General features: G+C 44.6%; 2 protein-coding genes across 3 annotated transcripts; one reads left to right on the plus strand and one right to left on the minus strand.

Annotated features, from left to right (window-relative positions):
• The first annotated feature begins 28609 nt into the window (after positions 1–28609).
• Positions 28610–65963, plus strand: zgc:114120 (uncharacterized protein LOC619267 homolog). The gene is given in 19 exon segments (XM_041067254.1): positions 28610–28813; positions 37917–37943; positions 48606–48807; positions 50726–50855; positions 51321–51492; positions 54824–55763; positions 56605–56611; positions 57060–57149; positions 57567–57607; positions 59403–59563; positions 59812–59987; positions 60152–60282; positions 60540–60687; positions 62035–62332; positions 62437–62779; positions 62878–63023; positions 64492–64641; positions 64762–64863; positions 65811–65963. Coding segments are annotated over 19 exon segments (3492 nt in total). The 5' UTR covers positions 28610–28738.
• An 11955-nt stretch (positions 65964–77918) lies between these two features.
• Positions 77919–97982, minus strand: LOC121201517 (formin-like protein 1). 2 transcript variants are annotated; one of them, XM_041067391.1, is made up of 26 exons: positions 97133–97982; positions 90966–91049; positions 90066–90146; positions 89631–89704; positions 89464–89547; positions 89150–89293; positions 88528–88615; positions 88000–88076; positions 87803–87896; positions 85389–85463; positions 85177–85287; positions 84931–85080; positions 84537–84638; positions 84213–84456; positions 83208–83468; positions 82988–83112; positions 82513–82715; positions 82171–82405; positions 81763–81831; positions 81474–81554; positions 81128–81257; positions 80467–80630; positions 80165–80266; positions 79944–80039; positions 79604–79718; positions 77919–78714 (listed from the first exon to the last, which is right to left on the minus strand). In XM_041067391.1, the coding sequence occupies exons 1-26, from the start codon at positions 97289–97291 to the stop codon at positions 78614–78616; spliced, it is 3249 nt and encodes a 1082-aa protein (XP_040923325.1). In that variant the 5' UTR covers positions 97292–97982; the 3' UTR covers positions 77919–78613. The 2 variants fall into 2 exon arrangements, with proteins under 2 accessions (XP_040923325.1, XP_040923324.1); XM_041067390.1 differs by having other exon boundaries at positions 88528–88636.
• Between the last annotated feature and the right edge of the window lie 10835 nt (positions 97983–108817).

The following is a 108817-nucleotide window of genomic DNA, read 5'->3' on the forward strand; positions in this document are numbered from 1 at the left end:
AAAACCTTTATCAGCCCAAAACTAGACTAACGGAAAAAAAGGGAAAAATCTGGACAGAGTCCCGTCAAACCCTCTGGTGGAGCAACATGAAAGGCTGCCTCAGGGTTATTGTGGAGTCCTGGCAGTGAGCGCAGATCACAGATCCTCTGCTGGATGGCTGCGAGCTCTGCGCTGTGGCTTCAGAAGCTAAAGAGCTCATTTCTCCACTGACCTACTCTCTCTGTCAGTGTGTGTGTGTGTGTGTGTGTGTGGTTAAATACCCGCGTGCTCGGGTAACCCGTCTTCTCCACTGCAGCCCACTGTGGAGGGGTTGCTATGGCAACAAATTTTTTCGTGCTGGCCTAGATGGGCAGGTGAATTAAAGGGGTGAAAAAGACAGAGGAGAGGAGGGTCAGAGAGGCTTTGACGGGAACGAGCGATCACTGATTTAATTTCTCGGACAGCAGCAGCAGAGAGGATGAGCTCTCATGAACACGACCCTCCTCTGCACAAAGTCACTTCAGTTCAACAGTCCTCTAAACGAGCTCTGGTCTTTAAGCCTCTGTGAAAGAGTCAAATATTTAGAAATAAAGCAGCATCAGTGTCATTCATCAGTATTCCTCATACACCCAGCACAAGGCCACAGGGTGAGGACGTGATCAGTCTCACCCGGACCCAGGTCCTTCTGCCACTGAGGAAACCAAGGTCATCTCCCCTGTTTCTATTATACCTGATCTACTGTTTGATTTTTAAAATGATTTAGTCTCCACATCCACTCAGCCCACCCCCAAAGACTGAATGAAACAAAATACAGAAAAGAACAAGACTAAAGAAAAATCACAGGTGTGATATTTAATATGTTTAAAACATATTTGTAATAACATGAATGGAACTTTACATCATACAGTTACACACACACACACACACACACACACACACAGGTTATTAAACTAACACAACACTGTGTTACAGTGACAGGTGTTCTTATTATTTTGTCCACCCGACCTCAGATCAGTGAGTAACAGACGCGTCTCTTCCTCTAAAGCTGTGCAGTTCATCAGCAGCTCAAACTAAAGCCTCAGAAATAACGAAAAAACAAACAAACAAAAACAAAACGGGACAAACAAAAACTTTATTCATCGCCAACTTTGATCACCGCCCGGCGAAATGGCAAAGTGACACAAATGAAACGCACCTGAGCAGGTAAAACCGAGGGACAAATGGCCGCGTGTTCGACGGAAACGCGGCGGGTTTTAACAGTAAAGTGGAAGAAAAGAAGAAGAAAGGCTGAAAACTGGAGCCTAAAGAGACCAAACCGCAGAAATGGGATTTATTTTGTTGTTTCCTCGCTTGTTTTTGTTTACTTTTGTTGTTTCCTGTCGACCGGAGTTAGGAGCTGAGCGGAGCAGCGATGGATCGGCGGGAAACGGTAAGTTTACTGCTTTTCTCTGGGTTTATTGATTTTACGCGTTGTTGTCTTATCGATGCTCATTTCTGCTGTTGGTCGAATTTAACTTCTGCTGGTGGAGCCTCCTGTGGTGTCTGTGGTTTTGATTGTGATGAATGGATTAAGAGTCGGTCAGTTGATTGATTTGATATCAGAGGTTTGTAGTTTTCTCCTGAATTGAATCTAGTGAGGCTACTGAGGAAGATGATTGGTAGGATGATGAAGGTGATGATTCTTCATATCATCTAGATGATGTGATGATAAATGGTCCCGTTGCCTTTAAGAAACCATGATGAGCATTTTTCACTCATTTCTGACCTTTTATAATCGACTAATCGACTAATTGGTAACAAAAATAATTATCCCTTATCTTTGGACAGAGAGCAGAGTATTGACGTTTGATTGATCAACCTTGCTGGTGTTTGCTTCATTTACAGAAAAGCTGCTCTGTAATCCGTCTTTAACTTTCTTTCTTTTCACTGGATGAATAAACTTCTTCTCCAGGTGTGAATCAGAACTTTGCTCCTTTCTCGTAGATTCTGTCTTTTTTTCTTGGTTGTGGTTTATTTAATTGAGGCTCTTTAGTTTCCTTGGACAGTAAACACACCTGTGGCTCAGGTGGAGTGGAGACTCAGAACTGTCCATAGATGAGAATATAATCCTCCTTTTCAGTCCTGTGTGAGTGGGTCTGATCGATGAATGGACTCCACCTCCCTTCCTGACACATCTGACATTAACTCTAAGCTGCATTTGAGGCCCACTCACTGCATTTGAATAAACAGATAATCAAAGAAAATATTTAATATGAAGAAATCAGGTGAAATACGTCAGAGAATAAAGAGGCTGTGAGATGAGGTTTAAAACACCAGGGACAGAAAACGCTGGGTCAGTGCTGAACTTTGAGCGGGGCAGAGCCTCCATTCATGCATGAAACATGGAAAACACTCGTCGTTCCCACTTGGCAGAGTTCACACATTATTTTAAGGTACATTTGCGTGGTGCTAATGTTGTAGTCACACCATATAAAGGGCCTGAATTAGCCTCTGTTGCTGTGTGGAGGCAGGTTAGACTTCGACAGACGAGGTGAACTGAAGCGGATGGTGCTAAAGGGATAATAGGCAACAATAGTTAGCTTCCTTTAGTTTGGACTCTGTTTCCTGATCCAGCTTGTTTTCTTAGTTTATTTTAAATAAATACTAACAGCTGTTTATGTCCAGTATAAACCTCCACAGGTTCATTCAGGTTGAGTTCACCTGGTTCAGCTGTAGCTCTGTGCACAGGCTGTTTGTCATTAATAACCTGAGGATGATGAGAAACTCTCTCTGCAGCTGGAGCCTGTAAATCCTCAGCACACCTTCAGTACCTGGGAACCCAGGCAGCTGAATACTAACACGTGTCAGTGTTGGTGTTTAGTGTGTGTATTGATGGTTGATTCCCTCATGTTTAGCAGTGACTGCAGGCCGTTGTTTCTGGTTTGTGTCCATGTTTATGCGACCAAACTGGAGCTCAGTCTGTTATTCTGCCTCTAACGACTCAGTTCGGCTGCTTGTGAAGTTTTCTTTGGACCAAAAATGGCACGTTGGCAGCGGCAGGTTGTTACTGTTGGTGTGTTGTTGCCAAACTCGAATAGCAGCGTCTCCATCATGAGGAGGAAACAGTCACCAGTAAGTTACTGGCTCGCAAACGTTTCAGCAGCCCGTCGCAAACCTGAGGAGGAAAACTTCAGACAATCCCATCAAACATTTCTGGAAAGATGCTGCACAAACATCAAAGCAGAAATAAAACTTTGTACAGGGATATTACTGTGGGTGAATGCATAGGACAAAAATACAATAAAGAGTGATAACTGCTGCGCTGCGTGTATTGTATATTTGCGTAGGAATATCAAAGTCTTTTTTCATCCTAAAGATTATTTTCCAGGCACAAATGCTGGAAAATGAGGACGCTGGATTTTAGCAGAGAAGCAGCTGAAGGACAATATGAGAAATATTTGCATTTCACAAGCTTAGTCAGAATAGGACTGTGAAGGTGTCCTCTGTGTCTCTCCCTGTGATTCTGTATAAAACCTGAACAAACAAACATCCACACACACAGAGGTTTACTTTTGCTGGATAATAATGATTAAATAATATAAAAGATAATGGGTCACATGATGAATCTGTCTGTTTATGAATATTTTCATTTTGTCTGAAAGTGTTTAAAAATAATCAGTGAGTATTTGTACTGTAGATTTCAGCTGAACCGCTCATTATTTCTGTAGGAGCTCGTTCCTTTTTGGTGCTGACACCTCTTACTGATTGTGGAGTGAGTGTATGAGCTGCAGCAGCCACTGTTTGAATCATGTCTGAGATAATGTCCAGCAGAGTCATTCAGAAACCTCAGGTCTCAGTCAGGAAGCTGATGAGATGTTTACCTGACCCACTTCTGCCGTGATAATTCGCATTCAGCCGGAGATCAAAGTGTGTGTCTGTCTGATTGTTGTGAAATCTAAAAATAGAGCCGCTCCATTAAAACCAAACCGATGACAAACAGAAGGTGTTCTGAGCCTTGACAGCAGCATCCAGGAAAGCAGCAGCTCATTCAGAGACGGTCTGAGCCCCGGTCGCTTTGCTTCCTGAGTGAAAGTCTCAGGTGCCCCTCTTATTTGATTTTTTTATTCCCTGTTTTTGCCCCCTGAACCCTCAGAGAGTCCACACACGTCTCTGCCGCCACCTGACACGAGCTGCTGTCTCTCGTTCTGACATCTGGTCATTTCCATGAGCACCACATCGGCCCTTTTTGAAGTTGCCTCCACCTGTCTGTCCCTCTCTGTCTGTGGGTAATTGCTGCTGCTCTGCGTGATGTGTGCAACATGTGCTGCATCCCGCTTGTTTATTCAGCTCCCCCGGCCAGACGTAGCATGAGAGCAGCTGCTCTCGCTGTCACCGGTCAACCAGGAGCCCGTGAATCTGTAATTATCCTGTCACCCCGTCTGTTTCCCTGCCGTCTTTCTTCTTCCCCGTTTCTCTGCTCTTGCTCTGCGTTTATTCCGTCTGTCTTCGTCTGTGTTTCTACTGTCAGATTCTCTGCTCAGTCTGTCATTCACTCGGCCTGTCAGCCCGTCCACCTGTCACCTCTCAGTCTGCCGTCCTCCCCTGCTTATCTCTTGGACAAGGTTTTATTAACAGTCATCCTCTCCCTGTGTCCTCCTCGGTGTCCTCCTCGGTGTCCTCCTCGGTGTCCTCCTCTGTGTCCTGTGTTTATGGAGTTAAAACATATGGAAAAACTAAATTTTCACTCGTACATTCATCTTTTTGCCTTCACCTTGGTTCCACCACCTACAGCACATCTCCTCATTTCCTCTCTTCAGGGTGTGATTTGTCTCTTGCTGAGCTGTAACTTCACGTGTTAATTACCTCTCCACCTACAGAAAGGTGCCGAGGATGTTTCCTCCTGAACGGTTCTCTGTGAGGTTCCAGGAGAGAGAAACCAGGGACGAGCGCACATCACGCTGATGTAGTTTTCTATGATCCACCTGTGGCGTTGGACGTGTGTGTGTGCAGCAAAGTGAGGGTAAAGAGACGACACTCTGAGCGCCATGACGATCTTGAGGCACAGCAACGCCATCTTTAATTTATCACTATGTTTTATTTACCAGTATGTCAATTCAGGCCACCAGGCATCAGACGAGGCTGCGTCCTGTTCACTTTACTCATGTGTCAGTGTGCAGAGCTGTGCCCACGTCCTCTTATTTCACTTTTTATTTTAGTTCTTGTAGCAGGATATTATGTTGAGACCATTTTGTTGATTTTTTTATTTCCAGTTAAATCGAGGTGAAAAGTCTTGAATTGATTTTTTTGTTAAATTCTTTTTTGTCGGGTCATAAAATGTCTTTAAAAGTCGTTTTTAAATATGAAAGGTCTTAAATTGTGAAATGATGCTGAGAGTCATGAGATTTAAAGTTACATATTTAAACAACATCAGTTGTTGATGGTTTTTTTGTTTGAGTTTCTACTTTTGGCTTCAGGACGCTGCTCTCGTGAAGGAGGGAAGTGTTGGAAAAGCGTCCATATTATTGTCAGGACAGCTTTTTTTTTTTGTTTGTCTTTTTTTTTGAGATCAGGTTTTTTTTTTTGAGAAACTTTTTCGAGCGTTTTTCTTTCTTGCCTCTTCTCTTCGATCCTGTTTTGCTGTGGCCAAACATTTCCTTACTCCCCTCCCTGGAGATCCTGTTATCAGGTGTCAGTGTGCATGATGTACAGGCCCCGTGACACTGAACACACACACACACACACACACACACACAATCACACGCACTCGGTCTCATTAATTCATGGCCTTCAACTCGGGATTGAATTACAGTCGATGTGAGTGCAGGATTTACCTGGACAGTATCCTTTGTTGTGGGCACACCCATGCACACACACACGCACACACACACCCATGCACACCCATGCACACACACTCACACGCACACACACACACACACTCACACACACACACTCGGAGGTGAGCTGCAGCTGCACACACAGCTCTGATAACGACAGGCCATCAGCGTTTGCTGTGACACACTTTGCTTGCTCGTATTCATAATTCATCACTGCCCTCAGTTCATCGGCTGAAAGTGTCAGAGAAACATCTAGATTCACTTTTCTTTTTTTCATCCCTCGATCGACGGCTTCCTCTTCTCAGCTGCAGAGGTGTGAAGCCCCGCACAGTGACACTGAATGACTGATACACACCTCCGTACGTTCCCACACACACTCTGAGCACGATTCAGATCTAATGTGTATAACGACGGCACTGAGATCAAAGGCAGCAGGAAATGGGTGCAGGCCCTTTAAGAGAGGCGGGGGGGCGGGTGCAGGGGGGGGGGGGGGCTCTGCATCCATAAAACATGAGTTTATTCAGTGGCCATGCTAAGACATGGTGAGGAGCGCCTCTGCACTCCAGCGTGCTCTTACACCCGTCACTGACGGAGCGTCCCCGTCCGACCAAACGCTTCGCACACATGCTGACACAGCTCCGCCAGTAGCCCAGACATGGACCCGCAGAGAAGGAAGGGATGAAGCTGGAGCGAGAGAAGACGGGAAGCAAGAAGAGACAGCAGTAGAAGAAGAGAGTGAATGGGGAAGAAAGAAGAGGTTAAAGGGATAAAGAAGAAGAAGAAAAGAGGGAAAGTGACTGCGCGGTAGAGGACAGTAAACGGGTGCATCGAGGCGGAGAATGGGCAATTCCTCCTTCCCAGGCATGTCCCCTCTCTCTCCGTCCATTCTGTAGTTGCAGGTATTTCTAACTTGAGTGCCTTTCTGTGACGCGCTGGGGGTGCTGGGAAACTACCGCTGTTTACCTCCGCTCTCCCTCTCTTCTTCAGTGTGATGCTGTCTGTGTTGTGCCGCACATCTGTCTCTGCCTGCGTCTTCTGATCAATATCACTTTACAGAGTCAAAGTACGTCTGTGCTCCTCAGTACTTTGTGTGCTTTTATTTATTTAATTAAAAAAAAATCTGCATCCGTTCTGCAGGTTGTGACTGTGCCATAAAATCTGGGTCACTGAGTTGAAGTTTATTTTCTTTATTTGCTTTGGTTTGAGACAAATCTCCCGACTGAGTAACTGTATCCTGTTGGAATAATCAGTTTGAAGTACTGCAGCCCATTTGAAGTACATTAGAAGTGTGTTTTGAAATGCATGTTAGTGCAGATATTGACAGGACTGAGTGTCTGAGAGGATGGGGGAGGGGGGGGTGTGAGTGTCTGGTGGTGTCGGTTGCGTCTGGCGGCAGCTCTTGTTTACTGCCTGTGTGGATGGGAGACTGTGGATGCTCTGGCTCTCTGTGGTTGGCATCTGGGGCGGCCTGAAAGGGGCTATTGATGGATTTACAGAGGCCACTGCCGGTCAGAGAGGAAGAGATGGAAACTGTGATAAAGAGAATGCTGCTACTTCGAAGGATGTTTGCTGGATGTTAATGCAGTGGTTTAAAAAACGCTGAGCTTCAGTTGGTGAGGACACACACCGGCTGTAACGACAGAAACAATTTGCATCATAAACGTATTTACCTCAGAATGGACTCTGATTTTATTCCTCACATACTGAAGTGGTTGAACCATGTGGTGATGAGGCTAAAAAAAAAAAACAAAAACAAAAAACCTTTCCCCTCGTAGATGTGATCAGAGTCACCACAGTCCTGTAAACTCCAGCAGGTGATTATATGAAAGTCTCTGGTTCTGCTCTTTACAGATATATGGATATATGGATATATGGAGGGCATCTGTTAAGAAAAATATAATTAAGATGATTATCTGCCTGATTGTCAAATCAAATTGTCAATTGTCAAATTAACTATTCATTTTCTGCTGATCGACCAATTGATTAATCATTGCAGCTGCAAAATAAAGATTTTAAACTAATTTTAAACCTGTTAAAAAACCAGCTAAAATCAGTTTCATGCATCTGTCTGTTTTCACTGTCTGTTATTTTATATTTTCATTCATAATAATGTTTATGTTATCACGTTTTCATCAGTGATGTCCTGTAGTACCTGGGTTTGCCAGTTAGTTGTTTACTGAGATGAAGTTGCAGGAGTGTTTGGTGACCGCCCGTCAGGGCCGCACAGATTCTAAAACAGAGCGCACCTCTGTCGCCTTGTTGATGAACGCTGCAGCATAAAGCTGTGAAATTTCCTCCCAGCTGTTACTGACAGAGTTGGTTGTGCATCCTCGGGGCATCTGTCCCACCTGAGCAGGTGTTTCCAGCAGCTGTGCTAACGTTAGCTACAGTGAGCAACGCACAAGTCTAATCTTAAATAAAACCAGTAAAACCAGAGTCCACTGTGGGGAGATGTTACTGGTTATTTTGTGTTGAAGGGCTGGAAACTTTGAGTCAGTTGTGCTGTTGTTTGTTGTTGTTTGCTGTTTAATGCTCTGGGTTTTGTGTGTTCAGTCACTGAATGGTGACAGATGGTAGTAGAAGGAATTATTTAATGTTTCTAACTTGGTGTTTACTTAATGTGATTGATAAATTTCTAATTTCCTCTGATTTTGTGGCGAGGATACATCAGGTACATCGCAGATTGAATATTTTTTTACCCAGATTCCAGGTTGATTCTGGAAATACCTTCACATGGTAGCAAACGCTGCTGAATGATCTTCTAGGTTTTTCGGAGATCACCAGGTATTAATCTTTCCAAAGAACAGCTTCTTATCTCTGTGATTCAGATTTAACGATAAGACACGAGAGGCACATCCGGTGCTTCTGCAGCCTGAGCGGCCTGTAGGCTGGCACAGTGCAGAATGGAGGTCTTCACTATCTTTGATCAGTATTGATTTACATGATACTTTCCTCTCTTCACCCTCCAACACACTCGCTCTGCATAAATCTGTGTCAGAGCGAGAAAAGACTCCGGCGTCGTGAACGTGATGGGAGATAGCTGGTGTTCTTCCTGTCTTAAAATCCAACATGGCTGGAAGTGAGGCCTGTCACGTTCCTCGTGCTGTCTCACTCTGAAATCGCTGAGAGGATTAAATCTGAACACAGCGTTTTGAAACGCAGACTACAGAGACGCCCATGAACATCTCAAACTCATCTCTTTGTGCTGCGTGACTGTGCGAGTCAAGCCACCTCAATGACATGCCGGAGCCCTCCCCGGCTCCCCAGGAGGGTTAGAGAGGGGCGGGTGGATGGGGCTGCTGTTGGGTAGCAGATCAAGCCTGTTGGAATCGCGAGCGACTGGGGAGCAAAAGCGAAGGCGAAGAAACTGCGGAGGATCTGTCAGAGAGCCGAGGAGCGACAGCCAAGCAGCAGTTTTCCCATGTCAGCCTGATCAAACTTGTTGACATCTGGAAGGAGATGGAGGAGAGACGGAGGAGAAGTGAAAGAGATGAAGGGCAGAGGGAGGAAGCTGCAGAGCACAGGGTGCCGACATCAGAGGGCTGATTGATGCGGTTGCCACGGAGCCTCCAGGTGAGGGTGAGCCGAGTATAATATTGACTCAGGGATCTCTGTTCCCCCAAGAGCTGCTTGGCACTCTGACATTTAGAGAGACTGTTGCGTTTTCATCCTTGATGTTGTTTCCTTTGACTTCTTTTATGAGTCAAAACAACATTTTCGAGAAATTTGGTTTCACGCTCGGAGACTGCAGATCCCCGAATGCAGCTTTTGACACCAGAGGCTTCGTGAATTTTGCAGAATGTCTTTTTATTAAAAAACATTTGACAGCTCCAGCTTCTTAAACATCATCATGTGATGCTTTTCTTTGTCATACATGATAAAGAAATAAAAAATTAAAAGGGTATTTTACACTTTTTTGTCAGATTTTACACAGTTAGTATACGACCCAGTGTGTTCGCTTCGTACCGTAATATTCATCGTATAGTGATTCTGCAGTAGATTCACAACATCAACATTCTTTACCACTTTATACTAATAAGAATGAATGAGTGAATGAATGAATGAATGCATGCCCTGAATTTGTGCGTGTCTCACGGCGCCTCTTTGAGGCGTGGCCTCTCCCGGAGTTTGAGGCGTTGTCGTGGCTCCGGTGACGGTTGCCTCTGGATTGGACTGCAGGCTGAGAGCAGCACCTGTGGAGCTGGCAGGGATTCACTTTCTGTTCAAGGACACTTTGAGCTGAGCAGCAGTTACAGCTCAAACGTGGCGACGTTCCTCATGGAGGAACTTTTTACCTGCTGGAGTTTCACCGGTGTTTAATTAAAGAGCTCTGGTCTTTGCTTTCAGGTGAAGCCATGAAACATTGACGACTCATCACAGCTGAGAGTTATTAACAATAAATCTCAGTTAATCTGACGCTGCCAGCTCTGTAAAGCTGACCCTGGATCATCTTTGTAGTCTGTCTGCACATGTCACCTGATTTATTCATCCAATCACGTGGAAGTGAGCAAGCCTATCAGAGACCTGTCGTGACCGGGAAGTCACTCACACTGGCGCTACACTGCATTCATAATAACATCTCCCCACTTCCTTGTTTCTAGGACACTCAGAACATCTTCCCATCCACTTTAAAATCTTCCTGACCTGCTTTGGCCTCTGGGCGGATCTGACTTTTATCTCTTACGAGCCGTCCTCAGACTGCTGACATGTATGAGGACATATGTGGCTTAAAAGTCTTTCAAACCGTGATGCTACGGTTTCTGTTCTGCTCCTTTTCCTTCGACGTGTCGCCATCTTTTACCCTACACCTGTATTTCCTCTGACAGATTCAGACATGAGAGAGATGCTGACAGCGCAGAGACGCGTGAGAGGACTTTGGAAAGAGAAAAGGGATAATTTTCATCAGAGAATTTGTCTGTTGTTGTTGGCGAACTGACGCTGATGACTGTCACATAGCTTCGTTTAAGAGATCTGTCTTTCTGAAAAAATGAGCAGGTGTCTTTACAGGCGAGTCCCTCCGGTATGAAGACAAATGATGTGGGACGGGCCTGGATAGGATCAAGATGAAGAAGGCATTTTGTTAAAAAACGAATCTGACAATGAAAAGTAGGAAAGGCGGAAAGAAAGCGAAGCAGCCTTTTATGTTTTTGTCTGAGTCTGTGTCATCAGTGTTTTTTCACTTGTACACAAAGCTGAAGAAAAATGGACGGAACAAAAACGCAGAGGAGACGGCGGCTGCCTTCCTCTAATAAATCAGCTTAATTGCAAACTGCCGCGTCACACTTTCCTCGCGAAGCAGCTCGTCCCCCGTTTTCTTCTCCAGCTGACAGTTGCTGGACGTAAAGTGCTGATAATGACCTCAGGTCTGCTAATGTGGGCGCTGATGTGTTCTCGCTGAAACTCCCCGGCACCACGGAGAGACTCGACACTCGACGACAAACCTTTCACCGTTTTCACACCAATTATACAGCATTATACAAGAATCACACACACACACAGACACACACACACACAGACACAGACACACAGACACACAGACACACACACACACACACACACACACACACACAGACACACACACACACAGACACACACACACACAGACACAGACACAGACACAGACACAGACACAGACACAGACACAGTTGTTATCATAGGCTACAGAGTGGATCCTTGCAGTGCTGAATGTCTCAGTAGACATGCAGCTGTTTGATCGTTGTCCACATCTGGGTGTGTATCTGTGAAGCTGTGCTGGTTTCGTATTTTTCGCCGTGTCACAGGAGACGTGTGTCCTCTAATGTCTTTAACATGATTTGCTTTTATTACGAGACAGAGGGAAATTGTGACATTGAGTCCAGTGCAGCAGACACCGGCTGCTTCGTGTAGTGTTGTGTTTATTCTTGGCCATAACACACCAGGTGATTTATTTTTATGCTTCATTCGTACACGTATCCTTATCCTTCACTTCCCATAATGCAATTCAGGGCTTCAAAACCACTCTCTCTTCATTACAGCCCCCCCCCCCCCCCCCCCCCCGCTGATAAATGCCCACATCTCTCACACTTTTCACCCTGTTGATGTCACTTTTTATTTTCTCTTTACAAAGCTCCTCCAGAGCCACAGGAGACTTTACCATTAACCCTGTCACGGAAAACTGGTGAAATGTCCCTTAATGTCCCCCCAGAGACATGTCGCAGCGGAGACTTTGACCTGTCTAATGCAGGTGCAGCAAATAATATTAGTAATGGCTCCATTCTGTTTAGCTGTGTCAGGTCGGGGTTCAGGTGTTATTGACTCACTTAATGTAATGGAGCCATTGTTAATGTGATTAGCTTCACCTGTGCTGTGATCAGGTCAGAGTGTCTGCCGTGAATAAAGGTCTGTTAACGTCTCGCAGACACTCCCGTCTCCGTTTAGTGGATTAGGATGAAGATGTCCACGGTTTTCCTCTTACTTGTTTTGCACCAAAGCTCATAAAAAATTTCTGTCTTGTCTTCAGCAAACAGTGAATTTGTCAAATTGTTGTTTGTGTCGACAGAGAGAAAGAATCGGCTCTCACACTTTAAAGGTTCCTCTGAAGCAGCTCTGTGGCTCCCAGTTGTCTTCTGTTTGCTGAAGTTTGATTCCCAGTTTTGTGGGATTCACCAGCCAATCAGCTCCTCCGGCTGCAGCCTCCACGTTTCCCTCGCACTCAGCAGAGGGTAGGTTGGAGAGCAGACAGTGTGTGTTTTGCACACGTGCTCTTGCCGGTGTCGCTCTGTAACAGGAGCCTCTGGGTGACTTTTAGTGTTGTGCTACATGAAAGCACCACAGAGAACATGCCTCACATTTAGAATCGTCATGGGGATGTGGATTTTGCGGTGTGTTCTCTGCTTTAGAGCGTGTGTGTGTGTGTGTGTGTGTGTGTGAGTGAGTGTGTGTGTGAGGAGGAGGTTACTTCAAGGTCTTCCTGTTGCCATCACATGTTCTGGGATTTCTGGTGCAGTGAGATTCACGTTCCGAGTCTAATTTGACAACTTTTCCTGAAAGACTGAGGCACAGATTTTTTTTTCTCTAACAGCTGTAACGTGTCTCGTCCTTGATGAGGGGATTTCTGTTTCAGCGGCGTCTCTGATAGAGAACAGCCTCTCGTGTAGCATCACTGTCACACATCAGGGCACAAAGAGCAGAGAGGAATCAGCCCCCAGTGCACACACAGGTACAGAGAGTGTGTCTGTGACGGAGGACAGAGGACGGAGGACGGAGGCTGTGTGTTGAGATCTGCGTGTTTCATTAGTGCTGCGTGTTTTTCATTCATCATGTCTGCAGATTGATCAGGCTCATGGTGCTGCACACGGTTTCACATCATATCTGTTTGCTGTGAACTGCACGTGCTGGATGCAGCTCAGACACCAGCTGGGATATCAAGTCTTATTTGCTTACATTACAGAGTAATGTGATGACTGTGTAATGTGAGACTCCAGTGTGTAACTGGAATCACACACAAACTGACTTTGCACATGACAGTTCAGATTTTTGCCCCAGGAGCAATAAGTTTTTATGAGACTCCCCCCGGGAGCTGAGTGAGATGTGATGTTTCCTCAGACGTGGCAGGTGTCAGCGCGAAGAATAAAGACCGACGGAACCTCAAAGAGGAACGGAACAGCAGCAGAGCTCCTTCGTGTTTCGCCTCCTCTGGTGGTCAGGAGGCTGCTTCGGTTCTCCTCTCACCGCGCCCAGCAGAGACGTGTCGGTGGCCCTGGAGTCAGAGGATGAGTCTGATTTTTCCTTTAGCGCCAATGTCAGGTCAAACAGATGCAACTGATGTGTTACACCAGTGATTTTAGGTAAAAACAGCTGCTCACTGACCAGAATAACAACAAACTTTTAAGCTTAGTTCCTGTTGTTACAGAAACTTGACAGTAATTCAAGAGCACAAGGTTTTTTTTTTTTTTTTTTTTTACACCTGTCAGACTGTGTAAACATAAGGCTAGTGACTGAGCGACCTGTGAGAATCTCTAACATGCTTCTCTCTAACATGCGTCTCACACATGATGTGTGTTTTTATGTTGGATGTGTGTGAGCTTTCTTATTTGTGTGTGTGCCGTGTGACAGCTCTGATCTCCTCCTGCTCTTTGTTATCTCCTAAGCTGGCGTGACAGCTCCGACACGTGTCCTCTGGAAGCAAACACAACAAACGCCGCTCGACCGCGCTGATGAGTAAATTACAGTGAGCGGCGTTTAACAAGCTACTCATTTGCTGATTATACAGAATGGTCCTTCTGAAACCCCGATCAGACACTCAAATGAAAAGCCTCTGTTCGGTGGAATAATGGGGTATCTGAGAGGGGGAGAGAGGGGGAGAGAGGGGGAGAGAGATGAGCAGGAGAGGAGGAAATTATTTCGTTATTGTAGGAGGTTCTGCCTGATGCAGAAGAAAAGTTTCATTTCAAAAATTTCTCTCTTAGCGTTTTAGATTTAATTTTAAAGAATGTGACGGTGAATTAAATTTCGTATCTTTGAGTTTGGGACTGTCGCTCGGTAAAAACAAAGAAATTCTGAAACAAAACAACTGATCACCTGAGAAAGACAATAATGAAAATAACCATTGCTTGCAGCTCCGGCTACGTCGAGTCACCTTTGGACTCGGTGTCAGAAAAATCCTGACAAATATTTTAAATTCTGAACATGCGACGCAGATTGACGACTGAATCATCAGCCACAGATTTCGTCGGCTGATTGTTTTGAATCACGGGGATGAAAACGTTTGTGAATCTCGTGTTTGTGGCCTCGAGAAAAGAGGAAGCAGATTTCAAGAAGAAGCCAAATCTGCAAACACTGCACGTGAGAGAGGAGAGATGGCAATGAGCAAACGCCATGAAATCAGCAAACAGTTCTGTGGCCGTGCTTCTCTGTCTCCTTCATGCTCGTCTCTCTCACAGACACAGATGCAGAACCACACACACACACACACACACACACACACACACACACACACACACACACACACACTTATTCACAGACTGTAGGATCTCATCTCTGTGCAGCTCTCGCTTTCCTCAGCAGCCTTGGAGAATGATTTCATTGGGATGACAAGTGTGCCTCTCCCTCCATATTTCTGCCACCCAGGCCCCCAGCCTGGATCCAAAGGCAGTCTGCAGTAATACAGGGCCCTTTTTTTTTATTTGCCTCTCCCCTCGTTCTGTCTCGGTTCCACCCAATCTGATTTTAGCGGTGCTGAAAGTAGCATTTCCTTCCTATCACAACATCGCTAATGCTTACTTTCCTTCCCCTCTCTTCCCTCTCTTCCCTCTCTTCCCTCTCCATCCCTCTTCATTCCTCTCTGTCCACTAAGCAGAAAATGGGTGCGGGCGCCATTGCCGGCTATTATCTGTTTGAGCTATCTATCTTGATAATTGACTAGTGGGAGTAAATGTGACGGTGATCGGTGTGACGCTAATACATTCTGCCAATTTGACACGCTCATAATCCGCTGGGCTCGCGTTTCCGCCCCGCAGCCATCACGGGGAGGCGAGAGGTTTGATGTGCCGGAGCACTGTAGCATCATGGATACACACAGTAGGCCGAGCGTGTGGGTGGGGAGAAACACTCGGTCTAAATTAGGAATCGGGAGCGTTTGAGTGGGTATGGAGGAAGAGGAAATTGGTCTAAACATGCACAGACGCGCGTTACAGAGACAGACACATACAGATGGATAAAGCTGTCACAGTCTGCATGTGTGAGCCCAGCTGGAGGAAATAAACACGTCTTAACATCACAACCAGTTTGTTCTGTATGCTGCTGATTGCTCGTGCAGCAGTGAATGACGTGAATAGGCGCCGTGCTGTATCTGACATCCTGATTCTGGCAGCGGTGAAGTCCTGGGATGTTTAGAGGAAAACCTGTGGATGTTCAAAGCTCGGTTTGAGATTTCTGGTTCTGAAGCTTCGCCTGCTGCCGCAGTACAGTGCAGGTCAGAGGACATGTTTGTGCTGGTTTTATTTTTTTTAAACTCTTTCATCATTGTAAGTTGAATATCTTCAGATTTATTCACACAAAACAAGCATTTTGAAGACGTCACCTGAGGCTCCGCGAAGCATTTTTCACAGTTTTCTGACATTTTACAGAACAAATGATTTGATGGAGAAACTAGCTGGCAGATAGAATCTGATTATGAAAGTAATGGTCCTTTGCAGCCCTGGTGACAATAATGTCTCTCTCCAGGAAAAAAAAATGTTCAGGTTGAACTGAATCATCTTCACTGTCGACAGATTAATCAGAATCTTTCTGCAGTGTAAAGTCGTTCCAGTGAAATCTTACTTCAGAACAGGCTGCTGAATTTTTCACGTAATTTTTCTGTTGCTTTGAGCGGCACACGTCTGCTGTAAGGGACGGAGAAAGGTTAGAGACAGATACGCGTCCAAAACTATGTGGACACTTAACATCCATATGTAATTGTTGAATATCCTTCTCCATGACTCTGCTGGTCCTGTGGACAGAGGCTTGTCATGTTGAAAGAGACAAAGACAAACTGTGGACACGGAGCTGGAAGCACTGTATGGTCTGAAATATCACAGTGTTAACACTGACGGGTTAATCGACTCGTTTTGAGCAGCAGCTCCAGTAACTGCTCCGCAGAACTGAGTGAACTGAGTCTTTAACTTCAGGAAACTGCAGTGTGAAAGCGTGATGAGGCGACAGACACATTACAGAAGCTTTAAGGTCAGAAATAATGTTTGTTTTTTTTTTTTACATGATGCAGAGGGTTGAGTTCTTCCTCAGAGACTCACTGTCTCGTCAAACATGCAGCACACAGCCTGTTTTAATATATCGCGAGGCGTTTCCAGATGGGATAACGGATAGTCTGAGTCACTAACATTTGCATAGTGCATCTTAACGTGTTGCCAGGAACGAGTGCACAAAACTTCAAATAGAGCTGAAGCTGCTGCACAAATAAGCCCGACTCAAAACACTGTCAGCGCTGAGATGTATTGTCACGTCCTAAGTGCTTGTATAAACAATGAACACGCGCGTCTCAATAGCACAGTCGGAGTGACGGTCTAATCACTCAGAGGAGTCACCGAGACGCAAACGAGCTCGGACGGACGCGGTGCTGTTGCAAAGACCTCGGCGGAGGGAAGAAGAGGAGGAAAGGCGTGATAGAGTTGTAGCAGTCATTAAGGGCAAAACTGCTCTCTGCAATTCTGGCTTATCTACTGCAAGGTGGAGGCACGGGGAGGGTGATTCTGCTCGGGGCTCATGTGCAAAGCCGAGATACAGAACAAGAGGGAAGTGGAGAGGGAGAGAGGGAGAGATAGAGCTGGTTCATTTGCAGCTCGTCCCCGTAGACTGTGGAAAGGATTATACTCACAGAGAGAGGGAGAGGGAGAGAGGGAGAGGGAGAGGGAGAGAGAGAGGGAGGGAGATGCACAGGCTCTGTCTTAGCTCACTCTGAGTACCCTGCCTCCAATCTTCTACACTGCACTGTTCACTCTCCCCATCTCAACAGCACTCTCTCTTTCCTCCTCCTTCGCACGCACACCCACACCCAAACACACACACACACACACACTCACACTCACAAATGCACATGTGCAGACACAAACACACCGCTGCCATGTAGAGTCTCGGCCAGAGGGGGACACCAACCTGCACGGGACCACAAGCCAGGTACGCTTCATCATTCCTTCATTTCTGCTCACACTGCCACGTTATGCACCAGAGGATTTTTGGCTTGTCGCTGTTCAGATCCAGCCACTCTCTCTCTCTCTCTGCAGAAGACTCTTGCAGTCTGCATGCACCAAGATTATCCGGCTTCTTTGCATAGCCCCAAGAGAACCAAGATAGCAGAGAGGGAGAGGAGCCAGAGAGGGGAGCAGAGCAGGGGGGGAGGGAGGGGGGAGCAGAGGGAGAGGACAGAGAGGAGAGAAGCCAAACTGAGCAGTGTTTATCGTGCAGGGCAGGGCACCAGGCGGCCAGCTACCCCGGGCTGACCTTCACCTGGAAAGGTGTGCACCTCCTTGGATCACTTTTCAACAGTCTGTGGGACACTGTCCACAAAGACTTCCCTTATCAAAACCTGTTATTAAAAGGCACATTTAGCACCCCCGCTTCCCCCACCCACCCCCAACTCTTTCTGTCCTCTCTCTCTCTCTCTCTCTCTCTCTCTCTCTCTCTCTCGAGGGCCGTATTAATAATCATACGTTCTGAACATGCTCAGGGGACGAGCTGCAGTTGGTTGAAATGCAAATGGTTATGCAAACTGATTATCCATTCTTGTGAAATTAATTTGTCTTTGCCACAGACTCAGCGTGTAGGGGGGAGAGCAGTGTGGCCAGAGCCGCCTCTGTCTGTTCTCTGTGGTACCTCAGGCTTTCAGTGCTCTCTCAGGCTTCATCTGAGAGAACGGTGGCTTGTTGTTGTTTTTTTTTGAGGTGTGTCGAGTTTGTACACCAAACCTCGTGAGAGTCCACACCGCTGACTCGCAATCAATTTCGGGCTTTTTGAAGTGGATGTTCCACTCTGCTTTTTCTTTCTTTCTTTCTGGAGCATCTAGTGACTCAGAATCTGGGGCTTCAGAATTCACTTTGATGCTGGTTTGATATCAGTTTGTTCATCTCGAGACTGCAGGGGCCTTTTTCTTTCTGGAATATGCTGGAATGAAGTTGTGCTGGCCTGGAGAGAGAGAAAGCAAAGCGGCTCCAAATGAAGTTTTTAATCTGAGTCATTGCTGACATTTTCCTTCTCGTTTCTTTGATCTCGCACAAAGAGTCGGGGCTGTCTGACAAATAGCTTTAAGATCAGAAACCAATCCTAGTTTTCTGACGGAGCCTTTTCAACAGCTGCGTTATTATTTTGTATTTAGTGTTTATTACATAACTTTGTATTATAATTAAATCACCACCCTAGTTACCACGTCTTAATTATTAAGGTACCTGTGTATGTTTAGATTGACGCTGTCAATCACTGAGACTTTGTCTTACTGACAAACCATGAAACTGCAGTACACCGCTTCAGTTGCTAAGTAACCATCCATAAATCCGTGCATTGTTTTGTGCACGTTCTGCATGACCTGACCCCGACTCTATATGAATCCACACAAATCTAACAAACCACTTGATGATTTTAGGTTAAAGAGTTTTAGTCAAAGCAGAGAAATGAACCACAAACTGTACGCACATGCACAGAAGCTGGATTGGTGCATTGGAGCCTATTTAAACAACAAAGTAATGCAATTGACCATAAAGCAAATTCGATCAAGACGCTATTACACAGCTACAATTATGGGCTGACTCGCCACAGCGTCGACTGACTGGCGTTGCTCGTGTCTGTCTCATCTGCAACAGTCTCGGTTTGAAAGAACGGAGACTTTAACAGCTGCAGCGTTTGAACTGTGCTTCTCTTTAACCTGAAGTTTAACCACTGAACCTGCAGCCTACAGGCGGAGACTCAATCCTCAACAGTTACCTGATCGTACTATCGAGTGATGTAAAACCTGGCGGCCATCTTTAAAGTTTTACGTCTTCAGTATCAAACAGGGAGGTCATTAAGTGTTGAAAACACACTTTGCTGGTTTCAGTTTTTCATGGGTTTTGCTGACAATAAGAAAAACACAACATCAGCAGCCTTATAGTTGAAATATGGGAACGGATGCAGGTTTAGTTCACAGTTTAAACTCACATTACCGTCACCCCGCAGTATGATTTCCCCGTGGGCGCTCTCAATTACCCACGCTCCCAGGCTCCCACGTAAATTGGCGCCTATGCATAGAGCGTGACAGTCTCTGCGAAAGATACTGAAGCCTTTCACCTAATACGCCGCACACACCAGGCTGTCGGTGCAGCTACTGTATGTGCGTTTAGCAGCACTGTAGCAGCTGAGGGTGCAGACGGATGTAGGAACCAGCAGTGCATCTGTTGAGGTTGTTTTATTAGCTGTGCACCACGGTGAGAAGATGTGCGGGAGAGATGCAGAGGAAGACATGTGACACCCTCAGTGCTGCAGGAACATGACCCGCAGAGACACCGGGGCACGGCCTCCTGTTAACCGTATTGTGATAGTGTGTTTGCCCCCGCCGCCACCCCACCCCCCCACCCCAGAGGGAGGCTGACCTACAGCAGACAGTAGTATCAGCTCTGGCTCGGAGCCCACTGAGCTGTCAGCCTCACAGGCCGAGGGCTAAGAGGAGACGGGGGACGTGAACAGTGTGGAGGAGATCAGGGATAACAAGCAGTCTGCCTCCATTAGTGATGCTGGAAGAGGCTGAAAAGGCACCGAACTGAATCGTTCTGTGGGTCTGAGATGGTGAAGTGAGAGGAGTTCAGACTTTAAGTGTCTCAGCTATCAGAGAGTCGTCGTGCTTGGTACGAGGCGGCGTTACGCGTCTGCTCGGCCAAAGTGCCCAGTTTTAAATTGACTCGATGTTGCGTTGTGTGTAGGTGACAGATGAAAGACTTTTTGAAGCGCCAGGTAAAAAGAACATTTCCGCTAAGTGTCGGAATGAGTTTTTGGATATCAGGGCTCTGGGTTATTTCTGGATTTGTGTATTATTTGTATAAGCGGCTGGCACTTACGGTGGTGGGATTTTATTATCAGCAACTGTAAGCTTTGAAATTCTGAAATATGCATATATATACAGACAGGCAGGCAGAGGCAGGCATCAGTGTAGAAACACACACAGACAGACACACACTGCTTTGAAACTGCCTCCTCAGCTGAGTGGATTTCCCTCCTGCTTCACTTTTCCTCAGAGCACATCAGTCTCGTTAATTGCCCGGCTCACTCCATCTTCCCCGTACCAGTTGACTTATGACCACTGATGTAACATGCAACCAGTTAGGAAGGGGCTTATGTGCAAATCATGCGAGCACACCATCTGTAGGCAAAACATATTTTTAGACACTATGCTGGGAGAGGACCTGTTTCATTGAATTATCTCCATTTACACCATCTGCTCACAAACTACTTTTTCTCCCCAGAGTAAAACGTACTCGTAAACTCAGGGCGGAGGTTTTTTCTTTTCGAGGTACGGAGACCCCGAGCAGAGTCACACCCCGGACGATGCACCAGTGGACGTGTTGCTGATTTTACACTGAAAGAATAAAAATGAAAATAAGACACAAAATGACGGGTTGTATGACGAAGAACGCAGCTGTGCAGAGATGGTGTTTGGTCTGATGTTATTCGTTTGTGTGACTTTTCAGTGAAGCTATATTATCATCCGCTTCGACTCATCAGCACCTTCCTGCAGAAAGACAGCTGGCCTGTTGTGTTGTGTCTGAAGGGTTTTATTCCTCCTCTCTGCCCAAATATGTAAAAGAATTGTTAAATTTCATTTCGTCTTTGTTGCAGCAGCGATTTGGCTTTGTTATTGATATTTATACACAGAGATGCTGAAGTTCTGTTCCACTATTTATTTTATAAATGAATCATGCACGTCAGATTTCAAAGACTCAGGGTTGCCCTAGTTGCAGCTCAAGTGTTTTCTGTTGCATATATTAATACTGAAGAGTTTCCTTTTAAAACGAGATTCCCACAGTTTGAGCTGAGTGACAGTCAAAGTGATTGTGTGCATGAAAATACAAGTCATTATGGAGAAGTTTAACCCTTCCTACGCCTCGTTGTTGCAGGGATTTTTATTGCCTGTAAAAAACAAAACACTCTACAGACAAATAGTTCCAGGACAGAACAGTCGGTGCTGCTGCACGTCTTTCTGTTTTCACTGCTCTGTGACACAGCACAAAGCAGAGCCAGTAGTCATCCAGCTGGCTGCCTCCCAGAGCCCAGTGTGAGACACTGATTAGTGGCCACTAATAGATCTCGATCCCTGACTCATCCTGTCCCACTGTTCACTCAATGATTCCAATTACTCACCTTCAGGACGCGTCCTGCTCTCAGACAGGCCAAAAATATCACTTTCTAATCACCAGGACTTCCTCTCTGAGCTGGAATTGATGTCTGGCCTCGGACCAGGTTTTGCCTCCTGTCATTGGCTGAGCCTGTGGAGAGGGCAGAGCCTGAGTGTTGCTGTAGGTGCAGCAATTTCGCGCCGCGACCGGGAAACGAGGTGTGTGTGTATTAGCTGTGTGGTGTTCAGGGACTGAATTCAATCATACATCTGTGATGGAAGGTGGCTGCTTGATAACCTCAGTCACATACCTGCACTCACCCCCCCCCCCTCTTTGATCTGACATCCTAATCATGCAGCCTCTCATCCCAGTTTAATGACACTGGGGATGGACCACGTCCTGAGTGTTGGTAAATTGATGCACTGAGAGTCCCAGAGCTTGGTACTTGGACCAGAATGAGCTGATGTGAGTGTTAAGTTTTTGAAAGAAGTAGCAGGCGCGGCTCAGATTCACTGAGCATGCAGTATAGATCCAGTACAAGACAGTGGATCAGTGAGGAGGGCAGAGTGAGTCTCAGCTGTCCCTGCGTCTCATCATGAAGGCCTGTATTTTTTTTTTCCCCCCTCACACTGTCCTGAATTATTATTCTCTTTGAAGATGGATCGTCAGATTAAAGATCTACGCTCTGTGATGTCCGGAAATCTGCAGGCCGAGCGGTTTGTTCTCGGCGGAACGAGTGACCCGGTGGCACAGGTTTTCAGAGACGACACCCGAAAGAAAGAGCCGTCGTGTGCGGCAGGCGGACGTCGATGCGGTGATAAATGTCAGTGTTTACTGACCGTGTAACAGCGTCAGCGGTGGAGAAATGTCACATGGATGCATCACATTGGATTATTTGTGCTATAAATGTACCTGGCTTTATTAAAGCCCTCACTCCTCATTTCATCAGTCCTCAGCGTTTAAGCAGACACACACAGGAAAACTTTTACAAGTAGCTCCCTGTTTTCTGCTCTCTCTTTCATTGTGTTAGCATAGGAGAAGCAGGGAGGTGTTTGGCAGCTGATAAAAGCTTGTTAATGAGCACCTGCCGAGTTAAAAAGGACAACAAAGACGGCAAAGAGACTGTTACAGGTTGAAGCTGAACCTTCAAAAGAGAGTTAGCATGTGGGCGGCGGCAAATCCTCCACATTCAGACATGTCGTCTGTCCACGTCCTGCAGGATGACAGGACGACTTCACCTGTCTGCGCCTACAAATCACTGCAGAAAAATAAACCTGTGTCATGATGAGACCGCGCTGTAGTTATGGGTTGGTTAGTTCTTCATCAAGGTCAGAAGATCTTCATCATCGTTGTTCTAACCTAAATTAACTGTTTTTTTTATTGCTCTGGGTTTGCGTATGTGACGGCGGGCGATGGAAATGGTATCAAACCTCAGTATTTAGATGAAGGTTATTTTTCTTGCGTGAGTCACACAGTCCCATCGGAGCAGGGACGTCTTGCTAAAACACTGAAGCCTGTTTTCACACCACTGTCTCATTCACTCCCTCATGATTCACGCTGATGCTGCTTGTGTGTCGGCTCCAGACTTAGGTTTTTTAACGTGGGCAAGGTGAATGTTTTATGCCATAACCGTCGCTCTGTTGAAATTCACATGCTGTGATATACCGTAGTAAGACACAGTGGTTGTTATGCACATTGTGTTTTGTGGGTAGAGAGGGGAGGGGGGAAATGGAGGCGTGGGCGAAGAGAGGCAGAGAGGCGCTGATGTCGACGAGAGGGCAGAGAGATGAACCGGGCGTGTTTTCCCAGCACAGGAGAAGACGTTCCGTTTCCATGGTGCAGTGGTTTTTATCTCGAGGGTAACCAACTGCACAAACACGCACAGACTCGGGGTCAGGGTTTCTTTTTAAGAATTTAAATCCAGTCTGTCTGAATCCTGAGTCCGCCTGGATTCAGCTTTCATACGTCAGCCATCACGACACCTGTGATCACCTGTGACGGCAGAGAAAACGGAAACACTGCAGCCTTTAGCGGCTGCGTTTAGAGCTGCAGCAGTTAATCAGTCAACAGAAAATGAATTGATTAAAATGAATTGTTTTTTAACAGATGTGATGATTTCATCGTTGGACATAAATGTCTGTGTTGTTTGGACAAAACAAGACATTTGAAGTATTTAGAAGCAGCTGTTTGAGCCCAGCCCTCGTCTACATGCAGACAAACTTTTTCCATGTGTTTTAATACGTCCTCCCTCTGCAGTCAGAGCCTGTGCTGCCCGAGACTTTGCAGAGACGACGTGTCGAGGGTCGAGTGTCCCTCAGGCCTGTTTACTCTGCCGCTCTGGGCTGAAGGTTGATGACGGGCTGGACGATGCAGGCTTCTATTGTGCAACACGCTCCATATTTTGTTACCCACTGCAGGAATACTACTGCTGTTACTACTAATAATTACTGTAATTATAAATCTGTGCTCAGGGACTGTTAACTCTGAGAATAGTGTTAAGTGCGGGAGAAGCTAATGCACATGTTACCTAAAGGGAAGGCGCACTCTGTTCTTAATACGGGTGATTGTGGGGTTAGATGTGTGAGGCTGGTTCGCCGTGATCCTGAATCCATTCCCTCCCTGCCGGCAACAGTTTGGAGAAATTCTGTATTCAGCAGCGGCAGACCTTGTTCCAAATATAGCCCGCTCGGCGTTCCGCGTTCTGATCTTGTTTGGGTTTTATTTTAATTTTCAAGTGCCCTGGAGAGCTGGATATTATAATTTGTGGATGAAGGAGCACCATTTTTTTTCCCCACTCATTCCTTCTTTCGTAATTAATGGTCTCTGATGAAGAGAGAATTTATGACTGAGAGGGAGAGAGAGAGGCGGAGTTAGAAGTCAGCAGGGCTCCAGCCGGTGCTTTCCGTCCACCAGATGAAACTTGGAACATGATTGAAATTATGAAAAAGTGAATACATGAATAAATGAATGAATCAGTGGCAAGGGCAAGGAAGGCAGAGGGACGAGGAAGGTAGAGGGACAAGGAAGGCATGGTCAAAGGAGGACGGAGGGGAGGAAGTTTAAAAAAAAAACTTTTCAGAAATATTAACAGTATAAAGAAGTTGTCGGATGGAAGACCCACTGGTTGTGAAGAGGAGGTGTCCCATTGTTGATGCATATGGACTAAATGCTGTAGATACACGTACACTTTATATTCTGCTGCAGACTCACTGTGACAAACCAGAGATCAAACGCTCAGGGAGAAAATCATGTGAAGTAAATTTGAGTGAAGCACAGACGAGTACAAACGAGCAGACCTCGGCCCGATGAAACCATAAAAGTGACGAACGGCCTCTGTCAGACGGTGGCCAAGGTTGCACTACCAAAACACACACTCGCACACTCACAGCCTTGTAATGAGAAATGTTTGGACGTGGCCTTGAGCAGCCTTTTGGAATACGTCCCGGCCAAATGAAATATGGTATCAGTGGCACAATCACAGTCACTCACATGGTTTTTAGTCTCCCCTCAGTCCTGATGAACACGGAATAATGAATCATATGGCTAGGCTTTGTGTGTGTGTGTTTGTGTGTACCTGTGAGAGTAATTCGTATCACCCAACTCCCGTGATTCACACTGAGGATTTAATGTATTAGATTACAGTTAAAATGAAGGATTGTCGGATAAGATCGAGTTTTATTCTTTCTGAGTTTACACGCGTCGTCATTTCAGTGCCGACATGCATGTGAGTGAAGCTGAAACATATGAAATCTTCCCAACGGCGACAACATCAGCATTAAAGATTCAACAATGTGAGTAAAGAAAGAAAATTAAAGGGCGATTCATCAGCCGGGCTGGTAGCGCTGTTAGCAGCGGCAGCAGAGCCGTAATAACGGAGGTGGTGCCAGGAGCAAGCTGGGAGGAGGTGGCAGCCCATTAACTACCACCAGGAGCAATAATGACATGGTAGAGTTAAGGAGAAATAGAGCACGGGGCTGTAGCTGGTTTTACACATGGATGAGTGATGTTGTGATTTTAGTAACGCGTGTTTGTCGGGGCTGGATGTGTTTAGCACAGGATGCCTCAAACTGAATATATAAAAAAAATGAATTGGTAAGATAACGAAGAATTTGTATTCTGCACGTCTAACATCGTATCACATGTATGATCCTTTGGAAATCAACAGGTGTTTCCTGACTCCACAGCACTTACACTTAAACTCAGGTAATTACAGGATACATAAGGATAATATTTCAGAGTTTACTATTAAAATCAAACGCAAACAAAAACCTGTGATCAATGACAGAATATCTGTGCTAGAAAAACATGTTTCACCATCAGCTACCAGCTAATCACTGGTTGTACTGGGCAGTTCCCAGTTATGACTGTATGTGTTGCTGTGAATATAAAACACACATTTTAAACAGATGAATAAACAAAGTAAATGTATTGAACAGTAACACGGTTGTTTTTAAGCAGACATGTACAGTAAATCGCAGCAGGTAACTCGCTGTGTTTCTTCTTCTTCTTATGGTAAAATATAGCCTCCCTTTGTCCCACATATATACTCGCCCCCCTCACAGTGCAGGGGTTTGCTCAAGGCTTCACATAAATTATAGTGACAAGCTCTTGTCTGGATGTTCTCCCCGTCTCTCCCAGTCCCCCTCTGTTTTATAACACACTCTTTTTTTTTTTCTTTCCTACCATGGATACACACCGGCATGTCACTGCGCTCCTTTCTTCTATCACCAGGAGAGACTTTACAGCTACAAATATTTCTGTTACCGGGCTGAATCCCCGGAGAAACAACATTTGAGTTTCACAGGAATGAATGAAAGGGATTCATGATTTCAGGGCTGCGATTAATGATTATTTTCATTATCAATCAGTCTGCGGATTATTTTCTCGAGGCCGTGAAACAGTAGAATATTAAATGGATGATATTCAGTTTACACTAATACAAAACAGCTGAGCTTCACATTTGAGAAACTGAAACATTTTGCTTTAAAAATATGCAAATTAATTGATCAGTTATCAAAAGAGTTACTGATTTCCTGTCAGTCGATTGTCGATGCTTCGTATTTGACTCAGATAAAAGCGGAACCGGCCTTTTTGTCTCTGCTGTGTCTGATCTGCTTCTCCTGACGCGATCGTGCCACTCAACTTGTTCTGCACACTTTTTACATTTTCCATATTCTGCGCCAGAATAACACGGAACAGCTGTCGGATCAGATCAGAACAGTTGGAGAGATCATGTTGATTTATGTCTTCCAGTTATTTTAGTTCATTTGGCATCATGAGCAGAAATTATAATTAGAAAGATAAACCTGCGTTTCACGTTTCCCTTCAACAGTGGCTACTTGTGGGGTTCTTATATAAATGTTATGTTTGCACGTCACAGATGTTGAACAGAGGCGTTAACACCTGAGTCCTGCAGGTAAAACGTGAGGCTGTTTGTTGGGTGTAGGCAGCTCTGCAGGTGAGCTGGACTGTTCTGGACCGGAGGAGTGAATAATGTATTTCTCAGAATCACAGAGAAGCAGGACTGAAGAAAACAACATCAGTAGAAATGCTGGAGTTTATCGAAGTTAAAATGATCTAAAGATAAGAAAAAGAAGGAACCACAACTTTACTCTTCATTTTTATTTCTGTGTCGTTTGCTTAATTTTCAGCTTATGCAGAGACATCAAACCACACTCGTTCTCTCTCGTGTAAACAACACGCTTAAACTGTCCGTTCACCTTCACCGGGTCGGCAGTGCTTTACGTGTCCGTGGTCACAAGAGGGCACTAAACCATTCCCCAAACAGAAGGACATCATTTCCATACATGTCACTTTCCCTTGACTGAATCTGACGCACATGTGAGATGGTTCCGCCGTCAGATAACAACAGGCAGTGTTGCTGCACAGCACTTTTATTTCTTGCCTCGGGTTTCCCAGGACAGTTGCAGTTGTAGGAATAGACAGATGTTGCAGCTGTTTTCACAAGGGGTATATTGCCAGAGGTGTGTTTGTGCATAAAACAATAGGATTGTGTGTGAGTGTGTGAGGAGCAAGACAAGAGCTGCGTTTCTTCTAGACGTTAATGTACTGTGCCGGTTGCTCCAGGACAGAATCAGTGCATGGATGCTGCTGCAGGAGCGTTGTTAGTCGTCACATTAACACTGTCACCGCTGCTCACTCGACGTGCCTCAAGGTCTAACCTATTAGCTGCTGTGTGTTTACACAATACAGTGTGTGCTGTGAGGTGTGCTGTGATATTAGCGCTAAGCATCTCACTTACTTACACTGGAATGAGCAATTTAAAGCACCACAGCACATCTGGATACTGAGACTCTGCCTCTTTAGTATAAACCTCATGTTCTTTACATTGTTTTTGACCATTTTCAGGTGAGTTTCTCACCTTTCAGGCAGATTTGGGTTCTTTGTTTCAGTGAGCTGTGAAAATGAACCAGCAGACTCGTATAATCCATCACAATGAACCATTTTTTACCAGAACTTTTTATTATAGTTATGTCAAATTGTTGTGAGGAGGTGAAGTTGTTGCATGCAGGAACTATTTTCACTGCTGCAGCATCTGAGGATTTATAATAAGACGAACAGTGAGTCGAGATCTCTGTCAGATAAAGTGAATAATGTGAACGTGGCCGTGTTTTGCATTAAAACTTTACAGTTCAGGAATCGATTTTTTTTTTTTTAACTGTCTGCTGTGCATGTACACTGTGACTGATACAGTAAGAAGCTCTGGCAGCCTGGACTGTAGGAAATCAGTTTACATACGTTCTTCTTTGGAAACTGGTACAATTGAACTTAATGACTCCTTCACTTTCCATCCCCTCTCTTCTCTTTAACCCACCCCCCCGTTCCTACTCCCCCGCTCTGACACCCCCCACCGCCCCGGCTGCAGGTCGAGAGAAGAGAAAGGGTCCCATGATCTCTGCCGGCGATGCCGAGTTCCCACGGGATTACCACACCCTGGCTGCCGGTGGCAGCCGCGGGGCCCGGCGGTTCCCCGACAACACCAACGGGGGGTTCACGTCGTCCTCGCTGGACCGCCGCCACAACTCTGTGGCCGCCAAGAGCCTGGAGGCCCTGAACAGCATACACAAGGCGGACATCGAGCGGCAGCGAGACGCCCTCATGGATCTCCAGAAGAACAAGTTCTCCAACAGCCCCGGCAGCCTGTCGCAGGGCTCTGCAGCTGCTGGACGACAGGTATGTTCACCGAACACGTAACACACCTGATCAGCTGACATCAACAGACAAAATAACACAGCACTGCAGTGTTTTAATGAAGTAACATGAGTATTATCATAACTACATCAGCGGTGGTCACTGAAATGCTTGTTAATTAATAATATAACAGAAAACACATCACACAAACACACACACAATAGATTTCCATAAAAATAGACCAAGGTTGGATTATTCTGCTTTCTCCTAGAACCCTCCGGAGAGCCAGTAGATATAAAGGACTCTCCTGCACCGTACGATTCCTTCATCATGCCAAATATTACTGTTCACCTTGGTGGGCGTGAGACAGTTATTTATAATCAAACATCAGATGCAGTTTATCCACTGTCCTCTGAAAATACCAGGAGAAAATACCACGCATACCGAGAAATATCAAAACTGTACACGGTGCATGTGTCTGTGTGCAGCAGCAGGAAGCAGGATAATACATTCTAACAGCAGCTATCATCAGAGGTGCAGGTCCTAACAGAGACAGACTACATACTGAATATATGAGACAAAAACCCGAACAGTTTCTGTCCAAACTGTCCTTTTCTTGCTGTGTTTTCTGACTGACCTCTGTAAGTTTCCAGTGTTTCTCTTTGGGAGTTTCATGATTAAGAAATGAGCTTTGGCACCTAAACAGCAGAGGCTCCAGCAGGCTGATGCTTCTGATGCTGATTGATCCGTTTCCATCCAGATGTCTGTTTAACGCACACAGTTTTGCTCCTGTCCACATCTTTTTATGCATTTTTTTAAGAATATAGTTTATTAAAATAAACAGGAGTGGAATTATTTATTTAAATGTTTTTTTTTTTTCAAACAAATGGCTGCTGCTTCAGATGAAACATTCATGTCCAATACACGCTTCCATTACATGAGAGAGCCCAGAGAGTGAACGAATGGATGCAGCAGCGACGCCGCTCCTGACAGCTGCTGTGGTACACGTCAGCCGACCTTTCCGTCACCACAGAGTTAGAGTTGGACGATACAACAACAGAAAACCCATTAGGGACGGGAGGCTGCTGTGATTAAAGCCAGTGTTTGATTGTCATGGGATTTTGGTCTGAAAAGGTTTTTGTGAATATTTGTCTGTTGTGTGCTTCAGCGCTGCACCTCTTGAATTCAGAAATCCTGCGAGCATAAATTCCAGGGTTGTGTGTCACTGTGTGTATTTGAACACAGATCCAGGTCCTCATTTCTGTACAATAACCAGTCTGGAGGAGAGTGCAGCCCTGAGCGATATATGAGCTCTCTGAGAGCTTTCTATTTCCACATGTGAACATTTTCTTCCTGGGAGATAATAAGAGCACGTTGGTGGGCCTGGAAACCCACACGAGCGCATTATGTGGCGAGATGCCTCCGGGGCTCCAGACACACGCAGTGAAGGCATTTTTAGGACCGGCCTGCTGGGTCAGTAATGGCCACTTTTTTAGTGCTTATTATCTGAGAAAGTGAGCAATAGAATATGGAGAAAAACATTTAAGTGAGGCAGTGAGAACGTGTCAGAATGTGAAATACGTAATATTAAACTCTCCGCTCCATCACATCTCTTTCCCCTCTGTCTCTCGCGGCTTCATATTCTCCCTTTATTCTGCCATCAGTCACCACCTGCTCTGACTTGATACCTGTGACAGAGCGTCCAAACAGCACAGCCTGCTGCAGCTCTTCTCTGTGTGTGTGCTTTAAAGGAATCGGTCAACATTCGGAGGAAATGCCATGCGATTATTTGCTTTGCCTTGCAGTGTGAGAGGATCTCATGTCTGTGCATTAAGTACAAAGCTGGAGTCAGGATGTTTTTAGCCTGGCTTAGCATAAAGACAGACGGCAGGGGATAACTGCTAGATTGAGGCAGAGTCTGGTTTGTTTACCTGCACGAGCTCAGATATGTACATGTTTATTTATCTGCTCAGGACTTCGGAGCAGCATCTCGGGCTCGACTCCATAACGTAAATGTGTCTGATTACAGGTTAAACAAATGAGACACAGCATGTTAGTTAGCGAGCTTTAGAGGTGTTTGATTTAAGACGCAGTTACAGTTTGGACGAACTGTCTCCTCCTGTCTCTGGTCTCTAACCGCAGCCTGATTCCAGCTCTGAGCTCCACACGCAGATGAATGATGTTTATCTTCTCATGTAAGAACCGAAAGAAAGCAAATAAACCTGTTTCCCAAAATGCTGAACTATATCTTTAAGTCTGCTCTCTCTGTTCTTTCCCATCCCTCCCTCCAAACCTTTATCGGCTTCTGTCCATCACGTCTCGGTCTGCTCTCGTCTCACCCGTCCAACTCCTCCCTCCTCTCCACCCACTCTTTGCTCTCCATGTGCTGTGTCTATTTACCCAAACCACATCATCTATCTCCTGATGAAAAAGGTGGACTGAGACGGAGAGAGAGGGAGGGAGAGCTGGAGAAACAGGTGGAGTCTGCTGTCGTCATGGCAACCCCGCCGTTTCCCATATAAGGCAACTGAGTGATATCATATGGTTGGCAATGCCTTGGCTTTGAAAGGAGGCACACATTGTACTGAGTGAGAGGCAACAGCAGCGGGAGAGAGAACAAGCGACAGGGAGACGGTGAAGGAAGGAGGGAAGGGTTTTTTTTTATCGTTTATGTCAGGAACGAGGGGCGAGAGAGAGTGACAGAACAAGAGAGAGAGAGAGAGGACAGGAGGAGGAGGAGGGGCAGGAAGGGATGCTAACTGCCTCTTAGGCGCTACTACGGGTACCAGCGAGGGGGGACTCTGGCGGATCCTTGGGGCGCGGGAAAGACACAGAGCCGCAGTGAAAAAAAAAAACATGGAGAGGGGGGAGGAGGAAGAGGGAGGCGTGCGGAGCGGGAGGATGCACCAGGCGGCCGACGTGCTCATTAAGTAGCAACGGTAACTCTCTCTAACCCCGTCCTTCCATCCTCAGCTGAGACATTTGGACATTCCTCTGTGGTGCTGCCATGACTGTGTGTGACGCTTGTGCTGCTGCATGAATGATGGTGGAGTGATGTAAAGTACAGGAGTGTGTGTGTGTGTGTGCGTGTGTCTGTGCGTCTGCATCTTCTTAGTGTGTGTGTGTGTAGTGATGTAAAGGTAGTTAGACCTGATGAGCACACAGCTCATCGTCTCCTCCCTTTCTGTTTAGTGTGTGTGTGTGTGTGTGTGTGTGTGTGTGTGTGTGTGTGTGTGTGTGTGTGTGTGTGTGTGTGTTAGGGGAGGGTCCAGTTGTCCCCAAACAGTCAGGTGTTGGTCAGGTGTGTGTCTGTGCTGCCGCAGTGAGGGCGAGTGGCAATATAATATGCGAGGATAAACACAAGTGTGTGTTAGTGTGTGAGTGAATGCACATGTGCCGGTGTGTGTGTGTGTTTGGGCTGTGGACTGTGAGTGGGGGGCGGGAGGGGGGAGGGTGGGTACAAAGATGGCTACTTGGCATGCAGGTCAGGCTTGCACGTCTCCGTGCTCATCCCTCTCTTGCCGTTTCTCTTTTCCTTTCCTCTCTCTCTCCTCCACGTCTTCCTCGCCTCATCCCTCTAAGCTCTGTCTGTCTCGTTGCATATGTGCGCCTCGGGATTTCAGCTCAAGTGATGGAGAAATATTGCAGGCAGTAATCACTAAGTCGCCGTACATAGGGGACCTGTTTGTGTTAGATGAGACTGGTTTTATGTTCCAAAAAACGTCCGCTTGTTGGTGCATTAAATTATCTGTGGAGTGACTTGGCAGTAATTTTTGCCATTCCAATTTAAGCTGAATAAACCATGAGAGCAGGTGATTACACAGCGCACCGCTCTGTGTGGATGGTAAGATGTATTAGTTATTATAACACAGTGGGAGCTTTACTTCGCCATCATCAGCCGTTTGTTTCTGTCACAGTGATTCTGACTGTGAGGTGATGCCCTGTTTCCCAGTTGTCAGTGTGTAGTTATGAATCCATCGTGTTGGAAGCATGACGTCAGCTGGAGTTTCACACACGTTGCAAGAAAAAAGCAAATAAAAATGAAACGGGTGACGAATGAATGCAAGTATTGTTTGTTATTGACGGTTCACGTTTGATTACAAGAAGGTAAATGATCAGTCTGATCACTGATTGAATCAAAACTGTCAATAAAAAAACATTTGCAGTAGATCAGACAGATGATACGGGCCTTTTCAACACGCGGCGCCCACAGGGCAGCAGCTGTGTGTCGTCACACGTGGCTCAGAGTTGATTGACAGTGAGAAGGAGGTGACCATGCAAATGTGAAGGAGATAAATAATGACACTAAAAAAAAAAAATAAAAGCAAAAATCCGAGAGGTCAAAGGTCGCTGGTTTGACAAAATCAGTAGAAGCAGGTGCAAAGGAAAACAAAGGAAAAGATTTAATGATCAGAGCCTCAGAGGATTCACCTCAAGATTCAAACCACTGATGATCCTCAGAAACACAAAGATCAGGCTGCAGGTCACAGAAACACATAAATAAACCTGTAGAGCCGTGAAACACACTTCTATGGACTGATGGAAAAAAACAAATCAACCTCTGTCAAAATGATGGAAAGAGGAAAGTGTGGAGGAAAAAAAAGGAACGGTTCATGACCCAAAGCCTCCGCCTCATCTGTTATGGCTTGGTCATGTATGGCTGCTAATGGAAGCAGAACACTGGCAGCTATCGATGATTTCACTGCTGATGGGGAAAAACCGGACGAACGCAGAGGTCTGCTGAAGCTTTCCGTGCTCAGATTCAGACATACAGACAAAACAACCTCAGGGCTTTTCAGGGTGAAGAGGTGGAATATCCTCGGCTGGCCGAGTCAGTCAGCTGATCTCAGTCCACCTGCTGAGGACCAGACTAAAGGTAGAGACTCCACAGCATGAGCTGAAGGAGGCTGCAGTGAAGCCTGGAGATCATCACCGGGGGAGACGTATGTGTCCGCTGATGTCTGTGGATCAAACACTTGTTGACGTAAACCCGTTCAAATTAAAGCTCTCAGACTGAATGTGAACTGTCCAAATACTTATGGCCTGGACTGAATCTATTCTTTCTTAAAAAGTAGTAATGTTTAAAGGGACGGAGACACCGAGGCAGTGAAAGTCATCATTTTATCTACAAACTGAAAATTTTCACTCGGTTCATCATTCATGCCCGACTTTAAATTCTGTTAGTGAAATGATGTTTATAAGGTTTTTCATCTAAGACCTGCCTGAATTTAAACAAGCAAACGTAAGAAAAGCCTCAGTGGAATAAAAGGAGAGTAGACTTCTTATTAGGAGCCTGATGGTGTGATGGAGACTACACATGTTCAGAACTGTGAGAGAAACAAGAGGAAGTTGATTTTTCAAAGTAAAGTTGTTCTGTGTTCTGTTGGTTAATATTTATTTTGGCTGCACTGTAGAAGAGTTTGTTTGTCTGATAATGATGCCGAATGAAACGTGCTTTTTTCAGGCTCCACATTTTCACTTTACTTTAAATTATTCAGACTGAGAAGAGAAATGTAAATAATCTTTCCAGCCTTCATTTGTCGTCTGCAGCCTTGTTAAAGTTTATTCAAGCGAGGACGTTTTAAGTCGAGTGAAACTATAGAAAAACACATACGTGGTACGTTGTAGACTCAAGTGATCATAGACAATTTTCGAGACTTAAGTCGCTGATAAAACAGCGCGTTTGCCGATGAGCTGTCGACACCGCTGTTCTTAAAAACATGAAAAACGGGAAATTTAAGGACAGAAATGCTAAAATAAATCTGTAAATATGTTGTGGATGCAGAATCTGACTGTATAGACTTCATGTGTTTGATTAGATGTGAGAGGAGACGCCTGCTTTGGTTTGGTCGCAGTGCAGCTGAAGCTGACTGAGGCTGGGTGGCATCAGCTCAGGTGTGATGGTGCTGTTTTGGTCACCGGGCTTGGACACGGGCCTGGAAGCCACACTGAGCTCTGAAATCTGGGTCGCAGCAGCCCACAGGCCTGCGGAGGTCTGTCCTGCCTCCTCCTCCTCCTCCTCCTCCTCCATATTCAACACAAAGTGAGGTGAATTTCAGAAGTTTCAGCAGAGATTTCAGGAGCGAGCAGAGAAAATATCGGGGATCCAGGCAGCTCCCAGAGCAGCTGTTCAAACAGGATTTAAGTTCCACCTACACCTTCGTTTAATTATAAAGAGAATTGGTTTTTTCAGGAGCTCTCAGAGCGTATGTGCTGCAATTTAGACTCAGACAACATCAACTCACCTGAGCTCTGAATTCAGTCATATCAAAATTACCCAAAAGTGGAAGTGTTTGAATTAATGCGGTGTCAAATATGCACTGACTCGCTTTTGCTAAAATGGCTGCAAATTGTTTGTTGTGACAGTAGATTTGCAGACTTCAGTGTTGGAGGCCGGGGAGGTGCTGAGAGCGAACAGGCAGCCTACAAATCCTCCGTGAATGTGTTTGGAGGGGCTGAAAGGTGGCGAAGCCTGGAACAGCCTGGATGAGTGTGTTCTTCATCTGCTAAATACTCTCTGTGGTGTTTCTATAGAAAGAGTCAAAGCTGAATGAGTCCCTGTAAGTGTGATGAGTCAGAGTCGGAGGTGTCTTTGTAACGACACCGTCTGTAGTTGCACGTCTGTGATCGTTTTCCAGAATCAAAGCAGCTGGGGAACTCAGACCGTCTCTGTCCGTCGGTCAGAACCTCAGGCTTCCTGCAGGCTGGAGAGAGTCTTACAGGTCGTACCTCGGATGCTTCTGGAAAGTGTTTTGCATCTTTTTATTGGGGTTTTTAGGTGTTTTTGTCTCTTTGTAGTCGTATTGTGTCGTCTTGTGGTTGTTCTCTATTCCTTTGTGGTTATTCTGTGTGTCTTTGTGGTCAGTGTGAGTTTTTTAAAATTTGTTTTGTGGTTATTCTGCATCTCTTGCTTGCGTGTGTTAGAGAGCCTTAAATTGAAATTGATGAACGCTGCAGAAACCATGACACATGAGGGAATTATGCTCTTTAACGTTTTCTAAATCAGACCGATGGGCCCATTAAGGTATTTCACAATGTGTTTTTCTGTCCTTCACTTTTCATTATGGTGTCAAATGTGATGTTTGATTCAGCTAAGAGTCAGATTGGCTGTGATGAGCTTTGAACCTCGTTTGATTACTGTTGAGTCAACCTGTAACAGAGGTCTGTGTTCACTCAGACTCTGTTTGCTGTCGCGGGGGTCGAACCGAAGCTAATTCTGTACCGTCATGTGTGATGAGTCGACGGGTTTGAAGACGATTGGTTAGTGCCACGGTTTCAGGTTTTAGCTTTGCACCTCTTTATGAGACATGGCTGTAACATCACAATCCATCGATGTGACTGCACAGGCAGAGATGGTTCCTGGTGCAGAGTTATTGTAGATAACGGATCTTTAACTGCAGTCATTACGTTAATGGAAGTGACAGTTGTCATGACGGTTTATCATCTCCTCATATCGACGGTCTCATCCAGCTGCTTTTAAAAGAGCCACGGTGCAGAGTCTGACTTTTATTGTGTTATAACTGATGATGAATCTGAACTGCGTCTGTACTTAATCTTAATTTTTGGCAAATAAATGAAATTGTTGAACAACTGCAGATCACGTATCTCTGCCAGAGCTTCACAGTCCTCTAAATTAGTCATTTTGATAATACCAAATGTTTGTGTTTTTTACAGCTCCATCAAAGTGCGCACAGTACAAACCAGACAAACGGTGATGCCTGCCTCTGCAGGTGCTCCAGAATTTTGCATTAAAATTCACATTTTTTTCCTCTGAGTCATAACTCAGCAAAATCTGAACACAGACATGATGCACACATTTTCAGATTCAGTGTGACTTTACCCTTTTACAGTATCACAGATGTCCATTGTGAATAAACGTTCATAAAAACAACGTAATCAAAGACAAAAGATGCTTCTTATAACTCCAGGACTTCCCCGAGAATCTAACTACCTAAACTAAACTAAACTAAACTAAACTAAACTATAAATGTGATAACATTATAGTGCAGGAGAAAACAGCTTTAAATGAGCCACACAAGGTCACATTCATCCATTAAGTGTCTTTCATGTCTTTTTTCCTTCTCCTTGGTGTCAGGACTTAAAAAAAGACTCTGAACTGAAGGATGAATGCAGAGACCTTGTGTTTGAATCTTTTTTCTGATTCAACACCTTCTGCACTCACCAGTTTGAGTTGATGAGTGGAAATAACGTTGCTTGGTTGGATTTTTACAAAAGACACCTCTCATACCTCTTACTGCAGAAGAAACTGAAAGAATCCTGAGGACTTTGAGGACAAAACCATGAGCAGTACCTTCTCCTTAGAGGTCAAATTCAGAACATCAGAATCTGTGGGCAGAGAGCTGATAACTGATGGAGAAAATAACAAAACGTGGCAAAAGATTTGGGCAAAATCAGCCTCAGCTACTGTATCTTAAAGAATCGGAAGCGTGTTGACCTGAAAGATGGCTTCTTCCAAGCTGAAGTGAATATGGCAGCTTCCTAATCCAGTGTCTGCGCGTTGCTTTAATCCTGCTCTTGGTTCCACGCCAGCCAACTCTGCATCGAGGGAGAGTGTGGGGCTGAATTTAGGAGCTGCCTGGGCCTCCTCATTAATGTGTGCGAAGTCACTGTAAACATTTGATTAATTGCTGAGAAGCAATTACAAGCAATTAAAGTCTTATTAAGATGGCAGTGAAGGACAACGTGAGTTAATCTGGCTATCATCACAATAATTAGCTCATCATTTTCTCACCAAGAAAAAAAAACCAGGCTGTTTATCGGTTTGTTTGCTTAAGCTCTACTTTAATTTGTGGTCATTTTAAACAAAGTGGTGAAGACATGTTGGGGCGTTTCGCACCCGCTGCATAAAAATAATGCACCGTTAAACCTCATTAGTCGCACTCTGTGGTATCACTCACATATCTTCACATGGGAACTGAGTGACACAGCATTTTCTCTCTGTCTTTCTGGTTTTATCTTGCTGTTTGCTGTTTTTGCTTGATCTTTTGTATTGTGGTGCTTTGTGGCTTAACACATGAGAAAATGTCTCACACTCGATCACTTTCTCCCTCTTTTACCCCCCCCCCTTCTCCTCCCCCCGTCCCTTTTCTGTCTCCTTTGCTCTTTGTTTGTCTTACCCCTCTAGCAACAACCAAACTACTGGAGCTTCAAGGTCAGTGCCAATATTGTGTTTGTGTTCCAGTGTAAATCTGTGCCTCAGTGTGGATTTGTCTCTAATAGGATAACTTTCCATTGTGTCTTTGCATGCCCACTTGCCTCTTCGCCATCGCATGTAGTGTTGGTCTCATGCTGGCACACACTTTTGTGTTCACACTCTTTGAGTCTCATAAATGATGTGTTTGAATTGGGTCATGCGTCTGAGTTTTCAGTTTCAGCTTAGAATTTCTTCTCCTGCTTCCTCTTGTCTATAAAGGCACCGTTCAGAGCCTGTTTCTTGACCTCTGAAGCTTTTATTGACTCCAGGTCTGCAGTTGTGCTCATTGACAGCTGTTTGCCTGGTTGTAAAGAAGAGGATATGTCATCCTCTGCTGAGTAACGAAGGGAAATATCTCAGTTTATCTGAAGGATTTCAATTAAAGTATTGTACAGACATTCATGTTCCCCAGGGGGTGAATCCTATTGACTCTTGTGACGCTCTGACTTCTCCTCCAGTGCTACCAGCCGGCTAAAGTTGTCACTTATCTTGGGGAAAAATGACTAATGACTTTGGACTTTTCCCCTGATGTTTCCTTTAGCGCCACCATGAGGTTGACGTTTGTGGTTCTGAGTGAAATGTCTCCACAGCTGTTGGAGGGATTGCCATGAAGCTTGCCGCACACAGTCATGTTCCTCATGGAGTAAACTGTGATAACTTAAGTGATCCCCCTACTTGTCATGTACAATCAGCATCCACTCATGCCCCCCTGAAAGCCACATATGCTTGCTGTGCAGCATTATTCCAGTTCAAGCTCGTCATAGGCGTAAAGTTTCACTTGATGTGCCTCACTTGCAAGTTTGACTGCTTTCAGCCCTTGGGGCAGTTACACCTGGGTTATTATTTGATTAGCTGAACGAGAGTTTCTGAGCAGTCCAGAGTGCAGTAATGGAGACAGCTGTGAAAGTGCTGTGTGTGTGTGTGTGTGTGTGTGTGTGCTGAAAGATTATTCATGCCCTCTTATTTCTTAAGGTAATATTAATGTAATCTGTACTGTATTACAGACTTCACCGAGTGACGGGAAATATGGGAGATGGGATTAGCTGACATGAAGCAAAAATCATGAGCCAATTTTAGGCCCACGCTGTTACAAACACATGGTTTGCCTCCAGGATTTTTGCACCACTCCGGTGCCTCTGATAATGTTCCCACGCTGAATCCTACCATCAAAATGAAACCTCGTTTTCAGCTAGAGTCGGAAATTTGGCAAGGAAGTGATGTAAATAGTGTGAAATGTGAAATGCACAAGTTAATCTGAATTAGTGATGATCCATTAGTGATGAAGTGGTCAGTCGCTGCCATCTTTATATTAACGCTCTTATTAGCATGTAGCTCTCCGAGCTGCTCCAAACACACGTTTGAAGCAGATTAATCAAAGTCTGGAGTGTTTCCTCCTCGAGTTGAGTTACTGGGGCATGTGAGAACAATGCCATTTAATTTGAGAATGAAGTAATTAATCTCACCAAAACAGCAGGCTCCGTCATTCAGGGGAAGCTGCGGTGTGGTTTGTTGGAAGTGAGATTACAGAGAAGAGCCTACGTTTGTTTTGTGTTGATTAAGTACAATGAGCAGCTAAGTTCATGTGTTGGTGTTTAAAGTGTCAGACTTTAAAAAATAAAATTTCTTTCTTACTGCTGATGGTATAAAATCATGCAGAAGGACTTGGACGAATATTCCCGGGTTCTTTCGAGACCCTGACCTCCGAACAGAAACGGCTGATGTTATGTTTCTGTGGACTGTTCAGAGGAATTGGGACGTTTTGTGGAAAGACAGAAATCTCAAACCCTGGACCAATAAAATCAAACTGATTTGCAAGTGAGAAAATCATTTGATAGTTTTTGTGATTTGTGTGAAAGAACCGTTTAAAATCCCAAGGTGATAAATTAAAAAATGCAACAAACGTTTTAATTGGCTCGGCCTGGGAAACAAAACGTACGTCTGATTTCGACGTAAAATTCACGTCGTGGTTTCCCTGAACTGATGCAGCACTGAGGAGCAATGAAAGGCTGTAATGCAAAATGAGTTCCGCCTCAGACCTGAATACATTATGCTCATTGAACAGACCCTTTTGACCCTCACTGCGATGTAGCTCGTGGGGGCTTTGTGCTGTTGTGCATATGCTAACCTAAGCACTTACTGCAGCTTACAGCATCTTAACCATAAAATTACTTGATATTCTGAGAGGCTGCTCACAGGCCTTCTGCTGATGCAGCAAATATAAACTGCTCAAGGATTTTCTGAAATGGAACAATAGAAAATCTGCAGCTTTCAACTGTAAAGTATTTGCTTTATTTTACAGTACAATACTGTGAAAATGGTAAAAGACTGATGCCCCATGTTTTTCAACACAAAGCTATAAAACTATCCACTAACAGGTGTTGTCTGTGTGTTTCCAAGGCCTGATATTATTTATACTTTGGTTGGTATGAAACAGGTCGAATGACGTAAAAGTCAGACAAGTGTGAATAATACATCAAATACTACACCAAGAAAAAAAATCCATGCAGTTTGGCAAATTTCCAACCTTTTCACTAAAGTTTTTTATTTGCAAATTGAAAATGTGCATGTAAACCCACCGAATGAGAAAAATACAAATAACTTTATCCAACTTTATCCTTTAATTCTGAAACAAGATAACGTAACTAATGGTTATAGTTCTGATTTCAGTAGCACTTAAAAGTATTAATGGTATTTTTATGAAATTATAATGTGCATAATGTTGTGACCAATAAAGGAGCCTCCTTTATTTTTTTCACAAACATGATCTTTTCTCTCAGTTTAGTTTTTTTGTCGTGTTCCAGTAGCAGCTCACTCATTTCTCTCGTCTGTTTAGCAGGTGACAAACACACATGCGTTTTTTCAGTCTCCCCCTGTCTGTCCCCGGTCTGCAGCTCGTTCAGGATTGGTTATCACTCTCCTTTCCTCTCAGGGAGTCTCACCTCCTCTTCTGATGCAACAGAAACCCCTGCAGCAGTGCACTGCTGTGCTCATGTGTGTGAGGGCGGTGTGTGTTTAATAGTCCCCCACTGGCCCCTTTGATATATCATTGGTTTGCCAGTGTGGAAGATACTCCCACTCCAAAAACACATCATAGATTAACAATAATTTATAACATAGCATGATTCTGTTAGGTTAGATGCAAACACACACACACACTCATTGCACACATGAACTTGCAGTGGTCATGGAAACTGTAAATACAGATGAAGTGTGCATACATTATACCCACATTTCACGACTCCCTCTCAAATGTGTCTCCACGTCCTCAAACAAAGCAGGCAGAGGAGACTGTCAGCTCGTCCATAGGGGTGAACATGGATTCAAACACCAGCCCGCGACGGCTGCTGCCACTGACACTGTCAGAAACACAATGGAGCAGAGTGCTGCATAATTCTCTCCTTTTCATCGCTCCCAGCTTCACTTATACAAATATTAACGCTCCATTTTACGTCTCCTGTGCTCTTGTCTTTCTGTCTGGAGTGGCCAGAGTAATCACAGCCTATTGTCTTCTCCCTTCGCCTCAGTGTTGAATTTAGAGGAACGTACCACACTGTGGGCTTAGACAGGGAAAGGGAATACTGGAGACAGCTTCAACTGGAACCCAATTATTCAGCAGCCATCTTCATTTTGAAGGGAATTATAATGGAGCCTACTGCTTCTGGGATTTTTCTTCTGCTTGTTAAAGTAACCATAGTGACAAAGGAGAGGAAATAGTTGATTAAAAAGAAATATTCCAGCCTAAGAACGCTCTACTGTATAAATTGCTGCACTTTACCAGACCAAAGCCAGGAGACGACCTGAGATATTTTATAAAGCTAAAAAAATTAACCGGGGTCAGTAGTGGACGAATGTTCAAGTACAAATTGTCCCTCAGGAGCTGGTGGAGACCAAACACAGAGTGAATATTGGAGTACTAGCTACAGTTGTACAGCCATCACAGGTTTACAGTCTCCCTGCTTTTTGTGTAAGGAAATATAAATAAGAATGGTTTTATAGCTAGTTTACATATTTTTATATACCTTTAAAATGCTTTTGGACATGTTTTTACTCTGTCTGAGCCTTAAGCCTCTTGAGAAAGCGTTTCCCATGACAACGGTTGAGTGAAAGCTGAGAGCTGGCGTTGCTAGGAGACCCGCTGTCATCTTTCATGGTGCGCTACTGACGGGGGAAAATCGAATGTCAAATGTTGATTTTCCCTTTCTACTGGTCCACGTAGATTTCTGCCTCTGCGCCTGAAGCTGTCTGTACCTTTACAACACGTGGACCCATCATACTGTTATTTCACACAGGAGAAGAGAAAGGTAGTTAGCCTAGCTTGCTAACCTTATAAACCTTCATGTTTTTTCAACATGTCCTCAGTCATCATTGGCTCCAGCACAGTCAGTAGCTACACTCAGTTTATTAGATCCACCCAGCTAAAACTAATACATTCTAATAAAAGAGCCCTGTGATAAATCCTCCTTCATGAGGGCCGCAGTGTTTTTATTGAAGCCGTTTCAGAGAAGTGTTGAGTCACCTGTGTGGAAAGTCTGGAGGATGTAGTGTGTGTTGCTGTTGTACTGGATTATACTTCGCATCTCATTATACAGAGAGGTGTTTCTGTTTTTAGCCTGCTCTCACTGATGTAAAGGGAGTGTCCGCGACTGATAATAGACAAATAAACAAGTGCTGCTGTCTGAGTAAAGGGCATCTTTTTATTTTTATTTTTATTATATATTTCTTGATCTCTATGGTTAAACATAAACGTGTTCAGTAGGAACTGATTGGTTTGGGGAAGGTTGGGCAGCCCCAAACCAGTGACTGGGAAGTCAGTGACTACATACTGGTTTAGGTGTTTTTACAGGATGTTTTTTTTGTTTTTTTGACAGTAATGAAAATATTGAATATCTCCAACCTTATTTAGTCCAGATGTCATCAGTCATTACCAGTCATTTGATTTGAGAAGTTTGCGAACTAAACCAAACTGGTGCGATAATAAACAGTCATCTAAAAACCTTTTCCTTCGGAGGGATGTTTGTTTTAAAGGATTTATGTCACTTCAGGGAGCTTTGCAAGGCGCTCGTCTGTGTTTCACGTGTTGTATAGAGAACGTGACCAGGGCATTTTCTATATAGAGGGGCTTCCCTAGACTACCACTGCCATATTTGTCCCAGTGAGCTAGCTCAACGCTAACCCATTCAGACAACTGCTTTTCTTGCCCTCATGCTGTTTGGCTGTTGATATGATGCTCGGTGGAAAATCGCTATTCCCCAATCTGACTCGGAGAATAGCGGGAGTGTTTTCCACCGCTAAAAGGCTTAGGAGGCCGACTGCTGCAGTGTTCCCCCGACTGGCACTGTGCTGCGGCACGTGGCCAGAATCACTTATTGACACTTCTGTGCCATCTGCCAAGACTGCAAGGTTTGCTTTGCAGGCTGCACATTAATAAGGCTGAACTTGGTTGAAAGCAATAACCGGATGAAAAGTTCCCACTAGATTTTATGTGAAAGACAATTATCTTTCACTGTAGGCTATATATCTGAAGTGATATAGAGTCGAATCTGAAATGAATGCCGTATTTACAGTGTAGACTTGGCTGACTCTGTGCGGCACAAGGGTTTTTATTGTGTGTTTTATAAATACAGTAAAAATCTGGAGGTCAGACGGATCATACACATCCGGTCTGCTAATGTCACGGTCAAACCCCGACTCCAATCATCGCACCAAGTGACTAAACCTCTGATCAAAATACTTCAACCCTGACTCACTCGTTCAGCAGGGAATATCTGGGCAGGGAAGTGAACAAGACTCACTTAAAAACTGGTGCCCTTGAGCAAGGCAATTAACCCCCAGCTGCTCCTGTGGAGCTGCTCAGTGGGAAATGGAAGAAGACTGTGGCTAAATCAGGCAGCTCACCAGCGAACGTGTCATGTGTGCTCCTCGCCTCCTTCACCTGCCTCTCCTCCCTCAGGCTGTCGTTGTAAAGATGTGTGCTTTGTCGAGTCGCCTCTCTCTCTAATGGCTGCACTGTAAACGCCAACTCAGATGATGTGACGCAGGATTTTATAGCCAAGAATATGTTGGAAGTCTCACTGGAAAGGAATGCCACGGTATGAGGTGATAACACCCATGAAATCTGAGTTCGGAGGTGTGGCAGCTGTGTGTAGGGGGGTGGGGGGGGGGGGCACGGCACAGCTGTGCACAGCTGCCTTATCAATCAAGACCCTGTGTATGAGCTGGTGGGAAATCTGGGTCTGAGTAACCGTTCGGTTTAAACGCTCAGCAAAGGACAAGTCTGCTGTTACAGAGCTGAAAGCAGGAGCTGTGGATTAGTACACATATGTATAATGTATGTACTCGGCTTTAATGATGTCTTATAACACAGTGTCTAGAAGAGGAGCTAATGAAGCTGAACTGTCGATGATGGAGTTCTTTTCTTGCTTTTAAACGAGATGCTGGAAGCAGAGGTAAGAGTCAGCTGAACATAATGGGAGATTGTATTTAATGTAAATCTACAGAACCTCTTCAGAAGCCTCTGCTGCTGCTGCTGCTGCTGCCTGATGGGCTCAGTGGGAGCTTCATAAACAGATGAATATTCTGTGTAAGTGTTTATATCTTGTAGTTTGACTTCTGGCAGCAGCGTGAGGCTCTGCACGTGGTCACGACTGCAGCTAACGACTGTTTTCATTATCACTTTCCTGACCGGACCTTGTGTCTCTGTGAAATCAGCTTCACTTCCTGGTTGGTTTCTGCAGTTTTCAGGACCCGAAACAGAATATTAGCATCCATCAGTTAATGGTTTAGTCAACAGTCCAAAACCCAAAGATATTTAGTTTATAGTAACTACTCCTGTGGATAAACAGAAGCTGATACTAAATGGAAATATACTTAAACAGAATTGTACTGATATAATATAAAAACATGTCTTAATAGAAGTTAGAATTTCTGACATAACTACATTATAGTGAATTATAATGAAAAGAATTTGTTGTCAGTATGTTTTTTAAATCCACAGTTAAGTTCTCTGTAATTATGTTTATAATCTCATCTTATTACCAGACTCACCAGCCGTCCACAGACTGTGTCCATACTCCAGCAGTCACCACTCAGTCATGAATCTCAGCCACATGTTAGAAGCTGTACAATATTTTCTCTAATAATAACGAAGCTTATCTGACATAGTGAAGTCTGAGCCCGGCTGCAGCTCCACCACCCTGGGTCCCACAGTGTTCAGAGCTCAGGCTGGTGTGCAGCAGCTGTTTGTTAACTGGTTTGGAAAAAAAGATAAATGACTCTGTGATCTTAGGATAACTGGTGTTCATTTCAATTATTGTAATATATTATACACACAAAGAAAAACCTGTTGTCTCTGATTGTGTTTAATGCTTTATTTAATGCTTATTAATGGATATTTTAGAGCCTGTGATGTTACTTTTGAAATAATGATATAATGGAGTTACAGCACTGTCTGGGTTTGGTGTCACAGTGTTGTAGTGCTGTAGTGAGATGGGAGGTTGATGGGAAGCTGCTTCTGGACTCAAATGTATTTAAAAAAAAAAAAAAAAGAAATCACAGCGTAGGTGCCTCGAACAAAGCAGCTGTAAAATAAAGAAAAAAGACAAAGACTCTGGTTTCACAATGTAACAGTGACAAATGGACTCGAGAACATTTTCTTCATAAAAACTCCTTAATGGAAACTTGACAGTTTTATTCTTGAGCCGCTCACAGCTTTTCAGTGTTTTACTTCAGTGATTACAATTCAATTTAAAGCTGGAGAAAACCAAGGGATGTGGCCTGTTTTTAAACTCTTGCATGACTGTTCTTCCCTCATGAAATTCATGGAATCTCTCATGCAAGGAAATCTAAATAGACATTTTCCTGACTGTATATACTCAGTGCTTCTGATTTCAGAGGAGACCGATGTTTTATGCACATTTTGTAGCAGCTGATTCAACCTCAGAGACCTTTGTTCTGTCCATTATAAGGTTTGATGACTGAATGAGTTTGCTTTTCGCTGTTCAGACACCACAGAGAGATTAAAGTCAAACACTGACCCGATGCACTGCATCCAGCAGAACAGCACTGTGTTACTTTGGACACAGACGCCTTTGGGCTTCTAGACAATTTGCTTAGTTTACAGCAGTGTTACATGTTGTTAAATTCATCTGAGTAAATATAGAGCTGAAGCGATTAGTCGACTGATTGATGAGATGAGACATGAGTTGAGGCAAAGAAGACTGAGGCTAAAACCTGCAGGAAAAAAATCGTCTTCATCAGTTGGTGATCGCTGTCGAGGAAGAAAGATGTAAGAGCAGATGAATTATAAATTCTTTTGCATGGTCACTATAGAAAAACATACTAGGACTAGAAACACAGAGGTTAGGTGAATGCAGGGATTTATATATATATATAATTTCCCTCAGTCTGAGTTGTGAAATATTCAGTTCACAGTCATGTATGACAAAGCAAAGTAACAAATCCATCATCTGAGAGGCTGAAACCAGCAGATCTCTGGTCTTATTTCTTAAGAAATTAGTAAAATGGTAAAATGTGAAAATATTTGCCAATGAATTAATTCTGTTGATCAATTAATCCTCTGATCTTATGGCTCTGTAGCAGTGAAAACAGAGCTTATCAGAACTCCAACACTGCAAACAGCCCGTTTCTTTACAACAGTAGTTTTAAATTTCCATATTTAACTTCGCATTATCAAACCTCTCACCAGCACATTGTCTCATTTTTCCAGCTCTGAGCCTCAGAGTCTGAGTCATTGCACAAATCAATTTCACTTACGCTTCAGTCACAGAAGTACAGTGTGTTCCCTGAAACTCACAAACTAAATCGCTGTACAGGAGTGAGATTCTTATCATCCACTTCCTGTCATGACTTCTCGCTGAAGTCACTTAAATGTGCCAGCTGCATCACCCGCGAGTGTAAGTGATTCGTAGGAGCGCGTGAGAGGGAGGGGGTCCACGGAGAGATGCCGTGTGATTGTTTATTGACCATCACTGTGGGGAAAACTCAGCAGTGTTAAATGTGCAGCCAAGCTCGCCTTCTCTCTTTAACCCGGAGAAAAGCTCCTCTGCTGCGGGAACAAGTTAGAGAATATATTTCTTCATCCACGAGTTTCTGTCCTCCTCCCTCTTCTCTGTTGTGTTTGTTATTCTCTCTTTTCTCCATATGTCATTCCTCCTGTGTGTGTACGTTCTTACAGGCTCTTTTTCTAACCTCTATCTGCTCTTTTTCATCTTCTCTTCACAGTTCACTAAACACAAACTTTATAATTCCTGGGTGCTGTGTTCTTTTCTCCTCAGTAGGTTGATTGTTGTGCAGTTGAAGGCAGAAGGTGTGCGATGTTCTGGCTGACAAGCGCACTCCGAGACCATAAATCTCCAAACATATGAGAGGCAGCACGCATAATCTGTCAGGCTGTTCTGAGTGCTGAGAGACGTGTGGGTGCGTGTGTGCGGCTTCAGCGTTTTTAAAGATTCTCAGAACTCTGTTAATGTAGAAGGAGCAAAGCCCCACGAGATCATTTTGTGCATCAGATTGTACGTGTGCGTGCGTTTTGTCCTTAATGTTTGTTGGTCTTTTGACACTATTGTTAGTGTTTCCTACATGTTTGTGTACATATGCATGGCTGAGTGCCATGCCTGCATGCTCCCAGCTTGTTGTAGCCTCAAGAATTCAAACAGCACCCATATAGCGCCTGCGAGGACTCAGCCAAGACCACAGATGCATAAAGCAATTGGAGCTGGCTTCACACAGCACTGTGGGAGCTCATTACTGTATTCTTTGGGCTGGAAAATGTTTGTCAGTAAAGATTCATTAAAAGCCAACCTGCTGCAGCAGCTCCTGATAGTGCTGTAATGAGAGGTCCATCACAGTTTGGGCTCCCCGGTGGTTTGGATTGCACAGGTGAAATATCACCGGTAATCTGCATTACGGATCTGACATGGAGTTTGACTTTGCTGCGGTCGTTAGCGTCACTTTGCTCGGTTCTTTATGGAACAGCTGCAGCCAGCTCGCTGTTTTCTGCTCGGGGGCCGGTGGACTTTCTGGTAGCTGCAGAAAAACATCCATTTATTTTATCTTTGTTCAGAAACCTGTCACTCGGCAGTTGCTGCCGCCTGCCCGGTTTTTTTCCATCATATTTTCCACGCACTCTCCGCTCCTCTTCTGAAAAGTAAATTGAAGCTTTGTTCTGTAGTTTTTGTGGTTATTGTCCGTCGTTGCTAATGCAAGCGGACGATTCTAAGGCCATTTTGACTCTGATGTTGGAGTCGGTTTGTTTCACCTGGCTGGCTGAGCTGCTCTAATTTTATCTTCAGGATTCAGCTTCCTTTTGTTGAGCCTGTGTTTGTAGAGGGAGATGTAAAGGCTGCTTTGTCCGAGCTAAACTATTTATTTTGTCTGCGTGCTAAAAGCTTTCTTTCTTTACTTCTTCCTTTCCATTGATTTTTCAGGACATTATGTTTGTCTTTGTTTGCCTGTTCTACATTTTTTTTGTTTGTCAACTCATTGATTACTGTATTGCATCACAGCAGAAGAACGTCTCAGCTTCCTCTGTAGTTTTTCTTTCTTTGTCTGTGCGTTTTTTTTTTTTTTTTCTCTCCTAACTTCTCATCCTGTGTCTCACAGACTCGCACACCACGTGTGACACGACTCAGCCCGACACAGCCGGCTCTTGCTGACCAGGCCAGCAGGGTATCCTTTGCGTCAGCTGAAAATCTGGAAACCATGTCAGAGCCTGATATCCCCATCGGCTTTAACCGGATGAACCGGCTTCGCCAGAGCCTGCCGCTGGCCCGCTCGTCCAGCCAGGCCAAGCTGCGGGCACCAGGTCAGACCACTGTCTATAGGAAATAATCTGCACCCTGGGATCGGACTCTTTGTATTCTGTACAGCAGATAAGCACATACGAGGGTTGGATAGCATAGTTTGAGTGTATGTGCACATTTGCAGCGACAAATACAATTTTCTCTACAAAAAACAGGAATGTGTCATGAATAGCTGAAGCCCATTGATTCTCTGACTTCTTGTGTTTTTCTACATCACCTCGTTCCACCTTAAGGTTGACGTGTGGGGTTTAAAGTCCACCGTCAGGATGGATAACTGTGCTGATCATCTGTTGTTTCATCTAGCACCATCATCGGGTCAAACATTTTGATTAGTCCACTACTATCGACATTCCCATCAGCCTCTGCTGTCACTGCGAGCGTGTTAGCGTGCTGATGTTAGTAATTAGCTCACAGGACGGTTGCGTCGGCAGTGCAGCCTCACAGAGCTGCAAACGCGGCTGCAGATTGTTGGTTTTGTTCAGCAGTACAACGTACCTACAATTATGGGAGATGCGACATTACTCGTGACCCACGCTGACACTCATCTGCAGAGCCGCCGCCCCCTCACGAAGCTTCTACAGGCCTACGTGTCATGTTTACCCAAAAGACTCGCAGTTTAGTGCCTTTACTGTCGTCTAACATGACAGCAGCACTGCCAGCGTTTGACACCGCTTCCTGATTCGTGCTGATCTACCTTCCTTTTTCCATCGCTCTTCTCTTCACAGTGAAGTTTTTTAGTGAGATCGTTTGAGACGAGGCCCAGTTTGTAGAAATGATCCAGCTCCTGTGATACTGTGGGAAACAAAAGGCCAGTGATTCCACTGACACCGTTCAGTGGTTCGAACGTGGAGCTGGACCACGTTAACGTAACCTCGTCCTCACTGTCTTGTGTCGAGCTTGTTGTCCGATGCATTGACAGCATCTCTTTGATTGACAAGTCGAGAGCCAATCAGACGCTGGACTTGTCCAAGCATATGAACTATTAATCTTGTCTGATGTTTTTGACAGACAGCAGCAAACAAGACACATCACTTGTGACTATATAACGGTGTCCTCTTTCAGGGAATCACTTATTTGAGTTGACTGAAGGCATCAAGTGTCAATCTAGTGAACCTGGCACAGCCCTCTGAGTGTCAGGTCAAAGTCAGACTTCAGTCGACTGCCTATAGGAGCTCTGACTATAAACAGAGCTGTCTCCTGCTTCCAAATGATCCTGCCGAGCTACCTGTCAGCTTTGATTAATGACTTTGGCAGCGAGCAAAATCATCTGCTTCTTAAAATGATCTTTCCACCATATGGAGGAGGGCGACGCATTCGCAGCACTTAGAAAAGGCGGGACCAGGTGCGACCAGTGATTTTCTGTCTTTCCTGACAAAGCACACGCGTGTCGGTTCATTGCGGTGTACAGCTAAATGCATCATGTAACCACACAGAAGCTAAAAACAGCCACTTTTGTTAATGGGAAACATTTTCAAGCTCCGTGTACGACATTTTTCTTGGTGTTTAAACTGTTCTACAACAAACAGCCTTCATAACACATCTATCACAGCTAATGTTCTACACTTTATATTACTTAACACACTGGTGCAGTTTCCAGCTCAAGTGAGGATCCTAATTGTGTAATTTAAAGGGACTTTATGTGAAGAAATACCATGATGATCACCATGATCATTGTACAACCAACTCACAACCTTCACCATTTAATCCAGGACTGTTGTATTAGATTGTTGCTTGCTGTACCTAATAAACTGGCAGCTGAGTGTATCAATACAGAAATCAGCTGTCGGTGAGTATGTGTGTAACTGTGCTAAGCACCAGACGTATTTAGCAGCCTCACTGTCCCTCCACTCTCTTCAAACCTCATTACCCCCCTTCAACCGTCGTGGACCCCCCTCCCCCTCCCCCCATCCATAAATGCAGGGATCTTGTTCCTCCAGCTCGGGGAGGAGACTCGCAGGGTCCATCTGACCCACGAGCTGACCAGCCTGGACACTCTGAGGGCCCTCATTGTGCACATGTTCCCGCAGAGGCTCACCATGGCCATGCTCAGGTACGCCTGGATGATGTGCAAATGACACGCTGCTGTTTCAGCCTCAGACACAGAAATAAAAATGATTATTATAAACAGACAGACGAGCAAAGCAGGAAAGAATTAAACAGATAACAGTCCATAAAGCCAGAGGACGTGTGAAATATCCACCTTCAGACCACAAGTGGACAAATATCAATAAAATCTCATCTTTAGAGTCACAGCAAACTTATCAAACTGAAATTTGAACAGTCACAGTCTGATACTGAACTCATCAGAGGAGAACTCTGATGAGTTCAGTATCAGACTGTGTCCCACTGACTCTCATTACTTTGTCTCATGCAGTTAAAGATCCTCCAATTTTCCTCCTAGTCTGTAAATTAATGTACCTCACTGGTTATTCACAGATAATAGGTGCTGAAATTACCTTTGCATGGAGTATTTACCAGTGTTTTACTCTTTCTTTTGATGACTATTGATGCTCAGGTCTCCCAGCACCGCTCTGCTGATCAAAGATGAGACCCGTAACGTCTTCTATGAGCTGGAGGACCCACGGGACGTTCAGGACCGCTGCGTAATTAAGATTTACTGCAAAGAGCCCATTTATGGCACCTACCCCGGACACCACAGCCCACACCTGGCGAACGGAGACCTGCGGGTAGGTGTGTGTGTGTGTGTGTGTGTGTGTTTTTCTGCACCAGTGAGTTTCCCCAGTTTTTAAGGATTTAAAGAATTTTCAGTGATGTAGAAAATTCCAGTCCCAGGGGAGAATGAGAGAGACGTTACTCAGTATTCCTCCCTTTTCATCTGCATTAGCTTTGTATTATTTTGGTGCCAAAATGTAAACTGATGCCAAGAAAATGATCCTGCTTCAGTCACAGTCACCTTTTCCTCCATTACCAATCCATTCTGTGTGCAGCTGGCTCATGACTCATAGATTAGGGAGCGAGACAAACGCTTGTCTCTTTCTGGCAGTGGCAGATAGCAGCCAACCAAATCATCCCACAAATAATACGTTTTGTAATTCCCCTGGAAAATTGTTATTTATTCACCCCCACACCGGCATCCATCTCCCACGTAACGCTGATATTATTTCTGTGTGTTTACAAACACTAGTTTTCATTACATAACATGTCCAAGCATAAGTTTAGTCTCATCCGCTCTGTGAGTGTGAGTCATGTGACCTTACTCCAGCACTGCGTTTGCTGGGCCAGTGCCAGTCTGCCACATCACCGGTGCTGACTGGGCTGGATGCCAGCAGGCTGTAAAACTACATAAACACGGCTGTGAGATGATAGACCGTGGTCCAGTTCATCTGAGGACCGAGTCAGGGATTCAGACTTCGGTTGTGGTAGTAAAAGTATTTACTCTGCTGAACAAAACAAAACTCACCTTCAGCCACGTGCACAAACTCAGCAACAACGCTGACGTGCAGTTTGGAGTCCAGTGTCCCGCTCGTGGACACTTCAACATGGCTCTGGTGCTGGTTGTTCTAATGCTGCCGGTGTCAGTGGCAGAACAGCTGCAACTAATGATCATTTTCATCAATGATCATTTGATAAGCAATGAATCCTTTATTCCATAAATGTCTCAAAATGGTGGAAAATCATTGTCAGAGTGTGAGATGTTCCTTGGAGAAGGCAGGAGCCAAAAAACTTTGGACCCCAACCTCTAACGATTATCAAAACTGTTGACAATTATTTTTCTACTGATCGTTTTAGCTGAGATAAGCAGCACTGGTTGTTCTGAAATGTCAGAGCTGTTAAAGCAGTTTTTTTTTTCCTCCTCTTCCCTCTCTCTCTTCGTCTTACTCCCAGTACCTGCAGCATCCCTCCTGTTCAGAGGCTCTGCTCTTATTGACGAGCCACAATAGGATTTATCTTAATTCATCAGTCTGCTGCTGGCAAAAATAAATGTGCCATCGTTCTGATTAGCATGATTGCTAACGCTTTATGGGTTCGCTTACAGCTGGAGCAAAATAAGCCGCAGCCAACAGATCGAGTGCCCGATGTCATTCAGGTTTGCAGTGCTCAGTGTTTTCTGCACCAGACCTCGGATTCTGCTGCTGATTACACTGTGATTATGAAAACGAGGAAGCAGTAATTTAAATTGATTTAAAAATTTAAAATGAATTGTAAACTAGACGTATCAGGTTACAGAGGAGCAGGCACGTGCAGCGCACACTGTAAAATTGAATCTGTTTGTTTAAACAGTGGAAATGAAGTGAGTGTTGTCCACAGCGGGGCCTTTTTGACGCGTTTGCTGTTACTGTTGCCGTCAGTGAAACACCCAGAGGCCTTCTGTGTACGTGCCTGTGTGTGCGATTGCTTTTCTGCCCGCCGGTGTGTTTGCCTCGCAGCTGCCCGCTAATGTTTTGGAGGTCAGCTGCTCTGTCTGTGATCGGTCACCGTCGTCTTGAGCTTGTGCACAGCTCTGAAATCTTCCTAGCGTTTTACAGCCTTATCGAACCAGCAGGCTCGCCCTGAGTTTTATGTGTGTAAGGTACATTGGCTGCTTCTGCCACTGCCAAGGTGAGTGACTAGGACGTGTGTGTGTGTGTCTTTGTGTGTTTGTGAGCTTATTGAACCCAAGCCAGCACAGCCAAGATTATTCACTGATTGCAGACCAGTATTGCTGAAGTCCGCCCTGGGCCTGTGACTGGAGGACAGAATGTGGTTAAGGCTGAGATTGATTGGCAGATTTTCTGCAGCGGCAGAACGGCCGGTTTTGAAAGGTACCGTGGGACGAATCTTTCGGGAGTGTACCTGTGATAGATGTTTGGTGTCTTCAGGGGGTCTTGGAGGTAGAATGAAATGTCTGTATGTCTTCAGCATGGTTAAAGGCTGGTGTCGATACGAGGCTGTTGCTAAGATACAAGATGGAAGATGATGGCACTAGAGTCATTAGTCTGCTGTGAGGCTGTCCACAGGGTGTTGTTGTAAGAGGCCTAAGGGTTATTATGTGGAAATATTGGTTTTTCAATTTGCATCGTCTCCAGGAGAAAGCGTTGTGCGTCATAAGCAATTACTGTGTTGTCTTCTTTTGTGTTTCCTTGCTGTATCTGTTACTCTTGGCTGGTACACTCCAACGCAGAGCCTTCACTTGTGCCTCACTCTGCTGCTGCTCTTCGTTCTGCTGCGCTTTGTTTGGCCTTTCTCTCTGACATTTGGAATTGATGCCAAAAGATAATCCCTTCATGCGCAGTCTGTCAGTAAGCTATCAGTGCAACTTAAAATGCACTTAAGGAGCAATTTGAAGTGTTTCCTGTCAGTCTGGAGACGGCATCTCTGAAATGCTACAGTAAACTGCGTCGGCTCTTTGTGACATTTTCCAAGACATTACTCACTTTTTCTTATTTTTGAAAAATTACCAATTGGACAAAATCAAAGGGGCAAAGTGTGAGAATGGGCCAGCTGTCGAATTCATACTCCAAACAAACGGGGCAGCATATCATCAGAAAGCTGGGACGTCTCTGATGGAGGGCGACCGAACGCTGGTTTAGAGCCGACCCAGAGCTACAGTGACTTCATATTTCCTCTTGAAGTACAAAGCACAGGCCTGGGCTAGCTGGTTAGCATGCTAACTTCAGTAGATGTCTGTGCAACACAGTACATGGACGTCTTTGACGTAACGTCCGAACTGTTCTTTCTTCACATTCTGTTGATAATCTTAGTTAATTTTTGAGTGTTTTAAGATAAATTGCTCACATATTGCGCCTTTTAAAGTGAACCTACGTGCACAGTGTCATCAGCGCCTGTGTTTACCAACTGGTTTAGATTCACTTTTTTCAATTTTACCACGTATTTTAATAAACTCATTTCCCTGCCTGAATACAATCTGAATACAAACTCTCCTACAGAGAGATAAGAGAAACTAATTTAATGCTTTTACTCCGAGGCCTGAAAGAAACTCCCAGAATGCATTTCTTAATGTAATTTTGCCGTTTTTGCTTGATTCAGTTGTGTATCTGTTGCTTTGTTTATTCACAGAGGGAGATGGTGTATGCACCTCAGGACTCTCCACCCAACCGCCGCCTCAGCAACCCGCCCATGTCCTCCCAGCATTCATCCTCCTCTGCCTCACCTCCTCAAGGCTCACCGTCACGCGCCCGCCTCCTGTACAGCGGAGGCAGGCCTTCTTCTTACGCTGGGCCGCCCCACCACACCCACTCCCTGCCACACCCGCACACCCAGTCCCACCACTCCTCTCCCCACCAGCAACCACAGCTCCACCAGCCCCACCACACCCAGCCGGCCTTCTGTGCCTCCTCCAGTGCCATCCTGGAGCGCAGGGATGTGAAGCCCGATGATGAAGTGGGGGGGTCCAGGAGCATGGTGCTGCTGCGGGGAGACGATCGTGGTGGAGGGGGGATTTACGCGGACCCCTACTCTCTGGGCCCAGACACAACTCGGCTGAGTCTTGCAGGAGGTCCTCACTCTCCTCTACCAGCCAGAGCCGACCCCTACGGCTCCTTATACCGGCGTGGAGGGGGAGGGGGAGGAGGTGGCGGAGCTGGATCAGTGCGTTCACTCACCTCCTACTCAGCAGCTGCTTTACAAGGAGAGCTGATGGAAAGTGGCGCTCTCTACAGGCCAGGAGGGCCACTTTACAACGACGCCTACGCTGCCTCTGTGTTGGCCATGGGGCTGCGGGTGCCACCACCCTCCTCCCCACAGAAAATACCCGACATGAGGGATGCCTATGCGGGCACCATGCCAGGTCGTGGCTCCCCTGGGAGGCAGACTTTGCGACGGGACTCTGTGACCTCTTCTGTGTTCGGGGACAGCCCCAAATCCCGGGGCCAGGCCCCTGGGTTAGGTCTCACTGCAGAGCAGCTCTGCTTGATGGCCGGTCCTGGAGGGGAGGGAGGGAGCGGCGGAGGCTTCGGCTCACCTCTGCTGGGGAATGAGACGGAGACCAGGTAGGACGGTGCCTCGGGGTACATCTGCATGCATGTGGTTGCTTGTGAGTCTGACTGTGACAGGAATACTTAGCTCACATCACTGTGGTTAACTTGGACAGGACATGTTTAGTGATTTATTTTTGATGACTGCAGCAAAAAGTGAAACTACATCCAGCTGTGGGAAGAAATATCTCAGTAACTCGTGAACTCACCTGCTCAGTTCAGTACATGTCACTCAGGGGTTTTGCTGCCACAGTCTCAGTCTCAGTTTTAGTTGCAGCTTATGGTAGCTAATGTTAGACTGGAGACAGGTGATTTGCACGCCTGTAAACAGACAGGTAGGTACTGAATTCATTCAGTGGTTATGTAAGCCTGCACATAAACAGTGAGAAGTAAAAAAACCAAGTCATTAATGATTTTTACATTTCCCACAAAAGGTTTTTTTAAGACCCATAAAAGTGAACTGTTACTACTACAAGTAACGTAGAATCAGGAGTGAATGTTCTGAATTTTCCTCTCCCGGTCAATATTTAGAAAAAATAAATTCTCTTAAAGTAATAGTCAGGTGCCCACATGAACACAGAAGCAGGTTTTGCTGTAATTATTCCTCCTTTTCACACTGGCCCTGAAGAGATTTGTTCCCAGATCAATTTAAATATAAGTGACAGCCAGACCCACAGTCCAGCTCCCACAATACCTTCCAAAGTTTATCTGAAGCTAATGTGAGGCTCCAGCAGCCTGTGTTTGACAAATCAATTTAATACCAAAGTTACGAGTTAATTAAAAGTTTCCTCTTTGTGTTACTGTCCCTCCACCACAGCTCAGCCGGCTGTCTGCATGAACACAAAACCGGAAATCTGTTCTAAGAAAGACTGTGACTACTTGCTTTGTCTAACTCCGACTGCTGAAGCCCCGTTTTAACTTCAGATAAACTGTGGACTGTGTTTTTGTGCAGCAGGAGGAAAATCACTGAACCTTTTCAGTCCCAGGCCAAAAATAAGCTCTTTAGCCTTCGTCCAGTCGTGTGCCTCAGAGTCCTCGTTAGTCTCAGATATAGATGAATTACACGTTTTCTTTTTCAGAATAATCAGGCCTGACGACAGCTGACAACAGCTATGAGCTGAAAACAGCTTCATTAAAATAAAACACCTAACCTCACCTAACCTTTAATGTAATGTGATGAAAATAACAATAATCAGTGTCACCGAGCATCAGTCCTGACAGTTACACACTTACTTTAAACAAAAAAAAGTGGGAACGTGTGTAAATACACGTGAAACATCTGTTAGTTATAGTGTTTTATCTTTGGTGTGTGAATCCAGGGAGCGAATGGAGGCCATGGAGAAGCAGATAGCCAGCCTGACTGGACTGCTGCAGAGAGTCCTGAGCAGAGCGCCTGAGGCAGAAAGCCCGTAAGACACACACACACACACATACAACACACACACAAACACACACACACACACACACACACACACAAAGGCTCAGAACGAGCTGAATATGGAAAATCACATCACTGTCCGAACGAGTTAGCTCTCTGTGTTTAAGATCTGTCAGCAGTGATAGAAAATGTCGATATTCATGTCTGAAACCTTGGATTCCTTCTCTGTGCTGTTGGTTATGGAGCGAATAACGAACGAGCGAGTGATTTCAGACACATCTGCACACACACACACACGCACACACACACACACACACACACACACACACACACACACCCAGCACATACTGTATATTTCAAACGTTTTCCACCAAATATCAAGAGCCTCTCAGTTGCTAAGTTGGTAGTGTTTTCTGGCTCTAAGTACTTTGACACTTGCCTCTTCCAGGGAGAAGATTGAGTCAGCCAGTGACTGCTCAGGAACTGACAGTAAGTCAGAGACAAACTATTTCCTATCACTGCCTGTCACTGTTCCCCACTGCTGCCTGTTTGATAGCCACATAAATTGGCTCTTCTTCCTCTCGCAGAGCTGCTGCTACTTCATTTTCTCTGCATAATTCTTAAAGTGCTTCATATGTGATTGTAATGGCTGACACTGCAAGCTTCTTCGTACTGTATGTGCTGGCTTCTGCTGCTGCTGTGTAACTGGTGCCCATGCTTCTTGTTTTAGCTGGACGAACTAAAAAAAAGAAAGGTAGCTACTGTGTGTGTCCCTGACGGTCCCTGTTCCCTCGTCTGCCCCTCTGTGTTCTTTATTCTTTGTTTAGATCCCTATTAGCTTTTGAAAAGTGTGTATGTGTGTGAGTGTGTGTCTTGAAGGATTTACCTCCCTGTTGGCTGGTGTCCTTCACTTTCCCCTTGTTTTGTGTCTTTTTGGGTAAGAAAGCATTTGAGTTGCATTAAATCAGAGACAAAAACACGTTGTTTTGTCAGTGTTTTCCTCCTTATTTTTTGTTCTGGGTGAATTATTGATGGGAACCAGACATGTTCAAAAAGTCCAGTGAGTATTTGAAAGTTTGTTGGCACAAATACTGATGAAAGTGCGTGTTTAGAGCTGAATAAGGGCAAAATGAATTGATTTTGATAAAGTATCCAAGAGGAAGGGCTTGTGCGATTTAAATTAATGTTGTCTTGTTATCTGATTGTGCATAAACATCAGAAAATTTAATTTCATGTCAAATCATAGATAAGCCTGGATATTCCTTTGCAACTTTTTTTTTTTGGAGTATTTCAGTTTGTTGGAAGTTCGTTTCTACTTAAATTTCAATAAATCTTCCCAGATTTTCCCTGGTTGAATACCTGCAGCTTCAGCCTTTCACGTCTGCCACAGTGATGAAAGCAGATATTTTCAGTCAGTAACAGATCGACTCAGACTTTTATCTGTGGACTGTCTTTGTGCTTGCAGTTAAAATCGGGACAGACACTCTGTAAGTTTCAGAGGCGCTGCCCACTGTGTTTATCAGACTCACGTCTAAATCTGTCCTGAATCATGGTCCAATATGGTCAGCAGCCCCACAGAGCCCTCAGCTCCCCCAGTCAGAGTTCAAGGACATGTGCTGCAGCTCGCTGGAAGTTGCCACCTTGTCTGTAGAGGTGTTGCACTGAAGTGTTTGAGATACGACTTTCAGCGAATGTGTTTGTCTGGTGGCGACAGAGGAGTCGAGCTTTTCGTAGTTTTAGCTGATGAAGGCAGCCTTGAAATGCAACTCTTAAAAAAAACTCCACTCTGTTATTGATTGTCTTCTAGTTACCTTCCCTGTGTGTTGTTCTGCATGATGCGTGTGACTCAACACCCTAATTACTGTCACTGCATAGTATTCATCGTCATTTCAAAGGATTATCTGAGTTGGAAACATTCATACATTTGGGGAATTTTTTATAATGAGAAACTGAGGATTTAGTGGAAATACTGTTTTTCATTACAAACCCTCTTTGTCCCCGAAGCCTTCTCATGCTGTTTATCATTGTTAAGTCTACATAAGACCGTGATCTCCACCCTGGACCTTCAGCACAGATAGAACTTGTCCTGAAGCCAAAATTCTGCATCCAGTCAGTCAAGTTGTTTTTCTACTGGATGAAAATTCAAGGTCATGAGAGTCAAACCTTTCAAATGTGATACAAGCGTTTTGGGACAACTTCTATCAGTTCCACTGTTCTCTGAAGGAACCCAAAACTGAGCTCAGAAAAAGTTCCCTGAATTACAACAGTACTTATCGATGTGCAGCTCTGACACCTTCCGCTCCCTTGGCCCTGATGCCACCTCCACCCTCGGGCGCCAACCAGCCTGTGACCGTGTCCAGGCTCCAGATGCAGCTCCACCTGCAAGGTCTGCAGCAGAACACCAACGCGCTGCGCAAACAGCTGTCACAGCTGCGCAACATCCAGGTGTGTGTATGTAAATTAACCTACCTGTGCATGTGTAGTTTACAGGTATGGAGTCTCGGTTAGCGGTTTATTAGGAACACAAATTATAAGGTGGTCTGAATAAAGTGCTACATAAATATAGCCATTTGTCATTAGGTATAGGCAGGCGTTCCTAATGAACTGCTAGGTTGTTGTATATTTGGCCATGTCTGCTCATACAGTAACATACAGAGTGTAAATGACAGGTAACATGTGACTCTGTGTCCTAGTTGGAGAACCAGGACTCGGTCCTATCCCTGCTGCGGCAGACGGAGTCGGAGCTGAGCCTCATGATGCTGGACGCCATGCGCACTCAGGAGGACCCACTCCAGAGACAGCGCCTCCTGGTGGAGGAGGAGAGACTCAAGTACCTCAACCAGGAGGAGCTGCTCATCCAGCAGCTGCAGTGAGTTCAGAGCAACTGAAATGTGTCTGTTTCCTTTTAGATTTCATCTTGTTTAACTTTCCAACATTCAGTTCACAGATAGAGTTTATCAGCAAACAGAAATGTGCAGATTTAATTATTTAACACATTTAGTGATTATGACTCTGTGACCCGGTCGTCTGCAGCGACTTGGAGAAATCTGTGGAGGAGCTGCAGAGGAACTCGTCCGTCAACCACGGCCTGGTGACGGAGCAGGACGTGGAGCAGAAGAGCAAAGAGCTGAGGATGCTGGGAGAGACGCTCACTGAGCTCAAAAGTCAGTGTTGTTTTGACTTCCTGTGTGTGTGTGTGTGTGTGTGTGTGTGTGTAGCTGCGACAGAAACAGCGTCCCATCTTCTCGTTATGTCCTCTTTCCTGTAATCCCATCACCCCTCCTCCCTCTCTGCTTCCTTACCTCCCTCAGCCTCTCTGCCTCCATTCTTCCGCACATCAACATCTCAACACACCCCCTCTGACTCGCCACCTTCTCTGTTCATCCATCCATCATCCCTTTCTTCTCTCTCGCCCATGCAGACCAGTTCCCCAGCCTGCAGAGTAAGATGCGGGTGGTGCTGAGGGTGGAGGTGGAGGCTGTTAAGTTCCTGAAAGAGGAGCCTCACCGCCTGGACGCCTTGCTGAAGCGCTGCAACACCATGACTGATGCGCTCAGTACGCTGCGCAGGTACGCATATCAAACGCTACTCAGTTAGCTCAGATAAGGCCTCACTGCAGTTTTGTTGTGATTCTCTGCTGTAAGATTAAAATCATACACCACAACTTTATTAGTTTGTCCTACAGTCGATGTCATACCAGTGATAATTTACTTTTTTATGATTCATTAATTTTATTTGTTTCTTTTACTGTAAAGAACAATGTACACAAAGACATCCTCGTGTATACAAACACTTTCACCTTCACATACACAGATGCACGTTCATTTAAAGCAACGGAAGCTTGTGTAGGTGAGGTAGGAAGCTAACAGCTTATAAAAAGGCTTCTTTTAAAACTCAAGGTAAGATAAACAGTGTTAGTGAAACTAGAATTAAAAGCTGTTTTGTCATTTGTGTTTCACACATTTTAAAAACTGTCTGAAAAGGCTCCTTAGTGCTTATTTTGCTTCCTAATCATCCTTCAAAACAGATTCTACAAAGGATTCAGAGATAAGTTTTAGATTTAAGAGATTAAAAACAGATTTAACTCGTCTCTGCTCCATTCATCTTGTGTTTCATTTGACTGATGAAAACTGATTTCTGACGTCCGAGTGAAGCATCAGACACTAAATAATTACCTCAGTAAGTCTTGAAGGAAAAGGTACTGTCTGAATACTGAGAGAAACATCAGAGGGATGGAGCAGCGTTTTCCGTTAGTGTTGCTGATGCAGTTAATAGTGAGATGTTCTGGTCAGAGCGAGTTCATCAGACGGCGTCCCAGAGAGATGATTATTTCATCAAAGCCTGTTGAAAATCCATGTCTGTATCTGCGTCTGTATCGTTTGAAATTTGGATCTATAACTGATCTATAATTGATATTTCTGATTGAACAACGGATGAAGGTGAGGTAGCTGCAGATGTTTTGTTGTTCTGGAGACGAGTTTTATTACGTGTTTTCGTTCTGATGAGCTCCAGGTACTTGTCAGTATTTAATATTCTGTGCTATGTTATTGAAATATTTTAGTGTTTGACTGTTTGGACTTCAGCTTAGTCAATAATAAAAATAGTGGTTTGTAGGGTGTCTTGGTGGATGAGGGCTAAAAGGCACTGACCGTGAATTACAACGTGTCCAGTCTGAGTCCAGACCTGCTGCGTTTTGCTCCCGTCTTTCTCTCTGCTGACTAATTTCCTCTCATTTCTCTGTTTTTTTAGCTCCAGCTCTAATAAATAAAGTTCATTTGACAAACTTGAACTGTTTTGGCAGATTGACTGTATTTGATCTGTTTCTTGTAGTTTCCAGTTACTTTTCTAACACAGTGTAGGACCTTCATGGTGTCCTGTGTGTATTGTAGTGTTTTGTATCCCTCCTATATGTTCAGACAAGTCACTGAGGGAGTGTGGAAGGGCCCCGAGGACCTGTCCAGCCAAGCACAGAAGAGAGCGGAGGACATGAGTCGCAGCTCTGACCTGGACATCCTGAACAGTCCTCCTCTCAGTCTCACTGACCTGAGCACCACCGCTGGCCTGGCCAACTGGATGCCCACGTCCGCCGGGGACACAGACGCCTCGGGCCCCGAGCAGGACATCCAGCCGTCAATGACCTTCAGGAATCGTATCCTCGATGAGCTGCCCAGTCGGCGTCCTGCTGACAAGTCTGTGTCGGCAGAAGTCAGACTGGTAATCGTGTACAATCTAACACTCAATGCACATTATTCAGTTCTGTGATTGTGACAATTTGCATGTTCCATCTTATCACTTGTCTGTATGTGTATGTGTGTCAGGCGGCAGAGCGGGACTGGGAGGAGAAACGTGCCAGCTTGACCCAGTTCAGCGCCCAGGACATCAATCGCCTGCTGGAGGAGACCCAGGCCGAGCTGATGAAGGCCATCCCGGACCTCGACTTCGCTGCCAGGCACATCAACAAGCCGGCAGTGCCCCCCAAGCCGCAGATCACCATCCCAATAACTTCCACTACGGCTACTTCTCCCGCAGCTGGGACCACTGGGACCACAGCCACCACAACCACAACCCCCACACCCAGCGGGGACCAGCAGCCTGGCAAAGTGCAGCTGGCTGCCCAGAAGCTGAACAGCATGGAGGGGGCCGGTTCACATCGAGGGTCAGGTGAGTCTGTGTTGTAAATTCTGTCCATTAAACAGGTTGTGGTAAGAACAAGGTTTCTGTCTCAGGGTTTTACACACTGAAGTTCTGTCTTCTATCAGCAGTGGACCTCAGCGTGGCCAGGTACCGGACAGAAAAACCCTCTAAGTCTCCGCCCCCGCCTCCGCCACGACGAAGCTTCCCGTCGGCACACGGCCTCACCACCAACCGCACCGGAGAAGTCATCGTCACCACCAAGAACCTGAAGGTGAGAAGCTTTCAGGACTGTTTCTGTCACACTGACACACTGTCTGTTACAGGAATGTCACTGTTAAATAAACCAGCTGGACACTTGTTTCCTTGGCCTTTGTGTTTGTCCTTGTTGTCCTGCTGCCTGTGTGTTTTTTTTATAAGCAAAATAATCAGATAATGAAAATAATCATTAGTTACAGCCGTGATCTGATCCTGAAATTTAAAGTTAAGATGTTCAAAGCCAATGTACAGACTCCAGATCAAACCAGACTCTTTTTTTATTAATGTAGCCGAGGTTTTAGAAATAAATCCATGTTTGCTTCTCATTATCTCTGCATTAAAACACTGACCGGGTTAGTGAGATGGTGAACGAGTGAACTGTGGAGCCTCCAAACACACACAGAGTTCAGTCATTATGACAGTGAGCAGCTGAGTGACGCGAGCAGAGCTGATGTGAGTTTCAGAAATAGCAAGTTTGCGTCTGGTTCAGCGACACGTTGCAGGTGAATCACGCCTCTAAAGCGCTGCCGTCGCTTGACAGCTTCAAAATATTACAAGAATCCATTAATAAAAAATCTGTGATGCATGTTCAGTTTTTAAGCACTTGATGCTTTCAGTCAGCGGAGCCTCTGGCTGCAGAGGAAACGCAGCTACACCTTGAAATACACTCTGAGTGATTTAATATGCAGGGATTCAGAAACATGCTTGATGAGACAAGTTGGATTTCGACCCACATATTAAGAAACCAGGCTCCTGACCGGGCTCCTGTTGACGGGGGGGCGGTTTTGGGTTTGGTTTCACAGGTAAGAACAAGCTGCTGCTGCTCTGGAGCCTCCCTGAGTTTCTCTCTCTGTGGAGAAACTCACTGGGTAAAATTCTCTTTTGTCTCCAGAACAGCCTGAATTCTTCAAGCGTTGCTTTGACAAGGTGCTGAAATCCTTCCTCGGGGACCTTGGCCCATTTAGATTGAACAGTGTCGAGTAGATCCTCTTAGATTTTTTGGCAGTTCATTCACAGAGGTTCAGTTTGAGGTCTGGGAAATGTGTTAAATAACCTTCATCTTGCTCAAACTATTCTGTCAAAAGGATGTTCTGAAAAGTCTCCTCAGCTCCGAGTACACCTTTAGCTTTTTACCCCTTTCTGCTCTTTTCAGATCTTTATTTTCATTTACGGAGAGATTTGCCATTTTTAGCTCCAGCCTTTAATGCTGAAGTTCTCAGATGTGTCCCAGCACATCACTGTCACTCTTCATGTTTACCTCCGACTCGTCTGTCAACAACAAGTCAGTCCATTGTCCTGTGACCTAAACTGTCGATTCACCTTCAGGTGGACTGATGGATTTTTTGTTGTTGTTGTGAATCATCCTTGATAAACTGGACACTGACACAGACGAAAACTCGTCTCTGCTGTTTCTGAGATCCATGAACAGAGATGGTTGCTGGTTGCTCTGAAAACCTTTTTAATGTTTTTGTTCTGCCTCTCAGATGGAGGATGACGGTGACCTGCCAAAAACTCTCGTGAAGCTGAGGCGCACCCCCTCTGACACCCCGCGACCCGCCTCGACCCCGCCCGTGATCGCAGCATCGGCCATTCAAGACGAGGATGATGAGGAGAAGATCATTGCTGAGCTGGAGGTGAGAGGGTTTAGGAGACAGAGGTGAACGTGAACGCTGCTGATTTCTGTTTTCATGTTCCATGTCAGTGTGATAACATGTCTCTGCCACACTCTTTCATACAACAACCACGGATCCAAGGTATTTCAGAGAACTCCTGTAAAAGCTTGTAATAAACGGTACAGGATCCTACCAAAGGCCACCCCCACCCCTCCCTGCACCTTTGGGTCCTTGGGCAGAAAGGTAAATTGAAAACTTGCAGCGCCCTGAGCCACACCTGTGGACTGTGCTTCTCCTCCCTGCCATCCTTTTCCTTTTTCATTTACTACTTTCCTCAAACCTTCATCACCACTAAACACACAACGTGTCAACATCTCAAACTGAGCATAGAGAAGTCATAACAAGGTGACACACAGAACACGATTTGGTGGTGATTGTAGGTGCTGTTCTGAACTTCTCCTTCCTTCCTCTTTAACACTTTGTCTCTGTTTCCTTCCAGTTTTCCACTTTTCTGCTTCCTCTCTCGGAGCTCTGAACATGTGCATAATGATCTTTGTTTGCGGAGCCTGTAATGAGTTTTGTTTCGTCCTCTCAGTTAACCACTGCTGTAGCTGTGTAAACATCCAACCTTGTAACTGATGGTGTGATGTGCAGTGAGTCAGCCTGGGTTGAAGCAGACGATGCGTTTAGCTTTGCCTTGCAGACTCTTGACAGCGCCGGCGACACGTTTAGCTGAGTAAAGAGCTCTTGTTTTTGTTGGAATTATCTCACAACGGCACAAAGCAGGAAGCTGTCAAAATAAAGGAGGGTGAGGGTGAGGGTGGGGATTTCAGACGGAAATGAAAGAATCTGTTTTCCACTTTCAGGTGTTTTGAATTCAGATCCCGTTTTTATTCACTTAAGGAATTTGGGGCACTTTTATCTTTAAAGCTCTTGCCGGCAGTGAGTCATGTTAGAATGAAACAGTCACAGTCTCTCTTTCTAATATTGGTCATTAAAACATTTCCCAGAGCATTTTCAGGTCGATTCATGAATGGTTATCTAATGCTGGTGTGGACATACCGTTTCTTTTTTCACTTTTCTGATATGTGTGATGATGTGAAGCAGTTTTTGGCTTTTACTGTGAAATAACTCAAATTGAAACGACGCTTCCGCTAACGCCCGCTCTCTCTCTCTCCCGGCTCCCACAGAATAGCAGTAACTCTCCGGGGCCAATGAAGGGTCCCACCGTCGCAGCCAGGCTCAAACACCTTCAACAGGGCAGCCTGGAGAGGCCCAAAACCCGCAAGCAGAAAGAGGATTTCCCCAAAGTCCAGGGCCAGCAGCAGGTATTCCACTTCTAAAACCTCCGCCTCTGATGCTTCGTCTGCCTCTTCTCTCTGCTGTCACTTCAAAGGAAGTTTTCCCCCTGCGACTTCTGCGAGATGAGAAAAACTGTATAGGCCCCACCAGCAGACAATAAGAGATTACACAGAAACCAGAGGGGGATCTATCTACACAAACCTTGATTTTTACCAGTTCTTGATGTGTGTTTTGACATTTGAGTTACTGGATCTAACCTAGCTTGCTTAGAGATCAAGTTTTTTGTCGTACGAGTTTGTCGATGTTTTGATTTCCTGAGGAAGGTTATTGGTGCTTGTGACTGATTAAACTAGCTTTACTATAATTGTCAGATCTATTCAGAGACATCCTTTGCCTCCATCGTGCGACATAATCTCCAATAATGCCACGGAATGATTTCACATCTCAAGGTCAAAGTGATGGTATTTCACCATGATCCAGCCATGTGTTCTCTCTCTACCCCTCATCTCTCACTCCATACATCCCATAATTACCACATGCTGCTCTTTTTCTATAACCTTTCCTTTAAATCTCAAGGTTAGCAGGCAGTGCTGCGGCAGAATTAGCTGGCCGCAGTGTTTCAGTGCGTTGCCGTGCTTGGTATCGAACAGCCTGAAACGGCTTTAATGCTCCGACTTATTATGCAAGATGACGCGAGTGAAGCACCAGGTGTGAAGTTTTTGTAGACGAGCCTTTCAGTTTAATTTGTGCAATAAAGGAATTTAAAGGAGGAAACAGAGAGTGGAGCATTACAAAGGAAGACAGAGTGAGGAGACGAAGAAAAGCAGCAACGATCTGAACGTTACGTGAACCTGATTATGAAATTTAACACCGCTTCGTTTTTAGCACTGAAATGTTTTATTTTGAAAAATGAGAATTTATGGTTCTTTAAAATTTCAGGAGGAAAGGAAATTTCAAAATGTTTTTTTTCTGTCTGACTTTTTGAACCAGGAATTTGCAGATAAGATGATTACTATTGATTAATCTGCTGAATATTTTATTGATCAATCCATTGATCAGTTGAATCAACAAAAATGCCTGGAACAGTTTCTTAATTCCCAAGATGGCGTCATCTTATTTTTTTCCGAACAACAGCTCAAAATTCAAAGATGCTAAATTTACAATAATTTAAAACCGAGAACCAAAACCTCCGTGTGGAGGCTCTGAAATGTTTGATCTGTTATTAAAATAGTTGTCAGTTTAATTGTTTCAGCTCTAATTCCAATATTAAGTTTTCTGTGATGCTTAAATTTCTAAATTGGGTCAAAACGTTAAATGATTACGACCTTTCTTCGTTTGTAACTAACGCTCCTCTGACCCGTCGTCTACGCACACAGACTCAAACACTGGAGGCGATTTGAAGCTTGAAATGATGGTCTCATTTTAGTTTGGTTTATTCCATGAATTTTTCTGGGACCGTGTATTTAAAAAAAAACATTCAACAGGGAGAACAGATGTATTTTGGCAAACGTAGCTGCCAGCTGATTTCCACCTGCGGTCCCTGAGCAGGTAGAAACAAACAGATGAAACAAACACTGGTTCAAGATAAAGATCTAACACACACGCACAGATTTCAATCATTACACCCAGCACAACGCAGTATTCCCATTCAGCCATTCTCCCCAAGGCCACACACACACAGTCTATCAGCTACTTTATGTAAACGGTCAAAGACATGGGACAAAGACGTGAATGTGTCTCATAAAAACTCCACGGCTTTAACAAGCTGTCAGGACTGGAAAAAGAGAACGATGCTTGAAAAGCCATCGCTCAGGTAAAGAACCACTTCACCCTGCGCCAGTCCGGTGTCATAAACTGCCCAATCAGAGCTGAGTATGGAAATTACCTACCCGGTGCTCAAGAGCGAGAGGCTGCCACTTTGAGTCTGTGTGAGTGGACAGGAGGTTGAACCCAGTGCTTGGCTGATGAACTCGGAAGCTCGGCTTTTTAGATGTGAGGCTCTGCTCGTCTTATCTGCTCCTGCAGACTCTCCAAGCTGCCCCCGACCCGCTGAGCGGAGCAGCCCTGACCCATCCTTGGCCACGGCCGTTTAAAAAAAGCGCTTTCAGAAAATCCTCTGAAAGAGAAAATGATAACACATCCAGGGAGCACCTGAGCTGCTCACACCGGTTTCACCCGCGACCATCGTCTCCGTCGCTGAGCTGCTTTTGGAGAAATTTCAGGTTTCAGATTCGTCATTAAATTGATCTATTAAACACACAGTGCATCATTTATACAGTTTATTTTTCCAAACTGGCCCTAAAAGCAGCTCCCCCTCTCAGGCCCAGGCATCTTTAGAGGCTTCATGTTCATGTACCAGGAAGGACAGTGTCTTTGACAACAGCTCCCATTAGCCATAACAGCGATTAGCACATGGCTAACATGGCTGACCTCCACTTGACACAGCGATACCATCTGGACGAGCATGGTCCTTCCCTCCACAAAGAGACGCGGAGGATTAGTATTCAGGTCTGGTTGTGTCTGGTCTGAGTATCATATCAGGTTTTTTTTTTCTTTGCACTTCATTTCCTTTATTGCTTTTTAATAATTCATCATTATAAGAGCCTGAAAGCAAACAGTCAAATCAGGTTTTAGCTTTTTGTGGCAGTGTCATCAAACATGGTGTTAATATGGTACACAAACACACCTTCTCCTGTGTGAGATCCTCTGTACAAACACACTGATCTGTCGAATTTATATTGTAATTGAAACAAACAGATAATGTTAGTAATTACTGTGTTTCTGAACACATCTCTGTACTGTACATACAGTGTCGTGGCTTGTGGGCCAGGTGAAGCCCTGTGTATGAGACTAATGATACAGTCATACACGTGGGGGACAACAAACCAGGATTAGCTGCCGTCTCAGTCACTGTAACTTTGTTTTTCTTTTGTTTTGTAGTTTTTCACTGATTCCTGTTGTAGGTGAGGGATTCGGTTTCCGGCCCTGCAGAGGCAAAGCACAGTAACTACGTCTGACCTCTGACTCTCTGACCCCTGCTTTACTCTTTTAAGAGTATTTTCACAATGATTTTGGGGTAAAATAATCTAAAAAGATGTCAGATTAAATCATTATAACCACATTTTTCCGTCCGTCTCTGTATTTACTGTGCTTTGCTTTTGCAGGGCAGTAAACTTTACATCCTGCCTGATCAGCAGAAGTGGTGTAATGAGCATGTACCTGCCGCGGGCAAAATAAGGCATTTGGATTGTGAAAGTATTTGTTACCCAGAGGCTGTTGGACTCTAACATCCATCTACAGAAACTGCCTAAACAATGCGACCACATACTAAATATTTCGCCTCGAAGTGACACACACAAGCTTTTTTCCCATTAATTTTCATGACGTAGTTACAAGACGTCCTCTGTTTCTTTCTGACTTTGATGGAAAAGTTGTTGCACGGCTGCTTAAAAGGAGGCGATGGACTTTATAATCCCTTTTCCAGTTTGGGATTATAAAGTCTCTGCTAGTCCCTCCTCCTCCTCCTCCACCTCCTCCTCCTCCTCCCGTCTGAAGCTGCAGTTAAAAAAGTCAAAACACCTAAACAAGGAGAAATAGTGTTAGCGTAAGAGCCTCAACAAATCCAGGTGCTTTATGAACCTGGATCTGGATCCAGCTCAGAGCCCAGCCGCATTCACATCCAGTCTGACCGTCCGGCTGCTCGAGCCCTGTCAGTTCCATGTCCCCAGATCTCAGCAGTTATTTTGGTGAGTTATCAAAACCAGTAGAAATGATGGACATGAGGTGTGAATAAAACCAGAACCGTCTTTGCAGTTTTCATCAGGCTTTTTCTCTGGATGTGTCTCTCAAGGACACAAGATCCAAACCCATCCATCATGTGAAGAATTCAGCCCAACACGGGTCCTGGTGTACTTGGCACTCTTTAGGCCTACATTCCCCCTGTGGCACACAGTTCTCTACATGCCCAGTGCAGTAAACAGTCTTCGTCATTAATCTTGTTTGTCCTCGCAGTGCTTTTGCTTCACTGAACATTCGGACAGACAAACTGTCACCAGCCCCACAGACGAGGGAGAATCTCTGGTCCGCTAATGTGCAGAGCCGTTTGTTAGTCCTGGCGGCAGAGGCGGACCAGGGGACGGCCGGGTTCTGCTTGTTTTTCCAGCTGGCTTTTTTATTATATTGGCACATAAAGGAGCCTGTGAGACTCCTGCTGCTGCCGCCGTGGTGTTTAAAGACAGATCGGGTCAGATAGAAGGAAACGTTTCCTCAGCAGCACCCAGGAGCCTCGGCTAATAAAGAGCTGTGGTCAGAGAACAACGCTCCTCTCCTCCTCCACCTCCTCTCCTTCTTTACTCTTCTTTCCTCTCCTTTCATTATTTCCTTCCATCTCTTTGTTCCCTCTCCTCACTTATTTTTTTTACTCACCTCTCCCTGTTTCCTTCTCTTTTCCTCTGCTTGTGTCCTTCTCTTTTTCTGTCCTCTTGCTGTTTCCTCTCTCATCTCTCCTTTCCTTGTCTCCTTTCATTTTCCTCTCTTCCTCTCTGCATTTCTCTCCTCTCCTATCTTCATCTCCCCCTCCCTTGCCTCCTCTGCCTTTCTCTTCTTTCCTTGCCTCCTGTCCTTCTTTCCTCTCCTCCCTCTGCCATCTTCTGCCCTACATTACAGTATCCCTCCTTCCCTCCTCCCTGCGTCACACAGAGGAGAAGAGGAGCTGAATAAGGACAGATTTTCTGTCCCAGAGCTCTGACAGCAGAGCAGCTCTGTGATCACAGCATCATTTCTGCCTGTTTGCAGCTCAGCGACAGCCACACTCTCCTCTCCCCTCATCTATCCACAAGCACGGGGACTGTCACGCCGATGCACCAAAACCTGACGTCCCCGGCGGCCAATCAGGGGATTGAGGCGCAGAGTAGTGTTTGGGGTGTGGGTGTGTGTGGGGGGGGGTGGGGGTGGGGGGTTTGGCTTCAGAAAGCCTTTAACAGAAACTTGAATTACATGTGTCTGTTTGTAAATTTTGATTTTTGTCTTTTTTTCTTTTCCCCCTTCCTTTCACTGCTTCTTGTTTCCATTCAATCTTTTCTTGTCTTGTTTTTGATTTTCTTTTTTTTTTTTTTTTTGTGCTCTTAAATCTTCCCTCCCTGTTTGCTTTTCGGGGCAGTGCTGAGCTTTTGTCACTGACGGCTGCTTCCTGTGCAGAAACGCTGCTCGTCATCAGTTTGCTGCTTTTTCTCGCATTGTTTCGTTCTGTGCGCCGGTCTTCCTTTCTTTCCTTTCTCTCCCTCCTGCTTTGCTTCCTTCATTCTCTGTCTGCTTCTCAGGTCTCTCAGGTCTCAGCTGGACTAATTACGTGAGGAGTGAGTACTCGGATCATTCTGGTTTCGGACTCCTAAATCCTAGTTCAGAGCTTGAAGGCGTGAGATTTTGTCACTTGAATAATTTGTCTGAATCTGTCAGTTAGTGGGCACCAAGTTATCACAGCAGGAGCTGAACAGGAAGTCAGGACATTAGTTATTATGTAGTTAATTAGTTAAAAGGATTAAAATGTCTTCCTCATCATATCGTAGCTCTGTTTCATACACTGGGACATAGCTGCTTTGGCTCTGGGCCTGTGGTTTGAAGCAGTGTGGGGATTTCACTTCTAACCATCATCCACCATATCTAACAGCCGAACACCATCTGTGTCCCAGTCCCACACTACATACTAACTCAGAGCAGGTTCTCTTTCTGTGAGCTCCAAAAACACTGGCTCCTACATTTCCCAGAATGCAACGCGATGTTTTGTGTTTTTATTAGATCCTGGCTGTTTGGGGAACTCCACTCCTCTTGTCTGTGATTCAGGCTTTGTTAAAATTTGAGGATTTGAGTTAATCCTGACGCCGATGCAGGTTTGATTTTCATCCGACTCAGAGACGGGATTTTACTGGATTATCTCTTTGATCGGCCAGTGCAGCGCGTTACCAGATGACTTTACTTCATGTTGCGTTACGGCAGGTTGAACTGTTTTACGTGATGACCCGTGTCAGTATGAACGTAGCTGCTCTTTTCGTCGTGAGTAAACTGATCTTCCATTTCTGAAATACGTGGAAAACAACAGTGAACAGTGGCGAGACAGTCGTCTTTCTTTGCCTTCTCTTTGTGAGGTTTAACTAAACTACTTAACTAAAACGTGACAGTAGTATATATCACACACTGCATGCTGTTAGTATGAAGTATGAAATTGGGACACAGCTAATCATGTTTTCTGCAACATGTATGTTGTCAGAGTTTAATTCTTCCAAACTTCTTTGCTGTGAAAGTTGAAATCAGACTGTGGATGTGCCACGTCAGGCAGATTCAAAGCACAGAAACTGAGCTCAGATGGTTTTGGGGTGAAATATTAAAACTGTGGCATGAAACAAATCTGAAATGACAAGAGAAATAATCCCTCACACAGACTCTGTGCTGGTTGACACTTTGCTGGAGGGAAATATGAATCTGACGCTGAGTTAGTATTTATACCACTGACAGAAATTAAATTACAGGCAGATGTTTCAGTATATAGTTAATACATTTATGGAATGTATTAGTAGTCTCAAATAGCATTAAAAGCAAGCACGAAAATAGAAAAACGCAGTTAAAGTATAGCCTAAATTACTTACACAGATATATTGTATGTATATTAAATGACCATTTAGTTTTTGTTTTGAAGAAATCGCTTTATTAACATGTAAAAAAGAAAAGTGTCATCTATGTTTTATATAATCAAGCTTTTTTTGTATTTTTATACTTGAAGAAGAGGATTCATACGCATGTAACACATTTATTCTGTAAATTATTATTTTTCTGTGTTAAAGATTTTTTATTTTTTCTGCTAACCATGACCACGTTTTGTTGTCGAGATCACAGAGACCAGTCAGCAGTGGCAGAGTGGGAGGTTCTCCCGTGGTTGTGATGGACTGAGCAGTAAATCCTATAAAAAGCACATAACCTCCTTCCCCTGAAACGATCACCTCACTGATAGGACGCCCCATTTTCTAGCTGTTTTCCTCTATTATAACCAATAGTGTACGTACACTACACAGACTATACAGTTTAAACTCTATTGATGGTTTCTTGATGAATGTGTGATTGTTCAAACCATTTGTGGATGTTCAAATCATGTATATAAACCCAAATAATATATTACAAAATTGATTTTATGTGAAATTTTTTAGATGAAGTAAAAAAAAAAAAAAAGAATCCAAAATGGCATGCATACTGTATACATTCCTGGAAATCTGCACGCTGGGTCAACAGAGGTCTCATTTTCTTGTCAATAATTCTGTGTATACCTGTGAGTGTATGATAGAGTAAACAAAAATTGTACAGTAACATAGATTTTTGTATTATGTTGAAAATGGGTCGGTAAAGCCCCTTTTACTGTCAGAATAATAAAGGAGAAAAAAACTATTGAGAAAGATATTTGAATGATATTGTATATCAACTAAATACTGTTCCTCCCGTCTGAGAGTGATGCTTGCTGTGTGGGGTAAGTGTTGTTTGTGAATCGTGAAGAAGAATGATAAACTACTACCGAGTCAGTATAAATAACGACCAACTTAAAACAGTGCAAAACAACACGCAACTTTGTGTATGGAAAGTAAAAGTTGCTGCTTCGTGTGAGAAAAATCAACCAAACAAAAAGGTTGCTGCTTTTGTACGTTCCTGTTGTGGTTTTGTGACAATAAAGGTGACCCTCTTATACATGACGGTTGTAAACGCCTCATCTGTGAACAGCGGCGCAGAGTAACCACGTGCATTTACTCCACTACAGATATGAGGTTTTCTTTTCAGGGGGAAGCATCGGACTTTACTTTACATCTTTAGTTACCAGATTAAAGTTGTTTTTGCATTTAAACATATGAAGAGTTTATAAAATACGACTATATCAACTACTAACCACAACTAGCAGATGTTTTGATAATTGTTCTGTGAGGGTTATTGTCTCAAACATCCTCCACATGAAAGCAGGCAGCATGAAAGGGTGAGCTTATAAATATCAGTGGAAGAATATTTACTGTACTCTGAAATATGGCAATACAAAATTTCATTATTGCTATTTACTGATTAAAGAGTCGTGCATCCAATGATTTCTTCATAAAATAAAAGATGAAACACAACGATCTGTACGAAACTGTTAAAATAATCATGGATCCAGATCAGATGAGTGCACGTGAGCTGTGAAACAGTGAGTGCAGCACAAGCCGACATCAGCAGCTCTCCGATTAACAGAGGCTCGGATCACGGTGGAAATGGACATTAATGAGTGTTAAAGTGCTCCTTTGTTTACCTTCAGGGAGGAAAGCCGGAGACTAAAGGTGATCCCTGACTGCGCCGGCTCGTCAGAGGCAGAGTGTGAGTTATTATGCACCACGGACTCCAGCGTGACCTTCACACGCTGCTCTGCTGCCGCAGCCACAACGAATCCTCGAGCTCACACAGATTCTTTGCTGTTGTTAAACATTGAACTCAACTTTCCTTAAAGCTGCGTTAGTGGGTGTTTGGCCACTAGAGGGCAGATGTTTCTGGTGTTTCTTCTTTCACTCAGGTAAATGATCTGATTCCTTCCTCACTGCTGGTTTCGTGTAGCAGACGCAGACTGAATTTCTAAGTGTGACAGTTTTGCAGATGAAAGTCTGAGTTTATCTCTGGTGCTAACAACACAAACTGAGCAGTTTTACAGTTGTTCCTGTTTTTCCCCTCGAGGCAGCAGGAAGTGACACAGGTTTTACGGAAACGGCCCTGCCCTCCTGCTCGTCCTCTTCCTGCTCCTTCTCCTCTGAGCAAATCCGACTGTGCAGACGCTGCTTCACCGGCTTCTGTGCGAACAACATCTATTTAGAGAAAAATGACACCAGAGGCATCACGGAGGCGACAGCAGCTGGAGCTTCATTCGAACAACTGGAACAGACACAGACTGTAAGTATAATGAAACTCAGAGACGCAGAATGCACTGAATGAATCTGCTGTAACAAGTTCAACTCCTGGTTCACTTATTCTCTGCAGTAATAATATAGTTGACGCCACATTTTAAACAAGGATTTTACTTAATTCTTGTGATCATGTGTGTTCATGTCATTTCTGAGACAAAAACACATCGCGACAGCTTGTTGTTGTCTCACTGACACAGTTATAATACCATGCACGGTGTGTTAAAACATGTTGAGGCCACAGGCAGCGGCAGGATCATGTGAAAGTTGCTGCAGTCATCAGCTGGATCACAGCCCACCCAAACTGGAAAAGCTACAGAACCTGAAAATGTAAACACCCTCCTCAGGACCCGCCCTGCCTCCACACGTACTCAGCCTCGAGCATGCCACCAGAGTAATGGCAGAAGCGTCTGAATACGCTGAAGAGGAATGAATTTTAAAACTAACAGAAAAAAAAGACAAATGTTGAATTGTACAATTTACTTTTGTCCTTATTGAAATACAAAGCGAGAGGAGCTGTTTGAGACTTTAAATCTATCAAGTTAAAATCTTTTGTTTTTCCTTCGCAGGCAGAAAAATAAAACACTCCTGGTTTTATTTGTGAGAATCCACCTTCAACTACGTTCAACGGCTGGACACTGAGCTTTCATCAGCTCAGGTTCAGGTGAATCACTGTGAAGGAAAAACGCAAAAAATGGAAAATGTACTTCCTTTTGAAGGAGGCTCCGTGGACCGTAGACTCTCCACCACCTCCACCGACCTAAAGGACGAACTCATGAGAAGTTTGAGATCTTTCGTGCATCTCTACGATCAACAGAAAGTTCGTCTTCGAAGCTCTTCAGAGAGCTCACCTCCAGACCAGACAGCTCGAGGTGTGTTCAGTGTGTTTGGGGGAGCTCTTGGTGCAGTTTGTGGGGGCGTTGTCGGTGGGGTTGGGGGGGCATTGGGGGCAGTTGGTGCAGCAACCTGCAGTAGACTTTGTGGAAAGATTAACGCAGTCAGTGCAACAGTGGGCTTTGTTGGCAGCGTACTTGGCGGTGCAGCTGGGGGGGCATTTTCTGGCGGTGTTGGCGGAGCTGTTGGTGCCGCAGCTGAAGCTTCGGACAGTTCGTATCATGGTGCAGTCAGCGATGCAGTATGGTTCACCGTTGGTTTTGCCACTGGTGGTGCAATCGGTAGTATTTTTGGCGGGACAGTTGGTGCAGCAGGCGGTGCGGTTGGTGGTGGATTCGGTGCGTGGCACGGTACGGGATTTGCGGTTTATCTGTCCAGGTGCATCGCTGATCGTTTTTGTGGAACCAAAAATTCAAACGGAAAGAAGACAAAGAAAGTGAGCACGATGCAAACAACTGGAGATGATTTCAACGAAGCCATCAAACCACTGGTGGTGGAGCTGAAAACAATCAGAGCGATCAGTCACCAAATAAACTCCAGCGCTGATGTGCAACGTGTCGCAGAACAAGCTGCAAAGACTCTGGCTGCCGTGACGGCGATGGAGCAAAGTGTCAGTGGCTCTCAGAGAACCGCGGGTTTGACTCCGTTTGTCTCCTGTGTCACAGAGGAACTGAAAAAGATGAACGCATACGCTGAACGACTTTTACTGAGGAAACAGAGATCGTTTTCATTATTTCATTTTATGTTCTGACTTTATGAAACCTGGTGTAGATCCTGTTTAATGTAAACACAGATTCTCATTAGATTTCACATGATCATAAAAGTGAAAAACATTTCACCGTTTATTTTATTACTTTGTGCATCATGTTTTGTTTAATTTCATTAGAACTGAAAATCTTTTTTTGTGGTAACTGGATGAAAAGCATGAAAATCAGGTTCATTTGTAAGATGCTTTTATCCAAAGTAACTTACAGTTTGAAGCGACGTTGGCTTCAGTGTTTAAATTATTTAACTTACAAATGTCAGTTGGATGTTGAATGAGGTTTTCTTACATCGGACACAGAACCTGGACTTTCTGGTTTCACTTTGGCTCTCTGTACTTTTAATTTACTGCTATACAGACAGTTATCCAATATTTATTATAGTAACACTGTCTAACATCCTCCTACACTTTGTGATAAATAATTCAAAAACACATAAGAAAGGTGCAAAATCCAAATAAACGTCCTGAGCACACAGTGGATTTACACGGCTCCTCTCAGCAGCACAGAGTCTGTAAGTAAACAGTGAAAAAGAAAAGTGACAGGACAAAACTCACAGTCCAACACTAAGTGCAGACCAGAGTAATTGGCCACATGAGAGCTGCTGGTTTTTATGTTTGATCGATGGAAGATCAGCAAGGAGCAAAGGTCACGAGCGGAGAGACACACGGTGTTTTCCTGCTGCATCTTCCAAACTCTAAACTCCCTGAGAGAGGAAAAGGAAACAACATTGAGGGTTTAAACCTCATGTACGCTGCTTTCTTTATGAGCCATGTCTCAGATGTGAAGCACTGCACTTCTTCTTCTCTGATCTTCCTCTGGTCATTCGAGTGTTTTTTCTTTCCTCCTGAGATTCCTCTTTCTTCTCCATCTGTTACACTCCATTTAATCTCCTGAAACACTGCAATAATGTGAAAGTGCTTTGTCACTGTGCGGCTGCAGTTCTTGTATTCGTCACTTCTTTTGTGTAACGTCGTTTGTTCTCCACTGCATCTGCTGCTTTTTCTGTGTGAGGCAAAAAAAAGTCATTTCATGCTCTTTTCAACAAACTGTAACATCTGGCAAATTGTTTCAGACGGTTTGTGTGTTGTTCAAATTAACTTCAAAACTCAGAGAAGATGGTTGTTCCAGCAGACGGCCATTTAAAACGCACACAGGGATCAGAAGTAACACTGCAGCACGTCTCGTTCTCACAGTCTGAAAAGACATTTGTGCAAATGTGGTAAATTTTGTGTAGCGCTGACTTCAGCCGTGACAAAATCAGCAGCTGTGTTATGGTTTAACCACGTACACAGTGGGTTTGGTCACGTGATCTCAGTCTGAATTTCAATTTAATACTTCACTCACTTCCTCATAGAAACTGCAGCAAAAAGCAAAAGTACATTCAGTCAAAAACAGTATAAAATGCTTTATTTGTTGAAATGCAGAAGCAAATAAGTTCATCATTCTTACACTTGAGTATTAAAAATAATTTAAATATTTTACAAATCTTCAGCTTAATGTTTGCGACCTCCTGCAGGAACGGACAGACGGATTGACAGTGGTGCTGGAATTAATATTCGATTTCAAGTGAAACCAATTAAAAAATCATGTGATGAGCGTTTAAAAAAAAAAACCTGAAAATGATTTATGAGTGGTTGGTCTGCCTGTGTCTGTTTGAAGCCTTTGAAGATCGAGGCCGTGGCATTAATGAAGCGCTCTGGTAACGTATCAGCTGAATGGCTCATTCTTCCATGTAATTGTCTTAATCAGCTCAGATGAGATCCACCGTCATTAGCATCAAGTGCAGCTAATATTCACTTGAATCACAGAACATTTCTACAATCATTAAGTTTGAACTTTACTCAGAAAGGTGCTTTAACACCACAGAAACAGTTTGTGTGTTCACGGGGAGTTTGCAACCGTTCAATCAAAATATTTCAGCCCCTGTTTCTGAGGCTTTGAGCTGCAGGTGTTGTTGTTGTTCTCTCTGTGAAACGTGCATTTTCACCTCTGCGTTCTTTATCATGCATGAGAGAACAAGGCTGCTGCCACAGTGAGTCCAATGTCTGATCTCTTGTGCTCGTACAGTCTGGTCTGTGGTGTTTTTCAGAGGGAGATGTCTGAGGACACGTGCAGCTGTTGTCCTGGTTTCCACTTGGCACTGCGCCGGCCGCCGTCTGCCCGTCTGTACGGCTGATTCCTTAAATCTGAGGCAGAGGACAAAGAAGAATCACATCAATAATTAACCTGAGCCTTAAAGGCGCCGGCATCTTGGGAGGAAACTCAGAGTTGCCAGGCACAAATACTTTAAACAGCCCAAAATATTCTTTCAAGGGGAGAGTGTGTCCCTGTCTGAGCTGAGTTCAAACATGAGGAGACAGTGGAAGACTGTGCAGTCAGTAAGTTTTAGTACGGTAAAATGTGTTTATTATTACTGTCTGTGTATTAACATCCTACAGTGTGTTCATCAGCCTCAGCATCAGAGTGAAAGAGAAGCACAGAGTCACCTCGTCACTGAAGACCGAGTCGCAGAAGAGACGAGAGGAGCGTTTGGCGGAGCGAGCCGTGAAGGGCACGGACTTTAGAGCTGAACACAGCAGAGGAACAGAAGCAAGGAGAAATAAAACAAGATGAGCTTTAAAAGAAAGAAACAAGCAAAGACTTCAGAGGAAAAAGAGTAAACAGGATGAAGTGTTCAGTAACAGGTCCAGGAGATTAACTACAGCGTGAACAAGAAGAAGGAGGCAGATTAAGAGACTGATGTTCTGAACATCACAGGCCAAAGCTGCTCGTTCGCTGTTACAGCTACTGATGGAATGATGCTTCAGTTTCTCCTTAAAGGAAAAGTTCAACGTTTTGGAAAATAAATGTATGAGATGAAAAGATCGACATCAGTCTCAGGACCGTGTGTTAAGAACACAGCTGGACTCAGCAGCTGGAAGCAGAGAGGAGCAGCTGGCCTGACTCTGTTTACAGTGTCTCACGCTCATAAATAAAGCAAACAAATGTATTTAAATTAAGTTGAGCTGTAAATCTTTGATCTGTTCTGGGACAGTCATGATAACAGACTGGTTGTGTCCTCAGGCTGTTTGGTACCTGTGATGATGTCTTCGATGGCTCCGTCCTTCCCTTCCCTCACCAGAGGAGACACCTGCCTCCTCTTCAGCTCCGCTATCAAATCCATCTGAGGCAGTTTGGGCATCATGGGAACCTGAAACATCCAACATGGGTCAAACACGTCAGCGTCTGAACTGAACCTTGCTCTTCTGTCACTGACTTCATTTGGGTACGTTACAGAATATTTCTGGTTTCTTACAACAAGTCCGATTTTATTTCTTTAGCCTGAAATTAGAAATCTTCTGTTTGGAAATACTAGAACCTGATTGTTTTCATTTTTATCAGGAAGTCTATGGAATCCAGGCCGTTTGTACTTTACCTTATTCTCCATGACGTTAGGTTTAGGTGGAGTCGATGGAGCTTCACAGTTCAGGAGGTGTTGTTTCTTCTTCTGCTCATTTTCCTGCTCCGCTTGCTGCCAGAGGCGAAAACGTGAGTATTTTAATGGTGTCCACGTATCGACATGTGAACATCAAATAATAAGCATGGTATTAGCATTCACTCCAGGAATCAATAAAATAAGTGTTAGTGTTATCTGACCTTGTACGCTTTGATGAATCTGACAAAAACCGGGAAGAACATGGAGGGAGGAGTAGTTTTAGAGTTCTCTCCAAAGTACTCCACAGCTGAGTCGTACACATCCTGTAAAACAGACAAAAACAAGCCACATTTAGCTTCATTCAGCTCATGAACCAAAGAAACGCAGGTGAAAGCTCAAAATATTTAGCAAGTTTCTTCTAGATGTCAAATAAATGTCCCGGCGTATAAACACAGAGCAGCTAGCTGGAGTGGATTGTCTTGTGGAGTGAAGGATTATTTTAGGTTGGTTAATTGAAGTTGACCTGTGCAGTTTTTCCATCAGCTACGAGCGAGTCGAGCAGCTCGGTGTTTCTGCTGAGAAACGTCTGCAGCACAGGATTATCTCTCTCCACAGAGAACTCCCTCCTGGTCACCTCCATGCCTCTCTCCAGAGCTCGCACATCCTGCAGGATACTGTCGAGAGAAACTACAAGACAAAGGGTTTTTAACGTACACAGGGTGAGTGGGGCTGCAAGTTAATATTCCCATCATTGCTGATAGTATGGTAGTTAGATTATATGGTCTTAATTCTGATTTAAAGGTCACTCAGGGTCTACATCAGGGTCTAAGAAAAGATCACGCTGGAGAACATCAGTCCCACTGTTAGAACTTATCAAAGTGGTTTAGTGTCAAACTGCTTCTAGAGCTGAAACGATCAGTCGATCAGTCAGTCCACAACTGTTCAAGAAAGTCCTCCACACGGCTTTTGATGAATGAATTTGTCATAATAATTTCAGTAAAATCGATCTTACGGTCCTTCTGGCTTTTAACTCCTCGCAGCAGCTCTGGTACAAAGGCTCAGGCAGTAAAAAACACAGCAGGGACGAAGCAGGTTTAGGAGGACAGACAGTACGACGGAGGGGAGAGGGAAGGAGGATGGTAAACTGTGTGTGAAGCTTAATGAGAGACAGTGACTGTACATACCCAGCGATGCCTTGTCCAGGAAGTGCAGTTCTGTGTAGAAGGACTGAAGCTCTGGATATTTCTCCTGGATGATGCTGGCGATGAAGTGCAGCAGCGTCTGTTTGCGGTCGGTGGATTTAGTGTCCAGCAGCTTGGAAGCGTGAGCACAGAGAACAATAAAAAATAACAATAAAAAAAAAGGATTATGGTCACAGGCCGTATAAAAAGATTCTTGGATTATCTATAGAAACAGAAATAATGAATATTTCTTCTAAAGTGATATACCTGAGTCAAACAGGTGTTTGTAGTAGTTGTAGTTTAAAGAGGAAACTGATGGAAGCTTTAATACATCGTCAGGTTTACTCACCAAATCCAAACTCTGCAGGCGGAAGCCGTACGCTGCCCCTCGCTTGCTGCTGTTCATGTAGTTTCCAAATGCTAAGATGATCTTTACATGACAAGCAGTGAGAAACAGTCACTGAACCTGCTGTGTCTGTCTGTTAGTTTTCACCTCCACATAAAATCCTGCACTATGGTCATTTCAGTTTATTACGAAACTTCTGAACAGCTGATTTTGTAACAGTAAAGAGACAAATGTCGTTCCAGAGTCAGACAGAGCTGCATTTTATCGTGTGATGAAAATAAAAGACACTGACCTCAAGGATTTTCTTTAATTTGCTGGAGGATTTGATCGACATCGAGGCAGCGATGATGGCATCGAGTTGCTGAAAGAATAATTGTTGACATGATCATTTATGTCTCATCCAGGCTGCCACACTTCATTTACACAGTTCCGTGTTTGGGGAAATGTTTGATTCAGTGTCTGTGTACAGTGAATTCACCCTGTTTCTGGTCTTTATGCTAAGCTAAGCTAACCCTCTGTTCCAGGAGCATCTTGTATTATTGCTTTGCTTTTATTGCCTGAGTGATTTTATGCATCGTATGAACTTTTTATATCTTTTTCAGTCTGTGTTTTTATTTACATTCACATTCCCCAACTGATGGACTGGTTGCTCCCCATCTTGTTGAACGTCACGCCCCCCCCCTCCCCCCCGGGGACTCACGGGCTGTATTAGCTGGACGCTCTCGGGGAAATTGCCCATGAAGGTGAGAGTGCTGATTCGCTGGGAAAGCCGCGGGATCTTGCTGAAGCGCACCATGAAGCGGTCCTCCTCGCTGAGCTCATCCAGGGGCCTGCCCTCGCACTCGTAGTTGTGGATGAGCTTCATTTCGTACTCCGTGGGGATGAAACGCTCCAGGAGCTCGAGGAAGTCCAGACTCAGAGCTCTCTGGTTATACCTGTGGGGATGGCAGGGACTTGAATTTAAAGTTTCTCCCCGTTTTGGACAGGGTACAATATATTACCATATTGTAGTGAATATACAAAAAACAGACTCAATGCATACGTCTCAATGGCACAGCAGATATCAGATGCTGCCATTCCTTCCTTGCGCAGGGTGATAGCCAGGTTTTTGGCCCTGTTGGGCTCCATCAGAGACACTTTACTCGGGGTCTTGTGGGCCAGTTTCTTCTTGAGGGTCCCTGGATCGATAGGGGTGGACTGGGCCTTGGTCTTGAACTGCTCCTCAAAGGCAGCCATGTTTAGCTCCTGGAGGAAAGTGTAAGTTAGTTCATTTTGGATTTTTGATCTCAGGGCCTTACTTAGAGTGGGTACAGGGATGTTTTCAGTCCGGCTTTAGAAATGTAGATTTATATCATCCTGTTAAGAAGAATAACTGGATTCTGTTTTTTCCATTTCATGACAGAATTTTGTAAAACTGTTGGTGTTTCTGATTTTATACCAAGGTTGAGGGTGACTTAAATTAGTGGTGACGAAGACAGATAGAGAAGGACAAGACTGGAAACATGAACGGGTCAAACCTCCAGGACGTGCTCATCGTCCAGCTCACTGAAGATGGTTCCTGCCACCTGGTTGGATTTGAGGGCCTGCCAGTTGAACAGCGGCATGCGGTATTTGGTCTGAATAGGCTTCTTTTTTTTACAGCCTAAAAAAAAAAAGGATGAAAAAAAGATAATTTTCTGAAACAGAAACCTGGACCACAACCTTCAGTGGAGGCTGCCGCTCTGATGGTGGACTCACCTGAGCTCCCATCGGCCCCTGATGGCTGGGTCGTACTACCTCCAGGAGGCAGCAGGAGAGGTGGAGCTGCAGGTGGAGGAGCACTAGTTGATCCTGGAGGAGCTGGAGGAGGTGGTGGTGGTGGTGGCGGGGGAGGGGGCGGTGGTGGCGGAGGAGCTGGTACCGTCACTGACTGCGAAGAATCCTCAGAAAGGTGAGGCAGAGAGTCTGAGGAGGAGGGAGGAGCCTCGAGGCCAGTACCTGCATCAGGTTCGTCTTTAGCTGTCGGGGAAACGACAGCAGTGTTATCAGTCTCTGTTCCTTTTTCATAGTTTTTCCTTCTGTCTCTGTTTGTTCATTAAAGATCAGCTGAAAACATCACTCAAGTCCAGGTACGAAGGAGACGAATGTGGGTCGTTATGTAGCAGCCGAGTAAGGTCTCAGTCTACGTTTACAAATACCTGACGGTTTTATATAAAACTAGGGGAAAACTTCATGAAACCAAAAAAATGTCAAATAAGAATTTGTCCCTTATGGTTTCTGATTGCTCCTCAGTGGAGAACACAGAGATCTGAGCAGATTTCCAGTCATTTCCAGCTTTAGTTTTAGAGCAATGACTACATTTGTTAGCAAGGCTGAAAAAAATGGAGCATTCAGTGTTTAACTGAGGTGTTTTTCTTTCTAAACCCTAAAATAAAACCTGACCTGGAGGACAGACAGTTTTAACAGAAGTCAACTTCTTATTATTTTTTCATGGAGTTTAAAGTGACTTCCTCTCGTCTCACCTGCGAGGAGAAAGTCCGGTTCTCTGCCTGAATGCAATATTAAACGGCCAAACTCTTCGAAGCAAAATAAACCAAACGAGAGAGAAAAGAGGAGGGAAAGAGGAGCAGCTCAGCTTCCTGGACCACGATATGTTTGAAATACATAGTTGTGAAAAAGAGGAAAATCTCTGCAGGTGATTCTTATTAACTCTCTAATAAATATTATTTCAGGTTGATTGTGCAACAAGACACCGGCTCTGACCTTCCTGGATCACGTGCTGGATGACGGGGACCACCTGAACGTCCAGGTGTCCAGATGAGGAGCGCTCCATCCGAACGAGCCCCTGCTCCACCAGGGCTTGAACTCTGGCCTCCAGCTCCTTCAAGGCCTGGGTGGACCGGTCCTTGTCCCTCTCTCTCTCTCTCTCCCTCTCACGTTCAAGCTCTCTCTCTCGCTCTCGCTGCTGCAGCAGAGTCACCTGAGAGCTCGACTCGCGGAGACTCTCCTGTAGTTCAGACACAAGCAAACAACCACGGTGAATGGCCAAAAGTTTGCAGACACCTGAGCGTGTGGGGTGTAGTTTACCTTTAGGAGCTCCACTTCTTTGGTGGTTTGAATGAGCTTTTTCTCCAACTCTGAGACTTTGTCCATCGCCTCCCTCTCACTCTCCTGCAGCCTGCTGCTCAGCTGTGACGCCAGGGCACAAGTTTCAGTCAAACACTGCGATTATCCTCATTGTCTTTATGTGCAGTGGATTCAGAGAGTGCTCACACCCCTTCACCTTTTCACACTTTGTGTTGTAGATAAAAAGTTTTAAACGGATAAACCTGCCACTTCAGTCCATCAGTCCACATCCAATAACCCATAATGTTAAAGTGGAAACATGTTTTTATGCATTTTTAGTAAATTTACTGAAATTTCTCATTTACAGCTTTAGATGCAGAGTCTTTGTGGCTCTCTGAGGCCGTCGTATATCCACCTGTGTGTTGTGTTCCTGCAGTTCCTCCACGTGCTCCAGCAGAGCGTTCTTAGTCTCTGCGTCCTCCAGCAGAGCTCCCACATCAAACACATTGTCCAGATAGGCCTGAATCTGGACCAGCAGTCTGTCGCTCTCTGTGAACTTCAGCCTCTGCACAGAAACACAACCGAGTACGAGAAGTTAATCTAATTATCCAGCTACAAATGCACAAAATGAACACAACAACAGTTCAGACTGAAAACGTGCCTCCAGGTATTCATCCAGCCCATGTCGAGTGAACTCATACTGCAGGTAGACTCTGAAGTTCATGTTCTCCACTGAGTGGACCACGATGTTGATGAACTGCATACAGGCCACCTGGTGGACAGACAGACAGACAGACACCTCACATCACAGGTCCAGCAAATAACGAGGTGCACTTCCTGTGCGGAGATCTGGACACACAGTCACAGCTTTACCATGAAGTCGATGTTGCTGTCTTCACTGCGGAAAAACTCCATGAGCTTCTCAAACCGGCTTTTCTCTCCGCACACCTGAAAAACAACAGCCGTTAAAACCAGATGAGGGCAGGTGCCCGGCATTTAAACTGCTGATCGTTACACCTTTGGTTCCCTTTATTCTGTTTTGTGATTAAGTGTTGCTTAGTTAAATCTGGTTGCCGAGCTGTGAGACATGCCAGTGACAACAGAAGAGATATAAATCAACCAGTTCTGTGGCTCTGTGTCTTCTCTGTATGTACTCACATGGGGGCAGTGTGCTCACACAGTAATGCATCTGTCTATCTACACAGACCAAGCAAAGCAGTATTCAAATGATCAGGAAACGAGCCATTAAACAGCAGCGCAGTGACAGAGGATCACTGGGCTGCGGTTCAGCTCAGTTCAGGGACAAACACAAATGATGGCAATAATAAAGCCAGTGTTTGGCTTTGCATTGTGCAGGATAATTGCTACGTTACCCATAATGCAGTGCACTTTTCCCTCCATAGACAAACCATTACATAAACAAGGCTTCAGTGTTTTTCTCCAATGCTGCAGTGTGATTGTGTGTGTGTGTGTGTGTTAGTGTGTGAGTGTGTGTGTGTGTGTGTGTGTGTGTGTGTGTGTGTGTGTGTGTGTGTGTGTGTGTGTGTGTGTGTGTGTGTGTGTGTGTGATTGTGTGCGTGTGTGTGATTGTGTGTGTGTGTGTGTGTGTGAGTGAGAGAGAAATGGAGAAAAATTGTGTCTAATTGTGTTTTCTCCTCTCAGAGCTCAGCAGATTCCCTGTCCCGTCCATTAGCAGCAGTCTGTGTGTGTTTGTCTTCTCGTTCTCTGCCTCCCCCCTTTTTTTTTTGCCCACTCATGTCCGCTGAATAATGCAGCATGCCAACCTGACAGCCCGCACAACCCAAAACAAAGCCCACGTTCTGCTGCTGAGGGACACATAAGCCAGCTCCTGGCTCAGCGCCCGCCGGCCTCTGCTTCACGACCACGAGCGCTCTATCGCTCTCTCCATCTTTCCCCGAGTCTCCCTGTGGCTCTCGCCCACACACACCACACTGAGCGAAACAAGTGCCGCTCACTGTGACACTCGAGTCACTGCTGTGGTAACTGATGCCACACTAATCAGCCAGGCCGGGGCTGGTGTTGCCAGAGGATTTGGTTCTTACAAATGGACAGGTTTTTAATTTGTCACCTGATAAATCCTGTGAGACTGCTTTTTTTTGCTTTTTGTATTTTTTTTGTTTATTTGTTGACAGTAAGGAAAAGATAGAATAAAGCTGGCTGTATAATATGAAGTGTGTGAAACCAAAGCCCAGTTTCTCATTAAAGTAAGAATATATTCTGGTCGACCACACGGTTAAACTGCTGCTGTGAGTGTGTCTGAGCAGTTAGTGCAGCTCTGGGCTGTCGTGGTGAAGTTACATCAGTGGTCAAGATCTGAACCCAAACACAAAATGGAGAATTGACATTGAAGTTCCTTCCCGCCCCACAGCCAGGAGCCATTCAGCTCGTTTCAGAGCAGCTTCCAAAGCTTCCAGCTTCACTGGCATTTACTAACAATAGAAAGGCCTGGTTCAGGTTCATTGTTCCTCCTGTCTGAGACGATCTGTTGGTTGATCTGTTGGCAACAGTTGCTGCTTTCTCAGGCAAAGATGAGAGAAGGCCAAGGAGAGGTCAAAGGCAGCTCGGCAAGAGCGTCACATGTTTACGCCTCCTCAGTCAGTTTTATCTGGTGGTGGAACAGCTGGACAGAGCAGCTGACGGGGGGGGGGGGGGGGGGCAGGAGGGTCTGGGGGGGCAGGAGGGTCTGGGGTTCCCCTTAACCTGCTTTTCAATGCATTAAAGGACAGACTGGTATGTGGGTGCTGTTACACTAACACCACTTCTATGTTAAGAATAAGACCAGTTTAAAATAAGGTCTGAATGTGGGCTGAGTCATCCCTGCTGATGCCTGTTATATAGGCCATCTTCAGGGAAATTAACGGAGGCATAAAGAGGAAATGTTGAACTTTGAGGGTTAATGTGGTTCAACGTCTTTATGAAAATCCTTTAAAAACTCACAAACTCTACTTTCAGCCAAATCCCAGACTGGGCTAATTGATCCTTCTTGGTTAGAGCTGTGTATGAAACAACAGGTAAAAGCTGCCATTGAATCTCTGGTCAGATTTGTTTCTCTCTTTTATCTGTTTGCTTTTTATCTTTGATTCAGCAGATCCTGATGATGACAGCTATTGTACTTAGACAGTGTTCACACGGGCTCCTGACCATTGTTTCTACACAGACCTGAAAAAATGTGTAACAGCTCAGCAACCACACCCATTACAAAAAAACCAAAACTGATCGGCAGTGATGTGGCTGAGTGAAGTTTTATCTCTTGTGACCTGTCGTACCTCTTTGAAGTTGTCGAAGGCGGAGAGGATAATGTCGTGGCCTCCTCTCACCAAACACACGGCAGCCAGCAGCTCCAGCACCAGAGCCTTAGTCCTGAGGAGCAGAATTTATATGCACATTCATTCTGGGTCTGTCTGTCTGTCTGTCTGTCTGTCTATCTATCTATCTTGAAGTTCAGACAGTTCATGACTCTCACCTTGGGTTTCTGTTGTTGAGGCTGAGTGTGATCTCATTGACACAGCAGGGGTGCTTCATCACCAGGTTGAACCCAGACTGACAACACACACACACACACACACACACACACACACACACACACACACACACACACACACACACACACACACACACACACACACACACACACACACACACACACACACACACACACAGATGAGTCAATATTTGGACTTTTAAGTTAATATTATGCCATAATGTGAGAAAGTCACATTTGTGAATTTGTGAGGGATCATCATGACTTTATTTGACTTCCTAATCTTCCTCATTATCTTGACTGAAACATCTACGTTTCGTGACCGTGCATCTCATAATAAATCACTATACATTTTGACTTCGTATGTTATTTCTGTTTTTACTTTCTTCATTCCTAACATTCCATCCCTTTTTCTGTTCTTGGCAGAAATGAGCCTCCGTACCTTTCTGTCAAACATGTCAAACAACGACAGTTAAAGAAAGTACACGTTGAGTGGGTGGTTTAAAATACCTGATAGTTCATGATGGCACGTAAACACATGATGCAGAGGTGAACGTCATCCTTCTGGCTCACCACACGTGAGCTCCTCGCTGCTTTCCTGTTTTGGAGAGAGTTGAATCTGCCAGGTGAGAGACGCTGTGGTTACAGCTTTGTTGTCCCTAAAAGTCCCATATTAACTGCTTCCTAGATGCTTGTGATCTTTTTCTGCAGCAGCGGCGGCTGCAGTGATTGTACGTGCTGCGACTGCACGACAAAGTAAAATACACTGACAGGTTGTAGATGAATGTGAATCAAATGAGTGTCGCAGACAAACTGGACCCTGTCGCTCGACTGATGATGGGTTAGAGTGCGTGTTTGCGTGTGTTGTGAGACATTTCCCACATTCACACTCAAACAGTCTGAACAAGACGCCGCCAAACATACATATGCAGACATGTTCACTATGACTAGAATGCAGTCGCTTCAGATCAGAGAGATTAGACGTCTGAGAATGTGCATGTGTCTGTTCAGGTGTGTGTTCAGTTGTGTGTTCAGGTGTGTGTTCAGGTGTTTACCTGCAGCACAACATCTACACAAAAGACGGTGTGAAGCAACTCTAATTCGCCATCACACCTGTCCACAGTCTCCTCACCTGACTGTGAAGGCCTTGCTGGTCTTCAAAGCACCGTGAGAAGGGGAGTTGCTGGCACTTCTGCTCAGATCTTCCACTGATTTGTCCATGTTTTTGCCTTTGTCTGTGGGCAAGGAGCCATTGTCTAAAGTGTCCGCATCGTGCCTGTGAGTCCCAGGTGAGAGGAGTCAGAGGTTAGCAGGGTTTAAAAGCGTCTGTAACCTAAGGTGGCATGAGATTGTTGGATACAGTGACAGAAAGTGACTGTGTGACCAAGATAAGGCCTACAATAGTTCCCGGAATGAAAAACCATGATATCTCGGTCTGATACCTACGTGACAGCACTATGTGCAAAGGACAGATAATCCACAAGAACATCTAAGCCCTGGTTTTCCTCGTTCAGGAACTCCTGAGCCCAGCTGCAAGGACAAAACGTGCTTTAACTCAGTGTCTCTGCTGAACAGAGTCAAACTCTCTCCTCTCGTTTGTGTGTAAGACTCACCCAATGTGATTGGTCCTCAGGGAAATCTCCAGCTCTCTCAGGATCTGAGTGGATTCCTGGACACGTCTCTTAAACTGACAAACACATGTGAGGTGGTTATAAGGTCAGCGGAGGATTAATTATTCAGAAAATGTGGAAGACATCTAAAAAGCATTAGTAAATAATTTATTAATTATTAATAAAAGCCATTATTTTACTTTATAAATGGCACCTTATCAGACAGTGGTCAAAATGAAAAGGTCAGATTCTGTGTCTGGTGTCATGGATATTTTTGACGGATTATATCTCCAGTCTTTATCCAGCCTGCAGCTTGTTGTTCAGTAAATGTGAAAGAATCCGCTCTGAGAAACAGTCAAAACCTGAAGCTAAAGAATTTTATCATGAAACACGTCAGCTTCAAACTGAGAAGTGGGGAGTGAGTTTGTTGGGTCGTACCTTTCGACTGACTCCATGATCCAGATAACTCCTCAGCTTCTCCAAATATGTGGATGGTGGATTCTTCACTTGAAACCGCTCCTGCAGATACAGAGAAACACACACACACACACACACACACACACACACACACACCTCTGATTATATTTGATTGCTGCACCACAGTGAGAGGAAAGGGTGGGGGCCACAGGGCAGAGCTCAGCCGGGGTCTCACACAGGTAGTTTGATTAAACAGCGTCTCTTATGCAAATGGGCCTGATCTTAACAAGCTTCCAGAAATTATCCTTCTGTGCGCAGCAGTTACACTCACACACACACACTCACACACACTCACACACACACACACACTCACACACACACACACACACACACACACTCACACACACTCACACACACACACACACTCTCACACACACACACACACACACACACACACACACACACCGGCCCCACTCGTGCCCTTTAATTAAACGATGTATTTTGTCGGTTTTTGAAATTTGTCGGGGGAGAAACAGTCGAACCTCACAGGGCTCAGAGTGGAATTTTTGGCTGCTGTTTTCTGTGTAATTGTGATTTAATTATCTTTCATCTAAGAAAAGCTGCATGATGGTGACAGGTGTCTCCTTCCATCACCACGCATGTTGTTAAGGATCTACCTGTGGTTGCTATGGTGATGTACAATATTGATGAGCTTCCTCATGTGTTGTTTTGTGTGTTTGTGCGGGTTAGAGGCTTTTCCGGTATTTGGTATTCACGTTGCATCAGTATATTGACTGACCTACATTGCTTATAAACCCACTGTGTATAAAACATGCCCATTACTCGTCTCATTTTTAGAAAACTGATTCTCAGGAACCAGGATGACAGATGGTCTGTTCAAATTCTGGAAAGCAGACTCACCTGGTCACAGATCAGGTCCCACTTTTTCTCGTTGTCGTACTGACTGAGGATCTTCACCTTGTCTGGAGGAAGATTCATTGTGTTCTGGAAGCAGAAGGAGAGTTAGAAAAAAGAGATGCAGGCTGGTGGAAGATTTACAGTAAACCTGCTGCGTGACAGAAAAAACACGGATGATTTATGGCTGTTGTTTTTCATTTTTGCCATTTCCTCCAGGCATGTTTTTTTGAGTCCAGCTCACACCAGTGAAGTCTTCCGTTTTTGTTGTTATAAACCTCCGTCAAAGTGAATATCTCCACCAAGGCGGCTGTATTTTCACCCGTGTCCGTCTGTTTGTGTATTTCTCAGCAGGATGATGCAAAAAGTCCAGATCTGAGTTGCACTGAACTTGGTGGGGGATGGACGGGGAATGAGCCGGGGAAGGAACCAGGGTCTTTATCAATAATTAGCAAATGCTGGCATGCTAACACACTGAGCATGGTAAACATTAAACCTGCTGAACATCAGCATGTTAGCATGTTGTACTAGCATTTTTCTATGCATGCATGTAGCATGTAACAAACTCTCATGTTTACTCCAGACTAACCAAACAGTCAGGGAACCAACATGATAAGAAACACTCAGGGCCCCTGGACACTTCAGCACCCTCCTCAATAATTCATGTGTCTGCTGTAAATGATTTCACTCAGAGGGACGTTCTCCGTCCGTCTCTGGTCCAGTACTGAGTCACTCTGTGAGTCAGAGGTGTGTGTTTCTGTTTCGCAGCAGCCGCAATGGGTCAATATCAGCCTGTTGTCACAGCACATCTGTTTCTAATGCTACACCATAAAGCCACTCCTCACCTTCTCATGAATGGTGATGAGTGACACATTATGAAATTACTCCAGTGGCGACTGCAGATTGTTTACTGAAGTAAAAGCTGCAATTCCACACAAAAAGTACAATATTTTCTTTTCTTTATAAACTACATTTTAGTAAAGATTTTCTAATGTGTTGTATTTAAGTAAAAGTCAGACAGCTGACCATGCACACTGAGGAGACACGGTTTATGTGGACAGTCGACTGCAGAAGGTCTCGATGTAAAAGTTATGTAAATGTAAAAGTTTGATTCCTCACAAAGTTTCTTAGACAAAGAAAGATTCACACCACGCACACACACACACACACACACACACCACGTTTTCACACCCGTTAATACACTGGCGGTGTCCCATATATCAGACACATTCCAGCACAGAGACACAGACACATCAGCTGTACTAATTATAACCCACGCACACATGAAACTGGGCTAGTCGACAGGAGACTCCCACTCAAGGACGACACACAATCAGACATCTCCTCACTTTGCTTATATCCTCCTCACATCTCATCTGCTTCCCCCTCGTGTCCCACCCCTCGCCCCCCTGCTCTCGTCTTTAGTTCCTGTAACTGAGCCACTTGAGTGTGCAGTCATCAGCGCTGACCCAGGCGGCTGAGGAAAGTCCAGCAGCTCAGAGATAAGCCTCAGCTCAAACACGTCACCGCTTTTTATGTTTGAGTTTTGTTCTTTTATAACACGGAGTAATAAGAGTACACGTTATTTTACTGTGATTGTTTTTAAAGTGACAAAATAACTCAACACACAGGTTTTGCTGATATACAGTTATTCATTGTATTCATTCCTAAAAACTGAGGCTTTCAAAATACTAAAACGTGCAAAGCTACTGTGCAGACATCATTTGTGCTACGCTGAAAAACAGGGGCACAGCAAATACCAAACAGCACAGTAAATCAATGGTGCTGTGGGCCGGATGTGAATCTGATAAATCAGACCTGATGAATGGACTGGTGGGTCAATATGTGCTGGTTATATTTGGTCGGCTGGAAACTGAAAGGAGAAAAACAACCTTGGTTTACTTTGGTATTTGCAGAGAAGCAATTTAAAAGAGAAAATCGGCAGTAAGCAATATTGCTGGATGATGATGATGGAGGTGCTGCTCCGCTTGTGACCCGGGCTTATGTGCTTATTGATGATATGTTCACCTGGTAAGCCCGTGTTGACAGCCCATGCTCCAGGGTACGGCAGAGAAGGCTCAGAGTGTGCGGGGTCAACCAGAAATGTATGTACCTATTCTATCAGGCAGGGTTAGGGAGAGTCCTGGGTACGGGAACCTCTCAGTACAGCTAAAATCCAGGCGTCCCACCATATTCAGATCATCATGAAGGTCAGAGGGAAGAAAGAAAACCAGTCTCTGGCTGGTCCATCCCATGTCCTCTGCTCCGAGTACGAACTTTTACCCTCTGACGGACGATGTAGAGGAAAGTGAGAACTTTGTATGTACGCGTGATTTCTTATTACATGGGATGAAAATCTCTGGCTTGCTGACGGCTGCGTGTCCCTTGTGGATCGTTTTATAGACATGTTAAGTGTGAAAGCACACGGCCATTTGTGTCACACTCAAATTGGCACTCTCTCCATGACAACCTGCACAATAACTGCCTCAGTGTCTGAGAGCCTTAGAAATCCCTCCAACTGTGCTTCAGCTTTGCTGATTTAAGTGGCGTTTAAAAGGTAAACTCACCTTCGCTCCTGCTTTTAAGATGGATGTTGAAGGACTGGAACAATCATCAGACATAAGGTTAATTTTAACACAGTATAAATATGATGCATCTCTGGAATTCACGAACTTGAGGCTCAAACTGGCAACTGAAGACCAAGACAAAGCACTGGGACATTTTTGTGTGGCTGAATGATGCATGGTGGTGCATTCCTGAATTCCTAAACATGCTGACTATCCCAAAAGGATGGATCAATGGAATTATCATGCTCACAGGAACAGCCTGCGTTTGCAGCAGCGACTGAATAATTACTGCAAATCGAGGTTCTCCTTCCTTTCCTCCGTTTCTCCTGTCTTACACGAGGCTGTGTACGTTTGGCAGATCATGTGAATCCGCTTTATCACATGTAATCTCATGGAACTGGACTTGCTATGATTAGATGACAAATCAATTAGTCACTCAGAGAAAATTAATTGGCCGCTATTTCGATGATTGATCGAAATGATTTACTGCTTTTCTTTGTCACATCTGACATTAAACTGAGCAAATGTAATTCTGCTAAATCATGTTTGGAGAAATTAGATGTATGCTAATGTCAATCTGCTCAGTCCAGCTCATGAAAGCGATATTGTCTCTTTCTCTTTCTGTCTCTGTCTGTAAATACAGTACACAAATCCACAGATGTACATTTACAATTCCACCCACCGCCGCATTCCCTGTTGGAAAATATGCAAAGTGTTATGTAAAACACTGAGGAAAAAGTGCTCCACATAAATTTGGATGTGACTGAAGCCTTTGAACACTCACACTGTCAGAGTCACAAACTGTACTGTGCAGATTTCTGCCGCTTTGATATTGGTTCCTTCAGTTTGAAAATGCTGCAGTGGCATCAGATATGAAAATCGTAATATGAAGAAAGCGTCAGTAACCCCCCACCGGCTTATACATCACACACAAACACTGCACGCTCGCCTGCAAATGAACACATTCCATTATCCACCCCCCAAAACCCGCATCTCAGAGGGAAGTCTGACACTTTCTCTGCAGAATGAGACCAGTGACAGTTTGCGGCTTCGCTTCACCTCTGCCTCCTCACACACAGGCAGAGCAGGCAGAGCAGGCAGCCTGCAGCCGGCTGGTTTGTATGCAGACGGAGTATCTTCTCCACTTAGCACTGGAGATTTGCTATGCACACTCAGCAGAAGATGTGAGGGGGGTAGTGGGCGAGGATGGGGTGGGGGGGTGGGTGATCTATATTTGGTGGGATACAACAGTGATGTAGCAAAAATTCTGGGCGTTAGCAGCACTGGGTGGGGAAGAGATGTGATTTTAGCTGCAGCACAGTTAAACTGCTGCAGAGTGACGCCTGTTTTTTTTTTTTTTTTTTGGTTTGTTTGGTTTTTTTTTTTTGTACCTGCACAATCACAGAAACACACACCACTGCAGCTACACACACACACACATGCTCAGGCTGAAAAGCCTGCAGCAGTTGGCACAAGGCGTTTGCTCTTGGCACATTCATTCGTTGCAGTGGTCATCCACCGACCCCACCACATCCTACGCGCTCACAAATCCTCCCTCTGCAACTGAGACCAAATCTACTGTGTCTACAACGTGGAAATTCACTGAGTGAAAACATCACATGCAAACACTTTACTCCAGAGAAAGAGACTACAGTGGTCTGCATTATCTGGATTAGATCAGGAGATACACTATACAGCTTAATTCATGGAAAGAGACCTAACATATGTAACAATTTAAAAAAGGTTTAGGATTATTAATGGCTAATTAATATTCCACATGTATGTATGTGAACAAATATAAACATATTACCCTGCAAGCTTTTTGAAAGCTAAACCCGAGGATGTTTCCAGAGTTTTAAAAGTAATTTGGCCAAAAGTATGTGACCTCCTGTGACAGTGCTCAGTCAGGTCAGGTCCACGTTTAAATCGCTTTCCCAGTTTAGTGTGAAACAACTCGACCGGTCTGCGCAAAGCCATGCACACATGACAACTCTGTAAAGTAAAGACTGGACCTGGTGTCTCACTTTCCAAATTAACTCTTAGAGCTTTTTGTTTTTGGAATTTAGGTGTAAACGTTTTCTAATGTTGGATCACAAGTGTCACGCTCAAAAAAAAAAAAAACTGCATCTGATTCAGCAGGTTTACGGAAATATCTGACTGATAAAAAAAAAAAAAACCATCAGCTCCTCAGCAGAGGTAATTAGAGTTGTGGTCCCGCCCTGAGAAACAGTGTTTTATGTTCACACACATCGATTGAACTGCCTCAGTGGAGGATCGCCATTCACCTTCATGAGGCTGCTCCTGTAAGTATACTCACTGATAATATGCCTCGGGCCTTTTTGTTTATGTTTCATGCTATAAAATCCTGTATCAGCTCAGCATGAAGTCACATATCATCGCCCATCTCAAAGATTCCTAGACGATAAGGCTCAGAGAAGAATGGAAAAAGGAATGCAGTTAATCAGAAAGCAAGCCGTCTGGCCACATGTTGAACATAGCTGCACTGAGAAGACTCAAATCTGACTCAGAGTTCAGCTTATCACTGCCCATGTTGTGGTAAACAGGAGACAACGAACAGCTCAGCAAAGGAAGTAATAAAGAGAAAATCAAGTTACTGGCTCCCACGCAGCTACAAGAGCGTTAGTGAGGTCCAGGAAAGGTGAAGTCGTGTGACACGGTTATTAGAATTGCAAAACCTCAAAATGAGGAGGTCAGGATGGATGGGTGGGTCAAACAAAGCGAATGATTTGGACACGGGTGAGCTCCGTTCGTGTCCTGTGTCCTCCTCAACCAAACTTAATCATAGTGGTGGCTGACGAGCAGGTGTCCATAAAGTGTATATAGACAAAAACAGATCAGAAAACACTCACTCTGACAAAAAGGAATTTTTGATTATTTTCCTGATTTTGCATTCTGTGTTCCAGTTCATCTCAAAGGTGATGGATGAGGTGCAGGGCAGTGCTCTGTGCAGACCAGCCAAGTTCTTCCACACCAGACTAGGAAACCCATTTGTTGCACAGGCTCACTGTCATGTTGAAAGGGAAGAGGCCCTTCCCCAGACTGCTGCCACAAAGTTGGCAGAACACCACTGTCTAAAATATCATCATATGCCGTAGGATTAAGAGTTCTACTCACTGGAAATACACAAAGCAAAGTATACATGTTGCAAGGGGTGTCCATATACATTTGGCCACACAGTGTACAACCTCTTGTAACAGTTAATCTTCGCCAACATGTAAACTATTGAAATATAAGAATGATTCTTTACAAACAAGGTGTTTTAAGTTGATGAAATAGTAAAAGTTTAGCTGCCACCTCTTATTAAATGTAAACAGATCCCACTTCCCTCCATCATTCTTCCTCCAGCAGACCATGCAGTGAGCCTAATGCTGCAGTAAGCCCCAGTATAAAGGACCTGTTATGTATCTTTCGACAGTGGCATTGTGTACCTGGCACAGCGATAAGCTTGTCCTGAGGACACGCACATTTCCAACATATTCCAGATTCTTTGTTTCTTTGTGTTATTTGCCTTGTGCGGCTTTCTTCCGTGTGAAAGTTGACATGTGCCCTAACCTGCTGGGCAAAGTCGCGCACCTCACAACTCACCAGTACTGCACTGAAGCGCTCCTCCAGCTCGTCTTCAGGTGGCATCGGGAGTTTCAGCCCCGCGGGTTGTTTCTGGGGGCCCGTGGAGGCCGGAGGGGCCACCACTGTCTTGCCCTCCTTCGTGTGGGGTCCCTCTGTGCTTCCTGCTGCGTTCCCCATGACTGTGTATCCAACAGATTCAAAACGCACATACACAAAAACCCCACTCTATACTCAGCTTCAGCCAAACACAGTGCTAGACCGCCTATAATTCAAAGATTAAGCCGTATCCGGTTCTTCATAGTCAGGTAAAAGGCTCCGTTTGGCTCGGGACAGTGACCTCTCATCATTTCCACGTCGACTCACGCTGACACTCATTACTTGTCCATATTCTCAAACAGGGAGAAAGCAGTGGGATGAAATCCACCCCTGACTCTGAATGAGAGTCAGACCCCGCACAGATCCTGATGCATTATGAAACCCTAGAAAGAGGGAAGGGGATATCCTGAGAGTGACAGACAGAGTGACAGCTGAACAAGTGAAAGAGAAAGAGGGAGGAGATAGAGTTCAGAGCCTGTGGCTGCCGCACAGGACGAGTCTGCAAGAGGAAGAAAAATTAAAGGCAAGAAGATTAACAAAGAGAGGTGTCACTGCTGTGTCTCCGTCTGCACAGGTGAGGCAAAACTCTGGAGGAAACTACTCCCAAGGCTGCAGTGTTCTCAGGTGAAGAGACTTAGTTGGGCTTGATTGTAATCTCTGGAAGTCCTCCACGTGCTGTTGGATGCTGGGAGTCTCTCGACCTTTTATCTCCATTTCAAGAGGAAAAGAGGTAAAGAGAGGAAGGCAGAGATCCAGCAGGCAGCCACTCTGTCTATCCGACACAGGGACAGACAGAGACAGAAGGCAGCAGTGGCCTTACTTCTAACAGCAGAGAGCGCAGCGAGATCTGAGCTCTCTGGGTCCTAATGCCTCCATGTACAGGCTACACTCGATGAGGGAGAGAGGCGTGAGGTGGTGGAGGCAAATGTTTCTTTACACATGTACAGAAAGCTACAGAGTCAAACTGAGCCATGTGTTCAGAGGCTGATTCAGGAATGCTGATGGTTTAACTGAATCTTCACAGAAACATCATTCAAAACATCTGTTTTAAAACCAAAAGACTTTTTATGTATTTTAATTGAAAATAACTCTAACAGGGCCCTGCCTATCATCACACAGCTGTGCACTGAAACACGTGGGAGGATGGAGCTCTACACCACCTGAATAACATCTGTGCTTGTGTGGCTCTAACATACAGAGTGAACAACATGCTCTGCTTGTGTCCTCAGACTCAGGAGATCTGAGTAAAACTTGAGCAAATGATCACAAATGATCTTAATTCACCATTTAACACTAGAGAGAAAGTCTTAGTCCTGCTGAATACTTTTTAGTTTTTTCTTTTTCAGTTCATAGTAGATGTAGGTAGTAGGTGTAAAAAATAAAATGGATTTTCTTTTAGTTGCTTCAGTTTCAGGGTCTTATATTGTACAAGCTGCCTCACCGTCACTGTCATGGTTTAATGAGGCACAGGAACAGAATGCTAATGTTATAAAATGTCAAAATGTCGACTGTGGAAAAGGCCCATCTGTGTTCTTATTAACAGGCTTTAGATCAACACATCAGGTAAAGGACATGAGTTTTTATTTAGGTTCATTCCGACAACCTGGAGTCACGAGGTGTTAATGAAAGCAGCAGCAGGCGTTTCACAGCCAAACGCTGGCAGCTCACAGAACCAGATCCGTCTGTGATCAAAGCCTCATTCATGCTAACGTGTTGCGTCATCACAAACTCTCATTAATACCCTGATTCCCAGCAAACCACAGTTGTAACGTGGCTGCTAAAGAGGATCATGCACTTAATCAGAATCATAAGTTGTGCAGCAGCAGCGGTGACATAACTTTTCACTCAGAGGAGACTCTGTTCGTGAGCGAGCTGCTGGCTGCTGAATGGCTGGAGTGTTACTGGAAGGTGGAAGCAGCTGTTAATAAATAATGAGTGTCACACTGATACCTGTATGTCTGGCCACACCTGGTCAGCAGAAGGTGCGTGCCACGTAATGAAGTGTAGCACACTCAGCGGAGGGGCTGGGTGTGACGATGCCTGTATGGTGATGTTTCTAACAGATACTGCAGATACAGATGTTCCCCAGAAATTTAATGCACACACACTCACGCACTTCATTAGAAACACCTGTATTGTATTGTATTGTATTATCCAATCAGCAGTGTGAAGCATACAATCATACAGAGTTTAACTCAAACCATCCAGTGAGCCGTGACCAGGGTCTCAGCCACACTCCTCACCAGCAGGTGGCGGTAATGCATCATAGACCTTTAAAAAGAAGAAGAAGAAGGCGCCATGTTTGATCCTCTGGCCTCGGACAACGTGTGTGGAGAGACGTTTGAGGCCTGTTAAGAACTTAGTTAGATTTCAAAGTTGTCGCATTGAAGGCTGTAATCTCCCTCTCCTCTCCGCCGTGTGTGTGTGAATACACTGGCCGCTGAGGCAGCAGCGAGTCTCCGGACACGATCAGCTGGCTCTCCCCGCGGTGCCCGCCGACCTCACTCGCTAATGTGGTGAGTTACCCGTTTATCCGGCGCAGCGCCAGGTTTCACAGCTTTGTCGCATTATTTCCTGCATCAGATGTATTTAGTGTCTTAGCAGTAGTTGTGCACACAGTGAAAAAAAAGAGAAGGAGGGCGTTTGCATAGTGATCTCTAATAATCTCTAATAATAAAGCGCAATAAGGTCATCCCACGTGTTGTTGCGTGTGTGTATGTGTGTGTGTGTGTGTGTTTATAGATGAGGTTAAGATGAGTGACGAAAATCTTGTCCTGATCTCAGAGTTGATGCAGACCTGCAGAGCTGTCAGCTGCTGAGATCCTGGGACGCAGGTCACAGGTCAAAGTGTTTTCCTCGGTACACCTGTTTGAGCAGATGCTTAACGTTTAACTCCTGTGTGTGGCTCCGTCTGTCATAACATGGTCAAGTTTACTCAGATTTACATTAAAATGATTTGGCGTCTGCATGATAGTTGTCAGCTGTGCTGTTAATGGTGTTTAGTTTCCTTTGGACAAAAGAGCCAGGCAGGCTGTTTTTCTATCACAAGCCGGAGTGTGACATGGAGTGAGTGAAACCAGATACAAACAGTGTAAAGCTCCTTCAGAAGAAGCTTAATCAGTTGTGACAGTTTGATATTGGATTTTATTTTGATGGAACGAGCGGTGCATCTGCTGCTGTTCTACCAACAGCTCTGTGGTTCAGTATTTCTAATATTACAAGCTGGAGTGTGACGTGGACAGACACACCGCTTTTATGCTGTAATCATCACTCTTGTCACACAGTGTGGCCTCTAATGGCCACTATGGTTGATGAATGCATGAATGAATGAATGAGTGAAGGAGGCTAACCAAAATGAAAGTGTGTGTATAGCCAGTGTCTGTGTATTGGTATGCACTGAACGCCTGTTTGTGTGTGTGTGTGTAAGCGTAAGCCCCCGCGTGGGTAGTACGAACTTCATGAGTGTGAAAAGAGTGACGATTACTGGTGAGAGGACAGAAATAGATGGTGTGTGTGCTGCATATCTTTTACTCAGCCTCCTACTCCACTTTCAAGACTCCTATCCATGACAGCCAGGAGTTCTCCTAAGAGCTTGGGAAGAGATGAAAGCGTCTCTATCTGCCTCTCAGCCTGCTAAGCACTGGTTCAGCCTCATTCAAGGAGCTGAATCCAAGGCCTTGAATACAACAGTGGTGGACCAATCACATGCAGGGGAGGCGTGCCTCTGTCCTTCCAGTAAGCTCACTGGGAAAACAGTATAATTCTGTAGTTCAAGTGCGCCACCTAGTGTTGGTAAAGATAAGATAAACCTAATTTCCCCATTGAGGGACTAATAAAGGTTTATCTTATCTTACTTGTCACATTTGAAACCAGTATCTTGCCCATTTCTCATCTTCTGCTATCTGTTAGACTTTTTGTGCGAGTGGCTCATTTATGATCCTCTCTCCTCCAGGTCTGTTTGTGACATGCAACAAAGGTCCCTGCAGGGAGGATCACGGGGCATCTCTACCGAGTGAGCTATACAGCACCCCACATGTTATTGGTTAATGGAGTTGATTAGTGAAGTGGACCTCAATTAATGCGCAAATCGTTTCAGTATTTATATATGCCTTATACTGTAAGGCATATAATAACATCAAATAGGTAAAATATAAAAAAAAAACCCTGTTGTGTGTATATATACATATTTATCATTTATTAAGGTTTGTCTGCTGATAAAAAGGAATAAAATCTCCCTCAGCTTGTTTTTTTCAAGAGCCCATATTACTTACAGATTCTCAGGCAGCCCAGTGCATGCTGGGATAGCTGCCTCAATCTTACATATCAATAAGTAAGTATAAGAAGCTGCTGTATGACTGCATGCACTATTAAATAAAGTCTATCTTCCTAAAACTGTGTGGAAAAGTATATTAACAGTATATTAATCCTATCAGGGGAGATGAAGCATCAACCGTGTTTCTTCAACCTTAGTTTCATCAGATTATGAAGTTGGGATGAACTCACTGACAAGGGCAGGTGTGATTGCTTGTATTGTAAACCTCACTGTGTTCATTTAGTGGCGTTTTACTGCTAATTGACAGAGGCTCAGAGTAGAAGGTGGCCTCCACCCCACACCCGTCTCTCAGTTCTAATTATGTCATTTATCATTGCCATGTGTAACTCACAAGATTAGCCAAAAACACATATTTGCATGGTGATTGTATCCATTAACACTTTCTCTATAGTTTTTCAGAAACTTTATTGGAACACTGTGTATGTTGTCCATCTTCTTGTACTATGCTGAAAAGTAAACTTGCACTTAATACATTACATCTTTTAATCACAATCAACCTGAGTCTAGAGGAAAAAACACAAGTAAAAAAAATTTTTTTTTTTTTTTTTTTTATTTTGAATTTTGAATTTAAGGGGAAATGTGGGGAAACCGGAGCACCCGGAGTAAACCCACAGTAAAGGGGAAGGGAGAGTTGGGGTATGGGGTGTGTGGGCAATCTCCTCTGATGGAGAATGCAATCTCGTATTTTGCTGTTGCTCTCCCCCGATTGCTCAGTGTGCTATCTTTAGCTAAAAAATAATATTAAAGTTCAGAGATGTTAAGTGTTAAAAAGTGTAAAAATGTAAAAGATATATTTTTTCTTTAGTTCTTGAAATTTGTGTTGGAGTGAGTGTTCGGTTCCTTTCTTGGTTTTTGAAGACGGCGACAGAGTGAGCGCTCTTCTTGTCTATTTTGTAACTGGCATCTTTGCCGCGCCGCTCAGCTTCGTAACCGGAGTGAACCGTTAAGGCAGTAACGGAAAGTCGCGCTCTTAAACTCGGTGGATGTGTTTACACACTCTTCAGCCTGTGACCACTACAGTCTGTGAGTGTTATTTGTGTGTAGTTTTAAGTCGTACGTTTAGCGTGTTGTGTTTATATCATTTTATGTTAGCGGCTAACTCGCGTATTGTTTAGCTTAGCTTGCTTGCTAGCTCCATTTTACTTTGCTAATGTGTACCGTTTTTTTACGTTGTTGCGCGGATACTGATTTGCGTTGTTTTTTTCTGTTGTATTTCAACAAGAAGTTGCTACAGGTAATGCAACCACAAGGCAGACACCTCTTCCAACACTGGATGCTAAGTCACAGTCATCTAAAGCCTCCGCTGGGCTCTCCCAGAGACCATCATCAACGACCTCTTCAGCCGTTAAAACAAGCCGTTAATGCTAAAGCAGAAGCTGCCAGGGCTCAACTAGCTTATGCTGAATGAGAGGCAGCAGAGAGCAGAACTGCTGAAACAACAGGCTGACTTCGACGCTAGTCTCCATCTTCTGCAGTGTCAAGCTACGGCCTATATGGAAGCTGAAATTGAAAGTGGTGAGCTTAAGCCCGATCCTCCTGTTGCTGAGGAGCCCATCAGTACATTTCAGCGCACTCATGCCTACATCCAACAGCAGTCAGAGTTGGCCTTTAGAGAAGAGCCATATTCAAGACATGTTGCAGTGGAGTCACATGAAAGAAAAACAGATGAACTGAGAATACCTGATGTGAAACTGCCAGTGCTTCATGGTATTCAAAACAACACACAGCCAGTGTACAAAGACACAAAAGAGGCGCAAACAGCGATCATGGAATCATGGCTGAAAAGACATCTTTGCCAGAGCCTAAAGATACCAAGGAAGACTTTGCAAAATATCTCATGCGGAGAGAAATGGTGAGTGCTGGCCTCCTGCAATTTGATGACAAACCTGAAAATTACTGGGCCTGGAAAACTTCTTTTCTGAGTGCCACTAAAGACTTGAATCTCTCAGCCAGAGAAGAGCTGGATCTTTTGACAAAGTGGCTTGGAGCTGAATCCTCAGAACAGGCAAAGAGAATTCGTGCTGTGCACATCCTCAATCCTACAGCAGGTGTCAGCATGGTCTGGCAGTGCCTTGAAGAGTGCTGTGGGACACCTGAAGTCATTGAAGACACACTGCTCAAAAAGATTGAACATTTTCCAAGGCTGACTAATAAAGATAATGTTAAGCTACGAGAGCTAAGTGACATCCTTCTCGAGTTGGAACGTGCTAAGGAGGACGGGTCTCTTCCAGGACTTGCATATTTGGACACAGCTCGTGGAGTAAAACTTCCCTTTAACCTTCAAGAGAAATGGGCGAGCGTTGGAAGCCAATATAAGGAGGATCATGGAGTGGCTTTTCCTCCCTTCTTCGTCTTCTCCAAGTTCGTCCAAAAACAGGCAAGGATAAAAAATGATCTAAGCTTCACCATGTCTGCTACCAACAGTCAAGTTCCTTCCAGGACAGAAAAGCCTGCACAGTTCAGTCAGGCAGTTTCTGTGATGGTGCACAAAACAGACATCCCTGCAGAGTCATCAGGAATGCAAACCAGTCGTGTGCCAAAGAAATCGGAAGAACCAGATCGTCAGTGTGCCGTAGATAAGAAGCCACATCCATTGAGAAAATGTAAACTTTTCAGGGGCAAACCTTTAGAAGAACGCAAGAGAAACACCTGCTGTCATGGCAGAGTCGATGATGTCCTCACTAATGCAGCGCCACTGTTTTCTCACCACCGATGTTCTCCCAGTCGGATTGGTGCTATCAGGTGTACGACTGGGTGAGTCTGGAACACAGTCAGTCATCATGTTTTCAGAATTCAGTTTCAGAATCAACAGGAACTCTGATTCTTTTTCCAAAAACATGCTTTGCAGCTCTTACAGCATTTTTTCTATTTAGTTTTGTGGCAAAACTGGAAAAGCGCGTTTCCTGGTTGGCGCTGGAGGTGGCTTTCGTAGGTATGGAATGTCTAGTGAAGAAGGATTTCACCTGTCTAGCAAGTGGCCTCATATTAAAATAGAGTGTCATGTTATTTTCCTCACTGCCAGAGGAAAAATTATGTAAGTCATCACAAATGCATCTGATGATGAACGATGCAGTTTCCTTGGCATTTTGAGCAATGACATGAGGATTGGGAGGCTGGAGAGGGTCGTTTATGTGCGGTGGTGAACAGCCTGAGCTTGGTGGGGTACACTGAGTATGTTGGGTAGACGGGGAAAGTTTGCAGGATGTGGGGTTTGTGGGGTGTCCACACACACTGAACCATTTGATAAGAATTTCAGCCACAGCTTCAGTGGCTGAGAGAACATCGATCTCATATTTAAGATTCTCTGATGATCCTGAGATCTTAAACCCATCTGTTCCACTCTGTCTGTAAGCTTGTTTTTGGGGCGGACTCCATATAGATTGGGCCCACAGGCATGGGGAAAGGAAAACTCTCAAAACATCTGCGTATATATGTGCAAACCTGACTCACCATTTTATTGAGGGTTGACCCAGGAATGCAGCTGGAAACATAGTATGCGGGCTGTGGTGGTAATGTCCTATGGTAATGGGCTTTAGAAAGAGGGTCTATGAAAGAGTCTATTTTCTTTACCACTGCCGACTCGACAAGTTTTGCCAGCTCTTCAGCACTCTCGCATTTTACATGTGGGCACTGAAGAGCACAAGCAAGACTTTGACAGAGGCAGTCTCCCAGACATAGGGCCTCGATTACCCTTGTGATATCAGTTTGAGAAACTCTGAGAAAGCCTTTTTCATACACATCCTGGAGTTCTCTCATTACAAATATGGAAAGGGTTTGAACAATTTCTATTAACATGTCAGCCAGGATAGAAGCTGTGGCTGGATCTTCCATCCCTTCTGCTAACATGCTCCACTGTGTTTCAGAAAGTAGTTTGAAATATTTCTGAAACACAGGAGTAGTTGTGGGCTTGCTATGTTGGGATCCAGTTTGTTTTGACATTGTGGCCTTGATTGTAGTTTGGAGCGTGCTCTCTAGCCTTTGACGATTCTTCTAACCTGCTTCTCTTTAGTCTTGATGTCACTTTTTGAGTGGCTAGATGCAGGCTTTACCATCTATTTATTGCTTGGGTAGTGACGTCTCTCTGGATACATGCGTCATCAAAGACACAGATGTGCATACTGGTACGAAAGCCGGAAACCATCACATGATCATACATGTTAGTGACGAGGCTCTCTGAAAACTCTCTGATCTCTGAACTTGATTTAATGTCTTCCAGATCTGTATAAGAGTTCTCAAGCTGTTTCACTAACTTAAACAAGCTTCAGAGACGATGATGTCCTCACTAACGCAGCGCCACTGTTTTCTCACCACCGATGTTCTCCCAGTCGGATTGGTGCTATCAGGTGTACGACTGGGTGAGTCTGGAACACAGTCAGTCATCATGTTTTCAGAGTTCAGTTTCAGAATCAACAGGAACTCTGATTCTTTTTCCAAAACATGCTTTGCAGCTCTTCCAGCATTTTTTCTTTTAGTTTTTTATTTAGTTTTGTGGCAAAACTGGAAAAGCGTGTTTCCTGGTTGGCGCTGGAGGTGGCTTTTGTAGGTATGGAATGTCTTCTGAAACAGTTTTGCAGCTCACTAGCAACTGACGTCGTAGTAAAATAACGTGTCAAGTTCTCTCTGTCAAAGGAAAAACAATGTAAGTCAGCACAAATTAATGTGATGATGAACGATGCAGTTTCCTTGGCATTTTGAGCAAAGACATCAGGTTTGGGAGGTTGGGGACGGCCGTTTATGGGGAGTAGCTCACTCTTAGAGTGGCTAAATGCAGGCTTTACCATCTATTTATTGCTTGGGTAGTGACATCACTCTGGATAAATGCGTCATCAATGACACACACGTGCATACTGAGCACATGCACGCACAGGCGTGCTGCAAGTCTTGGACAGATTAGGTCAAACGTCCAAGGCAAGGCTGTCAGGTCAACATCAGCAAGACCCTGGTTCCACCGAACAGTTATCTCTCTGACCCTGTCATCTCAGCACATGTGAGGAAGGTGGATGCCACTGGGCGACACCTTTCTCCTGAGGTTCTGTATGCCATGACAGAGGATGCAGTGGAAAAGTTCCTGAAGCTGTGGACTGTCTGGATGGAATGGGAGCAATCAATAACTAAAAGTCACAGTGAGGACGTGTCCAGTGCACTAGCTGAAATCTTAGACCTGGTCACAGACATACCAGAGAAAAACATGACCAGGCCACAGTCCCCTGAAGCCAGCGACAGTCAGGCGTCAGCACCCTCAGCTTGTGCATCACCTCCTGATGAAGCTTCCCACAGTGAAAGCTCCAGCAGTCCTGTGATCACAGCGGTGGGTGCTTCAAGCGACAAAACTCCTGAAACATTCTCTGAGTCTTGGGATTGGGGGGAATTGTGTTCTCCATTTTGCCTATAACCTCATCATTGCTCTTTTCCTGACAAAATGTTTTCTCATATAAATATCATCAAACGACTGTCAAAGGAAGTAATGGACGAGTACATTGGACCCCCGTTACTTTCACGTCACAAAAATCCTGAATAACAAGAAGGAAATTACCAATTCTGTGATGAAAGAACTCCAACAGGAGTTTGGCTCTCTGGAGAAACTACTAGAGGCTGATGCTATTTCTGCATCAGAAATAGCATCAGAAAACACATCTTTTGAAGATGTTGTTGTAAAGTATCTACAAAGCCATCTGAGTGGCTACTTTGACCTAAAGTAGAAGTCTCAAGCTGCCAGGTTCTTCTCAGCTTCAACAAAACCCTTCTAAAGACATTAAACCCCCACAAACACATCCCATACCCTGAAACTCCCCCGTTACTGTGGGTTTACGCCGGGTGCTCTGGTTTCCCCACATTTCCCCTTAAATTAAAATAAAAAAAAAAAATTATATATATATATAATTTTTATTATAACTTGTGTTTTTTCCTCTAGACTCAGGTTGATTGTGATTAAAAGATGTGATATAAGTGCATGTTTAATTTTCAGCATAGTACAAGAAGGTGGACAACACACACTGTTCCAGTGTAACACAGTGAAACACAGTTGATGCTTCATCTCCCCTGATAGGATTAATATACTGTTAATATACTTTTCCACACAGTTTTAGGAAGATAGACTTTATTTAATAGTGCATGCAGTCATACAGCAGCTTCTTATACTTACTTATTGATATGTAAGATTCAGGCAGCTATCCCAGCATGCACTGGGCTGCCTGAGAATCTGTAAGTAATATGGGCTCTTGAAAAAAATTCCTTTTTATCAACAGACAAACCTTAATAAATGATAAATTGTATTATTTACAAGTCTTTCTTCTCAACTAGGTCTTTTCTCTATTGTCAATGTTATGTTTATACTGTTGTGTATTGTTGATGGAGCTGTGTGTTTATACTGTCTTTATTTATTTATCTTACTACTTTTGTTTACTGTAACACTGTGGGCTTAGGGAGTACTGCAATTTCAAAACCTGTGTATGACCTGTACATATGGTTTTGACAATAAAGTTGACTTTGACTTTGAATATGTAAATATACACACAACAGCTTTTTTTATATATTTTATCTATTTGTTGTTATTTTCCTTACAGTATAAGGCATACATAAATATTGAAACGATTTGCGCATTAATTGAGACAGCTTCATAACTCTCACATTTGCTGCAGTTGATACTACAGTATAGTCTGACAAATACACAATCTGACATTTAAGGTTAAACAGGTGATGGGGCTCCAGGATGTTCAGTGGTCAGAGTTGGCCAGGTAAACACTGCTGTTTACAGCAGACAAAGTACATTAGTTTACCAAACATCCATTTATGGTGCATTGCCCCACATGTATTCTTAAAATTTGACCACTTTTAGCATCTAGCTGCTGCATGCGCTATGAAGCAAAGCACAGTTTTTTTAATAAACAATTCAAAATATAATTGTTAATCAATTTTTTTCACCACCCCTGGTGACCAGACTGGATTGCCATTTGTTTCAGAGTGTGTTCATTTGAACACCCAAGCATCTGGTACACAGGGTGTTTCTGAGGTCGGGGGCCAGGCCGGTATATGGTGCATGTCAGTGGAGAAGGTGAAGTTTGTGCTGGCACAGTGTTTGTGCATATAAGTCTGAGAAACGCTGAGCAGCTTCAGAGGGCGAGGGTTTAAGCTCCGGGCTGACACCTGGTGGTCAAAACACTGCATTACAGCTGCAGAGAAAAGAAAATGAGGGGGGGGCGGGGGTTTAGACTTGAGTCACATGATCGTGTTGTTGGTTTGCAGTTTCTGTGTGCAGCATGTATCCTGTGCAAGCG

The sequence above is a fragment of the Toxotes jaculatrix genome, chromosome 21 (genome assembly GCF_017976425.1).
Source record: "Toxotes jaculatrix isolate fToxJac2 chromosome 21, fToxJac2.pri, whole genome shotgun sequence".
NCBI lineage: Eukaryota > Metazoa > Chordata > Actinopteri > Toxotidae > Toxotes > Toxotes jaculatrix.

Bases quoted from the DNA above. Each gene is read 5' to 3' on its own strand.
- LOC121201517 (XM_041067390.1), bottom strand. From the start codon at position 97,291: ATGGGGAACGCAGCAGGAAGCACAGAGGGACCCCACACGAAGGAGGGC. The intron at 84,639-84,930 runs GTGGATATACGA...CTGGCGTCACAG, and splicing joins TGCAGGAACACAACACACAG to CTGAGCAGCAGGCTGCAGGA. The intron at 78,715-79,603 runs GTACCAAACAGC...CCTCTGCCTCAG, and splicing joins CATCGAAGACATCATCACAG to ATTTAAGGAATCAGCCGTAC.